The sequence below is a fragment of the Plectropomus leopardus genome, chromosome 2 (assembly GCF_026936395.1).
Source record: "Plectropomus leopardus strain MGB_pleo_1.0 chromosome 2, ASM2693639v1, whole genome shotgun sequence".
In the NCBI taxonomy this organism is placed as follows: domain Eukaryota; kingdom Metazoa; phylum Chordata; class Actinopteri; order Perciformes; family Serranidae; genus Plectropomus; species Plectropomus leopardus.
In genome coordinates this window covers 20543076-20655806 of record NC_142177.1, presented here as the reverse complement: position 1 = coordinate 20655806, position 112731 = coordinate 20543076, and the positions used below count along the sequence as shown (strand labels likewise).

General features: G+C 39.6%; 2 protein-coding genes across 6 annotated transcripts; one reads left to right on the top strand and one right to left on the bottom strand.

The window, feature by feature from the left end:
• Positions 1-290: 290 nt before the first annotated feature.
• thumpd3 (THUMP domain containing 3) lies at positions 291-10707 on the bottom strand. 4 transcript variants are annotated; one of them, XM_042505234.2, is made up of 10 exons: positions 10621-10707; positions 9860-10198; positions 9658-9735; positions 9154-9573; positions 8153-8283; positions 4568-4637; positions 4360-4475; positions 4160-4264; positions 3821-3944; positions 291-860 (listed from the first exon to the last, which is right to left on the bottom strand). In XM_042505234.2, the coding sequence occupies exons 2-10, from the start codon at positions 10103-10105 to the stop codon at positions 669-671; spliced, it is 1482 nt and encodes a 493-aa protein (XP_042361168.2). In that variant the 5' UTR covers positions 10106-10198; positions 10621-10707; the 3' UTR covers positions 291-668. The 4 variants fall into 4 exon arrangements, with proteins under 4 accessions (XP_042361168.2, XP_087943869.1, XP_087943863.1 ...); XM_088087743.1 differs by having other exon boundaries at positions 9860-10123; positions 10621-10684; XM_088087737.1 differs by having other exon boundaries at positions 9860-10141; positions 10621-10682.
• Positions 10708-28051: 17344 nt separating this feature from the next.
• srgap3 (SLIT-ROBO Rho GTPase activating protein 3) lies at positions 28052-103497 on the top strand. Of its 2 annotated transcripts, none has more exons than XM_042504357.2 (22): positions 28052-28611; positions 47426-47621; positions 59489-59651; positions 66888-66950; positions 74223-74408; positions 77289-77417; positions 81823-82044; positions 82186-82287; positions 83074-83271; positions 83538-83622; positions 85863-85890; positions 87836-87866; positions 89056-89116; positions 89745-89822; positions 90395-90529; positions 91079-91184; positions 92609-92836; positions 92985-93058; positions 97004-97184; positions 97385-97534; positions 97660-97975; positions 99336-103497. In XM_042504357.2, exons 1-22 carry the CDS (start codon positions 28548-28550, stop codon positions 99780-99782), a joined length of 3243 nt encoding a protein of 1080 aa, XP_042360291.1. In that variant the 5' UTR covers positions 28052-28547; the 3' UTR covers positions 99783-103497. The 2 variants fall into 2 exon arrangements, with proteins under 2 accessions (XP_042360291.1, XP_042360284.1); XM_042504350.2 differs by lacking the exon at positions 87836-87866 and adding an exon at positions 87240-87342.
• The last annotated feature ends 9234 nt before the right edge of the window (positions 103498-112731 follow it).

Genomic DNA, 112731 nt, shown 5'->3' with positions numbered 1-112731 from the left:
AAGCAGCAGGCACCCAAGGAGAAAAAACGCAATCACAGCACAGAAAAACACAAATATGGTGAACAAGATCTTGGGTTAGTGATATTATTTACAAGCAGAATTCGGTAATTCCTGCATAGTATGCCTTTAAAGAAAGTAGGGGAAAGCGAACACTCATACTGTGTGGCTTTCCCCTACCTTGTTTTCCATCAAATATAAAATCATAAGAAGTACACCTTCCGATTAGACTCAGTGTAAGTTGTGAGTGATACATTTGCAACAGAAAGACTAGTGCTATGTGATGAATCAACTGACATTTTGTTTGAATCTTTATTGACCAGAACAATATGGGACTGTGCAGTTCCTGTAAAGAGGACACAGTGGCTCTGAGGTGCGCGGTGTCACAACCTTTAGCAGGTTTCTGAGCAGCAATGTCGCAAATAAACTGCCTCCGTCAAACAGCGACTGTAAGAAACCGTTAAACTGTTGCTGAACATGAAAATAGCTCTTCTCTTTGCCATCAAATATAACGAGTAAAACAAAAATTACACACTAAAACTGCTTGGATAATCTCAACCAAAGAACCTGATACCTGGAAAAAAAAAGTAAAGCCAGTAAAAAGAATATAAATAATGTTGATCCTACATGGCCTCAATTATAACTTCAGAGCTTAAAATACAGGATGTGAATTAAGAGAGCTCCTTGTCACCATTATCATCCCCCTTTGCATTGACTGTTCCCCGTGATTCATAGACATCCTCCGCAGTTTGCCCAAACATGGCCCCGGTCCGTTTGAGGAGGTAGACTCCGGCATGTAAACCACCGACATTGACCCAAACAGTGTGCAGCTTCCTCCACAGTCCTCCCATCCTCGAGATAGCCTGGAGACGACATAAATCTTGTGAGGGAAAACTAACAAACAAGACATTTGTTTTGTGTAAAACAAGATCTTTGCACAAATACAGCTGGTTAAAATCCTTTTCCATGACTAAAGAGTCTGAGTGGATTTAAACCTGCATCACTCAAACTGTGGGGAGATTATTCAGAGATTATTTCAGGGTAAATTGAGTCTACACGCAAGCTTTTAAGCAAAATGGCCTCATTAGGTTGTTTAAAGTTGCTGGAGAGCTGCATAAACATGAAAAGCTAACTGCCATTTTCAAATGACCCCAACTGATGGATTGTCTAGAGGAAATTGAAACCAACAACACTGGATTTTTGCATTTCACAACACCATTTTACTATACAATATTAATTATTTGAGTTTGACCAAATCTGGGAAAGCACATACACAATAATGGTCAACGATAAACCACGCCACTGACTGAAGCAGAGCTTTTGTGAGCCATGACCAAATTCAGAGGTCCAAAATTTTCACAAGACACTCTCTTTATCTGATTTACCATTTTACTCAGCAATTTGTGACCTTCTTTCAGAAATGTACTGTTACTCTCAAATGTATATAAGCAACACCATCACCTATTGACCTCACAGATACACCTTTTAACAGCATGGTCCTGTGGATGGCAATATTACGCTGTTAGTGCGCCTCTTTGGTCCAGACTGAAATATCTAAACAACAACTTTGATGGATTGTCAATATTTTAGTGCCAAGTCATACAGCATTGTCATTATGTTGCATGTTAGCATGCTGATATTGTATTTATGGTCCACCGCAGGTCACAGCATTTCTTTCTTGCCATCCCCTGTGGCTACACCGCCACAGCCAAAACGCACTACCCACATTCAAATAAATAAGAGAAATAGCATTTTTACCTGCAACGCCCTGAATGCAGCCTTAAGAGCAGACATTGAGTCTACACCTCATGAGACATGAACAGTTAGCAAGAAAAATCTCCAAGTGGGGTCTCAAAGCACACTTTTAAATTACCTATGGCAGATTCAGAATGACTGTCAGTTGATAATCTGTTGAATCAGAGGTATTCAGTATGAGAAATACCTCTAAAGTGTGATTGGAGTGATATGAAAAAAGACTCTTTCTAGCAGTCTGAGAAAATGGTATATCACAACACACAACAATTTTCCTAAAAAACAATGCATAGACTCATACAAAAATAATCCTTTTCAACCATTACTTGTGGCCCACTAGAGGTGTGTGGCAGTGTCTGTATCTGCGGAGACTCTGTCTGCCTGTTTTCTCATATTTTAATGTGTGTGTAAGGTTTCTGGGCGTCAACCTCAAGGTGCGAGGGAAGGACACTGTTGAAACACAGATCGTAAGTGTGCATCCAAGAACTGTTGAGCCATGCAGGAGGGGCCAATTTCAAAGAAATTTACAAACCCCACCCGCTAAATTCTACTCATTCTGCATTTAAATGTTGTTTCAGTTAACTGTTTAAGGATTAAATGTAAATCTGGGAGCAAATTATAAGTTAAACTGCAGGTAACCATGACAGCAAAAGAGCTTCATGCTAAATGTCGTACTATGAAGCCTTAAAACGGTCAGTCAGTTCTCTGTGATGCATGTACGTGCTCCTGAAAAGCAGACATTTTTACTTTAAAATGACGTGATGCCACACAATATGGTGAGTGTGTGTTGCCATTTGTAGTTTTTAGGGTAGTTAAAGGGAGCCTGTCCACTTCAAGAAATGAGCAAGGATTGAGACTTTTGTTTCCTTCACTTTTGCATGTGGCCTCACACTCATAAGAACGACAAAAAAAGTTTGTCATAAAATGCATTTCATTGCTTGCTACACACAAACAAAACATCTGCTAAGTAAAGACTATTGCACAGATATACAGATTGGCTAAAAGTGACTGAAGACAGCCTCACCATCTGGCTGACAAGATGACCACTGCTGTGCAGGAACTTCAGAAAAGAAACAACTTAGTTTAAATAGATTACTTTTAGAGTTGCTTCCAGGGCAACAGGTTGTATACTTGTACACACAGTGTAATATTTAGTTTATTCTTGACACGCCTCCATCTCATGCTCGCTGAGACATGGAAAAAAAAACACAACCATTGATTACACAAGGGTGGAGATAAAAAGAAATAAAATTGTCGTTGGGTGGAACATAATTTGTGTTGTCCTACTTCACTAGGAACACGTGTCTATTTAACGATAATGGTGGAGCATCAGAGGGCGCAGGTTGCAGCTGCACCCCGGCCCCCATCGACAGTTTATGATAATTACAACAATTAATAGTACTGCTGATCAGGTCTGTCTACCTGTTGCCACCACAGAGTAAGTGGATACATTTTTAGTGCTTATTATTGTTATTATTATTATTATCATCTTGGCATAGGAAATAAGGTTCTGCCTTTATATCAATCATCACTGATTAAAAGCAGCACCCATCAAGCACGTTCTATGACATAAATTGAATAAAGGTGCCTGTTGTAACTCCCAAAGAGTGCTAATGTGTGTCCAAAATGACGCAGTCTTACAGAATGGTTGCAAAAGAGGAAAAATGTCTAAACTAAAAAAAGATTCTTTGTCAGCAAGGCACAAGTAAGCAGCTAGTTGCCTTTGTGTTTGTTGATGCATGCATGGTTTATGAACTTATCTTTCATCACTCTGCCATTTGTTTTATTTGGTGTGAGTCCAGTGCTGCTTTATTAATAATAGGGGTACTGGAAAGAGCAGTTTTTGTAGCCTTATCAGGTATCAGGTATCAGGTCTGCTGCGTGCGGGCTGCCAACATCCGCATTAACATTTGGATTACCAACAAAAAATAATTATCAGGAAGAGGGTGGCAGGAAAGGACTTGAACTATGATTTTTTTTAAATTCTCACATACAAGGTATCTTATTTCTTGGAAGAATTCTGCAACACCTTGGCGGTAAACGCTGTCATCTGCATGACTATTGCGGTTACCTTGGCAAAGCATTTCTTGTCCTGTGTCAACAAGACAGCCTTTCCTGAGCCCGGTGTGCTCACACGGGCCATTTCTCTCAAACAGGAGGGGTAAAGGTCCCAGTTCTTCTTCCTTGAGCCCATTCTTCAAGAAAACAAAGGAAAGATTTTACCTTATGGTTGGTGAGAGAGGGTCGAAAGATAAACCCACTATTACATATCTTCGTTTCAAATTTCAATTTCTAACCAACAGCGAAAACAAAGTGGTTATGTAAGAGTCAGTTTAGACCATGGCTGAGGCATTCAAACCATCAACTCATTCAGCATAACATCTGTACACTGTTTAATCAATCACATTACCTCTTCCCAAAGGGCATGTCAGTGATGATGATGTCCACAGAGCCAGTCCTTATGGGTAAATTGCACAGATCCCAACGCACTGTGTCAATGGGCAAACCTGATGCACTGTTTCAAAGGATCCAGGATTTTAAATCATTATAATGATTATCAACCAAACAAGACTTTATATAATAACTCCTCATGAGATGTTTGGCTCTCACCTGCCCTTGTCTGCCCTCCGTTTCTGGATGTGCCATATATTATTGACTGTGCGGTTAACTGCCATGTCGTTGTTGTCCCCGGCAACATAGAATGAACTGGTAAATTCAATAGCTCCCTGGGAAAAAAAAACAAAACATCATACATAACTTTAAACTTGGACAGATATTGTCACAGTATTGTAGTCCCCTGAGCACAGACAGGTCTCACCTCCAATGGTATAGCTCCAGTCCCGCACATTGGATCAAGTATTATATCTGATGGCTGAGGTTTGCACAGCCTGTCAACAGATAGTAGAGTGTTAATACAATACAAATGCACTCACTATGCGGGTTTTATTAACATATAATATATGATATAGACAACATATACAGTATGCAGCATACACCACTACTGATGTGCTTCTCCTCAGATGCCCTCAGCCCATTCCTGACCCTGCCTGTTTCTCTCAGCTGTGCTGAGGCTGACATCGTCCCAACGGTAAATTGGCAGTTCATTAAGGCTCTGACACACCAAACTGACGGTCGGCCGTCAGTCAACATCGGGCCATCGGTGAGCATCTGTCACCCTAATCTTTGGGGTGTGTCCTACCCCGTTGGCCCTCATCATTATTATTATTATCTGCCCTTGTTGGCTTATTTGCCGCCAGTTCAGCATGTTGAATTGGTGTCAGAGATGACGAAGCCTGTCACTGAATGAAATCACTCTGATTGGCAGTTCAGCTCAGAGCATGAGAACAGAAACAGAAGCGAGGACTTTAAATAAAGTGCTATGGTCGAGGGATGCTACAGTCAAAACAAAGTTGTTATATAAGGTAACCCTGTTTTTCTATCATCTTTGAGCTTTTTAACATAAACATTTCCTGCTGGTTTGTTTGTTGTTCACCGGTGCATGGTAGATATGCTTTTTAATTTTTATTTTTAACCTTTATTTATACAGGTTATCTCATTCAGACACAGGATCTCATGCTCAAGAGAGACCTGTTTTGTTCTTCCAACAATGGATTGTGTTGTTAATGTGCTAACTGGCTACGTAGCGTCGCGACACTCTTTTGGTTTTCCTTTTTGTACGATGATTATAGATGACTGCTGTCTGCTGGTATGTAGAGGTATTTTCTGTCACGTGGGTAGAGAACGTATGTGCTGGTAGACCATCAGTTTAAGTTTTTGTGGCATTTCTACATACATCATTTAGATGAGACACAAGCAACGGGAGGTGACACAACAGTTGCAGTGGCAACGCTAGTTCTTAAATGTCAGTTTAGTGTGTTTGGGCCTTTAGACCCTGATCATTTCAAACACCTTCACTGCAGATTTAGGTTACACATACATTTGTACTGTGCAGTAATACCTTATTTTGAACTTGTATAGCTTACTTTTATTACGAAGTGAGAAGGCATCCAAAATCAGTGTACTTAGCACCAGAGGAAACACTTTTGACCTGCCAGAATGCTGAGTATGACTCTAATAAAAACAAAGTGGTTCAATTACTCCGTCAACACCTTCATTTGTATCTGATGCACCTTTCACTTCCAAAGAAACAAGTGTCACTTTATTAAGAACTATTTAGAGAGCTGGAACAAGTATAATCTTTAAAGGTGAAATAGTTGAACCTCATCCAAGTCATATTTATAGTTCTTGGGTTAGGACTTCATTGCATTGTTATGATTTGTATTTCTTTCTTTTTTTTTAAGATTATTTTTTTGGGCTCTTATTGCCTTTAATGGATAGGACAGTGTGAGCGTGAAAGGGGTAGAGAGAGAGGAGGAGACATGCAGCAAAGGGCAGAGGCTGGACTTGAACCCACGGCTGCTGCAGTGAGGACACAGTCTCTGCACATGGGGCGCCACTCTATCCACTGAGCCACCAGGCGCCCTGTGATTTGTATTTCTTTGTTCTCATTAGATTGTACTTTTTTTTTTTTATTTAACTAAGTGCGTGTGTAATCACAAACTATTGTTTTTTATTTTGGATCTCATACTGGATGAACCTTTAGAACAATAACTTAGTATGACCTGTTACCAATGCTTTGTGTTTTCAACTCAGGAGGGACGAACACTTTACTTGCGTGCAGTGTGTCTAATTGGTCCATTAAAGTAATGACTCGTATGTAGCCAAACTAATTGACTCAGCACAAACCATAAACCATTGTCCTCCCTCTATGATGCCTGACATTAATGCAGCCTTTGAACTTGGTCAATGATTTCTGCCAACTGCTGAACCTAATTCAACCTTACACTACTTTTTACCTTCTACTTTGGACTTAAATGAACCATAATCCCCAAATGTGGTCCCACTGCTAGTGTCCGTGCTTCATGATTAGCTAAACAAGAACAAGTATTTAAACGGAATTAAAACTGTTGGCAAACTCATTTATGTGTGTATCATCATGGAAATTGTTACTTAGCAGAGGTGTTATTTATCTATTTCATTAGATCTTAGAAAAATAAATACTAAGGTGTGACTTGCATATTTATTCTCACCAGAGCAGAGTTGTTCTTGGCTGGCATGATGGTATTGGATATTCAGTAAGGGCAAGCACTTAGTCATGTTTTCCGTAAGACTGAAGAATTGTTGCACAACCTCATCAACATCTTTTGGAAATATTCTTTTGCAAAACATCAGTAAAATTATTTAAATCCTTTTATTCTCTTTGTAAACTGACCAACTTTTCTTTGCAATAGTACACAGAAAAACACAGTTTTCTGATAAATTATGACTGGACACGTTATGGGGCATTTAGGTTCCTGCTGATGAGAATTTAGCATGTGTGTCCCTTATCTATGTCTGCTTGTAACTTTTTCTTCAGGTGAGTCTTTTTGAGTGAATGGTTATAAACAAACATACATTTCCTGCAGTTGCAGCTTGGGAGTTTTTAAGTCAGCAACTCTTCCTCCTTCCTCAGTAACATTGGTAATTGTCCAAGGTGACTGCATCTAAAATTTAGAGTGTCATCATGACATGATATTTTTATGAATTAAGCTTTGTCATATCAACATAACCTTCACTGTGACCCAAAAAATCATCAAATTTGGAATTATACCTTATTCAAAGAAGAATTTCACTGCTGTTAATATAGTCTTTTCATAAAACTAGGCTGTCTATACAGTAGAAAGAAAAGTACTTTTGAAATTGGTGGTATATGATCAGAGAAAACAGAGGAAAAGGGCTGTAGCATTTGCTTCTGCTCAAGAGGTAGAAAACCTACAACTGCCAGAATGCACTGCATCGCATCTGACCAGTAAACCGTCCCAGTGATGGGTGACATTATGGAAAACTGTTCTGTACGGAACAACATGACAGCTGTCTGCTAACAAATCAAATTACAGTTAAACAGCAAGTTAAAATCTGTTACTGAAACAGCTTTGCATTGCTCATAACTTCTGGTGTTAGTTCAAACAGTGCACAAAAGTATATTTATGAAGACATTTAGGTGTGAAATAGGTAATGCGGTAACAGAATCTTGGTTTATATTTAATCAGCACTGACTCATTGTACTGTTTCCTCTTGTCTGTGGTTGCAGCAAATGTACAAAAATGAGGAACTGGTTTGATCAGCAGAGCTAGAGCTAGCAAAAAAAATCCCCAGGATGATGCAAAATGCTTCATTCTGCAGATTTAAGCTGAAACACGAGCAGGAAGATCTGGGCGCTGGTAAAATAGGGAGAAGTTTACCACAGTTCACCCTTTTAAATAATGTAGACATTTATGAAATACTAGACTTTTAAACAAGTTGGGGATCTCAGCAACATCCTTATCAAATCCCTGAATCAGCTTAAACAGTGTTGTAGAATTACCTGAGCATGCCGTAGCACAAGGTCGACCGCAGAGTCGTGGGTCCAAAGTGACTAATGTTTCTCCTGTGAAGACTCTCCTCTGTGAGTGCAATGCCGATAACCACCTCCTCATTGTGTATGTTTAGCAACACCTACAGTACAGGGACATACAGTGCATGGTTAAAAAGCAAGTATCAACGTGATCATGCATTTATATATTCTATGGAGCTAATTCATCCCCAGTTATTTTATTATGGATTAATTATTTCTGTAATGCATTACGAAAAAAACAAACAAAATTTTAGCATATGTTATAGTTCATGTAATATTTTCGGACTTTGGGCTGTTGCTTGGACAAAAACAAGCAGATTTAAGACATCACCTTGGGCTCTGAAACTCATTTTTTTAGTCTTTTTTTTCATAGGTAACTGATAATGAATGATGATTACCCATTTATTAATTGAGAAACTATTCTGTAGGTTAAGCAAAAATGAAAATAATTGCTGGTCTAATTTTCTACTATCTAATCAAGCAAGCTCAAAGCAAACATACACTGGAGGGGGCTATTTATTATATAATACTTGATTATTTTAACATGTATTAAAATATGCATCTAAATATCAGTTAACCAAGAATGGGCACAAAAAAATGTATTCTTTTGAAGAAACTGCGGTTTTGGTAGTCAAATCGCATAAACTTTGCAACTGCTAGCAAGCAATAACATACTTTTAGACAAAATGTGAAAGGTCAAGGATCATTATCACTGTGTGAACACTATTTTAAGTCAATTAAAGAAACATTTATCATCACCATCATTTCATACAATGAAGCATTTATCAACTTGTCACCTAATGTGGACAGCTTATCTTCAGGGTAAATGTCGCTAAATGGAATTGTTATTTTTTCTTTTGTTACTCCTTAAACTAAACATTAGGTTATGCATTCCAAATGTATCTGAACAGGCAGAGTTTGTTTTGGCCAGAACAATGATATTCACTTTGCGTCAGTCCAAGCATGCCTACCTCAATGTCAAACTTTGTCATGTCTGCTTTCCACTGGAAGAATTCTTGCACGGCCCCGCCAAAGTCTCTGGCTGCCTCATTTGAGGAAAAGCTGTGTTTGTCACCGGCCCTGTTGCACGTCACACGAAACTTGATGAGTTTGACCTCGGGGGCTGCTTCCTCTGAGTCCTGCATGCTGGCCTCTGTATCACGCATGCTCTCTGCCTGCATCTGGCTTTCAACATCGGACGCCTCCTGAGGTGCCTCTTGCTGCTCAGTATCAGCCACAGTTGCATCAGTGGCCTCATTATTTGGTTTGACTTTGGTGCTTTTCCGGTAGCCTTTCTTCTTTTTTAGGGTGCTGTTTAATTTCCAAACCTCTAAGGCATTAGTCCAAGGAAGTTTGGAGGCAAGCTGCTGGAGCTCCGTCAATGTCTCCTCCTGCACAAACCGCAGGGTTTATTACCCCATCAATAATGTGATTAGCACTGGCTAAAAAAAAGAGTAAAACTAGCTGTAAGTTACCTTTGAGTCTTTGAACTGGTAATGGTCATATTCCTCAACCACAACAAACAGGTTATCCACAGACCTCAGAAGATGGACCTACAGAGGGGAATTCAGTGAACAGGCAGATCAGATGTAGGTTTACCATAAACCTTTTTCACCAGGCAAAATTAAACACGGGGGGTTGAAATAACAGGACATGCACTGGCTTCAGGTTTCCTACCTGAAAAAGCTTGTCGGTGGTTATTGGAAAGTATATACGACCACGATCTTTGCTGATCCGTGCATCCACCCCAATTTTCTCCTTGACCTCTTCTGCAGCAGTGTGCTCAAACCCTGTGGGCACGGTTGCTCCAATGGTGACTGTGATGATGTCCCCAGTGGTGGCGTGATTCTCAGCGGAGGAAGAGGTGGACTGATCCACTGAGGTGGGGCCCGGCTCTGCAGCCCCATCTTCCAGGGAGGACATGCTGTGTTGGTGGGCTCACTAGACACAGATGTTTAACTGGAGAATATATATGTATCACAGCTTGTGCCAAAACGAAAGGCTCACATGTAACAACTGGAAAGAGACAGAGAGTCATTCAAACACCGCACACTACAGCATATTCTGACGTACCCCCGTATGGAGAGTTATTAGCAGGGGAGCAACGTGTTATAAAGATATACAAATGCTACCATGTTGTCATAAGTTAGCATGAAATGATCTTTATTTAAAAACTGTTAATAAACCTGTAATATTATTGCTGTAGACACAACGTTAGTTGTGTTAAATATAGCCGGGTAACGTTAGCTTTAAGGAGCTAAAAAAGTTGTTACAAGCTAGCGTTAGCTGTTGAGCTTAGCTGTTAAGCTAACGTTACGGCTTTTATTTTAAATCGCTGCCGCATCATGATACGTGTTCATCTAAAAGGCCCAATGTTTGTGCTGTAGCAGCTAATGACAATGGTAGAAAAGAAAATTATACTGAATTTGCTAACCAACCTGTCAAACACGAGGCGACTTGTTTTCAGCCCGCGGCAACAACACAGACACTTCCGGTGGAAATCCTCCGCAATAAAAGCATCATCTGACACAGTAAAAAAAATAAGATGAAATGAAAAAAGACAGGTAAAGTGTAGAAATACTCCACAACGCCGTATACTGCAATCTGTGGAATAGTTTATTTATTTATTTATCTGATAGATAGATACTGTGCATTGCACAGACAGATATGTACATTTAAAAAATATATATCTGTTTAACATTATAGATGAATGGATATCAAACGTAATAACAGAAAAGAGCTTAAAAAACCAACACAGATTACATTAAACTGTATGAGGTATTAACCTAGAGGTGTAATAAACTTTTTTTTCTTACATAGGTCTAAAATGTTTTCAATTATTTGAGAGGTCTTTACAAAACAAAAAAATACCTTTTTCTTATCCCCTGTGTACCACTTTAAGAAAAAAGAAACAATTAAATAGTGTACACTGCCCATTGCACTGGCTATAACTAAAAGGTCTATGTCAAAATACCCATATTTACACACATTTTTAGGGCCCGAGCACTGAACGGCGTGAGGACCCTATTGTAATTGGTCCGTTTTTTATTCATTGCAAATATAATTCATTGCAAAGCTTAACTGTCCCATTTTGCCAGTGTCCCGTTTTGATGTCGTAATACTCACCCTAATTTCGAGAATGAATACACACACATACACACACATAAATATATATATATGAGAGTATAATGATAAAAACTAACAACAGAAACATACAGAAAGTGACGCCATGTGTGAACGTGTGAACAGATGAGTTTATGGTTCAGCTGCCCAGCTGGTTGGTCCTGCTCCGCATGTTTGCAGTTTACCCTGCAGGTGTTTGTGCGTGCGTGTGTGCGTGTGTGTGTGTGTGTGTGTGTTAAGGCTGATTGAAGCTATCACCTGCATGTTATTCATGCTGAAATTACATAATAATAAGTTAATGAAATGCAGCAGTTTGGTTTCTTGGTAAGTGAGTTGTTTGATTTCATGCATCATTAGCAAAGACCTTCCCCAATACACATGGACCTACAAGACCAAAAAGTCCCCTGGTTAATTGCAATACAAAACATTTTTGAGCTAAATTTACTTGACAAAGACCTGAAAATGATCAAGACAAGGAAAACTGGAATATATATATATATATGTATATATATATAATTAATATAAAAAACCTGTAAAAAAAAAACAACAACAAATAAAATAAGATACAATAATACAACAAGATTAAATTAAACTAAATAAGATAATTTAAAAAAAGAAAAAGAAAATTAGATTTTTATTCAAGAATCAGGGGCAGAATACCTTTATTGTCATTGTACAGGTATATATACAGAAATTTAGTTGCACAACCCAAGCAGAGCTTAATAAAAATAAGAATAAAAGACTAAATTAAATAGTGACAGGTATAATGCAATCTCGTTAAAAAAAGCTCTATGCATAAACATGAAATGCATATTCTGTTATAAACATCTTTATATTTATACCTGCAGACATGAAGGTAATAAGGTGAGAAACCCTGCACACATTTCATGGACAGTTTACATTACTACATTATTTCCAAACTCTGTAAACTCTGGCAGCTCCCTCCTGTGGTATGTGGAGGAACCTCCAAAATATTTTGAAAGAAATTAAGAAATGAATTAAATTATATAAGACGCTATGAAAAACTTTTTGCCCTACAACATTTCATATGAAACCATTTAAAATATGAGATTCCTGAAGTTAAATTTAAAATCAGGTTTTCCTGTCCTGTAAGACGTTTGATTTAATCAGCCGTATTTTCTGAGGTGGGTCAAAACTTTATAACCCAAATCTTTTTCTGAACTGAACTATGAACATAAAATATTAGCAAATTATCTATTGAATTAATGCAACTAATAAACCCCAAATAATTGGAGATTTGGGTATTGTGTGTGTGTGTGTGTGTGTGTGTGTGTGTGTGTGTGAGAGAGAGAGAGAGAGAGAGAGGAGAGGAAGTTCTGTTTATGACCTTTCACAATAAAACTCCTGTCAATGTTCTAAAGTAGGTTTGCTTATTAAATCCTATTCCTAAGACTGAAGTTACACTACACACAAATTACACCAAATTTTTGTAAAGTAATTTTTTTTAGAAATTATTTTAGGCTCATATTTATTTTCATTTCAGTAGCAGCAGTGGAAGCAGGCACATGCATATTAATTTGTTATTTAGAGTCTTAAATGCATATTAAAGTCATCAAAATGATCAGACATTCAAATCTGAAATATTGTCATTTTACTTTCTTCACAGTTTCCTGAAGCTTGGTTGATGATCATGATTATAACAATAATGATAATAGTCATAAAAATATAAAATAAATATCTAGATGAAATAATTTTCAAAAATAATAGTAATGATCATATAATTGATATAGATTTGTGGATACCCGTGACCCGACCCCGGCTAAGCGATAGAAAATGGATGTAAGGATGGATGGATTTGTGGATATTTTGCCTTATTTTCTTTTGATTATTATCCTTTTATAATTTCTCTCTCCAACAGTTTGCAAGCATCTCTTGCCAAGTTGCTTGTTGCCTTTTTAGACAAATTTCAAAAGAAATCCATTTTCTCATTTCAACTGGTTGAAATTCATGTGAACACAGCTCAAGAAAACAGATGTTACAGGTTTATGAATCAGCTGGTGTGTTTGTTTTGGAGAAGAAGAGACCTCTGTGGATAATTCGTTTCTTGGTTGAAACCTAAACAATACACAGTGAAGAAATGAAAGAAAATGACGGCAGCAAATAGCAGCCTTGTTGAGATGCAGCTGTGGCTGCAGTGTTGCTGTAAGTGAGCAGACAGTAACTGTCAGAGGTAACCTGCAGTAAATGAACAAAGCAGTCACTGCTGTGTGGCCACATGGCATCTATGTGTCACTTTGTGCAATTAAAACCATAGTCAAATAATTAATGAATACATGTCAATCTTTAGGAAGGTGTTCAAACATATGACATAAATATATACAAATATAGAAATACCACATCAACAACAATTAGTAGAATTTCAGTCTGTTAAATATTAACAGCTTTTACAGCAAATGATAAGAGAGATAAGCAGAAAAAATGATTTTGTTTTTTTTATTATCGAATCGGTTATTTGATGTTTATTCTAATTGAATGCGGGACAAACCGGAGGACCCGGGGAAAACCCGCAACACCACAGTAGACAACACACAAACTCAGGAAGGCTCATGACGGGGAATCAAACCCTAACCTTCCAGCTGTGGGGTGCTGCCGACAGAGGTGGCCATGAGAACTCAAGTCCTGTCTGACGTCCAGCTAACCTGCTGCTCCATTTGTCTCTCCTCCTACGATGAGGAGCAGAGGACAGTGAGAGAGACGGCTAACCTGGATGTAAGGCAGGAGTGGAGCTTTTTATCAGATTCATTTTGAAGGAGAAAAACATTTTTTCTCCTCCAAAATGAATACCCCATCCCAATTTTTTTTAAATCAGAAGATGTTGATGCTTACTGATGTCAGGCGAACCGGAGCACCCGGAGAAAACCTGTACGTCAATCTGCGTTCGCTTGCATAAAACCAGCCCTACTTTTAGATCTGCAGATGTTAGAGAAGAACCTGCAGAATCATAAAGCAGCAGCTGGCAATGCAAGAAGAAGCAACAGACAGACTAAATTAACGGGAGCATGTTAATGAGGAGGTCAAGGGAAACTGAAGGTACAACTCCGACCAAATTTGTGACCGACTTCAATGTAGTGTAGATGTTTTCCCTCAAAGCAGAAAGGAACTTGCGGATGGTGCCTTGCTTTTTTGGTGGTGGCATCACACGATCTCTGACAAAGCAGGCTACAATGCTTAAAAAGGCTGCTTCCTGTAAATACATGGAAACCAGCACCATTTTAGCAGAGCCCAACTCCTTACACAGGTCCTTGAAAATGGCCTTGTGAAGGTTTCTCAAAGATTTAGCCATGGGATCAAAGGCTACACCCTGGACCTCGGCCCACATTCTCTCAGTGAGAGACGTAATGATGGCCGTACAGTTTTCACTGGTGTACTCCACCTTGGCTTTTTTCATGATCCGCGAAACTAGTTGCTCCATGGTTACCTGGATGAACTTTTTGTTTCTTTGTTCCTTTTGCGTTGCACGGTCCACAGGTTTGACAGGTGTGTCTATGTATGCTGAGCCAGACTCTGTGGCAGGATCCAAAGGTGCGCTGTCCTCAATAACGATGAGTTCTGGTATCTCCGCTGAAGGCAACTCCTCAGTGCCCATGATAGCGAGTGCCATCCGTTCACTGTGGTGGTCCACCTGTGTGCTGAGCCACCAGCTCATCATTCCAAAGAAACGCCACACTTTGTCTCTTATGTCATCATACATTTCCACATGTGATGGTGGGACCTGTTGCGGGGAAGGCTCAGATGCAGTCATATCTGTAATATGACTGTACAACAGGTCAGTAAATGCCTGGGTGAACTTCAGGACATTTTCTTTTGACATGTTCTCAAATCTGTTGAACACACAAAGCTCCTCTCCACCCTGTGTGTTTTGATCATCTCCTTCCGTGAGCATAGATTCAATACTACTTGCGAGCCTCTGCACTGACTTTCTGCTTCGAATTTTGGAGTGAAATTTGCTCCTAATTTGAGCCAGAAGTCGATGTAGCAGTGCTACAGCAAAGCGCTTAGCAGAGAAAGACTTAATTTTTCGGCCTATTCCCTCCACAGACTTGCGCTTATCTTCTGTGACTGAGCCCTGACCTGTAGTAGCTGCCTCCTCTGATTGTGTTTCAGAAATATACTCAGCGATGTCTTCGCCAACTATGATGACTTCAAGAGAGCTTTCTGAGTCAAGCAGCTCATATTCATTGTCCGGCACTGTGTCTAATAAAGTATCAATAATGTCACTTAAATTTCTGCTCAGCTGATTTTGAATAAACGTAGCTGTCGGCACTTCAGCTGCTTTGTCCTTAGATGAATCCTGTGAAAAGCTACAGGTTTTCTGATGAACAATCACTGGCAAGCTATCACTCTCTGCTTGCCAGATATTTTCCATGTCTTCGATTGTCACTTCTTCCAGGGAGTTTGTCGGTCGTCTCTGCTTCCTGGGTCGTGACGAGAAAAAGGCTTTTGCCTTGCCTGCGAAAGACTTAACTATTTCGCAAGCGTGCTTAATCATTGCATGTAGCCTGCGTGGTGGGGGGATGCCCTGATTAATTCCCGGCTTTGCGGTGGGCGAGGTCGAGGAGCGGACAGATTTAACACCTTCAGCTACCTCTGTACCTATGAGAGCTGTTAAGCACTCTGCGCTGGCAGAATGAACTTTGCCCTCAACGCCCAGTCCATTTGCAAAACCGTGACAGAGTGTGTCACCAAGGCTTGCCCTCACACTCTCTGCAGAGACTACTGCGTCTGTTGTCGTAGCTCCTAAAACGGCTTTTATAATGATGGCAATTAAATCAAAAATCAGATCTGCCATCATGATTTTGGTTCCATCATCAGGGGAACCTTGTTTCAACAATGCCCATTGTTCTGCTGTCATGTTTTTTAGGTAGCACTCAATGTGAGCGCGGACAGCAGATCTACCTTCAGATATCTCCAGTACCTCCTCAAACGGTACTGCTCCCGGTAATGTCGTTTCCATGTCTATCTTTGCGGTAGTTATAACGATGTCTAAATATTTTCAGTGAGTGGTGGTTTGTAAATCTCCTGGCTCTGTTGGCAGGTCAGCCGGTAATCCTACAGTTCAGTTAATTTAACACTGAAATGTGAAATTTTGCTATTCTCGAAATAACTGGCAAATTCTCTGATCTTAAACCCTATCTGCCTCGAGCCAAACAACAGACTGAAAGATTTTTCTGTTTCAGTTCCTAAAGGCCTTAACTTTAAAGCACAGAATGTTCCATAAGCCCCGCCCCGTCTTTATGATGTGTTAAATAAACCCCGCCCAGAGTCCTTTAATCTCGTGCACTGACCCCGCCCCCGAACGGGTTCTATAAGCCCGCCCAGATTCCATTCTTGTAGTGAACTGACCCCGCCCCTAAACGAAATGACGCGTTCCGTAAGCCACGCCTCTAATGGCGCAATTTGAAAAATAATAATAATTAGAATTCTATATAAATCTATATATAGTTCTATATTTATAGTTCTATCTATATAAATGTTAGATGCAAACTTATTTGTGTCTAATGAGATTGATAACCTATATTTGGAACCGATGTGCATTTACAATAAAAATTGAAATCTTGCAGTCAATACCTACACAAAACTGTAAGTGTCTTAAGCAAATGTTTAATCAAAACTGAAATTTTCAACATAAAAGTTTCCAGCAACTTCTTTTCATTAAGTCAAGCAAAAATTTAAATTAAAAGTGAATAAAAATTGCCGTATTAGTTTTTACAAAGTTTACAAGTTACACATTTTTACAAGTTACTTATAATATGTAAAACAACAACAAAGAATCAGTCGCTGAAAATCTTATAATTTGTATACAAAGACAATAATGCACATGAAAAAGGTGATGATCTAGCATAAAAACATCTACAACTTGCAATAAGATGAATTCAAGACTTGTTGAAAACAATAACAACAATTTAAAAAAATTGAAATAAAGAAATATAAACATTTAAAAAATATTTTTTTATCTAATGGCAAAAATCTTTTGCATAAAATACACTGATATTTTTGCATGACATTGTTGTCATATATATGTGTGTGTATATATATATATACACACACACACACACATATTGTCACATACACATACATATTGTCACATATTATGTAACATACATATACTGTATTTTATACACACACACACACACACACACACACATATGTCTCAATGCAGTCACAATTAAAAAAGGAAAACATTTAAAAAGAAAAAGTATAATTACAATAAGAGGCAAACAACAATTGGAAAAAAAAGTAATACAAATTTTGTAAAATAATTGTATTTATTTAATTGTGATGATTAAAAATAGATCTTTCCCCAGACATTTTTTTTTTTAATCTAAATCTTCCTTTTTGTGGAACATTCCTACTGATTCCTACTTATTACCTTTTTCATGTTTTATTTATTTATTTATTTTATATTTATTATAGAAATCACACACATTTCACAATTTGCTCAGGGTTCAAAAGTTTAAATGTTTGTGAAAGGTGTCTGAAAGCAGCCCAGGAAAAATGATGTCACTCCAGGTTTCAAAGTGTTAAGAAATTTTGCCTTAAATCATTTTTTTAAATCATAATAATAATAATGAAGTGTATTTATATAGCACTTATCAAAACCAATGTTACAAAGTGCAGGGAAATTGTTGGAAAAAAACGAAATAAATATAATTAAGTATACATATCATTTTGGTATTTTCCATTTCTGGTTTAAAAACAAAGTGTTTTCCCAGATGTGCTGATAGAAAAACTCTGTTCACAGACCATATAATGCAGGAGACGATGCTTGGGTGGTTTTGCAATAGTTGCATCCTATAGTTTGTCCAGCAGATAGAGCGCTTACTCCATTGTTGGCCCTACTCTCAGCACTGTAAAAGCAGCAGATTAGAGTAAACACAGTAAACAGCCGTCCACAATCACACAGGCTGGCTGCTTCCTTGTTTCACACCTCTAACAGCTGCTGCTTTGACTCTACTTCACACAGAGAGAGAGAGAGAGAGAGAGAAATGCACTCTTATTCCATTGTTAAACTACTCTCAGAACTCAAGGACATTGTGACAGAGAGCGTTGCAGAATAGTTGAAGTACACTGAAATACACACTGTTATATTATAAAATAATGGCCTCATCTTTCTGCAAAAGAACAAAAGATGACCTCAGGTTCCAGGGTACAGGAGGAGAGGACTACCAACCAGCTGACTTTATTGTATTTAGCAATTTTCGAGACCCTCTTAGCAGCGTTATATTTAAGCAGCAATGAGAGACACATTTAGGGACCTATTTAGATCATCAGGAAAAAGGAGAAATAAACCGTCATTTTTTCCCCATGTTTGTTGTTGTGAGTAAACCCACAAGTGCTGTAATTGGCAGATCACAACGCACACACAAACACAACACACACACATAAACACCTGCTAAAGTGACTTAGCTCATCTCCAGCCATAGCACTACATGGAGGAAACACTAATTCACTGCTGCCTTTTCTCAGAGAGACGCGGCCGCACCAGTTGGCGTCCAGCAAGTAGCCCCAAAGTGCACAGAGGTACGAGGGCCCGTTCATCGCTGCTTGCAGCTTTAATTTTGTCACTGTGTTTCTTTCTTTCCCTCTTTCTTTCTTTGAATAGGCCTATCTTAAAATTATTTCAGATGACTGTGTCCAGTAAAATTGTATTTTTAACGTGTTCCATGTCAAAAAATTAAAATTGATTTAAAAAGATAAACAATAATCCCTCTTTTTAGACAGAAAATATGGGGCAAACAGCTTAGCGCAACACTTTCGTGGCAGCCATTCCTATAGGCCTAATGCATTATGGATAGCCTATGTAGGGGCCCAATGTATTATAGACATGTATATGTCTAATGCATTATAGACATGTATATGTCTAATGCATTATAGACATGTATAGGCCTAATGCAGTTATAAACTCAAAAATATTCATAATGCTTTATCACAATAGCAATAATACACTTTAAAGCATTTTATAATGACCGTAAGGTCAAGTATCAGTTAATGGGCATAGTACTTCTAATTTACATTGTTAAACAATTATAAATCTTAAAAGTACTTTTATTTTTTACTTTGAAAGCGAAAAGCCCAAACAGGAAATCGTGTTGCAGTTGACTCATCTTGATCATGTGTTTTTGGATTTTATTTATTTTCACCATGGATGTATTCTAGCGAAGTCTATTTCCGGTCACAGCTTTTCCATAAGTGATCGATAGAGGGCGCCATTATATCATGTTTTCAACACTGAACAAAACCATTCACCTTACATGTAAACAACAACCGATAAAGTAGCAGAATAAAAGAGGTAGTACATGAGAAGACAAAATAAAAGCCACTAAGACAAACTCAGCAGATCTAATGGGGGAGAAGAGAAATATTATGGAAGAATATATTCATCTTTTTCTTTGCATTTCTGTGCATAAATAGGCTTTAAGTTTTTCACATTTATCAATGGTTGTAACTGTATGTACATGTTGTACATGTTGTAATTATGTGGACATTGAGCAGACAGATACAGTGGTTTGAATGAAATAAATCATCAAGCAAATATTTATCAACAATTGGCATTTAGTTCAAAAACGTATAGTTACTCAAAGTGACAATTTGCAGCTAGATTTTGTTTTTCTTGCTGGCTCATAATAACCTAGCCAAATGCACTGCCATTGATTTTTTAAATGAAAAATACTGGTATCACCCATGGCCAGCCCAGGCATCTCAGTCCTTTAAAGTCACCCATAATCTCCAAATTCGATTTATCATTTGTGATTACGTTTCCTTGTGTGATTAATTGAACCCCTGGGAAGTGGAAGTAGAGGCTTTAACGTTGTAAGATAATTCTCTATCTTTCAGCAAACACCTGTGGGAGAAAATAAAGAGCAGCAGTTCTAATTCACTGTTTAGTTTAAAGCCCTTAATTAGGATAACAAGAGTAGTCATAAATATTTTATCTGCAGGACACTGACAGAAAAAAAACACCAACTGAATATCTTGTTCCTCGGCTCTCCACAGTATGTTTATTGAAATGTGTTGTTGTTTTTCTAGCTTTTTGTCTCAGGTCATCTTCATTCTTTCCAACTGGTTAGTAATAGTGAAGTCTGAGAGACACGTGGGCGTGTGTTCATGTCAGGGAACAAAAAGTCCTGCACAACAGATGGCTGGTGTTGCACAGAGTACAGTCAGACACTCCAAACTTTTGCCAACTTAATGCTCTTATAAAAATGTGAGAAACACACATTTTCTTGTTCTCTGTGAGGAATTTCAACCGTAGGAATGGCTGACAGTGAAAAGAAACTAAAAATGTAATGCAGCTCAGGCTTTGCTGCTTTGACAGAAGATCAAACACACACAGTCCTGTTTGATTTCCGTTTTATTCACGTGTTATCCATGCAGTTAGACATGGTGAGATGTTTCTATCCTCGCATGTAACTAAACTATATAACAGGAAATGTAGAGAAAAGACAAGCATGCAAAAATGAGGGAATATCCTCAAAGCAATCAGGTGTGATAAATCCTGTGGGATTTTCTCCGAGTGTTAAGAGGACCCTTGCTGAGATTATTCTTCAGATCCTTCTCTCAGTGTGGTATTACTTCTTACAGTCAAAGTAACATTCGCAAAGAGATGAGCTTGCTTCATCTCTTTCTCAGCATGAATGCATGATTATTGATTGATGACTGTGTAAATCAGCATCAAGAAATAAATATGTACGATTGTAATAGAGGTTGTCAGTGGTTTGCATTTGATTGTGCTGTGTTACAATAATGTTCTTACCATATTCAGAGGCTATATGGTATTTGGCTAACTGAAAACATTACTTTTCAGTGAACACAATCTAAAATTGAATTCATATTTTCTCCAGGATTTGTGTCAGATGGAACGCATAAAAAATAAAGACTTTAAAAACCCCCATTTTGGGCTGTTTTATGATGCTGTTAATACATTTATCAGTGCAGCTGTCAGACAGTTGGCAGCAGCAGGGCAGATGATTTCTTGAAAACACTACCTTAAATGGGAAGCCAAGAGAGCATCCATTTGATGCATGTCTGCCAGTTTTTTTGCATTTGTAATGAATCTTTAATTTGTAAATTATATTGAAAAATGGAAGAAATTTAACTACCAGATTTAGGCTCATATACCTACTCATATAGGTTGTTCTAAAACACTTAAGAATGCATTCTGCATTGCCGCTTTCACTGAAATATATAGCACGTTTATATTTGCGTTTTGGCCACATAGGATGTATTCTACAGAAATACGTTTTAAATTCTAGCAATTCTTTAATCATAGATTAACCAACAGTTGATGTCAGATGAAACCCAAACTGAATTTGAGGTATTATTTAAAGTTAACAAATCATGCGGGTGCTCCATGTACAGATGCTGGGTCCTTGTGGCCGTGGGTTCGACGCTGACATTAGCCCTTTAATGCATTTCATCAACTCTGCCAAAAATGCTTAAAGAAATAATCTTTTAAGTAAACAAATCAGAGGCAGTGATGCCCATAAAGGATGGCCAGGGCGGCACGGCCACCTGCTAGATTTTTAATTGAAGTAGGCTTGTTCCTAGTAAATGTTTTGTTCCATACAGTCTATGTACTTCTTAAAATTAAATCTGTATGTTTGTCTTCAACCAGCCTCCTCTACTCTCATATTTTTTAAAAGGAATTTTGTGGCTTTTTGCCTTCATTATTATGCATGAAAGGGGGAAAGAGAGAGGATGAAATGCAGCAAAGGGCCACAGGTTGGAGTCAAAACCGTGGCTGCTGCAGCAAGGACAAAGTCTCTATATATGGCATGCCCGCTCTGCTAGGCAAGCTTATGGGCGCCTCCTTAACTCTAATATTGACATAGATTTTAACTAACCTTTATACTACAACAGCATTCCTGAAATTCAGTTTGACTTTTGGTTGTTGGTGTGCCAAAAGGCCCATATACCGTATATGGGCCGTATACGGGGGTGCCACTGATCAGAGGGGGTGTGTACTTTTCACCTCAAGCGTAATAAATGTAACTAGAATGTTATTATTATTGTAACAAATTAATTAGAGTTTGTTAAACATACAAATAAGGCTAAATAAACAAATACAGGCTATCTTGATTTGAAAATAAACTCTGATGTTGAGTGGATGTAGGAGACGGCTGATTGCTGTGACCCTGACTCATCAAGTCGTAGGCAAAAAGCAGTGCACAAAGTAATATAATCGCACTCACTGCAACCTTTACAGAACTTCACATTATTTGATTAAGGATCGGCGGTGCATGCCCGACAGTCCTGTACCTTTTAAACAGGGAAACCTGTTACATCACATGCTGCTTATCTGAAGATTCCTCTGAGTCCCACAGGGCAAAGATCTTTTAAATTCAAAGAGATGCAATTATGAGTGATACCAGAACTAATACATGTCCGTACAAAGATTCCTCTGGATGAAGAAGAAGGAAAATATCAGGAAGAAGCAGCCCTGAAGGCTTTCATGCTTTCTTCTTTCCCACAGTTTTGATAATCGCCCTGAACACCTTCACATTTACTATTACTAATGCGTTTCTTCCTCAACCGACTGTGTGAACTATTCTCGGGACATTTTCAGATGCAAGTACAGATTTAGGAGTAAAAGGTATAATGAAGTTTGTTTCAGCGCCCACTTTCATGCGAAATTCAGTGCATGTCACTTATCAAAAGTAGTAGGGGTCCTGTTGACTGAGTGGCCCAAGATAGTTGTAACAATGACAACTCATATTTGTGTCACCTGGCAAACTTTGTTTGAAGTCATATCCAAGTTTCCAGTCACTTTTTTGTTGTCAATCTATTTTTTTTTTAATGTCAAAGAAATCATGCAATGAAAGCAATGAGATTCCTGGCAAATCACATCTAATAAATTAATTACTTTTCTTCAATCTGTTATGTAAGAAACAATAATTGTCCTGATGCATTTGCAGATTCACTGAGGTATTTTTAGCTGCCAAGTATTTGCATGCCGCAACACATATAAATTATTATCGCAGCATTCAGAGCCAGACTGTGTCCCAGAGTGGCATTTTTTTTAACATGTTGGGCATGGAGACAAGAGCAGTTCCCACTCTTGTTCTATAGAGAAAGAATAGTAGAGGATCTCACAATAACTCTTTGTGCTGTAAAAACAGTGAAGTCACAGTTTCCTGGGCTCCCCCCTGAGATGCCTGATGAGAGAGGTAGGGGTGAGGAACAGAGGGATGGTGGGAGGGGATAAAGGGACTGCGTAAAGGTTACCTCTGCAGATTTCTCTGTGGTAAACACACACAAAAGCAGAATCATCCCTGCTGTCACTCTGGCCCTTCAGCAGGCCTCTCTGTCACAACCAATGTGTCACAAGTGAAGTGTCTGCTCTCTCAGGGCTGCACTGCTCAGACGTGTAGGTGATACATACGGCCTGACAAACAACTTAGACTCACCACCGGAACCACAAAGATACAAAAGACAGAGTGATGCAGTGAGGCACATAACACAGGAAGACACTCACCCCCTCTCTGTCTCACTCTCATATCCAGACTCCCTGAACACATATGCAGACATAGATATACACACACATACACTGCCAGAGGCTATTAAAAAATCCTCAGGGGCTTTTACTCTTGTGAAGAGGGCCCTGCATGCTGAGTTCAACGTCCAGAAAATGTCTTTGTACATCACAAGGCCAGCAAAGAACTCAAACCTGATTTTTTTAAGTCATTACTGGAGGAAAAACAGGAGGGCAGGGTACTTCTATATTTGTGTAAATGGATAGTTTTAGGGTGAGAGAAATACTGTAAACATCTCTTTCATCTCTGTGATTGTTCAATTAGACCCGCAAGGGTGACTAGCTAATTCCTCCACCTCATTATTATTAGTAATAATCACCTTTATATTTCTTTGTTTGTCTATGAGGTTAGTGTTGCTGGCTGCTAACTAACATGCGGCTCAAGCTTACAGCAATGTGTCTAACACTGATATGTGTCCAACACAGGTGACACAGGTCACACCTTCTAACATGCCATGTGACCTGTGTCACATGACTTCTTGATTAGTTTGAAATTGAACACCTGTCTTAAATGTATTTTATCCCCTTTCAGACTGTCAACCTACACCATGGACCTGTACACTAAGTAAGCTGGACAGTGATTGTTTTTGTCCTTGTTTGACTAATTGCCCAATCCTTGAAGAGCACCTGATTTTTCAAAATCACCAACACATAGTGTCTTGACACAGTGCTGTGCCCCCCAGTTTTTATTTAGCTTGGTATGTCCATTAAGGACATTTAAGTAATTTTGTCAGCTGAGGGCAAAGGTGAATTTTAATCAGTTATCTTTTGTCACTTCTGTGTCAATTCATGGTGGGAAATGTCTTTAATCTCATCAAAATGTTTCCTTTTCGGATACTTTAATTATTTTATGGGGGGTGGGGTACATGTTATAAATATCAAGGGGGACACCTGTGTTGTTAGTAACGTCCTGAAAATCATTCATGTCCTCACCTTACAAGATGTTAAAATGATATAGTACACTTTAAATCTAAGGTAAAAGGCACTTTGTATAAAGGATTTATAATGTTGTCAATCATGTTTAATATATCACTAATAAATGCTTTATTATAGATAAGAACTGACTGACAGCATTTGTTGGGTTGCCGGGTTATATAAAAGCCCTTTGGCTGGTGTTTGCCCTTCATTTTCAGGAATAATGCAGTTAAATATGTTAGTAATACAATTATAAACAGTTGTGACATTTTCATATGCTAATGAGCCATCTGCAGCCATTAATGATAACATAAATATTTTAGATTTAAAAATATATATATTAAAAGCTTGTTTATCTGTTTTGTTTTAAACTGTGGCAGAATGTAGACCTCATACCTGTCAAAAATGTCCTCCCACCTGTCAGTTGGAAATATGCATTGAAGCCTGTGCGGTGCAGATGGGAATGAAATGCAAAGGGCTTCAGTTTGCAGGTTTGAGTCACCACATTGTGAGTCAACAGCCTGTTCCCTCCTGAACTGAGAACAGCTAAGGTGACAGACAACAAACCAAGTCGCACAGACTGTTAAAAACACAGTGAAGCACTCAGATGACAGTATCTGTCAGGAAATAACGCTCAGTCCCCGTCACTGTAATGCTTTGAAAAGCTTTTCTTCATGATACGAATTCAAATATTCTATTTTCCATGCAAGTAACACATGACTCCCATCACATAGGCACAGGTATACAAGCATAATTCTTCTAAACACAAAAATTAAGAACTTTTGCATGCCTTTCCTACAATATTGTAGGATTATTACGATCACAGATTATTAAGTATGTGGTCTTGATTCTGGACAGGCATATTTCACATTCAGTATTCGGTACAGCTTGCACAATGGGAAGTTTTATACTCGTTCAAGGCTTCTGTCACTGACATTCTTGCTTTCACATTCATCTTTAATTGTCAGCCTCAGCTCTGCCAACAGAGACGAAGAGGTGGAGTGAACAACAGGAGCAACAAGGACATGGCGATACACCTGTTTGCAACAAAAGAGGGCGGTGCAAAGGACAAGTTGCCTTACAAAGGATAATGGATTGTGTACATTGGCAGCAACCACGTCATATCTGAGCCATTTACCCATCAGGCCTCTGACTTCACACAAAGTCTCTGCTCCGTGTGTGTGAATAAGCAGCATGTCAGCTAGACATTATCCTTTACAACCTTTGCTGAAATTTGCCACATCTCCTTAACAGTAAGGTGAAAGTAATGTAGGGTAAAATTGTGTGTTTCCATGGTGGCGGTGGTGGGGGGGCATTTTCACTGTTAGATCTATTTTTAGCTTTGGTGACATAGATATGACTGTTATGAGGCAGACCTACAGATATGATGATGATGATTATGACGATGTCCGTAAAAGGGTGGTCATCTTAAAGCAGCAGTGTGTAGGATTTAGTGGCATTAGCAGTTAGGATCTCAAAATGCAACCAGCTGAAACTTGTCCAATGCACCAAGCAAATTTTCCCAGCTAGAATTCCTTCTGTCTTAATTGTTCAGGAAGTTTTTACCAGGAGATGAATTATCTGCATACATCTTCTCCTCTCCCAAACAAATGGTCTGGTGTTTAAAATCATAAAATCATAAAAAAAAACATCAGTTATAAAAGTGGTGTTCATTTTTGGAGATTATCTTGCTGAACAAAACTTGTAAGTGTCACATTTATTTGCAGAACTTATTCTCTGCTATGATCAAAAAGCCAATGGAACAATCTTGTTGGCGTTTGTCGAGGGAACCAGGGTGACGCTAACCTGTGCGTTGGCCTACAGAAAAACGGCATTCCTGGAGCACGCTATTATCCACAGAGGTCTCTTCTTCTCCAAAACAAACCAACCTGGTGATTTAAAGCAGAATAAACATCGGATTAAGCAGTTTAACCTAAAAAAAAAGTGTTTTTTCCAATCCTCCTGTCACACAATGTGAAAATGTGCATGAAGCATAAAAAGCTCTTTTCGGGGTGTATAATTGTGTTAAATAACCGGACCTACTGGCCCAAACTGTGTAGTAGAGATTGATGGCAGCCGAGTGCAGCAAAGTGTGCCCAGGCAGGTAACTTCCGCCGGCAGAGTGACCGAAATCCAGATTAGCGCCACGCTAGCTTGAATGGCAGTCTGAAAAATGTTTATCTTGTGGCTCTTTTAGACCTTCCAAATGTTACCGAACCGTATGGTTTAAATATTGATAGTGAGAGAAATTGTTTTGTGGGGGTTTTGATGGTCACAAAAAAAAGATGTTTCCTGATGTATGGCTATGGGGAAAAGTCTTTCTGGGCCAGTGTGCATTACATGACTGACTCAAACAGTCTAATTCCCATTTTAGCAACTATGTAAAATTTGCATCAACACCTGGCACACTTCCTGGGGGCTTGCCATGGATATATTAATTAGATAAGGATACAACTGTTGAGGTGTGGCCCCATTTAGTCCCATGAGAGCTGCTCAGTGATGCATAAAGCAAAAAATGCTATTTCCGCAATATGAAAGCACCCAGATCTTCCACATTACCAACTCCATAGGGCACACACACCAGACTTTCGGCAGCCAAGTGTGCCGGGGCGGGTAACTTCCACCGGCAGAGCTTAAATGGCAATCATACAAGGTAATCTTGTGGCATATGCTTTAATCTTGGGGCTCTTTTGGACTTTACAAATGTTACTGAATGGATTAAATCTCGCTATTAAAAGAAGTCATTTCACATGGGTTTTGATGCTCATAAAATTGTATCCACTGATTTACAAACGTCTCTTTCCCATTGTAGGCTAAGTCAATGGAAAAAAGTCTTTCTGGACCCCTTGTGTCATGTGACGGACTCGGATGGTGTAATTTTACTTTTGGCCACTGTTTTTTGCAATTTGCATTAAAGCCTGGCACACCTCCCATGTTGATATAACTGGCTGCTTCTAAGGTAACAAAACATGACAATTTTTTATTTTCAGGTAATTATAAATAAAAACATGCTCGGCCATGATTTAATATATTATCATCCATTTCTTCAAATATAGTCCCCTAAATGGTACACAGTGAACCTTTAATTTGAATCACATAAATAGTGTTATTGTGTGTGTGTGTGTGTGTGTGTGTGTGTGTGTGCGTGCGTGCGTGCGTGCGTGTGTGTGTGCGTGCGTGTGTGTGTTTGTATGAGGGCGGGGGGAAGGACGGGTAGCTGACAATATGAGGAGGCTCACGTGACTATCGTTTAAATTCCTGTTCCCCTGCAGCGCAATTTGTCAGAGTACGAATGGTGTCTGCCTGCCTCGCTGCTCGTACGCACGTCTGCTCATTTTTGGGGGCACAGAAGCTACAAAAAGGACTTGACCGCTTGAAAACCTTCAAGCGTCGCTCAGCTCTCTCTTCATCATGTTATTATTACAGTTTTGAGCTCGCTCGCGTCCTTTGTTTTTCCTGCTGAAGCGTCTGAGTTGACTGGTACCGGGAGGAGGACGAGAAGGAGGAGGAGGACTCGGTTCTTCTACGAGAGGAAAAAAAACGAGCAGAAAAAGGCGAAGAATGCAACACTGGACTCCTGCTCGTGTGTTATTTCTGCACTGGTAGAGAGTTTTTTTAAGCTGCAGGTATATAACACATTGAAGCTTTCTTTCTCTTCAATAAACGGCCACTACAAAAAGAAAAGACGAAAGCGCTGCAACGTTACAAGTCATCACCTCAAACACCCAAGACAGTCCTCGACTCACTGGGCATCACCCTCAAACCCGAGGAACGATGTCTTCTACGAAATTCAAGAAGGATAAAGAGATCATAGCGGACTATGAGACCCAAGTGAAAGGTGCGGTGTGAATGTGATGTGTGTGTCCGCTCTGTGTGCATTGTCTCTGCAGAGGCTGACCAAGAGCCTCCGTGTTTGTGCTTTTCTCTTTATCCATGCTGTTTTGCAAAACACATCTATAGCTGTAATGTTAAAGCAGAGAACATGGACTTTACCCTCAGATGACAGGCAAACCCTGACAGTCAATCCAATGACATGAGCATCAGAGTGAGAGGTGTGAACCCTTGTTTTATTTTTTCTCTCTCTCTCCCCTGTGCCAAGGTTTCTTTAATTAATCCAACAACAGCTAGGGGTATTTCTCTGTCATGAGTTTTGATGTGTCATAATGTGGTTTGCAGAGGGGATTGCGGGGTAAAATGATCCCTGTGTTGAAATCCGTGCAGGATGGAGTACAGGCTGTATTATTGCACCTCATTCTTTCACATTTTGGTTCCTGTATTTGGCTTACTGTGGCTAGATACGTTGATCAAATGCTTGGGAACAGATGTAATGCATTTCATACATATTCAGTGTCTTGTGATGGCTTGTGATGTCAGGGTGGCTCCAGCTTTAATCCACAGAGCTGATCACACAACGCTCATGCTCTGCCTTTGATTCATTGTCAGCAATTGGCTGTTGTCTCTTGACTGCTTTCACCTGGCAACATGGATCAAACACTCTGTGGCGTAATGTCATCATTGACTTCTTCTCTACACTATACAGCCCCTTCACCCGTGGCAAGGTTTTACTTACCGAGTATTTCAAATCCTAATTATCTCAAATCTGAGATCAAAGACAGGTGTTTAGCAACATGATCTGGGTCTAAAAACTCACCATGTGAGTTGTGTTAGGCATGGAGTCAACTTGACTGTGTTACGGAGTCACAACTGTGGAGCCAGTTAAATATATAAAATATATAAGCATTATAAAAATAGAGTTGTTTCATTGCAAATACCTGTGTTGGAAATGCCTTTGTTACTGTCTAAAATGCTGGATCGAATACCGGCGAATGTGTGAGTCCATGCACTGATTTGACCTTTAAAGTAGTGTCACACCCAGATATAATGGCAGTTTTCCCAGAAACCAATCCATCTGTGCCACTCTAAAACAGTAGCTTTCACAGAAAGATGCTGCTGTTTTAGATTGTTGAAAAAGAATTGATTTCTGGTAAATCACAGGACATTAGCTGTAAGCAAAATGCCAGCAATTTAGCGATATTTTTTCACTGGATAAAAGAAAGTTCTTTGGCATTTGTTCTCCCTATGTCCTTGTTCATGCTTTAAAAAGGCTTTAACCTGAGCCATGCCTAAAATGATAGCAACCAGTGCACATCAATACAGGGTTAGAAGGACACAGCTATTAAATTCAAAATGGCCAGTACACAAGTTCAAGTATTGGAACTGTTATTGAGAAGGAAATAATGTTAGATAATCTATAATATATTCCAAGACCATGCAAACAGTAACCCAAGAAATACAGGTCACCCAAATAAACAATCTTAAGATGCATTAAGTGACAGTTAATTCTGCAGTGCGGTGTAAAAATGAAAGGGGAATTCTGCACATACAAGCAGAGTAGACTGGTTATGAGCAGACATTTCCCTAAGTGGAGTGGGGGCTCAGTTTCAAGGCCTTGGACCCATTACTGGCACTCTCACTCTCAGTGGTTTCACTAATGTTATGCCTCAGGGGCTTCAGCTGATCATCCCCTGAGTCATATACTCGTAGAGTTTTTCTTATAACAATATCTGAAACATCTCAGATACTGCCTAAAATGCTGGGTTGGGTTATGGATCAAATCCTGGTAGTGAAGTGAATCATTTCACGGGTTGTGATCCTCAAAAAAAAATCTATCTACCAATTTACAGACATTTCTTTCCCAATGTGAGTCCATGGGAAAAAGTCTTTTTGGGCTCAATGGCGTCACATGACGGACCTGGATGGTGTAATTCCACTTTTGGACACTGTGAATTAACTAAAGTGTGCAAAGGCACGGCGCTGTTCCAAGGGGCTTGCTCTAAAACACAGCAGGTCGTGCTGAGCAGCCACTGGCAACTACCGTTTTAGAGCAGCAAACTGATTCCCAGTAAATTGTGTAACGTTAGCCGTGAGCAGAATGCCAGAAATTTGGCAACATTTTACACAGGAAAGTCCCACCAGTAAAAAGGTAATGTGTACAGTCTGCAAGGATTTGGTTTTAAGGAGTTCGCAATGGTGTAACCAGTTTCCACATCAACAATGTTATAAAGCCATACAACAATTATAGCAATTATTTTATATCCATACAGGATTAGTAGCACACAGCTGTAATTTTTTTGTTTTTTATTGAACGCCACTTGGATCAGTATCAGCTGCATCAGCCAGCTACGTATGTAAGTCAGGAATTGGGATTGGGTGGAAAAAAATGGTATTGGAACATCATTAAGTGCGAGTCCCGACCTCTGGATGCTCAGAGTGTGAGCAGTTGAATTTGTAGGATTGATCCTTCTTAGTTTGAACAGTGGTTGGTCTAGTTCGTAGCTGCTAGACTTTCTGTGCCTCTGCATCCTCAGTTTTGTCTTATGGCATGTGCTGGGCATTCAGAAAATTGCATGTCTTCTTTACCATATGAAAGCCTGTCTTATTTTGCTGCTTACCACCCCAGGCAATTTTTTGGTAATTCAGGCATCAATTATTCATCTTGGATTCAACTGTGTCATGGCAGAATCACTCTTGTTTCGTAGAGCCAGGCCCTCTGCTGCCTCTTTGCATTAGATGGGGCCCTTGAACTGTGTGAGGACGATGTTAATGTTAATTTATGGAGAACGCTGCTTGTTTCTCATTCACAGCTGGTGTGTTGCATTGCCTCCAGACACGGACGGCTCTGCTCCCGACATCCTCCACACAACAACAATGGCAATGTTGTGAATCAAAGCGGGCAGTGAGTGAAATGTAATGAAATTCAGATTGGAAATTGCACCTGTCTTCATCTGAGTTATTGCTTTATGGTTAATGTGTACATGGCAGAAGGGGCCAAATCATCAGTGTGTCATTGATTGGGTCATAAGATCGCGGGGTTGCCTGCTTTATTATGTATGTGAGCTAATAAAAAAATTCTTGGTTCCTGCTGTAGTTTAACAGCAAAGAAGAAACGTGGTCATTGCATTCGATGTGGTGAGATACTGGGTTTCCCCAAATGTAGTGGCTGCAGGTGTGAAAGCACATTTTTATACAGGAAAGAATTCCTCTGTTGCAGTGTAACAAACCACTCTGCTAAAGTCTTAAGCTACGGCCATTAATTAATTCTCGGCGACCCTCAAGGCTGGCAGCCAAAGCCGAGGTCTCTGAAGGACCTTGGGAAATGGTGTTCACTTTATTCAAGCTGTTCAGCTGGCAGATCCTGTATTAGCATGTCAATAGAGAGGCTTCGTACGCTGAACAGACAGCAGCTGACTGAGGAGCCTGAACTATATTTTGTAGCTCGCCACCGTGCAGTTGCTGGACTGCAGCTCGGCCTTCTCCTGTTTGCCAGTTTAATTGGCAGCTTGTAAGGTGCTGCTCTCAGGGCCCAACCATCAGCAGCTATTTGACATTTACACGCCAGGTTCTGAGACTGAAATATGGCTTCAGTATAAACTCATACTTCCACATTAGTGGGACGAGGACAAACTGAACCTTTAGTCTTTATTACAGAGAAAACTGGATGCTTTTACAGGGTTCGTACAGCTAAAGGAAACTTAGATTTAAGAGTTTTTTTTAATGCCACAAATTTAAGACCAATACATTTTTTGCAGGGCTGGGAATGAAATGCAACCATGAATCTTCATGAGTTCTTTTTTGGATCAACAGCAGTTTTAGGAGTTTGAATCACGGGGTAGATAATTGATCTTCGATTCAGTCAGAGCTTATCAGATTGATGGATGAGAGGAGCAGCTGCTGACCAGGCAAGTGAATGCAAACTTTTAAACCCAGCTGTGCAGTTAGCAGTTCAGTTTCACTCTCACTTTGCCTGACATTCTGCTGCTCCGTTTGTGCCCAAAGTATGCTACGTGCAATATTGTGATGCAATCTGTAACCGAGCAGAATATATTCCAATAGCTCTCCTGATGAACGGTTCAGCTCCAACAATATAAAATCAATACGTGGCAGCAGATATTTGATCGTGGTGGGCTGCCATAAATAAATTAATGTATTGAAAACCCTGAATTGGGTAAGGGAAAATTTTGCCTAAAATGTTTATTGGTATGTGAAAAATGACTTTTTTTGGAAAAACCTACATTTGTCTGCAAGTTTTCTTGTTGATTTTGGGTTTCTCACTCTGCATGTGGGATTCCACTGCCCTGAATCTCGTTGTAAGTTTGAAATTTTTTTTTGCATTAAATACCCGTGTATGTATTACTTTGCACCGGTTTCAGCCATGATGTGGAAATCTTGGCAAAAAGCCAGTTTTCATTGAATTTTCACTTTGCTGTGTCATCCAGGGAACAGTGACTGCTAGCGAACAGACAGTGGATCCTCTGGTCTGAGCATCATGGAAACAAAATATGTGCTTTGTGGGTCCTGATCTGCATAATGTTAATGTGAAGGACAGTATTTAAATTATTTAAGAAAAATATATGTTACCAATAACTTTGAGATTTTACAATATAACATCAGAAAACAATTCATAAAATCCTTTCCCAATGTCTTAAATCTTTAAGACATTTGAAAGTTCGAGTTACTCCCATTAGCACACATATTAAAACCAATTATGCCCTGTTTTAGATAAATGAATTCAATGCCTTTTAAGATTTTTTTAAGGATCTTCAGAAAACCCTGCTTTAAAAGTTTGGTGATACAACGTTAACCAGCTGGCCTGACGGAGAAAGAGAGGGTGATAGAGGTTGAGAGAGTTGGTGATGATACCTTACATGAACAGGACAAAGCTTTGAAACCAAATCTGAGCACTTCAATGATACAAGTAAATGTCAAGACATGAGCGCACCCAGGCAAGCCTCCATTGTTTTCAGCACAGCTCAGTTTTATTAAATTGGTCTTGTGTTTACATCTTTCTGCTGTGCTGTACTTTGACTCGAGGGACAGCAGGTTGCCTGCTCTGTTGGCTGTGTTCCCTGAATCCCCTCTGCAAAGGATTTCTGATTCATTGTACTTGGAGTGCAGCACAGTCTTATCCCACTCTCATTCTCTGGCACACTGGATCCTTAGTAATCGTATTTTTTCCTGCAGTATTTAGGAGATAAAAGTCTGTGATCAGTGCTTTAACTTGTTGGCTTAGTTTGATGGTAGCCGTTTCCTAGATGTGCCCATTGTTTTACTCAGACACGACCCCGACAGTCACTACCCACACTGACATTCATACACCCACGCTCAAAGACAGGCATACAGATAGACAAACACACAAATAAATCAGTTGTGTACAAGAGGAGGCACCGTTTTGATTTTAATGGAAATTACACAAGACGTCATTTGTTTTTCCTTGTTTTGCCTTCAGGCTACAAATAACTGCTCTGATCAGAGAAACTGATGGAGGCAACTGCTCCAGGAAGTTTTTCAGTGTCCTCCAGACGTAGTCCATCCATGCCAACAACACACATGCACGTACAAATACACACACACACCTGAGGTGATACTAAGCAGGAGGAAGCAGATTTTTCACATCTCTGGGTTCAGGTTTATTTTTTGTTGCTGGTCTCATCTGCTTCCTCTCTGCCAGACTGAATGCAAGCAGATTTCACCTCCAAAGTAGAGCCAATAAAAAACCCAAAGTAATTTGATCAACATACATTTCTGAGGACTGCATGCATGAAGACTTTTTTCTTAATTTCTGTAGAATGCAAACTTAAGTGTCTTGTATGCAAATTAAAAGCATGTGTGCCATGACAGTAAAAAGTATGTGAATACGCTCAACTTTTTATATGAAATTATTAGTAATATCATGTTATATTTTTCACAGTGTATAATAGCAACCTGTTCTCACTCCATATACATCAAATACCAATCCTTGGTCAGTTGCCCTCAGCGTTTGAGACTGACGCAGCAAGGCAGCCTCTCGTGTCTGTGTGAGATGCACCGGCCTGTATTATTATTATTATTATTATGAGATCCTCAGAGAAATTGATGTTGTATAAAGACACAGAAAGTCCCTGTTGGGAGAAGGTTGGAATGGGTCAAACAAACATAGGACTTTTACCCAGAAGACCACTGTTTGTGTCCCATTGAAAACCAGAAGTTAAGGCTATTTAACTACATAACCTCACCTTACTACATAGTCATGTAACAAATTATGCTCTTTTTTTCCTAAATCTAACCCCAAGTTTGATTTCATGTAAGAAGTGGAAACTTTATGTTTCCTGTGAATAGATAGGTTTATTTTGAAGACACTGTATGCATGTAACAAGCGGAAATTGACACGTCTATACCTGGAGCGTTATAGTGTGACATGCAGGTCCACTGACCAAGCGTCAGTATCTGTAAGAGTTGTCAGTCATCAGCTTGCAGTGTTTATATTGTGTGGTGCGACCACAAACTGCACTTCTTTTCATTTACATGAAAATACGACTATAGTTGATCTGTTGTGATAAAATGATCCTCTTAATGACCTGAAAAGGTGTTGTCAGTTTGCCTGAATGCTGATGAGAATTATGTGGGACACTAGATGTGTCTCTGTTTGCTGTTGCTTCAGGCGACAGACAGCTCTGTTGAGAGAGATACATGCTGAAATCAGTTCATGGTTCTTTTGTTTATTTGTCTGAAATACCTACAACTGTGTCATCTCAGGTTTTATTACTGGCACTGAATGTGTTGATCAGTTGATGCTGGGAATGTGTCTCATGATCAGAGCTGGTAACCATCATGGTGTGATTTGGTTATTTATCCATTAACATCCTGCTGGGCAGCGTGAAGCTGGCTGTGTACAAACTGACATGTTGGGAGAAAAATGGTCGCACTGACTCACCGGCAGCTTGTTTGGCAACCTGCTGCTGACTGAGAGAACATTTGCACAGAAAAAAAAAGAACTACTAGCTATTTAGACGGAATAATTTTTAGTGGGACAGCTTGTTTATTCTGCAGTCCAATAAATTTTGGGTTTGATTCAGGGTTGGTTTGTTTGTGTGTTGTGGCAGTCAAACAAACAGGCAGCTCAAGTTACTCTGTCACTGACTCAGTGTGACATTTCTGGAAGTACTCTTCACTTTTGTGTCGATAGTTACATGAGAAATTGATACCACTCTTATGTATGTTCACTCTCATGTTTGTTTGTAGTATGAAGCTACCTCCAACAGCCAGTTATCCTAGCTTAGCACAAAGACTGGAAACAGGAGGAAACAACGAGTCTGGGCCTGGTCTACCAGCATCTTTTAATTAATCAACACATTATATCACATTTGATAACATTTATGCAAATGTTATCTGCAATATCTGCAAACTATTTCTTGCACGCTATTTTCCCTGTTTCCAGTATATATGCTAAGCTTAGTTAGTCAAAATGTCATAATATTTACACCCACACAATGTGGGATTCTAACTTCTAATTTAAAATATTGATGTCCAGTGCCAGCTGGGTCAGTTCAGGCAACCTGTCTGTTTGAGAACTCGCAAGGTTTCTGATATGACTGTTCATACTGAGGTTGCATTGCAAAAAAAATCCAACCTGCATCTGATTTAGGACCGCATATGAAAGTTTTTCCTTCATGTGACTCAGATCTTTTTTTTCCTATAACAGTACAAACAGCACAATCAAATAAAATCTAATCTTTTCAATTCTGATTTGAGCCACTTTCATATGGGGTCCTCTGTGAGCCATGGACTCTCCACTCATTGTGTCCATCAAAGTAGCGCAATATGTTTTTCAAGTGTGACAAAGATGAGAAGAGATCACCTGTGGCTGTAACCATTTAAAATCTAATGCATTTATGCCGTACTGGGCTATCATAATGCCCTCTGCCATCATAAATCATATAGTTTTGCATCAGAGTTTGAATTTGCTGACTCCGCTCTGGTCTCTGTAAACTCAGTACGATGGATGCAGCTGCCACTTGATAAATTGAGAGTTTGTTCTGGCCGTTTCACGAGGATCCTTGAGATAATCAGCCTTTCATGAAAAGGAGTCTGCCGGGCGTATTATCCTTTGACACAGTCTCAGAATAGGTTTTATTTTTGGTTTGTGTGCTGGCATTGATGAAGTTGACAAAGGGTCATTTAAACAGAAAAACAGTTAAATTTGCTTGGTTATTTGGTGCCAGCCAGTGACATGATTTCACTTCTTGTTTCATTCAGTCATGTATGCTGAAAGAATTTTAATCAGCACTGTCTGGAGAAGTGTAGCTGTCAACACCCTGATTGTATTATGAGTCAAGAATTGCACCGCTGTTTGCTGGTGGACTAAAACCTTGTTACAGAGCTGTTACACTTAAATTTAATTCGAACAAGAGTGACTGGTCTGACATACCAAACATGCATTAAATGTTATGGATGGATGAGTGAATGATTTGATGCTTTTTTTGCAAGCCATTTTTGCTCCGCCAAAATAGCAAAAGTAAGAAGGGAGTTTCAGTCTAAATTGAAATGAGCTGTGACAATGCACATAGAACGTGCCATCATAGATTGACACTAATGGCAAGAAAAACACTACAAGCTCAGGTTCTAGGTGATAAGGATGTCAACTCTGAGAATGAGAGCGTTTCGTTTCTGGTAAATGGTGTCAGTGAGCTCTGCGTACATTCAGAAAGAAAACCTTTGACATGAGTTAAATGGATTCCGAAGCCGTCACAATGTAAAACTGTTACTGAGTGTACAGGGATTTAACAAAAGCCCTAATTGAATTTTTTGTCAAGTCAACTCAAACCATCTTTATTTATATAGCACATTTCATACAGTGTAAGCTCAACGTGCTTCACACACAACAAGTACGTATGCACAAAATAGAATAAGAAGATTGTATCTGTAAAACCTTCACTGAGAGTTAACGACAGAAAAGTCGGACAATGCAACAGAGGCGAGTGACTGGCAGTTGCCTCCATTATTTCCCAGCACATATTTTTTTACCCCCATAGAAAATCCAACTGGGGAAAAAAGAGCAAATGTTACTGTTAGAAAACTGAGAAATAAAAAATGACAGGAAATTATGACATTATGGCTTTATTACCCAACAAGTATTCATCGGTGAGATGAAGCAATAGATGATAGAAGAAAAAAAAAGGATTAAAAAAAGAACTTCCTGCTAAGAGACGGTAACCTTAGAAACACAGGAAACAGGGCAGTTGGGCAAAAATAACTTTCCAGTGAGAGCTTGAAAAAGTGACTATTTGACTAATTAATTAAGTTCTTATAGTGCAGGCTTGGGACCTGCTAAATTAACTTTATTATGTACCCGTGAAGCACAGGTCCCACTGTAGACTTTAGATAATTAACGAGTGTACCAATTTGCAGCTCACAAATCCATCTCACCCACCACTGAAAATAGAGGCATATATGGCACAGGGTCAGTATTATTAGGAGCACAGAACTGTGGCATGTTGTTATCACTGCTTTAACACTAAAGATGCTAACTTTTATGAAAAATATTTTTGGTCATATTTGCTGAAACTACACAGTTCTGAAGTGCATGAGACAGATGATCTGTGATAAGCAATCATGTCCCTCCTTGTCTTCGTCTTATGGCATTTGCTAGACAAAAACAACCAGTCAGAGCCGAGGAGTCTCTCACACAGCTGTCAGTCATGACAGTCCCTGCACATAAACTGTGGTCAAAATGTCAAACTAGGCAGCCCTTATCAAATATGAATCAAGATTATCATCTCAAATATGTTAAGAAACATATTTTGGTGTACTGTTTAGCTGTAAAATAAGGCAAAAAATTAAGAAAAGTTTGTGACCCAGCCGCCATGTTGGATACAGTCAACTGACGTACCAAGCACTGCCCACAGACCATTTCACAGCTAAACACTACACTAAAATATGTTTCTGAAAACATTCGGTGAGAAAAAGGCAAAGCAGTAACATAATATTGATTTATGATTGATCAGCGCTGTGTAGTTTAGAGACTCTTTGTGGTTGTTTTTGTTAATTTGCTGTAAGGCCCGCAGAAGCACTATAAGAGAATAGAGTTAGCAGAGGAGTACGATGTTTTCTATTCACATAGAAAAGCTGCCAATCGACACCATAAAGAATCTATGTATTGTGTATGCGTAGATTTGTTTCTAGAATACAGTTTACTGTAATTGCTGTATACAGTGTTTCTAGAATATGTACAGAAATAACTGAACTTCAACCTGAAACCTGTGTTTGGCTCCCTAATTTGGTTGTGACTCATCAGAGGATATACTGCTCTCTCTGTCTTTTTTCAGCTGAGCTCTTTCAGTTTCACCCCCTGAGCCAGTGAAGAGTTGTCCTGTTGATCTTTGTTCAGAGCAGCACACTCTACTTTTTATAATTGCTAAATGTTTCCTGATAAATAAAGCCATCAAACTTCGAGTGTATTCTAAGTACCCTATGCATGGGGAGTATTACATTTTAATGTGATGCAATCAGGAGGAAATGGTAAAAAAAGTTTGACTGCTTTTATTGGCTTCACAAATGTATACCATGCCTCAGCACATACGTGCATCCGCATTCAATGCTGCCACCTGTCCAAATCCATCAGACTCCACCTCTCCTCCAATAAGCTGCTCCCTGGGGACTGGTGCACGCCCATGTTGCCATGGAGACACCTCTCAGTCTGGTCCTACAGAGCTGGATCCTGGATACAGCAGTGATGGACAGCTAGACTGTGAAAGGGCGTGTTTCCAGTAGTAGCTTATATGCTTGGACTTCCCCGAAGCACGTAATGTGCTGACGTGTTGATGATACGAGCACCAGAGAGGGAATCATTGACAGCCAGCGATGATGAAATCTGAGATGATTTTTCTCTCCTTGCACTGTGAGAGCAACAATTGATTGTTAATGTTTATTTTATTGTCATCAAGAGTTGAATGTTTTCCTCTAAAGCAGTGCGGTTTGAAGTTTATTACAGTTTGGGAGGCTTAAATGAGCTGTTTATCATCAAGCCTATTATCCTAAATTGTTTTAGATGACAAGAGGCAGTTGCCTTAATAGCTTTCATTTTCAGTACAAGTTAGTGAAAATATTGTGCAAGAGAACTGAGCTCTAGTTTGACAGAACAACCAGCGGGAAATCCGATAAAGCAACAGATAATTAGGAGGGATGGTTAAGACTGTGGGACGACCCGGAGACTGACAGCTGACATCATGCCGTAGGACGCTCCATCGGCTCACCTCTGCTCTGCCATTGATTGGTCTCAGCTCCTGTTGTCTTATCTTTGAGTACACGTGCTGCAGCCACCTGGGCTAATGAGGGAACAGGCCAGATAGAGACAGACGGAGAAGAACCTGCAGTGACATCAGGAGCATGCCCTCATGAATCCAAAATTGCATTAATCATTAGGGGATTTAAAAAAAGGAACAGAGAAGTGGGGGATTAGTTCAGCGACTGGAACTTGTATTATGAGGCTCAGTGCGAGGGACAGGGAGAGTGAATTAAGGTCTGGATAAGGGTTGCGTTTGTCTGTGTGTCTGTTTTTCATGTGAATTTGGCTCTGCAGTGTAGAGCCCAGATACTGCAGAGCTGAGTTGGGGATTAGGTTAGTGAAATTTGGCTCAGAGTGGCTTTTGTCTGGTGTGTGTATGTGTGTGTGTGTGTGTCTAAACATAGTATGTGATGTCTTACCGCATGCTGATGTGAACGCCCAAGGACGTTATTTTCAAAGTGTTTAATACCTTCTGAGGCTGGTTATGATTTATAATTTATACATATTACGCAGAGACATGTTGGTCTTTCCTCTACACTCACTGCGCCAATATCCAAAAACACCAAGTGGAATCTGTTCTTATTGATTCATTGAAACACTTACATTTATGCTAAGCATGGCTGTGATAACCTGTGGAGAAGCTATCGTCGAACCCCAGTAAAAGCGAGATCATATTTTAGCCTCATTACCCTGCAGTGACATGATGCATCTCTCTCTGGCAGCCTGCTGCCCTGTGCAGCCTGGCTTTCCCTGCTGCCCTCAGGACACGCTGCAGAAAATCCCCCTCGTTCACTGCACTCCAGTTTTATCTCAACTTCATTGCGTCAAGACGTCACATGGTCCTCTGAAACGGCAAACTTGCAGTAAAATGCTGCACCAGTGCATCACCACTGGTGTCCTGAATTGCCCTCCGGAGCAGGCGCAAATTTCTTTTTTATTAGATAATAAGTAATGTCTTGTTCTCAGCCCATAAATGTGTCCGTAGTACATCATAGGCTATTTAAGTGCTGAGGAAATGTCAAAAGTCCTTTTTAGTGTGGATCAGTTTTACATCTGTTAGGGAAGCTGTTGACGGTGTTCTGCACTGAGCTGCATTTTGCCTGAGGGAGGCAAAAAAAACATGACTACAGATATTTTAAGTTCTGCTGAACAGAGGAACTTCGTCGGAAATGTTTTGAGCAACAAATACTCACCCCATTTAGCTTGTAAAATGCTAACTGAGCTTGTCTAACGCCTGTCTAGTCTTTCTAACACTCAAAGTGCTTTAATGTCCCAGAGTCACTTTCACCCATAAATTCAAAGCAGAGGTTACCATACACATAGCCACTACAAATTGTTTGTCATTTTTAAAAGCTGTATTCAGCTCGAATGGATTTTAAGAGTCCATAGAGAACTTCAAACCACACCTGCAGCAACACTATCCATTTCTCTGTTGTCCATCTTTATCTCCCAAACACTCATGCTGTTGACAATTTATGACACACTGCCTTGCCGTACTTTCAGACCCAAACGTTCATTAGCCTTTTTTTGGTGGATTCATCCTATAAAAGCAGAGTTCTCATACATTCAAAGTGCAAACCTCTGCACATGTCTGCCAGCGAGCTCAACATGGGTGTGCATGAGAATGGAGATGGATGGATGCTGTCATGGATTTTTTTTCATCTGCCTCTGTGAACCAAACTGTCTCAGGAGGGGTCTGTTTAGTTCACAGAGGATTTTTGGTGGAGTGCAACTCCGGTAGATAGTTTTAAGTTCAGTCAACCTTTGCTAGAAAACATCACATACTTTGCTGCAACACAGCTGCAGATACAGGGTTTTGTCTGTTAGGGTCAAAGGTCAAGGATCTTCAACATCCTCCTATTGTTTTCAGAGGGTTTCCTGTGCTGCGAGGAGACAAGTGTGCACACTGCGCTTTAAATTCCTGTCCTTAAACAGTGTAAGGGAAATTATAGAGTGGGGCAGGTGTCCAGTGGAAGGGTTAGGGCTCCTATAATGATGAAGTATAGACTCAGGGTCAGTTTTGTAAATTGTCTGTCTTGAAAACTGTCTGCTCGCATAATATGTCACACACAGCAGGGTTGATGTCATAATGAAGCTAGTAATGTGTGGAGCCGCAGTAATTAAGCAGCATGCAGAACATTAAAACATGACTTTTGACCTCAGACAGATAACCAGACACACTGGAGATCCAGAACTGCTGAAACATCTATGCATATGCATGCCTTTTTCTCTTTCCCAACATTACTTTCAACTTAATGAGTTGTTGTTCTTAACAGGCTGTGTTTTGATACATATGGACCAAATCCCAGTTGTCTGCAGACAACTCTGTTTCAAAAGAAAAAAAAAGCTTTTGATTCCAGTAGATCTGAGAATTGCTCCATCATTAGTTTAGTGTTACAGAAAGCCTCTGATTAGAATTGTTATTGGATTAATGAAGCTTGTGGGATTCATCTTGCTTTTGCTACAAATTATTGGGAGGTGTGGAGGGAGATGTAGTGGGCTTTATTATTATAGTCAATATATCAAACAGCTCAGAGGCTGCTTTTAGTAATGTGAGAGAAACATACAAAAACAAGTTTTGCATAACACAAAGAGGCTATTTTTATTAAATTTAATGGAACTAGTAGTAAAAGGTCCGCGCTGAGCTGAGTTACACAAGCAGACATCTAATTTTACTTCAGTATCATAAGATCCTCCAATTATAGGCTGTTATCAAGCTTGAAAGGATAAAATTATCCTTTAGACAAATAATTTTGGCCTTTGTATGCATGATCCCACTAGAGTTTGACCATTTTTCAGCTGCTTCAGTCTCATCCCCCTTCCTCCATCAGCCTTTTTTGTCTGAAGATAACCCCCACCTCCCTTATCCAAAAAAAGAGAGAAAGGAAATAAGCAGATGGCTTCATCTCTAAATAGAACAACAGAGGCAACACACAGTAGGTCTGCCACTGATAGTAGCTGCATGCTTAATAATCAAGCAACAGCATTAAAGGTTTAACTTGCTTACTTTTAATAAGAGGAATTGTGTGTTGGTGTGGTTTTCCCCAAAATCGCACCTGCACTGGGAGTATCTGCTTTTCCCAGAATCCAGTATTTAAAAACATTGTTTGAAATTAACGGCTAACTGCTTCCAATGAGCCCATTCTTTAATACACTGACTGCTTTTGTCTTGAACAGTGGGTTTGTTTATAGTTTAATAGTTAAAATGGCTCCTGAAAATCCTTTTCAGTCCATAAGCTGTGGCATTTATTCATTTTCCTGAACATTTCGTATTTAATTATAGTAAGAGACCTATTTGAAACACAACGCTTCGGCTTTAGCCCCTTTCACACATGCAGTGTATCCCTGAAATGTTTAGGAATGAGGACTGCAAATTGCAAGCACTTTCCTTTATACATTTTTGGTAAACTTAATGGCCAGTTAATGGTTATTTGGAAAAAAACAAAAACATAAAATTATTATCTTGAGCAAAAAAGGTGCAGACAGAAACGGTCCTGAATGTAGTGCATGTTTGAATAGTGAAAATCAATAGCGGTGCCTGAAAGGCTTTTCCAGTAATTTTCTGCGAGCTATGTGTGAAGGAGGCTTCTGCCTAATGGCAGCTATTTTAGATATAAAGTCAGTTTTTGAAACCAAGAAAACCAGAGCAGCTAAGTTGAAAGTAGGGCATCCATGTTTAGCACATTTACACTGACATCTGTGGGTTTACAGTGTTATATATGTTAGAAAGGCAGCGAGAGGATTGTTGGGTATAGCTCAAGATACAAAGGTTATGCATGATACAGATATGAGGAGGAGAGGAGGAGAGAGGTCTCTAATATTAGACATGAATCTTTTGAACTGTCTAAATAGACTTAATTTGTTGGTGATTTGAACCAGTGATCGTCCTTGGAAGCAGTAAAGGCTCAGTGAGTGTTTTATCCACAAATGCTGGTCTTTTTATTTCTTCACTTGATCACAAATCAGAGCAGAGACAATTACAGGAAACATTTCTCTATGTAAGGAGTGAAATGACAGTACACAGGACCTACGTATGTTGGTGGTGTCGAAGAAAAATAAACAATCATCTTCACTTTTCCTGCAGGCCTACATTCACATTCTCCTCACAGATTTGAAGGAACCACAGAGGGGTCCCTCACTTTGTATAAACCGCAGCCGATGAAGCCACTCAAAGAGCTGGGAATACTTAGGGAATAATTCTTCAATTGCTCATGGTTTCTGAGAGGGAAGGGCACACTACTGGTGTGCGTGACCTATTTTTCCAAACTCATCTGTCAAACGCAGAGCTGCATCTGGTAGTTCAGAGTTCCCTTTTCATGAAAGACTGTTTTCAAAAGTCCTCCCTGTCACTCATGCACATCGGTGTCACATTTTCCTGGGGCTTTTCTCTCTGGTTGCCTGCTTTGGCACCATTTTTCTCTTTTAAAGAAAACAAATATAGAACAGAAAAAAACCCCATTGCAAACAGGGAACACATATAGCTGCATGTTTGGTGTCTCTCCCTGAGCTCTAGTTCAGGGCTCCCACTAAAAACTGAGCTTTAAGCCCTCAGAGCTGTGAGGAAGAGGGAGGCCCCTGGATGAAGGGGAGGGCTGGGACAATGGTTAACCACAGAGCGAAGCATGCCGCTCGAGGCTGAGGCCAGGCGGCACGACATCACAGGGAGAGAAAAAAGGCTCGCCCCCACAACATCACTGTTTCAGTTCAAATGGCAAGCTTCCCCAGCAGTGAGGGAGCCTGCATATATCCATGAGGAGGGCTTGGCTGACCAAATTACACCCTCAGCAGCATGAAAACACAGTCTGTGTCACTGCAGTGGTTTCACCATTCAGTCAGCAGTTCATCTGCTTGGCTGAGTGTCACTGCCATGGCTCAGATATGTATAAAACCCATCCTTAATCCTTTATTTTTTGAGGTTATAACATGCAGTGACCCATGTTGTAACTGGAGGATGTTACAACATAGAGGGACTTACATTGAGGAAGTTCATTTTTTTGTTTTCTGCTTCACTTGCATTATCACGCAGACTTTTTAAAGACCGAAATAAACACAAAAGAACCATTGAATAAAAAGCTTGAATAATTCCCTCTCTGGCCAAAAATAATTGAAAAACTCTGCACAGTACATAATGTGATAGATAGTGCATTTCTGTTATAATTTATTGCTTTAAATTAAACATTTTCTGAAGAAAGCTAAGATAAACAAAGTTTTGTTTTGTCATCATTTGAGAATTCTCAAAAATCACGAAAAAAACCACCAAAACTACATGGGACCTGTGATTAAACCATTTTTAGTGGTACTGTAATCGAATTCTTTAAAAAAAAAATTACAACTAGACTTGACACAGGAACTGAGCTGAGGCAAATCGTTTTTTTGTTTTTTTTAAATTTTTTTATGTGACAATAAAGCATCGTTAAATGATCAAACAATGTCTTGGTTTCTAATAAAAGATGCTCATTAGTTCAGGAGGTTTCCTTCCTCCTGAGAAGTGACACCACTCATCCTGTTTCCTGTAGCTTTTCCCATCAGGTTGTGTTTCTGTTCTGCAAAATAGGCCTTTCTCTGTTCCTGAGCAGAGGCATCACTGCTGCTGATGACAGCACTACAAAGAGGAATCAGGTTTCTCTCCTGGGTTCCCACTGGCATGAAGGATCAGTAGTCTGCCTGGCAGCATCAGGTTCCTCTTAAGGAGAGATGTTACTCAGCTACTCGCTCAGAGCGGGGGAGTGCATTAGCTTCTCATTAAATCAGTTTGATCTCACAATGTGCGTCCACAGTGTAGACACCTATGAGAGGTCATGCACACACGGGTCACCTTACAGCTTGGCACAGGGCCTCACTGATCATTCCCACTCTCAGTCAGAGGCTTTGTGTTGCTGCTGGTCTGAAGGAGTGGAATGAAATGGTTCAGAATAACAGCATTTAATGGTTGTTTATTGCAAATCGCTGTTAGGTACAAACCTCCTATCTCCAAAATTGCTATTTTTCAGGAATTAGAAAAAATTAAGCCTTTTTAAAAGGATCAAAATAGAGATAGGAGGTTTAGTCACAGGCTTAAAAAACCTAAAAAAAAACAAATTTAATTGGTTGAGAAATGATAAAATCCAGTGATAGACGTAAGGAGACCAATAGAATTAATTTATGGGAAAAAAAGCAGTGAAAATGTGGTGATACAAGGTTTGTGCCTGACAATGACGATATGTGTTATAGAATAGGATTAAAGATGAATGATTTTCCCTGTTTGGCTTGTGTTAAAGTTTGTCTTTGATAATGTGATGTTTAGTATTTAGTGCTACGATGCTTCTCAGATAATGTAGTTAGTTAGTACTCACTAAAGGGACTGCAAATGGTCCCATCTGGTAGCTTGATCAAAATGAGTCCTAAACAATATCCTAAAGAAGCTACAAATAGTATTTCAGTTAATTAGTACTGTGTACTGTGTAATCTTCAGGTAGCATTTCACTGAAGACTGGCATTTGCTACAGATGTCATTACACAGTACTTTATTACATGCCGAGTCACTGTCAGATTTTGAGGGGAAACCTGCCTCAACTGCCTCTCAGTGTTAGAAAGTACTCCTGGAGTGTTTTCTTCATATTTCTGTTACTTGTAGTGGCTGATAGTCACTCTGTTCTTCAGTCAAAGTCAAACACCTGCACAGTCTCACTGCTGGAAAGATGCTCCTTTCATAAAAAGGGCTGTCTATGCAGTGGAAAGAGGCAAATACTTGTGAAATTGTTGCTATTTGATCAGAGAAAGCAGAGGAAACGGGCTGTGGCATGTGTTTTTGCTCAAGAGGTGGAAAACCTGTAACTCCAAGAGTTTACTGACCCTAACTTGACCGATAAACACTCCTGCTGGTTGGTGACATAATGCGAGTTTGGCCGTTCTGACACAGGAAACAATAAGGCAGTTGACTGTTAACAAACAATTTTGAATTACAGCAAAACAGTGCACTAAATTAAGTTTCTAAAAACATTTTAGGCTAAAATAGGCAACCTTGGTTCATATTTGATCATCCCTGCTTAGTTTGATTTGTTGCCGACCAGTAAAACTAAAGAAGGAGAAGAGGAGCGTCTCTGTCTCTCAATCTGCTTCTATATTCTTTGTGTCTGTGGTGGTGGGCATACAAAAATATGGAAGCACAACCTGTACTTCAAACAACAGCCCTCGAGCCAACGAAAATCCACCAGATGACACGTTTCTGCCATCCAGAAATATTGAGCAAAGCTGGGAGATGAGTAGGGAGAGCTGGGTGCTGGCCAAATGGAGGGAAGTTTACCAAAATTCATTTACACATACTACCCACATTGTTATGATACAAAGCTGGTTAAAAATTAGTTCTCTGTTAGTTTTAATACAGAAACAAAAAATTGAACAGGTGGAGGATTAACACCTGAGCAAAAAGGGCAAGTAATAAATTAATCCACCTGATAATAATGATTGATATCATAATGACAGGTTGTTTTTGACCAGGGCATGTTCTGCGATGTTGTGACAGCAGTATAAACAGTTGACTCATACCATTTCTGTTTGGTCTTTTGATGGACAGAGATCCGTAACCAGCTGGTGGAGCAGTTCAAATGCTTGGAGCAACAGTCTGAGTCTCGTATCCAGCTGCTTCAGGACCTGCAGGAGTTCTTTCGCCGCAAAGCAGAGATTGAACTGGAATACTCTCGCAGCTTAGAGAAACTGGCCGAGAGGTTCTCCTCGAAGATCCGTAGCTCCAGGGAGCACCAACAGTTCAAGTGAGTTTCTCTCCCTGCCATGAACGCATTCTCTGCTGAATCTGCTGCATGTACAGTTTTTGTTAGTCGTAGAGGTCGTGTGCGAAGGCATTGGTTTGGTTACATACCTTTTATCTATGCTATCCAAATGAATGGTAGTCTAATGCAAACATAAAAAATGCTGACCTAATTTTCATCCACTCCTGTGTTTGCATACTCACTTAAACAATTCAACCTTTACTGCTGTGTGAGATATTTAATATTTGATTAATGTTAAATTAAAGCACATTTTTAGGCAAAATAATATAGTGTTTTTCAGTCCTGAGTGATGCCTGCAGGCTTACTCTCAAAATAAAGTCCACAAATGACTCATTGCTGCTCGTTAATCTTACATCTATTAGGACACTATAATAACTAAATGCAACTCAGCAGCATATCAACATTTTCATCACATCTGAAGTTACACAACGGGACTCAAGAAGACAGAGATTTAAGTGAGTAAATATAACTGAAATGGTAAAAATGATGGGAACAAAAATTGGATTTAAAAGACGTGACCCCATACAGCCCCCTTTTTTGTGTGTTATTATAAGGCGGCAGCATTTTCGTATTTACTTTACTTGATGTTGTTCTCTTTAACTCAACTGACTCTTTTTCAGCTTAATTTTTGCAAAGCTTCGTCTCTTTACTTTCAACATGAACCCGGACCGCAGGGATCTGTCAGTGACTTCATGTAACTATTTATTATCTGACTTTAGACCCCGCCCTGCTGCTAATCACAGTGCATTGCTTGATCACAGTGCACAAGTATACAACAAAATACTCCAACATGATTATGTGCTGTAAGGGAATATGTATGATTACGGTCAAGTTCTTTATGACTTTCTCAAAGGTCAGCTGGTTCTGGCTCGATGACGAGGATGCAGTTCATTAAAGGAGTTAAAGACTGTCGAAGGCTGGACATAACAAATCCAAAGCACTCACGGTGCTGTAATCTAGCACTTAGCTTTATAGACGGCTTTGAATGAAGCTTTATGCTTCATTATGTTTTAAATTGCATCTATTATGTATAAATATGGCAGACTCTCGACAAGCTCTGCATTAGACAGAAACCTGTGGAGATGGTGATTAAATTAAAAACCATGTAATTTATTCAAAATAGTGACTTACTAGTGAAAATAGTAAGACACCATGCAGTGTTATTGGTACTTTGTTGGCAAGGTGGACCTTTGTAGTTGGAGAGCTTACAGCAAAAAAAAAAATGTGTCACTGAAAATGTTCAATAATTACTTTTTATAGATTTAAATGTTTTTTAGTGTGCTTTAGTTATCCACAGTAAACTGCATTAACAATGCAATGGTGCAATGTAAAGTGTTTTGTAAAGACAAGTAAAGTAATTGGGGATGTACAAAGTCAAAAAGCATGGATAGATCTTAAGAGTAAAGGAAACAGTAAATAAGGAAGCCTATTGAATGTCATCAGATCAAAATCAGCTCACCCGTAGCCTTGACCCATTTAGATTTGCAGCTCTGGAGACATTGCAATCTACGCTGGTGAAAAAAAGAGGGATCATCTGCACAGAAACTACCACTTACACATTGGTACATGACTCACGCAGGGCATGAAATTAAGTGCTGCCGCTCCCAGAATCCACCACCTCAGGCGAGCAGGCGAGCTTAGTTCAGTCTGGAAATGGGACTCGTACCCAGCTGTGATCTGGCAGCAGATATCAGACATGAATCTACACCATCATATATGTAGTCTAACCACAGATCTTATTCTTGCAAATGGAAACTGCAGGACTGCATTCCTGACATTTTCATATTTTGAATCTTGAAATGTGTAACATGTAGAGGTCTGTTTAACTCTTAAATGCTCACTGATCTGCAGGATGATCGTGTTATTACTAGCCTCTTCAAATGAAAACAAAACACAGATGTTCACAAGTCCCCTGCTCAAGTGTGAAAAGACTTGGTTTTTGTACTATTGCAGAAAAAAAACATTAAATACATGTCAATACTACTTAGTGCGATACATTTATTTGTGCAGAAATGCAAACTGCTGCATGTGCATATACATTACTGCAACATTAAACACAGAATGGGTAAATTTTAGACACAAAATGGGCTCATATTTTGACAATTTGGACAATTTAAGAAGGGCTTCCCTTGGGTGGTTATCCAATATCCATAGCCTAGGAAAGCTGACATTGTTGCTCTGCCCACCTTTATGAAATGTTACCATTTATTTATGAGAAGCCAGTTCACTGTATTGAATGGTTTCCATATTAAGAGAAGTGAGTTTAGTTATGATGATTATGAACTGTCAGTTTTACATGCCAACTGAGTGGGTTGCAGTTTTTTTTACAGACCTGCTTTCAAGTTTGGCAGTCTTGAAACCCACTGGCTTTGGGGGGGAGCGGCTGACATTTCTGATACCATTCAGGACAATGCATTTCGCATTTTTTGCTCCACACAGACTGTTTACCTGCAAATACCCCAAAGTTGCTCAAACGGAATTGGTCAGTACTACTCAGACTACAAGCAGAAACCAAAATGCTTCTTCATACTAATGTCTTGTACCATTTCCTATGGATTGTGCATTCATTTGCATGTATCTTTTTCTTTTTATAGAGATTAAACATTTAGGATATGTGCCTCACATTCATCATGTTGAAGTAAAAGTCACTGTCACCTAATCAAAAGTACATGTGTTGGACTTCTAGAGTAAGATGTAGAAGTGTTTGCTTGTGCATGGACTTTGTGTAGGAGAGCCGTGTGTGAGAAGTGGATAAGGATTTGAGTTAGTAATTGAGTCCAGATGTGTGAGAGGAGGCGTGCTTCATTGTGGCGTCTAAGACTCGGCTGATAGTAGACAGAACTGTGCTGCTGCTGCGACACAGCGGCTTAACCTTTGGACTGTAAAGATGATCTTATCCACAAAGCAAAGGCAGGTGTTCGAAAAAACACCCAGTCCTCAGACACATGTTCTAATAATGCTGTATTACACTTTACACTGACAAGATCAGCAAGTGTCTGAGTGCAATGTCTTGACAAAGGCCACACACACACACACACACATACACACACACACATGCACACAGATACAGGATATCTGTATGATATAAAGATGTGTAAGACTTTAAATGCATTGTCTTTTTCTGCAACCCCTTGTGTATTAAACACGGCTGCTTTTGAACTCCATTAATTCATCAAAATGTGTAAAAACGTCGTGCACTTCAACAATATGAGCAAAAGAGCCAAACTGACGCAGTCACAGACCACAGAGGAAGTGTGGGTGGTAGGCAACTACCCATACTTGACAGGTATAGCGGATGTAATATTCAGCCACACTGAAATTCTGTTATGTGTCATTCTTACCACAAACACACTCTCTCATATATAAAAATGAAAACGGTTTTACCTTTTCCTGTTTAAAGCATATAAAGGGTACATTAAATTCCAACTGGCCAGTATTTCATCCACAGTGAGTTTTTAAGCCCCATAACATGATTGCACCTTGTGCCATGCACTCCTGGTCTGAGCAGGCGGGCAACCACAAATCCTGGTAATCAGCTGTGACACGCCCTGCACTGTGCCCTTCCTCCCACTTTAGTGCAGTTAAGTTCATGGCGAGCCACCAAAACACCAAATGGGCCCTCAGCAAGAAAAACACTTGTGTTTGTCTAATAAAAACACTTTGTTGGCAAAAAGCCCAACCATACTGTATGCACCATCAAAAACACAGAAAAAAACAAACATTTTAGGCCCTGAAGTCTCTTTATTTTGCGAACACACCAAGTTGCTTTTGGGTTTGTCTTTGTTATCTTTGACTGTGTTTCATCTGATATAGCAGATCTAAACTATCCTTTTCCCAACACTCTTCAACATGCCTGTGACTGTTTCATAGCAGTGAAGGTGGGGTTCCCACAGTCATGAAATTCCTGGCAAAGTTATGAAATTATAAAAACTGTTCTCCAGGCCTGTTATAAGTTAATGCTCAATGTTTCTGAAAAGTTTTGAACATACATTGTTTTGTCGATTGTACATAAAAATCTCAAAACATGTCTAATGTTAAGTTATGTAAGTTCTTGGTGTTAGTAATTTAAAATGTCAAGCTGCGCTGTGTGACTGTTGAAATGTCACAGTTACCACACAATAGACTACACATTGACCAGACTGGCATCGTGTCATAGTTGTATTTGATTCTATCAAATATACATATTTCACTGAATCACCAGCTGATCTTTCCATATCATGGAATTATGGCCAATGTGTTAGGTCATAGATTCACTTTGATGGAGGAAGACTGAAGGGACAAGGGTCAAAATAAGTGTGATGTGTACAAATTTGGGTGCTGTCATTGAAAAATGCATGAACAGTTTACGAGAACAGCTTGGTGTGTTTAATAAAGTACAAGTGTATCGCTGTGTAGCTCTACCTATTTTACACCGTTTCAGTAAAATCATGGAAATGGGATAAAATATTTTTACAAAAGTTATCAAAAACGTTTGAAAATTACTAGGTAAAAATGTGTGGGAACTCTGTAAATGCTCTTTAGACTCTGTGTAGTTACACCTTCATATTTCTGAAGGACATCAAAACAGAGCAATATAAAAAAGAGACATGTTGACCAGTACAGACTTCCATATGTGCTGGATCACAGCCTACAGTCTGTTGGCTGAACCCTCCCAGTGCAGATTCATTAGCAAGCCGAATGCTACAGTGATTTACAGCTACTGCAGCTACAGCTGCACCGCAGCAACCCGACCAAGGATAATTTTGCTCTTCCACTTTACCTCATTAGCCACAGTAAAAAGACATGCTGAAGGGTTACTGAGCTGCTCCATACTGCAGTTGCAGTGCGAGATAGTGCACCACTTCCTTTCTCTACTGGTTCACAGTTCCCGGGAGATGTCAGCTAACTTCATTATAATTACGGAGCAGACGTTTCAGGGTATATATCATGGATGGGATTGATAATGCACCCCATCAAATTAGAGTGTTTGGTATCATCTGTCTGTCATACAGGCATATTCAGATGTAACAGAGCTCCATTAAAAAGGCAACTCATGCAATATTGATATGGAGAATAACCTGTCTGGGAGAGATAAGACAGGGCTTGTAGTGATGTCCAAATTGGGGTGTGTGTGTGTGTGTGTGTGTGTGTGTGTGTGTGTGTGTGTGTGTGTGTGTGTGTGAGTGTGTGTGTGTGTGTGTGTGTGTGTGTGTGTGTGTGTGTGTGTGTGTGTGTGTGTGTGTGTGTGTGTGTGTGTATGTGTGTGTGTTTTAATCTCTTTGTGAGTGTATCCAACCAATTGGTTTGGGAGGAAGTGGGGGAGAAAATTGTTTGGTATCTTTACAGTGCCAGATCTTTGCACAGTGTTATTTTAGTTTTGAAGCTGCGTTTGCTCATTTCCAAGTGATGTCTGTGTTCAGTTCATGGTCAGCGGGGCACTGCTTTGAAAATGTATCAATGGATACTCCAGTGTGTTTCTTTTAAGAACAGTTAAGTGGGATGCCGCCTATGTCAAGAGCACACTTTTCATTAAAGAGCCATGATGAAAAAGTATGATGCAATACTGAAGTAATATTATAATTATGATGAATGGTGTCTGCTGCAGTGGGATAGCACCAGATGTTTTAATGGTGGTTTGTGCTCTGGCACCAAACTACAGCTATAGCTTCAGTCCCATTTAGGCCCAATACCGTACAATACTTTTACCCCCACCACTGTTTCTAAGTGCCACCTTGCCTCTTGGAACAGACTCATGAGGGGTTGTGGTTCTTGGGACAACCCGTAAACAGAGGCATCGAGTGTTGCCTGACATTTTCAGCAACCCGTACTTCTACCTTATCAGTCTGCACTGATATTAGAGGAGCAAAAAGTAGTATGTCAAGGCTGTCATGCACAAATCAGCAATAACAATGCACCTTTAGCTAGCTAGCTAGTTAGCTACCAAACATCAGTATACAAGGGATTTCTTTTGTTATCCATGTTATACAGAAAAGGACTATAATGCATTGAAGCAATAATAGACTTAAGATAATGTGATGGTTATTGTAGTTTTTTTCCATCGTAAATAACAAAGACAATACATTTGTGGTTTCTTTTGTTGCTCAAACAGCCATCTTGCAATAATTTTAGTTTTAAGTGTGTCTGAATATCCTCTGTTTGGAGGGCCATGTGGCCCTAACACTTCACCCTACCGAAACAAGATTAGGTCACCCTACCTCTATATGTTAACATTCACAATGAAGTAAGGCAAAGTGGTCAGGGCAAGGGGTGTATTGGGAATGGGCCTTCGTGTACACTTGTATATGTAGTTGAACCATGGCCAGTCTCAGGAGCTCGGAGGGGCAAAGGGTAAAAGGTTAAACTATATCTCTCTAGGCTCAGTCTGTTTGAACACAGCACTCCTTCCCCTGCTCTTGTCAGGTTGACGAATCCTGCTGGTGGAAGTCAGCGTGTGCGATATCAGTACATTAGCTGGTTTGCAGTTTGTTTTTCAGATCTTGTCAAACCATTTATTGACGCTGCACTGTGCTCCTCACTGCTCTGGCCCCTGTGTCTTTGCAGCTGTGCATCATCAAATGTTGGCAGTGTGTCTGCTTCCCAAAGAAAGAGAAAAACGTGCTAAATGATGTGCAGATCAGCACTGTAGCATATTGAAGCCCCGCTTGAAAACAGGGGCAAAGCGAATTTGAATGGCAAAGCTGGCTGTATGTGCCCACATGCCCCTTGTCTTTTGAAACTGTGTTTGGCTCCTTCTCCTTTTCCTTGGCTGTTTCATTGATAAGCAGCAGGCAGGCAGTGTGGAGGGGATTAAAGGCCTTCACAGAGCCGAGTCCTGGTTTGATAAATACACACTTCCTTCTGGAAATCCTGGCTTAGACACATCATAGGCCCTGGGTGATTAGATGGTGGCATCCAGTGCAGCCATGACTAAAGCACATGCACTGTTCAATATAATGCTGACTTGTTCAGCGTATGCACATTATGGCGACAGCTTGCCTTCAGTTTATCCTTGAATCAAAAGATTATTGCAATATACCCTAACCATACACTTTTTCTTTGTTTCTCAATTTACTACCACTGTCTGATCTTCTTAATACTCCTCCATGGATTCACACATGTATGTGTCTGCCTCTTAGAGACAGTGATGCAGTGCAGGACCCGTAAAAAACCATGGAGACAGCCAGGCAGTGCTTTGCAGGATGAGACAGATGTAATAGGATGCCAGAAAGCCGCTCTCGTCTCTCCTCCTCTTCCTTCTCACTTCTCCAGAGACTCTCAGAGCTCATTGTTTGCCTTCTGCATGTTAATGATATCCTGTGTATAAATACCCAGGGCATGGAGCCATCCGAAACCAACCCTTTTGAAGCCCTCTGGATTAATTGACCTGAAGCCTCTCGACTGATACGCAGAGTTTTACGGGAAATGTAGTGGGTGCAGAATAGAGATGAATGAGTTTTGCTGCATGCTGAAGTCCATCCTTTGTGATAGATTAGCTTCTGTGTAAGAGCTGCTATGGAAAAGGTAGTGACTTTACCATAAAACAAGTTGGAGAGCTACAATTATTACTGAGTTAAATTAGTCCCAGAGATGATGCTGGTACACAGGCCTAATTACCCTGCTCTTAATTTCTGCAAAAATGAGGACAGCTACTGTGGGAAAGGAGATCTTTTGTCCGTTCCTTCTTTCTTCAGGGCTTCAACCCTAAGCATTAAGAATTTGTACCTGGTCACTTTCAGACCATATTATTCCTTAATTTAGAGTTTCACTAATTATCATCTATCTACATTTTTTCTTAAACCTTCAAATTTGCCACTTAGGTTCAGACTGAAACATCTCTACAACTATTTAATGTATTGCCATGAAACTTCATCCGGACATTTATGGTCCCCAGCAGATGGATCCTAATGTTTTTAGTGGCGACACTGTGAGGCGGATTTTGAATTAAATGTCTCTACAACGTTACAATTTATTTTCATTAGGTTTGTTAATGGGATTATAACAATTAATTGACAATTGATTAATCAATCGGATGTTAAGAACTGATTTAATTTGAGCCTATCCCAGTTGACATTAGGCGAGAGGCGAGGTAGCCACCCTGGACTCAACCCAAACCGCTATGCCTAACATATGTGCTACCATGTCTACAGTGTCATCTCTTTGAACATAATTTGTTTTGGTTTTTTTTGTGTATAAATTCTTACAGATTTAATACCCTTAAATGTTTTGAAGCCTACAGGACAAACAGAGAATTAATATAGCAGCAAACAACTAAGCATAAAGTGGAGTAATGAAGTCCTGAGCAAAGAAATGAGTCACTACCTCTGTGTATGTTGTTGAGCTTCTCTGTTCTTTGTTATGGTCGACAGCAGTCCACCTGCATGTGCATGTTAGTGCATGAGTCCCTGTGTGTGTGTGTGTGTGTCCTACTAGCGAGCTAATAACTGCAGGTCTGCATTGATAATCAGCTGCCAGCTAGCAGTTTAGCCATCTCCATGTTACCTGGTACGAACGTGAGGTGAAACACCTAATAATCTGAAAGGAAAGATCGTCTTAAGCAGCAGATTTAGCAACAGTGTCACATTGGGGACCAAAGGTCCACAAGCACTTTTAGCCATTGGAGAGGGGCCAAGGATTTACCTCAGCAGAGTTTGTCTGGAAAGCTGAGGACTGGTGGATATAAATGGGGCTAATGGGAGCCTGGTTGTGCTTAGGGATGTGATGAAGCATCTCTGACCATTTTTAAGGATTAACAGAGAGTAGAGGTGCTTGTTCCCTAAACCCCTCAACCACAAACAGCAATTATACACCGAGGAGCTGCGTCCCTTACTGGCAGATAGGTCAGTCATGCAGAACTGGTGCAAAATGAGGGATGGTAGAACGGTAGAAATAGGCCATCCCAGAGGAGCAAAGGAGAATATGCTCTACATCAGATCCTCTATTGTTAGTAAAACCGAAACCCAACCCATCCTCTATGTAGTCTGTCAGTGGGGTTCATCTCATTTTGACACAGCAAATGTTCAGTTTAATCATTTTATTATCTTCTCTTGATTGCAAGACTGAAATGCGGCATGAATTTATGGCTGGATTTTCTCAGCTCTCTGAAATTACCATTAAGTTTCTGTAATAGCAAATTAATTTACTCGCTTTTCAGACAAAGTGCATCTCAGGACGCCATTCTCAATCTAACGCCGATGAAGAAGGGCAGTAATGAATGGATGGATGAAGCTGTCTACATGTGCCATCCTGTTTTCTTATGCGTATAGGTCTGGATAGGACTGTAACTGGGTCCCCTTTCAGACCATGGCCCCACTATTAATGACCTCTAGATGGACGGAGAGAGATGGGATGCATATGGTCATTTTGCTAACACGGGGGATGGTGCCCCTCTTCATCTCTTCTCAAATTGTCTTCTACCGGCACTGATGTCAGGAGAACAAGGAGCTGGTGTTTGCGTCCTGTCAGCCTGATGTAAATGTGTTTAGGGGCAGAGTTAAGTAAAGAAATAATGGAGAATGCACTCTGGAGTCACTAGATATCAACTTCATTAGATGTGATTAACATTATGGAAGCTCTCCGAAGGAGGGCTCTTTGATGTTTGTGCTGCTCATCTCTTTTTTCTGCTCCACAGTTGAAACACGATCCTCCCCCCGCCCTGCTCTGGCTCTCTGCCTCCTTTGCTCTCATCCAACCCCCCCCCCCCTTTTTCTCTCCTCCTCAGGGTTGGTTGATTGATTAATGCTCAGATAGGATCCAGACAAGGGTATGGGTTTGAAGGGATTGTGTGTGTGTGTGTGTGTGTGTGTGTGTGTGTGTGTGGTTCAGTGTCTGTGTGCCTTAGTCTTTCTATTTGCAATCACCCGAGGCGGAGACAGTTTAAACTGATTATGCAGCAATCAGGGCCCTTGACTCTCTGGATCATAGTGGTCACCAGCTTTATACATTAACAACAAGTTGATGCCTTAGATTGTAGCATTGTTTGGAGTGTGGTGGAAGAAAGACAGGAAATGATAAAGTGAGGGTGGAAGACATTCACCAAGAAATGAAAGAAAGACGGGAACATTGTGGTATTCATGATCACATCCATAGCAATATTGTTTACTTTAGTTGTTACTTCACATGTTTTCATCTTTAGCCAAACTTTTTTGGATTATTACTGCATGTAAAATAAATTAGCTCAGTCTTTAGCCTTGGTTTGGACTTCTTTAAACATGGGAAAACGTGTTAAAAATATGCAATATAATATGCCTGCCCATTGTCTGTAGACCTAAGCTGTGCACAGGAGACAGGTATGCCTCTCTGTTTTTTTTCTGGTCTGTCACATTTGATGGCATGGACGGGCTGGAAAACGGGAAAGTGAACAGCAGAAAGCTGCCTGTGTAAAACCTATGGTGGTTACTTAAAAAAAAAAAATCACTTACATATGCTCTCTCCTAAAGTCAGTGCTGACTTCATTTTGAATGATGTGTGAGTGCTGCTTGGATGAAAACCAAATGCGTCCAGCAGGGTGAAGTATTTCCATCACTGCTAATTAAAGCCGATCAGAGCCGAAGCCGATAAACACCTGTGTCGACTGCATAGTCATTGAATGCTGCTTGTGACTTTCTCCATTAAATACAAAAGCCAAATGTTAGTGGGTGTTAGTTGTAGTTTTTTTCTACATCTACTCTAATGTTGCTGTTCTTCCTTAAATTATTTTTCAGTTATAATAATAGTAATTGTTATTATTTATTAAGAGAAATATTTTTGTATATTTTTAGTGGCCTGACTCTAGGGACAGCATTGTTGGTTGGCCCACCACTTTGGGCTCGAGTGGAATATCTCAATGACTCAGTGACAGTGAAATTTTGTGCGTGGTCGCCAGAAGTTTAGTCCATTTTTATTCCAGTGCCACCCTGAGGTTGTAGTTTGTATTTCTTAGTAAATATCTCAACACCTATTAGATAGATTGTTGTAAACTTTGGTACAGACATGTGTCACCCCCACAGGATGATGCGTAATAACTGTGGTGATCCCCTAACTTTTTATCTATCACCACTGTCAGGTTGAAACTTGACTTTCTCCAATACTTTGGTTAAACTGAACATCTGCAAAACTGATGCTATTCCAATATGAAGAGCTTCACAGAGTCATTAGTGTTGCTGATGTTTCTTAGTGCTATTTAAAGAAGTCGGGCAGTTGTTTTTTGTTGGGGTTTTTTTCAAGTGTGTTGTCCAGTGCTCTTTTGGGGTTGTTTTGGTCCCCAGACTTTGCTGTGGAGTGAGTGCTCTTGACTGTCACACTACTTTTTGGTAAAGGCTGCAGCTGATGCAGTGCAGCGGCTCAGAGGAAGAGACACTGTGCACTGTAAGGCTCTGAGATAACGTTATTTTCTCTCAGTGGTGAATTTACAGCTTACAGCAACTTAATACGACACAGTCTCTGGCTTTTGTTTGATATGTAGTGTTGGCAAAAAATGTTGTTGCACATTGCTGATCTCTTGTTAGCATGTTTACTGTAGAATGCTGCTGTCACACTAAACCTCCCAGAGCCCTGTTCAAACTTTCAAACTTGAATCATCAAATATTGGTATGTAAGGCCCAAATCTGATTCGACAGTGTTAATTGAGTATCGTACAGCCCTAAATGAATATTAAGTACATTACCACCAGGGACGCCCAGTTGCTCAGTTGACTGTAGTTCAGTTCTGGCTTTGGCCCTTTGCTGCATGTCATCCCCTCTCTTTCCCCCTTTCACGTTTCAGTTGTCCTGTCAAATAAAGGCAAAAAGGCCCAAAAGTAATCTTAAAAAAAAAAAACAATACAACAAAACATTACCAACTGTGTATATTATGATATTATTAACAGTCCTCGATTTCTCCTGTGTTTTTTTCAGGAAAGACCAGCACCTGCTGTCCTCAGTAAACTGCTGGTATTTGGTGCTGAACCAGATGAGGCGAGAGAGCCGTGACCACGCCACCCTCAGCGACATCTACACCAACAACGTCATCATCCGCCTGGCCCAGATCAGCGAAGACATCATCCGTCTGTTCAAGAAGGTCAGTGAGTCTATCATCCTTCCCTCTTTGTTTACCGCTTCTGTGTTATCACCAGTGCACAAAATGTCAGAGTTAGAAGGACAATACAAATACCAAGCAGTTTGATTAAAGCTTTTATTTGCCTCATAACTCTTTTATTGTAAACTTTGGGCCACATCGTCATGCCCTGGTATTGCAATAAAGTTGAATTTGCAATATACAAGTTGCAGTAGCCAAAATAAAAGCCACTTCTCTACTTTTTGACTTCAGTTTGACCTCAGTATACAAACTGATGGAAGCCCAAAGAAATGTGGTGCTTTGAGCTCTGTCTCAGCAGCACACATGGATTTAGTAGAAGGTGCATGAGTTTGGTCAGTCTAAGCAGCATGGAGAAAAGTGAAGCTGAGAACCCCTCGCCCAACACCCTGCAGCCCCAACAAGTGTGATCAACGACTGGCTCACTGTCAGCACATAGCAGAGATGACTGAGGTCTTATCCAAACATCAGAACCCTGTTTTCACCTTGCAGGCCTTCCTGTAGGTGAGCTGCACTCCGCTTACTAGGCTCCATTCAGATATTACCGTGTGTCTGTGTCTGTGTGTGTGTGTGTGTGTGTGTGTGTGTGTGTGTGTGTGTGTGTGTGTGTGTGTGTGTGCGCGTGTGTGCGCGTGTGCGTGTGCGTGTGCGTGCTTGTGTGGGTGCCAGGCCAGTGTTTGTCAGAAACTGTGCCAGAGCTGAAAAAGGAGAAACACTCCGTCTTTTCTTTTTTTTTTTTAAGTCAGGCGCCCTCAGGTAGCTTTTTCTATATTTGAAAGTATGAATGGATGGCTCTGCAGCTGCTTGCTGGCAGACATATTGCAGAGGCAATAAATAATGCATCAAAACCATCATAGGGAGCTCAGGAGAAAATTAAAAATGTTAAACTGAAATAAATGAAAGAGCTTTGGGTGATTGACTGTTGGACATGACAAGGTGATCAAGGACAAAAAGTACAGCTGTCGACAAAAACTTGATCAAGGGCCTGTTTAGCATATAAATGGCAGATAAAGTAAGCTGTGTGATGCATAATATTATGATTTATTCTGTTTCCCATGATGTTATATTCAATAATGATGTACAAAAAGCAGTTGCGAATGGTGTTCCATATCAGTCGCACATAGGGATGGTCGATATATCGAATATACTCGATGTGTCACAGCTTGTTCCATGTGGGATGTACAAAGAGACTATATTTCGAACGTCAGGTATAATTGTCACATAATTTTTTTAAGTCACTGGTATGAGACTCGCTTCGACATTTTGGAGATAGTGTGAGCAGGCGTGGCGTTTGTTTTTGTATCTCCAGGGCTCCGGACCACGACAGCTTTGTTGCATTTTGCAACTACGAAGCACCAATGCGACTTGCAGATACTATTAGTATATGAACTTCAGGTGTAAGTTTTTGTTTCTTAGCTTGTTGTTTCTTAGCTCCAGAATGCAACTATTTTGTCACATTTTGCAACCACGTAGCACGTGAATGTTATTAATATATGAACTTGGGAGCTGTTGGTTGTTTCCAGCTCACAGTCAATAATCCTGGCATCCAAATGTGCCACGGTAACTAAAAGTCTAATTTAATGAATGGTAGTGGCAGCGGTGTGAGCTGGTGAGGCTGTGGGTTTTTGTGCCTGCAGAGCTCTGATTATGACTATTAAGTCACATTTTGCAACCATGGAGCACCAGTGCGACTTGCAAATCTTTGCAATATAAGAACTGGAGAGCTGTTAATTGTCTGCGGCTCACAGTGAATAAATCCTCACATTCAAAGGCGCCGCAGAAACAATCTAACTTTCTGCTCACTGTAAAATCTAACTGTTATGGCCCAAGATGCAGTGGGTGCTTCAAAATAAAAGCATCAGTGGTTCTGCTCTGCTTTATGTCATTATCATGATACTTTTAATAAATATATATATGAATATATAATACCTTCTCCAACAGACTGATTCAGCTTCGCTGTCGAAAGGACAGATACAGGAAATCTTTCCTGCCACAAGCCATCCACCTGTACAATAACTCACCTCTGTCTGCGCTTTAAACTCTGGTCTTAGCTCCATGTCACTCTGCACTGCTGACTTTATTTCTATTTATATTTATTCAGATACTGTTCCGCACTTTACACATGCATATATGTAGATATGTACAGTCTCTTAGTTTTTTTTTAGGTTTTTTTAAGCATATTCCTTTATATTCTATTAATAATGTGTGCTCTTTATTCTCTGTTCTTACTGTATGGTGCTGCTACATCCCAATTTCTCAATTTTGAGATCAATAAAGTCTATCTATCTATCTATCTATCTATCTATCTATCTATCTATCTATCTATCTATATAACAGTTTTTAACTCTACAATGACATTACTTGATTTAACCTTATTTTCTGACAGTAGCTACTTTGTTTGACTTCGTGTTAATGTAGTTCTTTTAGTAATGTTTATTATTTTAATAGTCTACAGTGGTTTAGAGGAGACTTCAAAATATGAAGATATACAGCCAAGAAATACTGCAGTATCATTTTTAAGCTATATCTCCTTGCCCTAATCCCACATAATGCAATTACAATAGAAGCGGCAAATGTGAATCTAGAGAAAGCAGTGTTCCTTTTTCCCTGACTGTATTTTCTGCAGTGTTTTTATATTGACAGTCATACATTAACTACTGCACTACTTTTTTGCCTTTCATAGAAGGAAGATTTTTAAAATGTATACAAACAGGCGTTTCCATAAGGGCTTTTACAATACGACCCGCCACAGCTCTTTCAGTGTGTTGCATCACAGTCGTTCACTCCCTGCTTGAACTCTCCCTGCTCTCCCAGAGCCTCTGCAGTACATGCTGCAGTCTGTCTTGTTCAGAGCCACTGATGCATACAGATGCCATTCATCAGCTGCTGGAGCCCTCTGAGGATATTCCCTATTTATCACACTCAGTCCAATTGTTTGAGTAGGACTTAGCGCCTGCACTCTAGATACAAACAAAGTAAAAACAACAAATCCCTCCTGTATTACTAAGGTTATTATGTTTTATCTCCTCTGGGTGCATTTCATAATCTACTTTAATGAAGAACTGTTGGAGCAAGATTTTGTTTGATGGATTTTTGCCCTCTTTGATGATGATTTAAGTTTCTGACTCACCAGTAGCAAGTTTTTTCGAGCACAGTTTTTATAGCCGAGCAGGGTGTGGACAAATATGTTAACTCCCGAGTAGTTGTGTTGTTTGTGTGTGTGTGTGCGTGTGTGTGTACGTGTGTGTGTTTGTGTGTGAGAGAGAGAGAGGGTGAATATCATAAATACTTGCCCTTTTGTTGTTGTGTTAGTCATTGTCTTTCAGCACAGCTCCTCCTTGTTATATTGATCTGACAGAAAATGAGACTCATAATGATTCATTTCTGAAAGGAACATAATGCATCTTGCTGTGTCACTATGATGCACTCTTTTGGGTGGACCAGAATTAGTCAGCTCTTGACACACGTCAATGAAGCGTCCGTATTTAAAAGCACGACACACTGCACACTTAAGTATGCAGCATGCGAGGCCTCGGCTATTGTTAGCTGCACACAAACCTCCCGTGTACCTAATTAGCTGTTTGCATCAATCTCCAACTGACAAGTGTCATTGTTTCACTAATGAACATGGCCATGATTTTATTGACCTTTTCACTTTAAACAGAGGTTTTCCTTTGCTGCCTTTGAAATCTCCTTTGAAAACCCTTAAGATCTGACTTGTCAAATCATATGCAGTGCATATGAGATGTTGAGCCTAATTTCAGAAAAAAATAAAAAATTTCAAAAAAAGAAATGTTTAGCCACTAATATGTGTTGTAATTACTTCCTCACCATTAAAAAGGAGAAGTTTCACAAAAAGTTGGATTTTGGTGCTGTGTTGGCTTGTTCTTTTTAAAGTTTTCCACCTTAAAGAAGTACTTCACCCACAAAATGATCATTTGTATGTAAATTACTTCCCCCATATTACCTTGGATTTATGAACAAAACTTTGTTTTCTCGCATGCTTCCATGGTGAACGAAGAATCCAAAACATAGACAATTCTTGATAAATTGGAGTAAATTGAGGTCTTGTGTAACAGCACCAAACATTTATCAAAATAACTCTTACACAACTTGTGCAGTATAATTCAAGCCTCATTTATTCAGCCGTATGCCTAGTACTTTTAAAACTCATGCATATTTGCTAAAGTTTTGATATAGTTTTTTTTGCTGTTGAATGTGAACCCCTATGACTCCAATTTTTAAAAAATATCAGTTTTGTATTTTTCATTCAGCGTGGAGGCAAGTTTTTAAAACAAAAATGGTTATTTTATGGATGAAGTATTCCTTCAACATCTGAATTGTTGTCAAATCAAATGCAGTGTTTTTCAGACTACAGTTGTATTACAGAAGTCAGGCTTTCCTAAAGATTGTATTTTTTAGCCACTAAAATTTCTCACAATTAGTTGCTCAGCATTAATCAGACATTCTGTTAAAATTTGCAACCTTTATAGGACTCAGCATAAACAGGAAATTCAGGAGTTAATAAAGCATTTTTATACAGCATTTAACTGAACTTACCCTTTGTATACTATACACTCTTCAGATAGTAGGCATCCATTCTTCTCTGCTGCATCTCTATTATTTTGTAATAAAACTACAATATAAATGGCATTTCCTGAATGAAAAGGCAGCCCCACCCCCTCTCTCAAAATTGCTGGACATTGGGGCTTCAGTTCAGATTTTTCTCGGCTCTGATACTGTAGCTGTAGAGACACCCTCAGGCCAACAGAATCAAACTGAAGCCAAACTTTTGCTGCAGTGTTGGCCGACTGACCCCACTGGTGGTGGTGGATTTAACCTAGGCTGCGACAGCCCTGGCACAGGGCACCACACCATTGTGCTCATTGACAGAGATTACATTTGTATGAGCTCATACATAGAATATACATAAATTCCTGCATAGTATATCTTTAACATAAGAGAAGACTAATTATAGTCACATTGTGGAGAGTAGCTCAGCCAGCATCCTATTAGTGATTGTACTGATGTTGTTTTTTCTCAAACATAACAACTGTCTATAGCTCTGTGAAGTTGGAGAGGTGTGATTTATGTGGGGGTTTTTTATGTGTAAGACTGTCCCAGTGAGACGTGTTGCTGCTGTTGGTGCATTTTCTCAACTCAGAGTCTTCAAATAAAGACTGTATGCCTCTCTCCCACACAGTCAGACACCATGAGATTCACTCTGTCTTTTATTTGTCCCTCCAGTCCAGGTGTGTCCCATGTTTTTGATTTTAAGGCATGCTGTGCAGTGAGATGACTGTGAAAAAGTACAGGTGCGTTGTATTAAAGGCTGGAAAAAGAATTAACTGTGTGGCTTTATGAGGTGTTGGCTGAATCTCTGAAAGTTTCCTCCAAACAAAACAAATGAAATTGGTGGCAGAAAGAAATGATGGCTTAAGCAGTCTCTTCATATTTAAAATGAGATTTGAAACTGGAAATAGGGGTTTTTGTTTCTCTTGACACATTATTGATTTTTTTTTATCTTTTGCAGAGCACAGTGAAACATCAATAGACAGGGTTTTTCTTTGTCAGAGGATGTCACACATTGTTTTCACCTCTTGATGCCCTTACACATGCACGCCTGCACTTCACAAATGCAAACACACACACATACACACACACTGAAAATGAGACCTCAAAGAAACTGCAAAAGTCTGCATATGAGGCGTGATCTCATGTGCAATAATCACAGGAAATTGAATGTGCTTATGGTGTCGCTAACAGTTATGTCTCTCCTGTTCAGCAACCAATTAGAGAGGTACAGTATGTGTGTAAACTACATGTATACATAGGAAATTCAAAGCCCAACAACAGTGATTGCTTGTACAGTTTGCAATAGATTGATGAGCCTCCGTAGTAATTTCATTTTTGAGAGCAGCATCCTTGATATTTTCATTTCCTCATGCAGCTTGTTTTATGTTTGCCTGCAGGAAGAGCTGGTGGGACGGAGGAAGCAGGGAAATGGTTGTGCTTATGGTTTTTGAGTTTCAAACTTAAGAGAAAAAAATGTAATTCAATTATTCTGATAGTAGAATATTTATGACAAACAAAAATAAATACACTCAGTCAGGACATCTGGGGCCATAATGCTCATAATCCACCAGAAATCCTATTTTGTGGACGGTAAAGGTGGGGGGGGGGTATAGTGGCAGTATGGAGTTAAACATATTAAGTATGTTTTCTTTAATGAATAATCACCTTGAAAAAAAAAAGAATTGTGGTATTTTTTCAACCTTAGAATGAGTTGTGTATATCTACGTAAGGAGCAGGTTCTTTTCAACACAGTCCGCTATGTTGCGCAGCCATGTTTCTACTGTAGCCCAGAACAGACAAACCAAACATTGACTCTAGACAGGACCATTCGCATTTTCACATCGGCCATAGTTAGCAGGCCCTCAACGACAAGCTGAAGAGGAAAAACACAAACTTTGTAAAATGAAACTGCTTTATTCAGTGTGTTTTTTTTTATTTCTGTTTTTTACCAGTTTGAATCACCAGGTCCATTTGTTTTGAGAGGATGAGACCTCTGCAGATGATTTGGCTCCTGATAAAATGTCTTGAACATCTCCATCTTAAGTTATCAGAAAAAAAGGTGAACACACGTTAGCAGGTGTTGGGCTAATGGCCTGTCTCTGACATGCCAACCAATATAGAAGAAACACGGATTTGTACTGTTTTATCTCGTGTTTCACCAGGTTTCAATCACTGTGTCTGTTTGATTTGGAGAGGAAGAGACCTCTGCGGATAATTTGGCTCACGCAGAAAACCTTCTTAACAATGAACACTAAGGGAGTCTTTTCTGGGAGTTCCCACTTGGCACACTAGAGTTGCAATCTGCAGTTTGCTAGATGCCACTAAATCCTTAACTGAGTCTTACACACTGCTCCTTTAAGTGTCAGCCATTAGGTTTAGGGATGTCTTTCCACATGCTGAAATTCTGACCGGACAGTGGTGCTAGATAAAAAGCCAGGGAACCACCAAAGTCATTTGGATTCATCCCTTGATGTCCTTGAATATCTGCACCAAATTGGGTGGCGATCCATCCAATAGCTGTCGAGATACTTCACAATGACTCACCAAAGTCATAGTGTCAGCATAACAGACTGAGTTTGTTCCAAAAGGTCACAGCAAACACAGTTTATTGTCTCACACCTGTTATTTCTGCTTGCTGCGTTTCAGAGCAAGGACATTGGAATCCAGATGCACGAGGAGCTGGTGAAGGTGACGAATGAACTCTACACTGTAAGTAATACACTGTGTCTCCTACAGATCGATGCCTCACACCTTATCTCATCACTGAGCTCATCCAGTTATTTTTCCGCGCTCTGTCTTTCTGACATTTTATTTCATCCTCTCTCTTTTTTATTCTATTTTATTACCTTGCTTTCTTCTTTGTACATTCTGAGCTACTCGTCCTTTCCTCCCTTGAGTGAATGTGTCTTTTTCTTTGAAAGGTTTTTGTCTAAATGTACACACCAAGTAAAGCAGATATAAGTCCACTGTTACCAGTCATGACCACTCTGGCTGTGTTTGAAACTGCAACAGAGGACTGGAGTCAGCTTAAGTCTGTCCTTGTTATAACACGGCTGTTGTCACTTCACCTATACATAATACACTTAGTTTCCAGTATATGAGGTAGAGGTAGCTAAAACTAATACAGTCAAATGCAACAGCCATGGTTAAATACCTTCATGAAGGCGAAAATGTTCAAGTGTTGATACAAACTCAGCCATTTTGCAGGAATTAATTTGTCAGGCTGCATTATCATTTTTTATACTGATACCTCTGGAAAGTAATGCCATATAATTCATAGATAACCAAGCGGCAGCCTCCAAGGCTGAGAAACGAAGCCAAAAGGGAAGTGCCAAAAACTGCAGCTCCTGGAATAGCCACTTGAGGCTGGCTCCAGAAGCCAGTCCATCCTCACAGACCCCCATGTTAAAATGCTCAAATTTACAGCACAAATAAACATGTTTGCATGTTTAATTAAGGGCGGGGTGCTTTGAGTGACAGGCTTATCTGACGATAGTGTCCTTGGCGTCCCAGTTAGATCCACCTCTCGCTCCTCCTCAGCTCCAGCTTCTCACCCAAGTATGGTCACTTCTGGCTCCAAAAAACAACATGAAGAAAAAAATACCTATCTTGAGGCCTCAAAACAGGAGTCCACTTTTGTTAAGTGTGTCATGCCACATCACGCACTTAACATAACACCCAACCATGATTATTTTCTTGATTATCTATTGTAAGAACAGTCTGCATAACATTTCTTAAATCATCATACAAACTGATGTATGAGGATACATTGAATTTGTGATGCTGTTGAATTGTATCATGTTCCACTGAGAAGAGAAGCTCATAAGAATGTGTTTCATAACATGTTTGAAATTACTGTTGTGTATCATAGAGGTATTTTTTACAAATTTATTATATACCTGCTTGGTTATGATGATGATGATTGATGATGATAAGTAAAGGAAAGAAGGGGGAGGTTGTAAATGATGAAATGGAAAGCTACTACTTTTACTCCAAGTCGGCAGTTTTGAATTACTTTCACATCTGGTGGTTCCCTCGGCTCTGGTCCTGTTTAAGGGTCACATCACTGGTTGTCTCTGTGGAATACCTGCCTGCCTCAAAACATGACTGTATCATTCGTTAGGGTGTTTTTTCTTTGACGACCAGTTTCTTTACTGGTACAGTAGGTTCTCTTTTTCATTGTTGATATTGTTTTGTTGAAGCGGCGTTCTGTTTCATTTTGGTTTGGCAATTGAGAAAAGAGGTAGTTCATATCATTCACGTCTCTAAAAAGCAGATTTTTTTTTCTATCAGCTTTTGCATCCCAAATAGGCTTTTTATTTTTTCCTTTTTCTTTTAGGGACCAGCTCTTGGGCATCCTGCAGCTGCTTCCCGTACATGTCAATACTGAAAAAAAAAGGTGCAGAATGGATGTATGGATGTTTCCTGTCGTACTCTATATAGCCAAGATGTTTGGTTTTCAAAAATCACTAACTGAAATGCTTGATTGCCGATCGCATGTGCAACTCTCAACAGAGATGAGAGGAAAGTGAGATGGCTCACTCCTTTGCTACTTCTATCATCAGCTCTGAAAAAAACAATGTGTTTTTTTAATATTTTTTTTTTACCTCTTGCCTGATCAGACAAGTGAGTTGCATGATACACTAGCCTGATGTTTCATTTTATTTGCCTTTGGCAATGGGCAAACCTTATTGTTGAGCCCTGCTTTGTTCATTTTTCTAATTTATATAGTTGTACGTGCAAACTCTTTTACTTTTGTCTTCACTAAACTCCTAAACTATAATTTAGTTGTTTTGTATTAATTCTACAATAACTGAAGAACTGAGGTGTTAATAATGGAATTTCCTGCAGGAAACCCTGCAGATGGATGAACGTATGTCAGGGATTAGGACACACTGTTTGGCGCTGCACTCTGGGATGCGTTCTTATTGAGGGAGGCTTAGTGCCCCAAAACTGGACGAGCTCCAGGCAACTTCAGCAATCTTCTACCTCCTGAGGTGAAACAGAAGAGATGGCAGCGCTGCCTTATATGACTTATTCATCTGCACAATGTGACGAGAGTCAAACTACCAAAGGGTGGTGCTGGCTACTCTCCCTGATCTCGCCATCTGTACGTTTGGATGCTGCAGATCAGTGTTGTGAAGAGCAAGTGATAGTCAAAGTGTATGTATGGCCTTTACATTCATACTCATTTTTAAAAGTGTTATTGGTCAAATACCTTTAAAAACGGACCTAGGTGGCTTTGTCTTTATGTTAATAAATTAAAATGCAATTATTGTTTCAAAAGGTTCACCTTACCAGACATTTCCAGTTTCCAGTGTCAGGGCGTATTTCAGGTTAGTTGAAACAGATGGAAACATGCCATTATTCCGCGCCTCTGTGTTTTTTACTATAAATCTGTTTCACCCATTCTCCCCTCTATGGTGGAGGACAATGCTGCATAATAAAACTCAGATGGTCCCTCTTCTCATGCTCTACTTGGCTTCAGCTGCGGTCTGACTGAAAATTAAAAATCCAAATGCTGACGTATGTAGCCTCGTTCTTTCTGAATATAGGGATTGTGGGAGTTGTGTGAACCTTTACAGTTACATTGGAAAGTGATTATTGATGCAACAACCCAAATATCACGCTGTTTAGAAAAATAATTTTTATGCTAGACAATAAAACACGCATTCTGACGCACAGAATTTGTTTTCTCACTCTATCCATCGCAATGTGAAACAAACAATTCAAGGGCGTTCCCTATTTTGGTTTTCTTGGCATGGTTCCTTCCTTTTTAAATGACTTTTGTACTTATTAATCTCAGTAAGGGCTCTCGGGTTAGAATATTATATCTATATATTTATTTTTTATTCTCATAATGCTGCCCTTGTGTAGCTCTGTGGGACCAACTATAATGAAGAGCAAATGCTGCTGACTTGGCATTATTTATATGAAAGGATTTTCCCAGTTGCCATCTTAACCTGTGAAAAACTTTGACAGTGCACAGGCAAGCATAGAAGTTGATAGTGACCCTCAGGCAGCAGTAAGGCTGTCTGTCGGAGGGGAAAAAAGTATTGTTTTTCATGAGTGCACCCTTGTTAGTATTTGATTGTACAGAAATAGCTAAATCAATAGCGTGGCCACATGGTGATTGCCTTGTGGTATTTTCTAACAGTTTTCACTGGCTGCCAACAAAACAAATTTTGCTGAAAGAAAACTGTGAAATCCCATTTGAATCGAATCCTTGGCTGCTCAGCGAGAGGTAAGACCGTGGGCTAAAGCTATTGTTCAAATATTATTTTAAGTGTGGTGCTGCAGCAGGCGTTTGAGTGTTGTCGTTGTTGTTGGGTTGTAATTAATAAGCAACCTGAAATGAGAAATAGGAGCCAAAGGATGAATGAGTGACGAGCCAGTGACTTCCTGCTTTCACCAACATATCTCTGTGAAATTCGGTTTTCTTAGCTTGAACCTGTTTTAATTTCCTGCCGCACTAACTTAATATCCCCACTGGGATCAATAAAGCTTATCTTATCTTTCCCATCCACCACCTTGTGTCTGATGTCTGCTCTTCAGTCTCATACACGGTTATTCTTTTGTTAACAACAACGGCGAAAATCTATCTCACAAGCCTGGGTGCTGTTTTCATTCATACATTCACACGTTCATACAGTCATTTGTTCATTCATTTGTAAGTCGAGTCATTTGTAGTTCATTCATTGTTTTTTCAGCAGGATTAAACAACATTAACTCAGATTTCTGTTGCTAAAAAAGGAATACCAGAAAATCATAGCTGCTGCATATTTGGGGAAAAACACCAGCATTTAGTAATCAGATTTTTATGTTTCACATTTTTGTATAACAAAAATCAGATTTTTTGTGCATGATTGGTCTATTTTAACCTTCTTAAATTATTCATTATATTCCTTGAGTCTATTCAAAATATTTTAATACCTAATGATGTTTTTTGTGCATTTAAAGGTATACTATATAAGATTTTCCTAAGAGAAAATGTATAGACTCATACAGCAATAATCCCTCTTAGTCATCACTTACGACCTACTAGAAGCAAAGGTGTAAATGATAAATGGACTTGTACTGGAATAGCGTCTCTCGATCTACCAACCACTCGAGGTGCCTTTACACCACTTGTCAAATTCACACACAAATTTATCCACAAGTAGCCGAAGCTACCATGCAAGCTGCCACCTGCTACTCAGTAAACGTTTTTTTTCTCTTAATTTCTAAGGCCTGTTATTGTTGTGCAATAACACATATAAATGTCTTCATCATCTATTTGAAATGTTCACCTGCTTTTTCTTCTTATATAAAGTTCATCCACAAATGTGTCCACACAACATCCACCCAAAATATCCTGGAAGTCACACAATGATAAAACACATTTACCAAAAGTACAAGAATATTTGATATCAAGTTTAAATTTCTCCAATGTATCTTTTACTTGATATGATAGAAAGTCAGACAGACTTACAATAGAATAGAGTAGAATAACTTTATTGTCTTTGCACAGATTATTACAGTACTATATGATACTATTAATACAGTATTATTTACAAATAGTATCTGACAATTCCTGCATAGTTTCCTTTACTGTACATTTTTTTCCCAAAAATTCTTTTATCTTCTGCTATAATAAAGACAGCGTCACCTTTTCTTGAATTTTTGTGTGCATGTTTAAATCCCTACAATACAGATGTACGTAGAAAAGAAATATCTACTTTGTGCCTTCATTATGAAAATTTCCAGCCATTCTCTCACTGTTTGGTTTCTTTCACTAGCTCAGAGACTGCAAGAGTTAGTTAGCCTTAGGCTGTCGTCAGATGACTCAACTATACACACACCTCCTGTAGACACAGCTGAAGCTCAGTCTTCCTGCAAATTAGTTTGTGTCTTTAGCTGCAGGTCCCGCAGTCAGATGGTTCAAAGTTGGCCGGAAATGTAGTGCGTTTCCAGAGAAATTCGAAAGAAAATGGTTTGACAGCTTGGGGAGGAATAGAGTGTTAGCCTAGTTTCTCTGCTGATGGAGCAGCAGCAGCATCGATGTCGAGCTCTGTCACTCTGAGAATAGACTAATGGCTTTTATTCTATCTATTTATTTTACTTTCAGGTGTTTGCCTTTCAGCCTTTTGTCACTCTGTTGTTCTTTTTTTCCCGAAGCGTTCCAGCACTGCCTGGAGAGGGGTTGTATTTATGCACTCAGCACACGGACGGGCATAAATAGAGCCTCTAAAAGTGGCAGCACTAGTAAATATTACTATCACAGGGTTGGAGGTCAGCGGAAGATTATAGTTGCGAGTGACCAAACGGCAAACATGTGATTTTGATGAGTAGCTCTCCTAGAGATAAAAGAACCCCCACTGCTTCTGTCCTTGATCACAGGAAACAAATAAAATACTGTTTATGTTGACTGTCTAACTTCCTGAGGTGTTCATAGCAAATTCTGAATGCTTGAGACGTTTGAAGACGCAGCTCACATCTGGACGTTCCTTTACGAGGTTTAAGAGTAGGCTCCCAGAGGGAGAGGCTCTTCCAATGAGCATCTGGGGCGAGTTAAAGATGCAGGGTGTTTCTGTCTTGTCTAACGAGGGTTTTCTGTCACTACAGTCTTGTCATCACCATGTTTGAGTGGGGCGCGTGGTGTCAGAATGTCAAAAGTTTGAGCGTCTAAGTAAAGATCAAAGTGAAGAGGTAACTGCAGAGAACAGGAAACAATGCCATCACTCAGCTGCACAAAAGAGCTGAACAAGAAAAAGGCTGGGGTGATGAAGATTGACTGTAGAAATGAAGCAGAGGCTTGGAAAGCCACGATGAAGAGGCTATGAGGTGAAGATTTGACAGCTAAGACTAAACCACACACAACTCTTGGCCCCTGGATTCACTTAAAATATTCCACATGCAGTGACATCTGTGTTACCGCTGCATTGAGGTCCAAATTGATCCACCAGGCCACCATGAAAACGCTCAAATCGAACCACATTTTGGCAGGAAATTACACAGAGGACCTTGAAAAATGTGATACTTCCGTTTCATCTCCTCATTACTTTGTTTGTTGCATCTTAAAAGCAATGTGGAAGTATCAGCACAACAGTCATGCTAGTGCAAGTGAGTGTGCAGGTGTGAGTGGTTGTGTATTAATGGGTATATGAGCAAAAACACACAAAGGTGTCTTTGTGGTATGTTTTTTTTTCACATTTGACTTACAAAGAAGATTATTTAAAAATGTTCAGTCTATGAAATGTAAAAACCCCAAAACAAAACAAACAGCAAAAAATGCAAATGCCTAGAGACTCAGAATTATGTCAGAATTTCAGTATGAATCAGATTTGGGTGTTCAAAGCAAATAATCGATAATTCATTTCTTTTTTACCCTAAAGAGTTTGAGAGTTTAAACTGAGTTCAGCCAGCTGTTCAGTGTGGTAGTGGTGTTCACATAATATAGTAAACAAGCTAACTACACTAACAACGATTGGAAATGTGCAATAACACTTTATTTCCCCAACATTAGATATCAAACAAAAGCCAGAGGTTGTATGTTATTAAGTTGTAGTGAGCTGTAAATCTATCACTTCTTGGTAGAAGATAGCGTTATCTTGGAGCCTGACCAGGCAAAGCCTCTTTTCTTTCAGAGAGCTGCCAAAGTTTCTGCAGCTGCCTGCACTATAGAGTGAAAAACAGTTGCTTATTCATTTTCTGTTGAGTGACTAAAATGCTGAATCACGTTATTGTTGCAGCTCTAATATTATATACTATAAATCATTCATATAAAACCTTCCCATCTATTTTAATGAGACACACTAAGCAACTGTTGCCCGTATATTTGCTTTTCTCCATCTTTGGGCAACTGTTGATAAAAGTATCCTGTGATTTGGTCACTTTTTCTTACATAGTTCGACATCCTCTATGAAGGGTCTTAAAATGTAATGATATTGAGTCAAGTTAATTGTCAATCTCTTGAATACCTTTCATTCTTCTTTCCTGCAGGTGATGAAAACATACCACATGTACCACACTGAGAGCATCAGCGCAGAGAGCAAGCTGAAGGATGCCGAGAAGCAGGAGGAGAAGCAGTTCAGCAAGTCCGGAGATCTCAATGTGAACCTCCTGCGCCACGAGGACCGTCAACCAAGACGCAGCTTTGTCAGGAAAATTGAGAAGATGAAAGAGAAGGTGAGTATGACGGATGGATAGTGTTGTGTTTGTTTACATAATTACGTGCATCATTCAGCTTCAGTCTTCTTAATAAAAATCATGAATGATGAGTTAGGTGTTTAGCCAAGTTTAGCAATTTAAATCTGCTGTAATTATGTTTTTAGAATAGTATTGCATTTAATTTCAGTATGCACAGTGAGGAACCCACTGAGCTAATTGGTTTGGTTTTTGGGCCCTCAACTTGAGTGCTTCATGTCACTCTTAATGCTATTATATCGTTATCATTGATCACAACAGCAGCTATATTGATAAACTATACGCTACCTGCACAGCACCAAACAGCAAACAAAGTTAGCAACTAGCTGGTGAACACAGAAGCATTTTGTAGCAAGAATCAGATACTTCCCTCATAAGTTAGTAAAAACCAAGAACTGAGCTAAACCTAGAGTGAATTATTTATTTAACCTTTATTTAACCATAAAAACCCCTTGAGATTAAAAATCTGTTTTTCAAGAGTGTCCTGGCCACACAGACAGCAACAAATGTTACAAACAACATAGAACAAAAAAAATACAAAATCAAAATACACAATTCCAAAACAAACAATGTAAAACACAAAATGAAGTTACTACAAGAAGGAACATAAGTGAACCATAAAAACAAGAAAAATTCAAACACCAGCTAAGATACATCCTGACATTGGCGCTTGGCATGTAGACGATGACATACAAAAGTCCTGCAACTCTGCTTTGAAACAGCCCAGAGGAACCAATGAGTGCATCTTTAAGTCCGTCTGTAGAATATTCCACATATATGGAGCTGCATATCTAAAGGCTCTGTGAACAGAGAGCATATTCATTTTAATTTTTTTTTTGCTTAATGTAGATGCATGCTGGAAGAATGGCTTTGTATATAAAATGATACTGGACAGCAGTGTTTTAGTGGCCAGTGAGTTAAATGAAATAAAATGTTGCCCAATGTCTGCTGGATGTGTTCACTGTATCAGCGTAAAAGATGATAATATGTACGTGTAATGTTCACAGTTATTGCAGGTTCAGCGGCTTCTCCTCAGACTGAATGAGGAGATTTGAGTCTAGTTCTGTAAATGGAGAAGCAGCTCTATTTGTTGGCTCCAGCTGGAGAGAGTGAGGGAGGGGCAGACCAGCAGCTCACAGTAATATAATGCCCAAAGGTCTCAGGAGAATACTGTGGGTCTGCAGCCAGATTCGCACTGAGCTAACAGCAGAACTCCTGGCCAACAACTCAAGTCTCTTTCCATCTTATGCAGATTTCTACTTTGTGTAAATTCTTCTCTGCCAGCAGTGTGGGGCTGGAGGTCTCTGGAGCACCATGTACTTTAGATACTACCATGCATTTTTTATTCTGGATCTTCTTCTGGAATTTCTTCATGCAAATGAAACTCCCATTATCTCTCAGGTGCAGGAAATCAAAAGGTTGTCAGGACGACAACATTTCTCCCTCCTCGGGCTGGTATCCTCAGAGATGCAGCTTGGCTTGGGAGCCGAAGACTATTTATAACGGAGCGTGGTAGTGAATGTTTTTCCCTGCTTCTTGTTTCTAAGCTTTTGTCTCATTACTCTGCTGCCTGCAAACAGGTTGGAGGAGGAAGAGCAAGAAATAAAAGTTAATCTCTTTTGCTCTAACCCATAGCTGAAATTTGCATCATAATGGCTTTCTGAAATTGGAAATAAAACGTTCATGTATAGTGAAATGTACAAACAAATTATGCAAATAATGAGCAAAATGTCTCTTGTGGTTCTTTTGTTGTTTCAAACAGCAGTAATGCCTTTTTGAGTCATGTCTGAATCACTGAGTTGCGAAAGTGAAAATACTTTGTCAATACTGTTAAGCTGCAGTTTGCAAAATCAGTTTTATTTATTTATTTATTTGTTTGTTTTTGCCTTTATGGCCTTTAATCCATAGGACAGCTGAAGAGATGACAGCGCCACAATATGTTGTTTTGTCACTTAATGGAAATGTTTTTTTTTTCGTTTCCATACTATTGCACTATGTATGATTGCATGTATTTATCTGTATGCACACTGGAGATACAGAGAGCCTACCATGTAACTTAAACTACATCAAGAAATTAATATGCAGTCTGTGTAAAAACTTGAAAAATTGTAAAATGCAAAAATTGTGATGCTCAAAAACATTTATCCACTGATTGACAGTCATCTTTTTCACCTTGTAATCAATGGGAAAAATCCTTTTGAAGGACATCACATGACAAACCCAGAAGTTGTAATTCCACTGTTTGGCCACTTGGAAAAAGGGTTTCAGAGCCTAAAGCAATTCCCTGGGGTTTTTAGGTTTTAGTTTTTGTACAAATGAGATATATTGTGTTATGTAATGAAGTTTAGAAATGCTGGTAGAAAGATTTTTTCCCTTATCTCCCACCTTTATGCTAAGATAAGCCAACTTAAAAAATACGGACTCAGCTCCATATTTACTGTACGGACTCAATCTTGTCATCGAGATTTTTTGCAAGAAAGTGGAAATTCTGACTGTTTCTCTAATGCTACATTTCACTAAGGTGATGAACCTTTTATACAAACACATTTAAACCACACAAGTTACTAAAGCCTGAGCTTCTGTAAGTGCTTCTTTGTGAGCGTCCTCACTCTGCAGCCTGTGGTACTTAAGTGTTTAGAGACAGAATAATTAATGCGAGCCTGGCTGTGGCACTTAACACATTACTACCTAGAGGCTGCTTCTTTACAGCCTGTTCCTCCAAACTTTCCCCGCCATCTCTACCTGTCTGATGGTCCCAAAGCCGCAGCTGCCTGAGCAAACACTCAAACCCTCCCTACTGCTTTATTTTCCTGCACTGATGGTTTTTCTCCTCATCTTCTCTGTCTCTTCTCTCCTCCCCAGAGGCAAGCCAAGTACTCAGAGAATAAGCTGAAATGCACAAAAGCCCGGAATGACTATTTGTTGAACCTGGCAGCAACAAATGCAGTTGTGGCAAAATATTACATCCATGACGTCTCTGATATGATTGATGTAAGTATGCGCTAGGCACATGTGTTTGTTTACATCTCTCAGCTGGGATTTCTGATGTTGATTTAACTCTGCAGCACTGTCGCTGTTTTCACCATCTGTTCCTGAGTCTCATTCACTTTCAGCCTGTTAGCTGTTTGTTTTCGAGCTGCTCTGTTGGCCCCAATGAATGTATTTGCCATCATTCTTTTTCATTATTAATTTCTACACAACAAACTTAACACTGATATGCTAATGACTGACTGCTGTGACATGAATATTTGCTCAGCAATCTGCAGCATCACCCAGCTACAGAGGGATGATTTTTGACTAATTATTGCAAGGGACTCCAGCAGTGCTGATTCTTCTGTCTTATCCACACTTGTGTTTTTTTGTTAATGCTGCTTTTTGGAGCTTTGCTGGGACAAACTCAGCATGTCCACACCATGTAAAAAAACATGACCCAAGACTTGCACTCACTCTCCCTCCACTCTCTATTGTCTGTCCATCTGTTATCTCTCTCTTTTTATGGATCAGAGTAGAGGAAACAGCCTTTTTGAACTCTGATACTATATTATTTCCCCCATTGTTACCTTCAGTAATGTCCCTATTTTGTATGTCCAGAAAACCTACTTTTATCCACTTAAATTATGAACCAATTGCACTGTTGGGAAGTCTGATGGCTGTGTTAGAAAGGATGACTTTGTTTAGCAAACCACTAATGGTTGGACGGCGATCAAAGTCAGCTGGTGAGCAGAGGCCCTGTTTATGCAGGCATGAATGCGGTTAATGTGGTTGGCACCAGGCTCTCGGCCCCGGGTGACCTGCTACCAGCCACCCTGCAGATGAACAGTGAGATGAGAAAGCCTTTATCGACTGTTTCAGACAAAATCATACAAAACATTCTGTATCTATACCTCCTTGATATGCACAATACAACTCCCTCTCCAGGGAGGTGAGACTCTGTGACTCTGAGACAGTATTTGCTCTTAATTTCAAGGTGTCTGCAAATCCTTAATTCTTAAAATGTTATAAAATTGTCATTAATTGTTAAGTACAAACCAGGTTAAATCATTCCCCTTGAAGTCATACTGTGTTATGAAGGTCTGTGTTGCAAAGTTTAAGTGACAAGTGACAGTGAATGTCGGCTCTGTGGCTGACGATACCAAACAAAAAACTTAAATATTACAGATTAAGATCTCTATCGCTCTACCGCTGCTGACCTTCAGTATGTCTGTTTCCCCTCTTCTCTCAGTGCTAATGGCCTGGTTGTCACATTTTTGCTTGAGGCCAGACCACCATACGGCACCAAATTAGTCACAGTGATAGATGCACATTTTCCAGGTCAGGCATGATAAGATATGATTTCAGTAAGACTTCCATAATACAATGAGCATTAGATTATTTGGAACTAGAAACCTCTGCTGAGGCCAAGTTTCTTTTGTTTCAGTGTTAATAGAGGTGAAAAATCATTTAATGGGTTCTTCCTCATCCCATGCTACAAGCTTCCACCAAGTTTCATGAAAATCGGGCCAGTAGTTTTCCTTTAATCCTGCTGACAACCAAACAAATCAAACCAAAAACAAAACCTCCATGGCAGAAATAACAATTGCTGTTAAAAAGCATGAGTAGTACATCATGAGATACATTGGTGGGAGCTGGACATACTGAGAACCAGATTTATGGCGATCCGTGCCTCTTTGCTGGGGAGCTTTGATGGATCCAGTGTCCCGAAACTGAAAGGACCATGTCGTCCCAAATCCTGCTGAGCTGCAGGGAGTGGGATTGTACGCTTGACTGGTTTTGCTGCCACAAGTGGGGCAGAGGAGGAAGAAGGGTCCAAGTGTCGATTCAGAGTAACTGCATATTACACATCAAACCAGACATTCGCACAGCAAGAAGCTTTGTCAGTCAGCATCAGTGACTTTAAACTGTTGAAGTGTAATTCTGAGCAACATACTCAGTTTATTCTGTGCTGCCTACAACTGGTGAACGCTGTGAGGAGTGAGGCTGGTCAGTGGTGTCTGCATCATAAACTATTTATACTTGTAAGAAAAGCTTAATAGTTTAACTTTTATCATCTCCATTAAGGAATTGTTTGTTTTGCAAGTATTAAGCTATAGCATCACCAAAAGAATAAGACAAGACTGGTTTTGCATAATTTAGAGCTATTGTGCACAATAGCACAGTAATTTATGCAAAACCACCACTCTGAATAAAAGTGGTGTCAAACAGTACCCAAAAGCTGTTGTCTGGCTTGTAATTATAGAGGAACCTTTAAAGATGCTATACAGTGCCTTTTGTGAGTCCGGATAACACCATGGATGAGTCAGTATACTTCTAAATTAATCTTTTACTTAAAATTTATGGGATTAGAAATAATTTCTGACAAGAATGCCATAGTAAATGCTTACTGAGAAACACAATATGCTACCTTTTTAAACCTGGAATATTTCTGTGCACATTGAAAGCTTTTATGTGTTATTCTCTGACAATACACTGTTGATGAAGTGTTTTTATTCTTTCCTCAGTAAACTAAACTAAGCTGAAGAACCAACAGAGAGCCTTTAAAGACAAATCCAGGTGTTGAAAAGGTTTTGTACTGGTTCTTTAGTTTAGTTTAGTTTTAGTGGTTTAAAAAAAAAAAAAAGGTAGAGATCCTCTAAAGAACCATACAGGTGGTTGAAAACTTCTTTGTTGGGCAGCAGTGCCATATAAAACCTCAACACACACCAGAGAGCTGGGGAACCAACATTTTTCTGTGTGCTCACATGTGACTGTGTGAGATATTCTTGCTGAGGGTAAAATAACTTAAGTGGACCTTAGTCAAATAAATATGCATATGCATTAAATGGGAAGTATATAATTTATATGCAGCATATTTGCACTTAACAGTGTGTTCAAGTGAATTTAATTATGCAACGTAAAGTAAACGTACGGTCATGTACTTTTTGTGGAAAAGATTGACCTAATGTCCAGTACAATGAACATATTATTTTAAAAAATCACATTTTTGAGAAACAAATCTTTATGACGTTTTTTCTTGAAACCCCATTAGCTTAAACATAAATATTAAGACTTTTGTTCCACTGGGTCTCTGGGATATGTATATATCTGGGATATATGCACCTTCAATATGTCTGCACAGCTCTAATGAGAAAAATAAGAAACAAAGTGGTCAACAGTATTTGGATTAAGCAGCATGTCTAATCTTCCTTCCCCGATCATCTGCTTCCTTCAGGCTGCTGCCGCTGATATCAATGCGTTCTCAGTTTGCTTGTTTGAAAAGAAGCTAATTTGCTCCCTTTAGTCTTGACTCTATTGAGCCACTTTGACTGAGATGTTCAGTGAGGCTTGTGCACCAAAGTGGAGAGATTACTTCCTCAGTGCTAAAGAGTGTTAAAGAGCGTTTACTTAGTGATTCACAGAGTTGTCAGCTGCCTCAAGCTGCCTTCTAAACCTCCTCACTACCATCCTCTGCTTAATTAGGTTACTTCATCCAGCTCTGTATGATAAGGCTCTGTAATTATCTGCGGTGTCCTACTGTGCCAGCTCCTGTAATTCTGTGAACTCTACTTCTATTTTTGAAAGGTAGCAGGATGTAATTTGGGATTTAGTCCATTAAATAGGTCTGAACATGATGGAAGGGGCTCAAAGTAACTGACTTCAAAACTGAAATTTGCACATTTCTTCCACTTGGCTTGATGAATTTAGACTGATCTGTGAAATTAATGGACAACAAATCTTTTGCAAGTTTTTGCCAGCTTCCTGTGGCATAACTTTCGGCTTTGCTACAGTGAAAGTTTACTCCAGGGTGTGCTCAGTCCACCATGACATCACTGTTGGGTGTGGTTACAGGTGTAAAAGAGCATACTCAGCGATGAAACAGTCCTGAAACTTTCAACCACAGAGCGCAGCGAAACACTGTTTTTCTGCTTGGTTACCAGCCTCTACAACATAGCTATTGTATCGACATTGTCATGACCTTGTGACTCCGTGTGTCATCATGGGAAAATGAGGCCCAGGTGACACCAACTGTAGCAGAAAGTAACACACAAGTGCTTTTGAGTATTTTGCAAGGTGTTTATACGACTGTGTGTCTGTGGACAGCGTTTGTCAACATGAGAGCATCATAACTGTGTAAGATGTAGTCATGAAACTTTACAGGTGAGTAATTGAGATCAAAATGAAGGTCAAATCTGAAAGGGAGTGTGATCAGAGCCGAGGGCTGGAAGTAGGTGGAGTAGGAAGTAGAGAAAGGGCCATAAGGCCCCCCTACTTTATACCCTTGGCTCACATTCATTTTAAATTGCCGATCACAATCGCAACATAGTCTTTTATGTTAAATTAATGTTGAGTATTTCAGATTCTTTCTACTGCCACATTCGAGTGTTTTCCTGGTTATTTATTAGACATTTTATCTCTGCAGTGTTGTGACCTGGGCTACCATGCTAGCTTGGCACGCACCCTCAGGACCTACTTATCTGCCGAGTACAACTTGGAGACATCACGCCACGAGGGACTGGATATCCTAGAGAATGCAGTGGACAACCTGGATTCCCGCAGTGACAAACACAAGATCATGGATATGCATAACCAGGTGTTCTGCCCTCCAATGCGCTTTGAGTACCTGCCACACATGGGAGATGAGGTGAGATGCTTTAAATGCTTCTTAAACTTAACACTGAAATCTCTAACTGAAGAAAGTTTTGTTTTTCCAAAGTAACCATTGAAGCTTCAGATGGATCTATTTTGCCTACTGTAACCCATGTGTCCTTCTCCGCCTCCGCAGGTGTGCCAGGTGAGCGCACAGCAGCCTGTCCAGACTGAACTCCTGATGCGCTACCACCAACTGCAGTCTCGCCTAGCTACGCTAAAGATTGAGAACGAGGAGGTGAGGATTTATAACAGCCCTGTGTCTGTCCACCACCACCTTCAGCCCCAACCCCCCAAAAACAGAAAGCCTTGTCTCATTTCCCCCAGAGCCAAGAAGGAGGGCCACATCACCATCTGTTCTCATAGCAATTACTCTCCAATGACCCCTCGCTCTGCAGGGGGCAAGAATATATTAAGATTGTCACAGTGCCAATGTTATGTTTTCTATGAAGTTCTATATGAAATTGTCTATTTTATGATGAAAAGGGAACTTTCTCATTTAGAGCTGTGGACACAAAGGTGCAAATGGAGGTGATAATAACTGGGGCTTGTTAGACTCTCGAGTGCCAATGGCTCTGTCTCTTCTCTGTCTCCCCGTGTGTTGTGCTCTGGAGGATAATGGATAAGTCCTGCCATCACTGGAAATGAGCTTTATCAATCTCAGCCCTAAACAAAAAGCCCCCTTCAGTAATTTCACATGCAATTTGTATCTTTGCCAGGACACTCAATTTCATGTCTTAGTCTGATGTATGCGTGATGTGCAGCTTGCTCTGGACTGACACTCTGATTCTGCTTGCTGTAATTTCAGTGTAATTCAAGGTCGTTTATTGTTAGGGGCTTAATTTCTCTTTGATATTGATATGCTAGTGTTGTAAATCACTCACTCTTGCCCTTGAAAGTGTCACCAGCTACTTTGTTTCAATCAGGGCTTGGAGAAAAATAGCCACAAAAAGGGAAAAGACTGAATAAGGTCTGATGCTTCATTTGTCATCTTTTTCCTCTCTGTTTTCTCCCATCTGTGCAGGTGAGAAAGACCTTGGATGCCACCATGCAAACGCTGCAGGACATGCTGACGGTAGAGGACTTTGACGTGTCGGATGCTTTCCAGCACAGCCGCTCCACTGAATCCATTAAGTCGGTGGCCTCGGAGTCCTACATGAGCAAGCTGAATGTAGCCAAAAGGAGGGCGAACCAACAGGAGACTGAAATGTTCTACTTTTCGGTGAGTTCGTGTCATCGTTTTGATCTGTCTATCCATCCAAACTGTTAATTGCTGCCCAGCCTGCTGTGGGCTCCAGCGTTGCACTGCTTTTCAAAATCAAGCCATCAGTCATCATTTCCACTTGCCCTGAAAATAGAAATTAAATTAAAACTAGAACAGATTGAATTTATGCTGATTTGAGCGACGCTGAATTGTTTAACTGGGCTCGTGTTACAGTGGATTAGTGCTGCTGCTCGCTCATTGTTGCCTTTCATCTCTCCGTGTAGAAATTCAAGGAGTACCTGAATGGCAGTAACCTCATCATTAAGCTGCAGGCCAAGCATGACTTACTGAAGCAGACACTGGGAGAAGGTAAGGAGTCTTTTCTCTTTGTTTGTCTTCATCGGTGACCCACTGAATTCCACCACAGCTCTATAAAATTGCTGCCTGCAGGGTTAAAATGGCGCAGGTCTTATCTAATAAGCAGCGGGGAATGAGGTATAGGAGGCTACAAAGACAACAATATTTTAGGGAAGCAGGAAAGAAAAAGTGAATAGGAGCTGATATTCAAATGGAAAACTATCACACCAGGAGCAGACTACATCTACTCTGAGGTGTCCATCTCCCTAGTCTGACCCACAGGATGTAAATTGTAGGTATAAAGGCTTGGACCTACTTTCTGCATTGCACCTCTGCAAACAGCTGCTTTCACGTGCACGCAGTTCAATTCATAGTGCAATTGAGGGTCCAGCAGTAAAAGGAAGGCCCAGGAAGTGAGCTTACTGCCCATCTATTTCCAATGTTAGGTGAAACTGACACTGAGAATCTGCAAATATGCACTAATTTTGGTGGAAAATAGTAATATTGGAATTTGAGGGGTTCACCTTTGTCCAACAAAGGCACGGCATGATAAAGGTCTGGCTATGCAAGACTGCCTTTCCCTTCTCTACTTATGGTACTTATGCTACTTGCTTAAAGAATTATTCGATTAGTATCCATATATAGTGAGCCTCAGGGAGGTTTTCTATTTCCAGGCTGTAAGAGAAAGGCTTCCCTTGGCCCCTCCCTTCCCCAGGGGTCCCTTTGTCACCTCAGCCGTGAACAGTTTACGCCCAATCAATCTGCAGGCCCATTCCTGCAGCTGCTCTTGCATTAGGGGTTCACCTTATAGAAAAGGGCATCAGGCACAAACAGCTGCGGCCTTGCAGCGCACATGAATATTTCCACAATTCACCTTGGATTCAATCATTCATTCATGTCATTACTATAATAATTGATTTTGCTCTGTGAAGCTTTCAATAAGTCCTTGTGATTCCCTCTGTGGCAAACTACTATCTGCATGCCTTTGCACTCATAAATGCTCACAATATAGTTCATATCAGTCTCTGGACAGATCAGATGTATGTCCACAGTGGAGCAGCTGAGACTATATGAACACGGCATATGGTGTCTCCAGGTACCACCCATGTTTAATTATTCAGGTGATCAATCAACGTTGCATCGTGCTCATTAGCTTCGTTGCCCAAAATGGCGTTTGTGTATGCGTGCGGTTGTTTGTGAGCGTGACACAGGGAACAAGATGAGACTGGTGAGTGCCACATGTCGTTTACATCTTGCTGCATGTATTAATAAAAGCATAATGTCAAGCACTGGCACCAGACAAGATGGTGCAAGGATATCTGCCAGCCCTTGTTTCCCAAATAAGGAGTCACCAATTCCCTTGTTCACTGAATTTGATTTGTCCTTGTCTCCTTTTATGTTCATATAATAGATATCTCTCATATCATTGAGGGACTCTGGCACTTTCGTGATGAAATTAGGGGAAAATCAACGTGGGGTTTTTGCTTGAGAAGCTCTGTGTAATTTTGAGGTTGGCTGGTCAGAGGTAGACAGGCTATCATTCAAAGGAATGACGTCTGGGAAATGTGCTGTTGTTTCTCCACATGAATGCCCCAGAGACCTTGTCCCATCTGCCAGAATGATGTGCTGAGAAATGGGTTAGCCTTTGCTCTTTCTGTCCAGGATGGAGTAAAGAAATAATGTTGGAGTGCTTTGATGCTATTGTTGCTGTATTCGGACATTGACTGCCTTCAAGTTGATAACACAGTCAGACAAAGACACACTCTAAGCTCATAAAGAAAAGCTGGGTCATCTTTGAATTAACTGACCAAAGGATGCGTGTTATCAGAAACATAAACTTCGATGAATAATTAAATGAGTCAAAGGCAATGTAATGGCGAGTTTGCACTGTTTTTTCTCTATGCTTTTGCTATATAACATATGCGTGTGCTGTGGAAACCCATAACAAAAGGCTCAGTGAACCAACACAGACATCCCCAACATGCACACACTGCAGTAGCCACCCCCCTTTTCTTTGCTCTGGGAGGAGGCCCATAACCCCACAGGGTCCTCCGGGTCCCCTGTGGTTTCAGCGCCTACTGCTCAATGGCTTTGTCCAATGAATGGTGTTAGCACTGCTCCATTCATCTCTCTCTCTCAATAGTCATGTTGTGTCTCATAAAACCCTCCAGTGATGGTGGACACTGGGGTCTGTGTAACATGTACCACAAAGACATAACATGTCCCTCTTGTGTTTTGTTTTTTGTCCACAGGGGAAAGGGCTGAGTGTGGAACTACAAGGTATGATCTCCTTTTCCTCTCAGCCATGAAGCATCTGCTTATAGCATGTGTTGATTATATCTAACTACATTGCATGGCAACATTATAGTCACTGAATGTCAGGCAGTGACTAAACAAAGGCCACGCTCAGTATTTTTATAGACATAATATTAATGTTAAATCTATTAAGTAACCATGGTTTCACAGCTGCTATTATCCTTTCAAAAAATGACCCACTGGCTTGCTGTTACAACATATTGTAATTGTGATGTCATCCATATACAATTGTCATAGAAATTAATTTTTTGTTGCACCTCGCTGAATTTGTCAAAATCAGTTTAGAGTTTGGACATGCACGCATTAATTTCTAAGAGCATTTTTTGCATTTTGACAGAGTAACATGGCAAACAAAATATTGTATTTTCTGTGAGAAAATATGTAATTATTAATTCCGACCAATGACCTTGTGTAAAGATGGACGACGCATCTCTCCTTCCTCTCACTGTTAAAAAATGAAGCCAGAATTAAAATATGTCTAATAGGGAATATAAAAAGGAGCTGCAGTATCAAGTTTTGCTTCCAGTCTGACCCAGGCAAGAGCAACGCCACTGATTGTTTACACACCAACTGACACGCACAGCTGTCAATCATGACGTCAAAGCCCGTTTATAGCATCAGATTACTAATTAAAACCAAACTTATCAGAAAAAACTAACACTTGAATGTACATCAGCCTAATAAGAATTACCTAGAATGACAGAGACCATCTTGTATTTGATGTGTACTTTGATCTTTTAGTTCGGCCCTCGTCCCAACCGCTAACATGAAGTGGTTGCAGTTTATGACTTTTACCGCGAACCAGCCAGAAGTGAATGATTGAGATTTTTTTGGCTCACTTTTGGGGAGCTGTCATGTCGTCCATCTTTATACAGTCTATGGTTTCAACATGTATCACTATATGATATGTTTGGATTGTTAGTTTAATGTTAAACACCGTGACATATCAACTGGCGTGTGATTTATATTTATATTTATATATATTACAGTGTTCATTAATCTGTGCTGTGTTTTCTATTAAGTCAAGAAGTGTGTTATTAAAGATCCACAGTTTTGTTCAGCCTAACCCCCCAGCTGTAATTAAAAGGCTGACTTTTATCAAGCCTCAGTGATAAAAGCCTTCTTTTAATGAAGCATCTCACTTTGGGTTTACCTCGACTTTTGAAAGATTATTCTCTTTTTCCATTACTTCACTTAAAGAGAGAGATTATCACGGCTCTGTTTTAGTCATTCTGTTTTTTTGAACCTCTGTGTTTGGTTCTACAGTTATGGTGAATATGGTGTTGTTTTACCTCTTGTCCATCATTTCACAGGCCCCCCACCCTTCCCCCTAAACCACAGAAAATGCGGAAGCCTAGGCCACGCTCCGTGTATAACCATAAGCTGTTTAACGGCAATATGGAGACCTTCATCAAGGTACCTCTGGTGGTGGTGTATGACTAAGCGGCCCCTGTGGAGCAGGAGGGGAAGGCAGCTAGAGCCTTCGCTCTCATTCTCTTCCTCACTCTGGCCTTCTGTTCCTCCCTCTTCCAGCTGCCCTTGATCACGATATAACGCCTCTGTTTAACCTCTAATCCTCCTCCTCCCTTCCGTGGCTCTGTCGGTGCAGACAGAGCACCAGTCAGCTGTCTATTCATTCCCCTCCAGAACATTTTACCATCTCTGGCTTTATTTTCAAATCCAGTCACCCTCTGGATGACTGAAAGGCAAGAGACAGCAGTGGATCTGCTTTGCCCCTTACTGCACCCCTTTATCTTTACTGCATCTCTGTAGCTTTCTTATTCCCAGTCCCTGTGCTTAGCCTTCTTTAACCTCCAGAGAGGTCATTCGTCACCGGAGCTTTTCTAACTCTGTGCTTCTCTGCCATCTCTTCCTCTGCTACTCTGTGCTTTGCGGCTTTCTGTCCCAGAGGAAGAAGGAATGCCCGTACCCGCATTCAGGTACCTCTGTTGTTGGAGAGCGTAGGTCAGGGCACAAGGGCACTTAAACTTGTAGACTAATAGTAGAAATATATTGGCTACTTCTCAGGCTACACTTGCATGCTGCTAGTTTCCACATCTATTCTGCAACATCAGGTTATTAATAGCAGTATCTTGTATCTTGGATGTTTTTGTTTGCTTTACACTGCTCATGAGACTTGCTTAATAAAATGTTAATGAGGCTTCAGGATGTCTGAGGCATTAGGTTTGTGATAAAAGTAGCAGTAGACTTCTCCTGTTTTGCATTTCTTTAATTAATGTGAACTAGAACAGGAGATTTGTTATTTGTAATCAAAATACAGTTATTTAAATAGTGTCTGTTTAACTCCTTAGTAAGACAATGTTAGGTAATAATGGTGCTAAATAAAAGCTACACAAATACTAGTTAAAGTGGAAACCACTTACAGTTATCTCTGTGACAGTGAACAACTGCTTATAAGGATCAAAAAGTTTGGGACAGAATAATTTAAACACAGATGTTTAAATTATCTGTTTATAGTAATCGAGTAGTGACTTACTATTTTCATTTTTGGTCTTTTTTACACACAACAACATATGGAAAAAACAATGTTGAAACCGCAGTCGTTCTGTTCTTTTTACTTAAGTCCCATGATCCTTTGACTCATTGTAACCCGTCCAGCTGGCTACCTGACACTGGTGCTGCATGCAAATTAAATTAATGCCGGGGGGAAAAAGTCATTTTCTCTCAATGAAAAACACAGTCTCCTCAAAGTTTATGACAAACTAACATAAATGAGCCAATTAGATGCAGCAACAAACTCGGGCTACCTTGTTTAGTCCACTAAAACAATAAGAAACAGCCATGGCTGCTTGTTATGGAGACAGAAAATGAATAAACACATGGAAAGCACCTGTGGTTGAAGCCACTCTCATCAACTGGATTCATATTTGTGGTCATGAGGTGCCCCTGATTGCCTAATATTCATGTAATAAACATACAAATTACCAATTAGATGGAAATCTGCATGAATGAAATGAAATAAAAACTCAATCAATTTGATGCACACAGTTGTGATCACTATAAGAGGTTTCCACTGTATTAATTACTCTTTTAGTAATGTATTATATTTTGCTTTTGTTTGTCTTGCCTTCTCTTTGTTAATCTACCTTTCGTATCTTTTCATTTCAGGATTCAGGTCAACCAATCCCACTTGTTGTTGAAAGCTGTATCAGATACATCAATCTATACGGTGAGTCTCACATGTTGCTGTGACAACTACTTCTGAGTGAAAGGGCTGAGAAAGAAAGCAAACCATGAAGTCCTTTGAAAAGTCCTTCAGTCTCATAAGAAGTGACAGAAGCTATTGGACGAGCCAATCTATTTCCACAAATAGCCGCAGGTACAGAGACTGACCTGCTCCGCTCTGCACCTCGAGTCTCAGAGGCGCTCAGCTGCCTGCCAGTGATTTGACAAGTTCATAACAATAGATCACACATGGAGAGTTTTCAAAGTCCCATCGGTCTTGGTTTAGTCGGTTCAGCCACCACCACCCCTCCTAACCCTCTCTATAACTCCTCCCTGTCTACCTTCACATCTGTCTTCAGCTCATTGCCGTAGCCTGCAGGCCTTTCCCCTGGATCTGGACCTAATGAAACTCCAGAAAACTGATTAGGAGCCCTCTAACTGAAACCATATGCTGCAGTCTCACTGAGGGGCCCTCTCATGGAAAAATACGCATCTCCTTTATGACTAGATTACATTTCCTGCTCTGTGTTATGTGTTTCCAATAGGCTGTCATGAAGCTGGCACTAGGGTTCGGAGATAATGGTAGCTAGTGTAACTCTGAATCTCTAAATTCTGGGCTGTATTTCTTTCAGGTTTGCAGCAGCAAGGCATATTCCGCGTGCCAGGATCACAGGTGGAGGTCAATGATATTAAGAACTCATTTGAGAGAGGTGGGTCAAAAACAGATGGTTTTATATTCCCATTTTTCCTGTCACTTGAAGGTTACATGTGTAGGAGTTAGAGGGATTTTGGTATAAATGGACAGTGTCAGAAAAACACTGATTCTTAAAATGAAACTGCTTTATTCAGTACTTTTACTGGTTAGGTCACTATTGTTTTGAGACTAAGAGACCTCTGTGGGTAACTTGGCTTCCGATAAAAACCTTTTAACAAAGGTAAGCACACATTAACAGGTGCCAGGCAAGTGGCCTTTGTGCAACTACCTCGACAACTTTTGAGAAACACTGACTTAACTGTTTAATTCAGGTTTTTTTTTGTCAATTTTAATCACCTGGTCCACTTGTTTTGGAGAGGAAGATACCTCTGCGAATAATCCGTCTTCAGGTAAAAATCTCCTGAACAATGAACGCTGAAAGAATTCTCTCATGTTTCAGCTGTTTGCAATCTGCAATCCTCACCACTAGATGCCACTAAATCCCCCTAAATCTTACACACTGTTCCTTAAAATGTCATGAGCCCATTAAATGTCAGCACTGAAAGCACTTATATTTCTATCACTTAGGTGAAGATCCCTTGATTGATGACCAGAATGACCATGATATCAACTCAGTGGCAGGGGTGCTGAAGCTGTACTTCAGAGGGCTGGAGAACCCCCTCTTCCCAAAGGAGCGCTTCCTGGACTTCATCTCCACCATCAGTGAGTCACGCACAACACAAAATATTCAAAGCCATTGCAGTCGTGAGCAGACTGATTGAACAGAAAAGAAAAAACACACCTTGCAGTTTCTTAGAAACTCAGCTCTATTGAAGAGGAGAAAGGCATGCAGTGCAGCACATGGAAGCAATCTCAGCAGCGGGGCTGAGATTTAACAGAAAGCCAGTAGGACGAGAAGAGTGTGGGCCGCATCAGACGGCCGTGTGCAAGTTCACCACAGAATCATTTCCCCGCTGTTTCTACAGTAATAGTTTGATCACTCAGTGTGCCTTAGGGGTCTGGTGAAAGGCAGGAGGGGGGCATCTATTAAAGTGTCAAATAACAGTTTTCAGAAGCTTCTCTGCATTTTGCTTTTGCTCACTTTGATCCATTCTCTCTGCTAGGGTTTGGTATATATATTATATTTCAGTGGACAGTGTTGTTAAAGGCTGATGCCCACATATATAAAAGTTTATAGGCCATATTTCTCTTGTTCATTGCAGTGTAAATCACTGTTGGTACACTTCTCTATCTCTGTGCTTTGTGTTTCAGAGCTGGAGTCTGGAGCCGAGAGAGCGCATCACATCCAGCAGATTATTGTGACTCTGTCTCGCACCATCATAATCGTCATGAGATACCTTTTTGCTTTTCTCAATCAGTAAGTCTGCACTGATTCGTATTACATTTTAAGCTGCACGTCCTGATGTATACAGACAAACTTGTAAAAGAGAGTTTATTCCTTGCACAGACATCAGTGATGTCATCAAATATTAAACGTAAAGATCGTAATGTAAATCCACGTTTAACAAACAGAACAGCTACAGCCAGGTGAAAAACAAGATACAAAAGTATATATAAAAAAAGAACACCTGCTATTTATTGCTACATCTGTCTGCAGCATTTTAGGAGTTATTTATGTGCTTGGAAACTCATGCCTTCGCTGAAGTAGTATACCTGTCCTTTTATAATGGATGTTATTAATGCTCCTCTTACAGGGTTTGCCTGCAGAACAAAGAGTTTGATTTCATACTGAAGGTTTCACTCTGCTCTTCTATACCCCCTTCAATGATGGAGCTGTTCCAGCTGTGGTTTTACTGCTCAGCTTTAGCTTGTTGATAATGTGCAAGGACTGATTATGACTTCCTCTTGCAGCACTGAATGATTTGGTTACCCAGAGTGGGCTGTGGCATGTGCTGGCTGAGTTGATTTGTTTAAGGGGTTGGCTGATCAGAGCGCTCTTTCAGCAAATGTCTAACTAAGCAGTGCAATGAAGCATGTAATACTGTATGTCAAAACTGTGTTCAGTTGAAGCCCGACTCTGACTCTGTATGAGATGTGTCAAGTACATACTGTAGTTCATTTACAGGCACTATGGGATTGATCACAAAGGAGCTATAATAGATATTTTTAAGTTGCTGTTTTTTTCAATAGACCATATGACTACTTATATGTGAACAGGATCACAAAATGTGATGAACCCACAGAAACAGAAATCACCTCAGCATCTTTAAGCTCAATGTTGTGGTTTTCCGGCTCTCATCTTTTGTCTTGTGGTCAGTCTTATTTTTGGCTGCATCACTGGCAGTTTTCAGTGTGAGTGCTTTAAAACCAGGGGTACGTACGTGCCCAGCAACAAACAACAAATAGATAAGTGGTGAACATAGTGGAGCAATTAGCAAGTGAAGTGTCAGATATTCCCCTGAGGTGTTGGTGGAGACCAAAAACAGAGCCAAAAGAAGTGTGGATTTTGGACTTAAATTCCCCAGTGGACTAGGATTATGACTGCAAACAATTAATTATTTTGCTTCTGCTCTGCTGGTTGGTGCTGATTTCTCACACATTCATCACATAGACTATTTTTTTAATACTAGCATTTTATAGAAGTTCTCGACAACATGACAAAGGGTAGTTTAAGAACAAAAGTACACAATGGTAACGTAGCCTTATCATTCCCAATTGGATCGACAGATCTTTTAATCCAGACTTCCATAAGACAACAGCTTAATATATAGCTACAGTATTTAGGTTAAATGTTTGCTTACATCATTAAATTCACAATGCTCTGCCTGCTGTGTCCCTCAGCCTCTCCCAGTACAGTGATGAGAACATGATGGATCCATACAATTTGGCAATCTGCTTTGGTCCAACACTGATGCCAATCCCTGATGGACAGGATCCTGTAGCGTGCCAGGCTCATGTGAACGAGGTCATCAAGACCATCATCATCCACCATGAGCTCATCTTTCCCAATCAGCGTGAGCTGGACGGCCCAGTGTATGAAAAGTGCATGACTGGGGGGGAGGAGTACTGGTGAGTATCGGCAGTGAACAGGTAGTTATGTTCAGACTACTGTTCTCTTTGTTGAAGGTTTAAAAGAATAAGCTGTGTTACCTTATATTATGTTCATGAATCCAATGTGTACATAGTGATGACTTGCTCTTTCCATTTCCTCCCACAGCGACAGCCCACACAGTGAACCAGGTACCATTGACGAGGCTGACAATGGAACTGAACCACACACCAGTGATGAAGGTCAGTATGTCATAGTAGTCATTTTTCATTTTGTTATTACTCATGCATCACTCCAGGTATAGCTGTTTGCCAGCCTGTTCAAGACTGAAATGTCTCAAAAACCTTTGAATGGATTGCCATGAAATGTGGTTTTCATGTTCACTGTGCCCACGGGATAAATCATACTGACTTGGTGATTATTTGACTTTACCTGTAGTGCCACCAGCATGTTGACATTTGTGCTGTTGACAATGTCCCCACAACAATTGGTTAGAAGGCCGTGAAGGCGGTACAGATATTCATATTCCCCTCTGGATATTTTGTTGATTTCCTGACTCCATCTAATGCCAGAATGGCGTTGAAATTTCATTATGTGCAGTACTGTGCTTCATTACCAAATACCTGAAAAACTGATAGCATAACTAATAGTCTCTGTGGCTGTGTGATGTGTTTAGTGTTAATTAGTAATTCAGCTTACTAAAAAGTATTGTCAAAAATATTGATTTATCCATACATATCTATGTGGGCTGGGCAATACATCAATATTATATCAATACTGTGATATGAGTCTAAGTATGAGACTTTTGGATATCGTAATATTTTAAGTGTTGTCTTTTGGTTGTCTCTTGATGTAATTTTCTGAGTTGCCCTTTACCCACACAGTCATTATCAACATTACTGATAAATATAAAAAAAACTTTAAAAACTCCTTGTAAGTTTAAATATTTTCTGAAAGCAACAATAGTCCACCCTACAATATTATCACAATATCGATATCGCAGTATGACGTCAAAAATATTGAGACTTTTGATTTTTTCCTTAACCCCCAGCCCTAATATCTATTCTGAATATTGAGACCATTTCAATACTCATTTTTCACAGTATCAATACACCTGCACCAGCTGTACTGTCTCACCATCTCTTATTGTTAATGTTTATTTAGTGCTGTCATTCTGCTGTTTTCTGAAAACAACTAAAACAAGAAAAGTCCTTGTTGTCTGGTAATATTTATCGCTTTTAATAAAAAATGTAACTTGTATTTCCTCAATATTAATTTTCCCTTGTGAAATTGAAAATGTTATCAAATAACATTATTTTTCTAGTTATTGTATCAAAGTTGGAAATTCCACTATCATGACAACACAAATGCTGACACATTAAGATAAGTTGGTCAACATGACACATTTAACCTGCCTAACATGAGCATGTTAGTACATTTGTCAGCATATTAGCATGCTGACCTTATTTTTTAGCCCCAAAGCACCACTGCGCCTACAAACAGCCTCATGAAGCTGCCAGCATGGGTCTCAATGTTGTTTGTTCATGCAGGTCATTTTTACTGTTTTACTGCATGTGATGTGAGTATCCATGTAAACTGTTGCTATGGAGCTATCAGAGCTGGAGTAATATGTCGCCATTATTTTCTTTGACACCACAGCATATATCAAGACTTACCATTTTATGTTAGTTTGCACTCAAAATACTGAAAATCAAAGAGAAGTCACATCTTAGCAAATGGTACATGGCGTTCACATGAGAATGTATGTGATGTCATTTTTGGTGGTCTGTGTGGATATGAAGGCTGTGCAGCCTGACCTTTTTTATTAAGTGCGTTTGACTGTGAGGTGAGTGAGGTTTGCACTGCAACAGCTTATGATTGCAAAGGCTTATGTGATGTTTGAAGCTGAAGGCAAGTTGAGTAAACAGTGTTGGCATGCAGCACTGCCTCTTTGATCTGTCTTTCTGTGTGTGCGAGTCTCTCTCCTCTCTCTCCCCCTCCCTCCCTCTGCCTGCTCCCCTGCTCGCTCTTTGTTCAGTGTTAGTCAGCAATTCTCCAGAGACTTTCTCCTTTGTGCAGTATTTCCCCAATTCTCCTCTGAGCTTTGAATGCATAACTGGGCCAGGCACAAAAGCCAAAACACGGGTAATACACAAAATAATATCTCCTGCGCCGTCTGTGAAGAGTCATTGGACAGTTCTATAAAGTATGGAGTGTGTGAGGTCAGACTGGGGTAACCCTGTCGTTTAGCTGCATTTCTGTGCTGTTTGGCTGTGTGTTTTAATGAGTGCTGACCCTTTCTTTCTTTTCTTGCTCTTACTTGGAAGAAGACAACAAAGGCTGGCTGCCTGCTGTAGACTCTTATGTGACATTATGTGCTCTGGTGTTGCACTGTAGTTTCTGTATTTGTCTTTGTCAGCAGTTCAGTTGGTGTCAGATTAAGAACCAAGTAAATATGCTGTACCTTTTTGTTTTGTCATTACTTTGGAACTTTAACTAAATCTGAACAAAACTGCTTTTTATCTCTATTCATTCACAACGATGTCTGTCCGTTCATATCTTTGCACCCCTCGTGTAAGTTTTTTTTTCTTCTTTTAAATAAAACCTAGCAGAGGGGTGCAAAACTGAGTTTTCTTGGTGAGAGCTGATTGCAGTTAACCAGACAGTTAACCCTGACTGACCCCTGCTGACTGGCACGTTGCACTGCAGACAATTATCATTTTAAATTTAGGCAAAAATCTCACTTTATCAGACTTGTTGTGACCTAAAATATATATTTTCCATGCAAGCTGTCAAAAGGTTAGAATTCTAATTTTATTAGATATTGAGTTTCAACATTTTTGCATTCCTAGTTGCAAAAATGATATGAACCTTTTTGTTTTCTAAATAAAAAGTTTTTTAAAAAATCACATAATGTTAAAAAGTTGTCACAGAATAAGAATATATGAATAACTCAATTTTCACAAAGATGTAAGATAAAATGTTATGATTCTAAGGTGAAAATGTTTAAACAGTAATGGCTGCATTCAATAATTAGTGGTAAGTCATTTCTCCAAACGTGTGTTATATTAAATTTTTGTTACTCTGTACTATGTCTGAGGGGTTTGCAGTGTAAACTGAGGCTTCATGTACTGAATCATAGCAATGATGTCAATGCCGCGAAAGCTAAATAAGAAATTCAAGATCAATAGATAATAATAATCATAAGCATAGTACTATACATATATACCTGGGGCGTGGACTTGAGTCACAACGACACTGAGTCGTTTGACTTGAAAATGCTTGATACTCTCCCCTAAGTCCAACGATGAAAGTGTATGTCATTTAAAAAGTGTGCCACAAATCAATTAATTTCCTTTAATTTCCTTAATCAGCTAACATTAATGCAATTCATTCTTAAGATTTTCCACTTTGTTTCAACCAATCCAACAGCATGAAGTTGCAGGAGAAAACCACGAAGAACTAATGTCACATTAGTAAGCACCAGTTTGAAAAAAAAAGATTCATTCATTCATTCATTCATTTTCCGTAACTGCTTGTCCTCGTAAGGGTCGCAGGGGGGCTGGAGCCAATCCCAGCTGTCATAGGGCGGAAGGCAGCGTACACCGTGGACAGACTCTCGCAGGGCCGACACATATAGACAGACAAACATACACGCTCACAGTCACACATAAGGGCAATTTAGAGTCACCAATCAACCTGACCTGCATGTCTTTGGACTGCGGGAGGAAGCTGGAGACCCCGGAGAGAACCCACGCAGACACGGGGAGAACATGCAAACTCCGCACAGAAGGGCCCCCGTGAAAAAAAGATACAAAGCTAAATTTGTTTGCATATAAAACTACTCAGTGGTTGACAAAAAACTAACTGTAGTATACAAAATGTTCAGGTCAAAAATAACTGACGAAGATGCAACAACTTACAGCAAGTTTGTTTTAAAAGAATAAATACACATTTTAAAAAGGCATTCATGATTTTTGTATTTGTAATATTGGCATTTGGAGTGCATAATGACTTGTTTAGGAGCAAAGACTAGTGCAAAGACTTGAGACTAACTTGTGACTTAAAAAAAACAATGACTTGATATCTACTATACTTAGTTAATCTTGGATTGTGAATTATGTTGTTGATCACAGCCATGTTGAGTCTATCAATAAACTATTTGTTGATGTCTGTTAATGTTTCAGAAGTGGAACAGATCGAGGCCATCGCCAAGTTTGACTATGTGGGACGCACTCCCAGAGAGCTGTCCTTCAAAAAGGGAGCGTCTCTGCTTCTGTATCACCGGGCATCTGAAGACTGGTGGGAGGGCCGCCACAATGGCGTGGATGGCCTCATCCCACATCAGTACATTGTGGTCCAAGACCTGTGAGTAACAGCAAAATGTGTCTTGTTGTTTATCTTGTGTAAAGTTTTTCTCTCACCCATGTTTCAAACCGTCACCAGTAAAGCTGACAACATCACACTGAACTTTGGAGTTGGACAGAGTTATGCTGAATATTCCTTTAAAATGTTCTTACTGTAGGTAAACATGCGTGCTTGTATGCGTGTCACCTCTGCTCTCGCAGGGATGATGCTTTTTCAGATAACCTCAGCCAGAAAGCGGATAGTGAAGCGAGCAGTGGACCGCTGCTGGATGACAAGGGTTCATCCAAAAATGATGCCCCGTCACCATGTGAACAATCACCAGATTATAACTTCGGAGGAGTCACGGGGAGGTAAAAACTATTTTAAAATCACCTTTCTTTAAAAAAAAAAAAAAAAAACGTAATTAAGTTTATTGAGTTTGTTATATTGGAGTTCTCCTTTTTGACGATTGGTCTGATCGGGTCCAACTCTGCAGGGTACGGCTACGGTCCGATGGAGCTGCAATCCCTCGTCGTCGGAGTGGCACAGAGACCCACAGCCCAACCAGAGTGGCCGACACTCCGCCACGGGCTGCAGCCTGTCCCAGCAGCCCCCACAAGGTGTCCATCAGCAAGGGCCGTATGGAGAGCCCAGAGAAGAGGCGCCTTGGTACCTTTGGGAGTGCAGGAAGCATTAACTACCCAGACAGGAAAGCTTATCCTGAGGGCCACCCTCTGAGACCAGTGCCAGGGGCCACTCGTCACAGCAGCCTCGGGGATCACAAATCGCTGGAGACTGAAGCTCTGGCTGAGGTAAGGTGGGAAATTTAAGGTAGAGGCAAAACAGATGAGGAGAAGAGTGGGTACAGCAAATGCAATATGACTTCAGTGCTGCGACCTTTGTTACATGTTATACCCGTTTCTCTCTCTCAGCCCATTTCTACACTTTCCTCAGTAAATAAAGGCAAAAATGCCCCAAAAAACTGATGAAAAAATAAGATTAAAAAATGATATTAACAGAAGTTGTCTCTTTTGGTTTAATTTGTTTACATCTTTATGTTTGGCGGCTCAGTGGTTCCAGTGCCACACGTGTCAGGCAATTATAGCATCTAAGAGGATTTAGACGGTTTGTCAGAACAGAGCCAGACCCCCCCATGAAGCTGTCAATCTGAGAGAAGCAGCTGGGACCAGAAATAAATGTCAGGGTCAGACTGCAGCTGGGAGATAGACGCACCTCAAGGTCACAGAGGCCTGGAACTGAATAACAAGATAACTAGCTCTGAATGTTCAGCACCAAATGGTCCTCATCAGCTAATGACTGCGGCCATTAGATTCAAACACAATCCAAACATCAGATGTTCATCATGTTCCTTAAAGGGATATTTTGCCCCAAAATAAAAAATACACATTTGTCCTCTTACTTGCAGTGCTACTTATCAATATAGATTGTTTTGGTGCGAGTTTCAGAGTTTTGGAGATTTCAGCCGTAGAGATGTCTGCCTTTCCTCCAATACAGTGGAACCAGACATCACTCAAAGTGCCAAAAATACACACTTGAACAACTCAACAGAAATGTCTATTCACAGAAGTCTCAGCATCCTTTCTTCTGTGCGATGATTTGTTTGGAGGGAATTTTGTAGAAAGAAAATAGTTCTTACATGGAAAAAAAAAAATACAATTGCTTAAAGTTAATCTAAAATTTCACAATCTAAATTTGGTTTCCATATGATATGATAAAACTACAATAGTAATACTGTAATGCAACAATAATCTAACATTGACAAGTTATTGCTGACTTGAAATTGATAATGATGGATTACATAATGGTTTTCAAGTTTGCAGAAATTAATAGAAAACCAGTGTGTGTCTGGAGATGTTGGAAATTGTAGTAAAATGTTTAACAGTATAGACTAAATCTTACCCTGTACATTCTTTATTTGACAATTGATATTAATAATGTTAATATATGTGAATTGTGCCTTATGTTACTTTGGAGAAAGATAGTTGAGTATCGAAGCTTTTGGTTTGTGGTTTGTCAGCAGTCAGCCATCTTTCTCCAGAGTTTCTTGCTCCACTTGCAACAGAGCTTTAAATGTTGTTTTTAAATGCTACATGTTTCACTGACCTGCTGTTATTGTTCTCTTCTCCTCATCTTCATCTTCTTCTCTACCAGGACATAGAGAAGACGATGACTACAGCACTTCATGAGCTCCGTGAGCTGGAGCGACAGAACACAGTTAAGCAGGCTCCCGACGTGGTTTTGGACACCCTGGAACCCATGAAGAACCCAGTTAGCTCCGAGCCCGGCAGTCCTTTGCACACCATCATGATCCGTGACCCGGATGCAGCCATGCGCCGCAGCAGCAGCTCCACCTCTGAGATGATGACCACCTTCAAACCCGCCCTCTCCGCCCGCCTGGCTGGGGCTCAGCTGCGCCCCCCACCCATGAGACCGGTGCGCCCCCCTCCCACCCAGCACCGCTCAAGCAGCTCCAGCTCCTCAGGGGTCGGCAGCCCTGCCGTAACTCCCACTGAGAAGATGTTTCCAAGTAACAGTACGGCTGCTGGTTCTAATATGAATACGCCCAGTGATGCCGGAGATAAATCTGGTACCATGTAGCAAAGGTGGAATCTGCTGGATGGGAAGGTTGAAAAGCTTCAGGGTAAAGCTGATGGAAATGAGTGCTGATGTGTGAAAAGCAGATATGGATATTTTTTTTCTCTGTTTTCTGCCTGACTTAATTCATATATTCAGGAAGCTCTTGAAGCAAGCCTACAATTTGTTACCATGGTGATAAAGCGGTGGAAGAGGCTGTAGAGGTGTGATAGCGTAAAGCTCAACTCTCTTTGAAACTTGATTAAGAATACACGTATTTCAGTTTTACCTCAGTTTCAATAAGAAAATCTGTGGCCATTTCTCGTTTCAGAGATACAATGAATGCAAGTGAAGCAATACTTGTGTGACATTTAGTTTCCACTCCGCACATGTCGTCCAGCTGATGTTTCACTCACTTCTACTGATGTGGGTGAAACACCTCATCAGGACGGGTGTTAACATTCAGGCTAAAATATCATGTCTGGTTACCATTTAGGTCGCAGGCCTTATGGCTGTACATACAAACTTACTTGAAGTCACCATGCTTTCTGTTTGTACTATAATACAGTGGATGTTCAGCAAAGTAACAACTTAGTGAGATTATATACTTCTGCATGTAGAGTTTGGAGAAAATACGGAAAATGTTAAAGACTTGCATTTTTGAGAAAATTTTAATGATGTGGGTTTTTCTCAAATGATCATTGTAAACATAAAATATGAGTGTGAACCAAATTTTGATGGCTAAAAAAAAGCAGTTTCAGTTGTCTAAATATTTGACAAACTATTACATGGGGATCTTACAGTTTGGTATTTTAAATCTGCCACCTGTGTGGTCGGGCTGCACAATTATGGCCAAAACAATAATCACTATTATTTTGACCAATATTGAGATCACTATTATTTCTCACAATTATTCATTGTTTTTAAAGAAAAAATATTTTTATTGCACTTTTAATTTTAATAAACAGCACTGCTTTTAATTTAATGTCTTGCTGCATTTCTGCTAATGTATTAATGTTTGCATTGAAATAACTAAATAACTAAACTAAAATAAGGTTCCTTTTTTTAGCTGAATTTAGGGCATCTCTTAGAAGAAATTGTACAAAATGTTTTCACCCAAACTTGGATCAAAGGAGCACTTTCACCTTGTGCTACATTGCTGCTAATTAACAAATCTCTGCATCAAATCAGACTTAAAAGACTTGTTCATGTGAATTTAGTGCTTCTTCCATGGAAACAAAACTGCTGCTGTCAATATTGCAGCCAGTCATATTCATTTAATCGTGCAAAGCCAAAACCATGATTGTGATTAATATTCGATTAATTGTGCAGCCCGAGTGTGTGGTACTCTAGATGTTGTACCTGAAGTCATCCCCGCTGACGATAAAAGCATCATGGCATGAAGATCTCTGACACATTACTAATCAGAACTTAACAATTTTCCACCATCACGTACGGTCAGACTGTGGGCAGACCCAACGCGTCTGCTTCCCTGTTTTTTTTTTCTATGTCCTGTATATGAAAAGCAGAAAACTAATGCATCAACTAATGTAGGAATCCTGTGGTAAACCTGTACATAAAATATAGCTAGTAATTTTTTTAAGTGTTAAATCTTGTACAGGCTAATACAAAAAAAGGCAACGGGTTGGCTGTGAATGGTAAAGATCACAAACCACCTTTTAATCATCTTCAGTGAGCTCCAAAAATGTACTCTTTAACTGTGTAAAATAGAGTTCAAATCTTGTCCTGTGTGCTTAGGATGCATTTGGTAACTGTAATGTAAAAAACTGAATCTTGTTGAATGGACAACAAAAGCTGAATACATTTTTTTCTCTGTTTTCGACACACTCGCCCATTTTCACAAAAAAAACTTGAACTGTTGCCACTTCATGTCTAATTTGGGTGATTTTATTATTGCGTAAGACATATGGATGGAAAAGTACCCTCTGACAGTTCCTCTTTCAAAATTCAAAATGTGATGCTCACCCCAGAGGAAACTTAGAAGTCGATGTTGTGACATACTGTTATCGCAGCTATCTCAGTTTCTTTCCTTCCTGCTTTTTTTCTTGTCCTTGATGAAAGCTAACAGTCATGCTCTGACTTCAGTTGGAAGCAAACTAAATAGAGAACGTTTCAGTGTTTATATCTACTGTACCTCTCGTCATTCTGGCAGCTCGTGTCCAGAGACCTTGTTATCCGCATCCCAAAGAGCCTGCTCTGTTCTGCATGTTTTGCGCTGTAATGTCTGACTCATACTCTGCGGCAGTTAAACAATGGCTGTATGTGGTGCCTTGCCTTGGTAAAACGCACAAATTAATTCAATATTGGATTTTTTTTTATTTTTATTTTTTAAAGAAATGGGCCTTAACATTTAAAGGGATTAGGAATGATGAGTTAAGCAGTTGCTAAAATTGCAATGCAAAAGAATAATGCTTGATTGAGTAAAATAAACTTAAATATTAGCATGTAAACCAGGCTCTGATTCCACTGTCAACTCTGCAGTCGGTCTGTATTCTGCAGTGAGATACATGAATATGTTTGCTTGTTGTCAATGGACTGATTTTTAAAAGCAGAGAGATCCTGCAGCCAGAAAAAAAAGGCAATACAGCATTTAGACAGTGCACTCACGTCCTCTGCTGGTTCCTGCTGGTATTGCCTCTAATGTGATGTACTAGTGGATACCGTCACCTTTACATGGGCATTATGATCTGGAGCTAATATTACAATCACTGAGCTCATCCATATAGTTCTCTTTGTCTGTCCTGGTTACAGTTTTGCACCTGAAATCTATGAAGATACAAAAAAAAAAAAAAAGTGTATGTGTATGAAATACGAAGAAAGCACACAATTTCAAAAAGGTGAAATTATCATCGTTCTATTTAACTAGACTGTTGTTTTGTTTTTTTTTTTATTTATAGACACTTGTGTAAGTGGAGCCGGAAATTTGAGTGCCTTTTGTGCACAACATCAATTTTTATTGGACTTTTATATTTACTTTTTTTACTGTGATATGTTGTCTATTAGTTGTCATGTTTATTATAAACTGATGATAAACTGTTGCTTTTTTAGCTTTACTTTCGATTGCTACTCAGTTGTCAAACCGCCACAAGGAATACATGGTGTAAAGATATTCCTCTCATGAATTACAAAAGAATCATCATGAAATGCTCGTCTGTTTTTGGGGTGATCGCTGAAGAATAGGAACTACTGTATCTGCTGGTGACGTTCTGGAGAATCATCTCAGAATATTTCCCCCATTTCTTTTTTAATTGTGTGTGAACTGCCTGTGCTGTGGTTGAGCCGTAACTTGCCATTTAGCTCCTTCCCTTCATTGCAGTATTGTTGGAAACAGCAGAACTGATGTGGACCCTCCTTTTGCAGAGGTTATAAAGCACCTGGTGCGCTGTCCTTCTCCCTACATGTGATGTTACTCAGACATTTTTCTTTCCTGGAATGTATGCTGAAATGGCTAATACTGTTGGTCTGCTGGCATGAGGAGACTGTAAGTTAATATTCAAAAGGGACATCACAGTAAGAGAGCAGACTACTGTGTTGTGTGGACCGGAGTGTGAGTTGCTGTCACACTGTTTAACTTCTCTTTAATTGTTTGTCTAGTGATGCTGTCTGTTGATGAGTGTCTGATTGGTTGAAACCCTGTGATGTAATGTACACCATACCACTGACTGGATGTTGAAAACCCATGCATCCAAATAAAACCATTATTGCTCTGTGAAATTGATATTGTGGGTGAGTTGTTTTTTTTTTAATTTGTGGCGTTAGAATCTGGAATTAAGTTATTATAGAAACGTGAATCACATGTTAGAAGTCTAAAAGATAATAGGTAATGTAATGGAAGCATCTTCTTAGTTGTCACTTAAACTGACCATACTTCAAAAACCTGTGTTTCTCTGGTTTCAAAGTATTTAAAAGTTATATTACTTAAAGGGACAGTTCACAACAAAATCAAAAATACATATTTTTCCTTTTACTTGTGGTGCGATTTACCAGTCAAGATTATTTTGGTGTGAGGTGCCAAGTGTTGGAGTTATTGGCCTCGGTGTGAGCGTTCATCTGTACATGGATGAGGGGCTTTACGCTGTGGCAGCCTGAGATGTGAACATTAGTGACGTCCTACTTTGCTGAGCTGTAACATTAGCGAAGTGAGCCAGCAGTAGATGTACACTTCCTTCTGCCCTGTGATAGGGTGTACGGGTGTAGTACAGTAGAAAGAACCAGGTCATGATATCTGGAAAGAGACATTGCTGTTGAGTTTTTAAATTTATTTATGTATTTATTTATTTTTTATTTTATTATTTATCCCTAACACTGCAACCTACACATATCTTGATCGATAAAATAGCACCACAGGTAATAGGTAAAAATGTATTTCAGATTTGGGGTTGAACTGTCCCTTTTAAGCTATCTGAGAAGAAAAACATCCTTACAGTAGTTGATATTAGAAGTTTAATACTAAGAAACTCAGTATTGACTGACAGTGCCAAGAAATAAAAGCAACAAATCCCACAACTTTCACAACATTTTGATAAATGTTGCTTAATCCTGATTGGTGCATGGTGATGTCACCTTTTTCCAACAAAGCCTCAAGTAAGAGAGAGAGTTTTGCACACTCAAAGAGTGTGCAAAACAGAAATGCAGAAATCTATTGTGTAAATAACTAATAGCCTCACTTGAGCCTAAAATTGTGTGTGTGTATGACTTTGTTGATCATATAAAGAATCTGCGTGAGACAGTGGGTTTTTTAAGGCTTTTAAATATATGGACAATGTGAAAAAGGTAAATTCCCATCTAATGCTGGATTTAAATTGTCATTACTGTTGATACATTTTATACAGATATAGACACTTTAAACAAGGATACTGCAAGTGCCAAGTAGTTAACGTCAGTAACTACAACAAACAAGTTTTAAGTGATGTGAAATATGAAAAAGCTATGTTTACGTTCTTAAATAATGGATGGTTCAGTGGGAGCTGATCAAAGTGAAGAAGAGAAAGATTTGAAAGAAAAAAAAACAGGCATTCGCAAATACAAAATAAACCGACTCTTCATAATCACAGCACTAATTTTTACGGTGTGTACTAGTCTGTAGTTCATTATGTTGCCACTTGATGGAGAAACTGCAGCAGAGAAAGTGTTCAATAATCATGGGGTTTACATGTAGAGTGTGTTGTCAGCACTCTGATTACCCTTAAAGGATTAGGAACCAGCGTCATAGCGATGGCTACACAGAGGACACAGTTTTGCATAAATTAACAGATTACATCTCCCTTTGAAATTGACTTTCTAGTCCACTGGTCAAAGAGTGTTACACCAGCAGCTAACACCGACAGAATATAAACAAAATTCAATTTGTTCCACCTGAGAGACCTCCTCTCAACAAGAACATGTCAAACAAGCAACTGTGCTCACAGTTTTCATTAGATAGATATAACACCTATTAGCAAGTAAAGACCTGCTGGAAGTGTACTTTTAAAGATGTTGATGTTAAGGCTAGCAGAAATAACACTTTAAAGGTTCAGTGTGTTGGATTTAGTGGCATCTAACAGTGAGGTTTTAGAGTTGAAACTTCTCCCATGTGTCGAGTGTGTCGGAAAACTAAAGGTAGGCTGATGCTGAAATGCGAATGGCTCTATTTAGAACCAACGTTTTGTTTGTCCATTCTGGGCTTCTATAGAAACAACATGGTGGACTCCGTCGAAGAGGACCAGTAGATTTAAAAGGCTCATTCTAAGGTAAACCAAAACACAGCAATCCCTTTTTTCAGGTGATTATAAAGTAACGAAAATATCCTTATTAATATTATATTTAGTTTCTGCCAATATATCCCCCTAAATCCTACACACTAGACTAATAAGGTTGTGTCAAGGTCATGTCTAAAATAGATCTGTAAAAAAACCTTCAAAGCTTGTAGTTGTAGTTGTACTCATCAATATTGCCTTTACTAAAAACTGAAGATCTAAGAAGGAAGGAAATACTTTCTGTCTATAAAAAGGAAGTAATTAGGATTATGAAAGGAATGAAATTGCACCAATAACAAAAAGAAAATGCCACCATTAGTCTTTTTAGAGTGACATGTAATCAGCATCAGTCCTCATAGTTATCACATCAAGGTCCCTTTGAAATCCCTCTGTTTGGTGATAATGCTGCATAAACTTTTTTTGCCTGCTGACCTGAGGCTCTATAGCAGGCATGTCAAACTGGTCCACAGGGGGGCCAGTGTGGCTGCAGGTTTTGTTTCCAACCAAGTAGCAGCACACCAGACTTGACTCATTTAATCAACTGATCTCCGTCTTCAGACAGTTGATTGGTCAAACTGTGTGCTCTTGGTTGGTTGGCACAAAAACCTGCAGCCACACCGGCCCCCTTGTGGACCAGTTTGACATGCCTGCTCTATAGGACCTGAGGGCTACCCACAATAAAGTGGCTTTGGCACAAAGTTAACTTATATAAGTGATCTTATAAATTATTTAGATTACTTGGAAAGAAAAGATACCGACAAACAAAATCACAGCTACTTCCGCTGGAACGAAAATTTATGTCTCTCTGGAATCAGGATACACTTCATCAATGAAGAGCAGATGCTACAGTTGCTTTGAAAAATAAGTTGCATAAGCCCTCTCCAGTGGCCTAATTTGGCATGTCTTCCATTATGATTAATATGCGAATGAGAGGAAACTCGCCATTAACGCATAATAATCTCTTTGCGTCACAGCTGAACAAAATTATCATAACTTCCTATTTCAACCTTCACCTTCTCTGTCTTCAGTTTAGCAACATTAAAATAATTAATTTGAAGCTGTTTCACTCTTCAATTAAAACCCCTTGAGGTTCAGTGATGAGCTATGGATCATTCATATTCATAATATGATTAGAACAACGTAAATAAAAGGAGGTCATGTTTCATTTATTTCAAATGTTTCTATATTATGTGCATTATTTTGTAGGGAAAACAGCAAGCAGTGCATTTATCATAAATGAGAATGCAAATGTTACATTTTGACACAAAGCTATATCATGTCAACATGCACGATGTATGATGACAAAAAAACTTGGTGTACTTTTACACAGGGCATTTTATTCAGATAAATTGGAATGAAGGGTGATTTTTGTTTTATAATAAGCAAACCGATAAACAACCAAAGCACAAAAAAAAGAAAACAGAACCAAGGCAATGGTCTGTTAATCTCCATAATTGTTTGGGAATTTGACCAAAAATGAAAAGAATTTTTTTATTTATAGTGAGGCAATGGTTTGGCAGCAAATGCAGTGATACTTTTTATGATTGTTTTTTTCTCTTGATAATAAGGGAACAAAGATATCCTTAGGAGGTTTGTGTTCAGTATTTTGGCTGTTGCCCTATTGGTGTTTTTGGAACCAGAAGTGACCATATCTGGGAAAAAAAGGCTGAAGCTGTGGAGGAGCGAGGGGTGGATCTGAAAGGCTGCTTATTATATATTCAGTTTCTGTCAATATATCCCCCTTAATCCTACACATGGGGCCTTTAATGTAATGTGACTTTTTATCACAGCATGGCTTCATTCAGCAGAGTCTACAAGTTTTTGTTTTTGTTATGTTTTGTTTTGTTTTATTTAGGCTCACTTACTCCCAGAAATGGCTAAGCAGGGGTCTGGTACCTTTTTAATGGATATTTTTGGCACAATACAGAAATGTTGGAGGGATCAAACCAGAGACTGTTCATCTGAGAGAGAGCCTAGATGATCAAAATGATGCTGGCAGGGAGGAGATGAGGGACTTTTCAATGAAAAGAACACTGAAAACAACGTGAAGCTTTTTTAATTTTTTATGTTTTGCCTTGTCTCAGTGTGTCAGACAGACATCAGAGAGCCGCAGAGATCCCTCAGATACTTAATACTTTATACTGTAGGCCAATCAATAATTATACTTTGATGCATTTTCAGAAACATTTCTGACCTCGCATCAGAAATCTGAATGTCTTATCCGTTTCTGTGCATTTATGAATCAATCATTTATGACATTGTGACTCGTGTCAACCATGAATCATCAGACTTTCAGCATCACAGCAGATGGCATCACCTCTGAACTCAGCGACATTTACAGCTCTATCTATGATGTGCAAAGACGACAGCGGGATAGGAAGTAGCCCTGCATGTTTTCATTGTTCATGCTCACACTTACACAAATCACACCAAAGAATGCATGACATGCTGCATTAGGTTAATTCACATGACTCCTGATGATGATGTGCAAAGATATCACATCAAAACTCTGACATCTTATCGTTACTGGTATATTTATCATGTTTTTGCTGTGGCATGCCAAATCTGGCTTTGCAGTCACGGAGGAACTTTGAAGTGAAGATTTGAAGAAGAAAGATGCCAACGCTGTGGCCAGAGGCACAGCTGGCCCTGCATTACTAACCACTCCATGTGTGTCCATTTGAAGCAAGCGGAAACAAATGACGCCAATAATATCGTCAGTTTTCATCGTGCAGCTATTTGTGGGTGAGGAGGTGGGTTTTAGATTTTATTTGTTGTTAGTACATCATGCTCAAACCTGACCCTGCATAAGCGGATAAAAAATATTTTATTGATCACTTAATTGATTCTTTAGGTGAAAAGCAAAGGTTTCTCAAAGCGGACCGGAAAAAAAAATCTTAACCCGGTTATTCGTGAGTGTAAGGTGTTGAGAGCACAGCTATTTAAAAGATTTTACACCTAAACGGCTTCCAGAATGCATTTATAATGCCTTTTGTATATTTGATACGTGACTTTCTGCAACCTCCATGTCATCCACATTAACAATACTTTTCTGAAAATCCAGCTGTATGCAATCGGACACGTCACCTGCCCTCTGGTGGACGAAGTATGTCCTTTGAGTACAAAAACAAAGATGGCTGCCCCCACTTCCTGACCCTACCTGCAGATTTTTTACAGGGAAATCGTTGCTCATTTTAAAAAGGTTACGGTAAGAATGACTTTTATATTGTTACTTATACTTCACTATGGAAATTTACCTGATTGAAGCAACTCAATATTATCATTACTATCATCATTACCTAATATTTTGTTGCTCATTATGTAGTAAAATTGGGTTGAAGACGTATGTATCAAATGTAGTCCTAAAGGTATTTGACCCTTACAAACTTGCAAGACCGCTAGCAGTGTCAGCTAATGGTAGCAATTAGTGAGACTGATTTAAAACTTGACCTCACTGTATGAAATTAGCTATTGTGACCTCAAGGATAGTTACAGTCTCATGAAACTTTACAACCACAAACTAGAGATCTTGTGCACTCATGGATGGCTTTCTGAATAATTTCTTCTGTGGGAAATATTAAGTCCATCTTTGGCTAAAAAAGGAAAGAAACTTGTTTACTGCCAACTGCATTGCACTTACAAGGTGGTAAAGACGTTCCTGTTTTGGAAAAAATGTGAAATGTGAAAAAATCTGTATCAAATATGATACAAAATGATTTCCATATATTCAAATGATTTTTTCAAAATATATTTTTTTAGGGATGCAGGATAATATCGACACCGGTATCACCAGATACCATGGATATATGGCTTTGAAGTGAAATATTGGAATTCCCCAACATGCTGATTTCTGCTGATATCACAAACTGATTTTCCTTCTTTTCATTGACAAAGTAAACATGTAAAAAGATCAACCCTGAGTTGAAGTATTTTTATTATTTTACATAATGGATGAATGTTACATACACTGAAAAGCATTGTATTTTATGTCTTCATCTGCTGGTGGGCTGTCACAATAAATGCATGCATAATGTTAATGTTAATTCTGCTACAGAAGAGACATGATGACTGCTAAAATAAGGTGGAAAAAAAAGTGTATATATCGATATTGGTATTGGCCAAATGAATTGTTTTATACCGGCATATCAGATATCTGTGAAAGACCATATGTCGTGCATCCCTAACTTTTTTTTTTTTTTTGCATTTGTAATAAGGCCCCATAAACATGTCTTTTTTTTAAAATGGAATTTTCTGGCTTTTATTTCATGATTCAAATTTTACAGGATTAAAAGTTACAATGTCAACTAATAATATGATACATTAGGAGTGAGAGAGACACCCATCATGTATTGGCATTAAAAAGAAACTTACATGTTTTTTTTGAAGGAAAAGACAACAAAGCTCCTCTCTAATTGTTTTTGTATTTATTTATTTTATCACTGGAATGTATGTATAACCACGGATTGCATTTGTTCAGCAAATATTAGATTTGGCTTTTCATATTTTCATATTCGTCCGAGCATTAATATCAAATGGCTAAAGCTAACAGTTGAGCAGAGGATAAAAGAACAGTACCATAGTAGCATGGTGGGCTCTAAATTATACCATCATGTGACTTGTGTTGCAAATTAATATGACTCAGTTTGTGCTAATGGTCTTCGTTGGTTGTTTACCTTTGTATTGCTGTCGTGTTTTTTGTTTGTTTATGGTTGTTGGTTGTAGAGTTAATATCCGGTCTAGTCTAATGAACAGACCACAGTTAACCACAAATTATAGCAATTATTTCTAACAAAAAATGAATTAGGTGCACCTGCACCTACAAAGGACATGGCTGAAGATCTATCAGCTCGATAAAAGAACAGACCTCTGGGAAGGATATTCATGTAGGCTGAATAATACATTATGTAAATCTATCATTTCTGATAAGAATATTAGGTCCGTAAATTAAAATCACTTTGTCACGGGTCAGTAATTGAACTTGACTGCGTATTGCATTTCACATCACATTTAAATAATTATATGAGTAATAATTACATAGAAGACTATAGAATAAAATAAATTACTAATGGCCCTGTTACTATCTGAAACATATTGCAGTAAAATTTAAATGCATTAAAACTGTAATGCATAACTAAACATATTTATTTGGCTCAGGGTCTTTGCTCTTTCCACTGCTCAGTAGATCCAAAGGCTAAAGGGGTTGCTACCGAGTTTGCATAATCTAAATTATTTTTTTTTTAACTGCTTAATGATTAAAAACTAATTGTCACACAATGGCAAAACGAAAGCCATTCTACAGTCATGGACTGTGTTAAACATAAAATATATTTTGCCTTAAATGATTAAATGTCAACTAGCTTTTGTATAATTTTACAATTATACAAAATAACAAGTGATTTTTAAATGCAATTATACAGGATGACTAGGATAGCTTATTGATTAAATAGTAAATAGTAAATATTGAATGATCTAAATGACTTTTTTAGTGTAGCTCATGCTGCAAGACTTTGCAAACAGCACTGACAAGCTTTAGTAAAGAATTAAGCCAGAAAGACTTTCTAAAATGTACATTTTGCAGTACCACTCATGGGAACTGGGTGGAAAGTAGGAAAACTAGCATTAGACAAGACTTTAGCAGATGTTTGTATGCCTTTGATTAACTAAGTCATTCTCTCAAATTTTAAACTCTGTTAAATCTAACCATGACTGCAACCAGGAAATCTGAGAATCAAAAATGGGTTTTCCAGAACAAGTGACTTATGTGTGATTCCCCCACAGAGGCAGACTTGCTACTTTTCATTTCAGCTGATAAGGAGACAAGTGATCCTGGATGACAAGGGTAAGCAGCAAGAAATATTGTATAACCACTTATATAACATTCAAAACATATATTATTATACCTTAGGTGTGTGGTTTTGGTGGTTGTTTTAGGGGCCTCAGCCAGTAACATATTAAACTATACAATCTCTCCATGTTTAAGGCATCATGGAGTAATCACAGCATCTTGTCCTTGAACTGGAAAATGCTTAGCAGGCTTTTGAGGGGCCTCACAGTGAGGATTACAGTATGTTCCCTTAAGAACCTTTCACACCAGCAAGCTGTTAGCAGCGGCCCACAATAAGAGCTTCTACTCTCAGCACTCGTTGCACTTCATTTATTTACTCGCTCTGAACAATTACACCAAATAACCATGAACTTTGTGTTCCATGATTTTATTTTAAATTATTGTAAAATGCTGGCCATTTTCTACCCTTGTTTGAATGCATTTAAAACAAGGTAGTTCATGTTTGTCTCTCTTCTTGACATAATTGTTAAATTAGGTTTAAAAGTGTTCTGCCAGCTCTGCCATTTTAGTCTCAAATTGTGTTTTAATTTACCCCAAGTAGATGTACTGTACAAACAGAAAGAACAAAATTACCTTATTAGACAACTCTATTTCAAAATAACACAAATTAGAGCCCCCAAACAAGAAAGACAAAGTAAATGCCTTGCAGATGGTAATCAGATGAAATGCTGACCTTGAAGGTAAAGACACTGTGTTGCCAAAGAAACATTTCCAATTTGATCTGTGGCTCAAATATCTCACATGCAGCTGACAGCTTGTGGCCTGTGGCCATTACAGTCCTCAATAGCCTTAACAGGGCACTAAGTGCACCATGTCTCTGCATCCTGGGCTCCCTGATCCCAAGACATTCATTTGTGTTGCACATCAAGTGTGTGTAAAGCTGAAGCAGATGCGTAAAAAGACCATTTCCAGCGTCTTTGTGTGAAATAATCACCAAGATAAACCAAGCCTCTTTAAAACCTTGTTGTGGAAATTCAGACTATCTTTGTGCGATTGCATTGTATTTTAATGTTTGCACGCTTCCATGTCTATGATGAGTCCTACTTATATTGTCGAAGTCATGTGAAAAAATAAAGGCACAAATACAACCGTCAGATTCAAAGTATCCATTTAAGGTCTAGTGAATAAGATTTAGTGGCATCTAGTGGTGAGTATGTAGATTGCAACTAACTGAAACTTCTCCCCTGTGCCAAGTGTGTAGGCAAACTGTGGTGGCCAACATGAAGGCGCAAATGTCTCTATCAAGAGCCGGTGTTTGGTTTGTCTGTCCTGGGCTACTGTAGACACCACAGAAGAGGAACAGCTCCATATGTAAATATAAATGGCTCATCCTTAGGTTAAAAAAAACACAGCAATTGCCATTTTCAGGTGA

Coding starts and splice junctions, on each gene's coding strand:
- thumpd3 (XM_042505234.2), bottom strand. CDS start 10,105: ATGTCCTCCCTGGAAGATGGGGCTGCAGAGCCGGGCCCCACCTCAGTG. Junction 9,574..9,657: donor ACCAGTTCAAAGACTCAAAG/GTAACTTACAGC, acceptor CGGTTTGTGCAG/GAGGAGACATTGACGGAGCT. Junction 4,476..4,567: donor CTGGAGCTATACCATTGGAG/GTGAGACCTGTC, acceptor TTTTTTTCCCAG/GGAGCTATTGAATTTACCAG.
- srgap3 (XM_042504350.2), top strand. CDS start 28,548: ATGTCTTCTACGAAATTCAAGAAGGATAAAGAGATCATAGCGGACTAT. Junction 82,045..82,185: donor TGCCACACATGGGAGATGAG/GTGAGATGCTTT, acceptor CCGCCTCCGCAG/GTGTGCCAGGTGAGCGCACA. Junction 85,891..87,239: donor GCTGAGTGTGGAACTACAAG/GTATGATCTCCT, acceptor ATCATTTCACAG/GCCCCCCACCCTTCCCCCTA.